Source organism: Eublepharis macularius, chromosome 15 (assembly GCF_028583425.1).
Source record: "Eublepharis macularius isolate TG4126 chromosome 15, MPM_Emac_v1.0, whole genome shotgun sequence".
Classification (NCBI taxonomy): domain Eukaryota; kingdom Metazoa; phylum Chordata; class Lepidosauria; order Squamata; family Eublepharidae; genus Eublepharis; species Eublepharis macularius.
In genome coordinates, this window is record NC_072804.1 from 3,593,936 (window position 1) to 3,738,114 (window position 144,179).

A 144,179-nucleotide genomic window follows, 5' to 3' on the forward strand; every position below is an offset into this window, starting at 1 on the left:
TACCACCAACAGGGAAAATAAAATAAACCTGAGAAAGAAAGTGCCTCAGAATAGAAATAAAAATAAGGCCCATGTCTAGGGAGAGAAGAACAAATGAATATCTTTCTCCTTTCTCCCACTCTGAGGTTTCAATTAGAATTAAACCTGTTTCTTTCTCATACTTTCCTTTGGTTTTCACTCTAGTGGTAGGCAGCCCTTGTTCTGAGTGCCAAAATAAAGGCAAAGTTTACTTGTGAAGATGTTTGTATCCTTGCAAAGAAAAGTGTGTGTGTGTGGAGGGGGGGGAGAGGACTGGCGTACTTGACCAAACACGATGAGAGTTGCAGTGATGCTTCTAGAAGCCGGGGGGGGGGGGGTGTTACTGCAAACCTGGTTGGTGAATGTGTGAGCCTAGAAGCACATCTCATGCCTGTGGCTTTGCCCCATGTTGTTAGATGCAGCAGCACCGCTGACACCTCAGGGACTTGGGCAGAGTACTAGCCCTGCATGCCAAGCAACGTTGCCTGCTGTGCTGCTGTCCAGCCACATAAGACCCAAAAGAAGAGCCCTGCTGAACTAGACCAGCCACCCATCTAGTCAAGCGTCCTGTTTTGCACAGTGAGACCAGCTGCTCTGGAGTGCCAGTGGCCAGAAGGCCCAGAAGGCATCGAGACCTTCCTCTGATACTGAGGCCCAAATCTTCCTATCACTGCTGTTCAGAAGACATTTCCTACCTGTGGACATGAAGTTTCCTTTTACTCAACTTGGCTAGTAGCCATTGATGGACCTCCACGAATCTGTCAATTCCCCTTTTAAAGCCACATCACTAGGTCCGCGTGTGGGGAATCCCACAGTTACATAAATTGTTGGTAAAGAAATATTTCCTTTTGTACATCATGACTCTACTGCCCATCAAATTCATTAGTTGCTCCCTGAGTTCTAATAATTTGGGACAGAGAAAAAAAGTTCTATCTACTTTCTCCACCTCATTCTTAATTTTATGTACCTATATAATTCTATCTTTTAATTATATAATCCTTTCTTTTCTAAAAATGGCAACGTTTCAGATTCTTTAGCCCTTACCCATAATCTTGGTTGCCCTCTTCTGAACTTCTTACAGTTCTGCAATATCCTTTTTGTGAGACGGTGAGCAGGAGCAAAGGAGGCTGCACCGTCTATCTGTGCCAGAGAGCACTACAAGACTGGCCATTTTGTTTTCAGTCCCTTCCCTGATAATCTCCAGCGTGGAGTTTGCCTTTTCACCGCAGCTGCACACTGAGTCAAGAGACTTGCTTGGGCTGTCCCCAACAACACCAAGATCTCTTTTGATCTCCATCTCAGCCAGTGCTGCAGATCCTTCAGTACGTACTTAAAAGTTAGGCTTTTCTGTTCCGGTGTGCGCCGTCTGATACACTGAACTCCACGGGCCAAGTTACGCAGCCCACTCACTGATTTAGAGACATCTTCCTGGAGCTTCACAATCTATCTTGGTTTTCACCATCCTGAATAGTTTTGTATCATCGGCAAACCTGAGCATTACCCCAATTCCAAATGATTTATGATTAGTTTATTTATTTAGAAGCACTGTGAGCTGCCTCTCCAGACCTGCTCAGGCACTGGACCCGGTACTGGTCCTTGCAGCGCCCCGCTGTTCATTTCCCTCCGTAGTGAGAAGTGTGCTTCCTGCCATTTAACCAAGTATTAATCCATTAACCTATCGTTTTATCCCATAACTGCTACGCTTATTCAGGAGAGTCTTCTGAGGTTCCTTGTAAAAGGCAAAATATCTTAGTCCGCTCAAAGAGCTCAGCTTCCCTGTGTCTGGGGTTGCCTGCCCATGTTCTAGTCTTCAGTTTCAACAACACACATTCAGGTTGCTTTATTTTGAATCTTCATTTGTTCCAGGGAATTGTATTTGCCTGATCATCAGAACCATTAAAAGTTCTGCAGTACTCAAAAGCTACTGTATTCTTCTTCTGTAAGAGGAATACAGGGGATATATAAAATAATCGAACAAAATTTATTTTTTAACTCAATGTTCTTTTACTTAATACTCAAACGTGTGTTTTTTTTTAAAAAAATGAATGGAATTCTTAATGGCTTCAATCAGAAACATCAAAAAGTATATGCTGATAAACATATTTCTTTCCTCAAGAAAATTAGCCCTTGTAGTTGATCAAGCAACAGGACACCAAATTAATTGTTTTTCATATGGGCTATTAATCATGGTGGTGACAATTTCCCAGAATGCACTGTTGCAATAATTGAATATTGCCATTCACTTTGAGCACAATTTAAGTCACTAAGCATAGTTGCTTGCTGCAGACAGAAGTGTGTGTGCCTTTTTGGAGACTATCCATAAGCTAATTGCTTAGCAGTCATGGCATTTCATTTGTTGCAGATGGCTCAACCATTAATTGTGTCTGTGGATATGATTCAGTGGAGCCTTTGTGCTTTTGTTTCTTTTTTAAGTTGCAAAGGTTAACTGGAACTGATTGGAAAAGAAAATACTTTAACTAAAACTAAAACATGAAAATGAATATAAAACCTTCTAAAGAGTGACAATCAGAGCTTCTTAAAATCCTTGGCAATCCTTACTAGACATGGGCATGAACCAAAAAAAAATTAACAAACAAGTGGATCATGGTTTGCTGCAGACGACAATTCCGAATTAGCGAACCGCAATGAACATCTCCCGTTGCCAAACTGGTTCGTGGTTGGCGGCCGAGCCTAGTGGGCATGGGGAGGCAGTGATGAGCCACCTCCCCTTTAGGGGGTGGGGGGTCTGGCCGCTCGCCAGCGGCACCCCCCTAGTGCCCACCTGCCAGGCCAAAGTGGAACGCGCTGGTATTCCTGGTGTCAGATCTGTGGCTAAATAATAGTTGTATCCAGACTACCTTCTGCAATCAGACAAGAGTCCATTGTTTTCAAAAGATTTACTGAAAAAGGCAACCATTATAGTCCACGGGCCCAGATGCAATATCTGGGCTGGTACACGTGTATTGTTACGAATGATAGGCAAAAAACAAGGTACAAAGTATCAGACCCCAGCAGGCCCAACCTCCCCCGATAGTTCTCAAAACAATTCCTTTGAAGCTGAGAAAGTGAAAGTTTCCCAAGGCTGGAGAAGTCGTAATCAAAACATTCCTCTTCTGTGAGATAGCTGCTAGGGAACATCTTGGCACCTGTGAACAAAGTAACTCAGAACACTGAAAGAATTAAAATGGAGTTTCTTTGGTTATAACATACAAGAAAGCATTCTGAACCTGACACCCGGAAGGGGGGGGAGGACGTGACATTCACACGAGGGCAGCCAACACCCACCTTGTTGCCCTCATGGAAAGGGTGGGAGAGACACACTCCCCCCTGCTCGGAGGGGACACCAGGTGCCCATGGAAAGGGGGGGGGGGTTCCGCACAGTGCCACTCTCACATCGGCAACAGTGGCCGAGCTGTTCCTCTTGGTCAGAAGCAGCATCAGCTGGCAGCACGGCACCTTCCTGCCCTTGCGGAAAGGATGGGATGGAAAGAAAGGAGAGGTTGGGAGGCATCTGAGCAGATCTGGAGAGGGAGAGGTGTGAAGAGGGAAGGGGAACTTGACAGGGAGAGGAGGGCAAAGGGTCACCATCCATGGAAGCAGCCCCGAGAACTGAGGGAGTATTGAGCCCGCTGTGGACGAGCTGGGCCGGCTACCACCCCAGGGTGGCTCAGACCCCAGGTAGGTCCAGGTCCATGGGAAGGTGCACCAGTAGGTTGAGGTTCACCTTGATGAACGTCAACATATCCACCAGGTCCAGGTGCAGACATGCGCGGCGGGAATGGAGGAGGTCTCCCAGGTGGGAGAACACCCGCTCGCTCTGCACGCTGGTGGGAGGTCAGGAAAGGATGTTGGTGGCGATGATCGACAGTTCTGGCCATTGGTCTGATTTCCTCACCCAATATTGCAACGGGTTGGCATGGGGGGGGCTTGGAGGGCTCTGAAAGGTACTCGCACACCATGCCCCCCGCCGAGTCCTCCACTGAGTGGGACACACGCGCCGTACTGCAGCCAACCACGCTGCCCACCGACGAGGCCCAGAGATCGAATGTGTCCATTGGAGTGGCTCTTCCCTGGCGTGGCTCTCTTCTCACTTCCTGCCCCTCGCCCTCACCCTCCTCCTCAACCGCCTGCCCCTTGCCGCTGCCCAGTTCCTTCTCTCCTGCCCTCTGTCTCTGGAAACAGAGCACCACTATGCGGAGCTCATTTTTCCAGTGCTGCATCTGACCCACCTGTGTGGCGATGCTGCCCTTGATGCGGGGGTCACAGAGGGAGGCAAGTTGGTAGGGCATCTCACGGTGGAGAGTATGCAGGCATTCGGCAACACAGGCCTGGATCTCCTGGACAATGTCCCAGACCCTGGGGAGCAGCTCCTGCCCTTGCTGGAGCTCCTGGGCCAGAAACTGTTCAAGGCCATGGATCAGAGGGAGGACCTGACCCAGGCTGGCCTAGTAGGAGCACAAGAGCTCAGTGGCATCCTTGAACAGTTTCAGGATCTGGGACATCTGTGCAGGGACTCTCCAGTCAATGGAGCTGAGGCTCAACTCCTCTCCCCTCCTCAGCTCATCTGAAGAGGACAGGATGTCTTGCACCACGCACTTCTGCTCAACCAGATGACATATCATGTAGGTGGAGTTGCAGCGGGTGGGCAGATCCTGGAACAGTTGGTGCTCAGGGTCTCCCTCCTCCCCCTGCCTCTGGAGCAGCTCAAGGGATGAGTTGATGCTGCGGGAGAAGTGGGAAGTGATGCGACGGCAGCTGTCAAGCAGACTGTGCGTCCGCAAGGTTCCCTCATCTCAGCTGTCCCTCGGCTTGCTCCCCAGCCCGAGCATGACCCAGATCATGAGGAGCAGCTTGTGTGCCATGCACACCAGCCCCGGGAGGGATGCCTCTTTCAGGGCTGCTAACATGTTGGCTCCCGTGTCCGTGACCATGAAGCCACGGACAAACCCTTCCACCCCAGACATCCACTCCCTCAGAGCCGCCTTGACGGTGGTGGTGATGTTCTTCCCTGTGTGGACCTCATCCATCCACCAGGCCTGAAGGAGAACCACCCTGTAGGCGGGCTCAAGCTGGGCAACTTTTTACGGCTGCCAGATCTTGGCCTGGGGAGGCAGAGATCCTCTGGTTGCCAACAGTGGGCAGTGATGGCAAGGTACCCGTGATGGCAGCTGCTCCACAGGTCGGCCGTGAAGTGGACTGTTCTGCCTTGGGCAGCCGACAGGTCTCTGCGCATCATGTCTCGCACTGCCTCGTACAGGGCGGGCACGACTTGATGCCCAACGGTGCACCATGATGGCATGGAGAACCATGGGGTGAAGTGCTGGAGCAGCAGTTGGAAGCCCACGCCCTAGCCCACCGTTCCCACAGACCTGAACAGATCAGGCACTGATTAATAATAATGTGAGCTCTCAGCCGAGGTGCCCACTGAGCTTGGCCCCAGAGCCAAGCAGCAGCCCTGTAACCAGAGGAGATAGATCCCTATCCCCCAAAGCCAAGCTCATTTGTACTCTCAGTCTCTCTCCCCAAAGGCTAGCAAGTGGCAAGCAAGAGCTCTGTCCCACTCCACTGCTCGTAGAAAGTGAAACCCAGCCTGGGAGACCACGGCTATTTATAAGCATGGGTCCCATTCAGCAACACAGGAGGTCTGTGTTTGGCCATCAGAGCTGCCTATCAGGGTTTGCAGGGATGAGATTTGAGTGCCCATGGCTACAGAACACCCCCTTCCCCCTCCTTCCACTGGGTGTCTTCTCCCAACTTGTAACTGCTTTGCAGCTCCGTGGTTGGAAGGAAGCCCTGCTGATCAAGGAAGGCTGGGCTTCCATTTGGGTTTCCAGGGTGATAGAAGGAGGGCAGACAGAGCTCAGGCATTCCCCTGGCTCCATTACCAGGGGAATAGATTGCTGGCGCCTGAGTGTCTGGCTTCCCGAACCATGCCCGAATGCAATGAACCAGGCCTCTCCCGACTGCTGGTTTGTTGGCCATGGACAATCACGAACTGCCGGGTCACGATCACGCGATCGCCATTTTCGTGGGTTTTTGAGGTTCGTAATGCGGTTCATGCCCATCTCTAATCCTTACCCTATCCCAAAGAATTACATCGTACCTTAAATTCAGCTTAGAATTCAGTGAAACAAGTGATGAAATGAGTTTCTGCCCATTTGGAAATTTGGCCGGAATTGGGGCAGAAACAGAGTGGATGCAGGGAGCACAGGACTTCTAGAATGTTCTGGCCCCCTTCCAGAAATATCACGTAGCAAGAATAGCATGATCTTAAGACATCCCAAGCCAAGTTGTTCATTTGTTTGCTTGCTTGTTTCCTTGTTTCCTTGTTCGTTTGTTCATTCGTTCGTTCGTTCCTTCCTTCCTTCTTTCCTTCCTTCTAAACATTTCTATGCCACCTTTACACCCAAATAGGATCACCAATGCACCAAACATCAAAATATTAAAATGTTGCAATATGAAAATATCAAGACATGTTATGTTTACCCTCTCCTCACATATTCAGGATCTTGTGAATCAAGCTTGGAAAATCACCAAAACATGTAAGTCAAGGCCTAGCATTCTCTGGAGATTACCTCGCCTTGTGCTTGGTCTAGATATTATTGCTAACAAGTGAGAAAAAGGGAGGCTTACCATCAAACCAAAGTTTCATCCAGTCAAGCATTTAAGCTATTCTCACTCTGAGGTGGGTGATTCCCACTGTCCAATCAAGGGGACAGGAACTAATATTCCTCTTCCTGACTGGCTTGTGGGACACCCTCTCTTTAGTTCTTTCCCTGCCTCTAGGGAGAGCAGTTCTCCATGATCAGTTTTCCACGATCTCGACAGGAAGAGGAAGAAAATTAGTTCCTGCTTCTCTGTTTGGATGGTGGGAATCACCTAAAGATGTCTTCCTTTCCTCAGAGGAGAAGGACCCTTCACAGTAAGTGTCCAAAAGTCTGTTTTGTTATACTGTTATAATAAATTAGCTGTTACACCTTTCAGAGGCAAAACAGCCTTCTGTCTATCACACTGGAAACATAAACCACAACATTGTCAAAAGAATCCTTGAGAGCTAGTTTGGTGTAGTGGTTAAGAGCGATGGGACTCTAATCTGGAGAGCTGGGTTTGACTCCCCACTCCTCCACTTGAAACCAGCTGGGTGACCTTGGGCTAGTCACAGCTCTCTCAGAGCTCTCTCAGCCCCACCCACTTCACAGGGTGTTTTGTTGTGGGAATAATAACGGCACACTTTGTAAACTGCTCTGAGTGGACATTAAGTTGTCCTGAAGGGCGGTATATAAATCGAATGTTGTTGTTGAAACAGGACACCCATAACCAAATCATTGAGCCTTTTGTGCTATTATATGTATTCCATCACATGAAATCTCCAGTTTCATGTATGTGATTTTATCTATATTTCTGCCTACCTGAATGCTGTATTGAACCAAAGAGTCAAAAAAGACTTGCCAAACATTAAAAGAAGTCTCTGTAGAGCATTGTGGGGCTAAATTGTAGACTCTGCAGGGATTGCTGTCTCACTGACTTCCCCGCACAGCTCCTCCATGTTTCTCCACTTGAACAAAAGCATCAGCTCAGCTCATTTTACTGTGAATACTAGCTTTTATAGAACAGCCACCAGCTAACCTGACGAAGTTAAGGGCTCCACGTCTTCTCCAACCTCCAACCTGCCCAAATAAAAGAATGTTTTTGTGATGTCCCCCGCCGCAATGTCCTGCAGGACCCAGACTTGCTGCTCTGTCTGTTGGTTTGTTATGTCGCGCAACAGTCAACCCTGCTGCTCTGCCATCCACTGCCCAAATTGAGCCAGGTCGAAGGCGAGTTTGGGGGTGGCCGCCCTGGGGCCCCCTCCCCCTACTTGGTCCATCTTTGCCAGGGATAGTGGCTCGGGGTGAGCTGGACCGGGGGCAGGCCCTGGAAAGGTCAGCTGGCAAAGGAAGGATTGGCTACTGGTCAACCCCGTAGGGGTGGGCAGGTGCGGGAGGAGCTTCACCAGCGGTTGAATGCCTGCATTCTCCACCACGTTGTGACGTCCCCCGCCGTCTGACTGGGCGGCGCCTGGTGGGTCCATCGCGGCTGGGCCGGCACCTCCGGTGATGCGGTGGGTCCCGGGGGGGCGGAGTCCCTCCAAGGCCGTACAGGCAGCCCACGTGCTGGCTGGAGGTCCGAGCTCCCTTGGGTTGGCCTCAGATGGCCTAAGGTTGTTGGGAAGAAACAGCAGCCCGTTACCACAGTACTTGGCCTCAGGGAGCAGCCCTTACATCAGGACCAGCCTCCCTGTTTACTCCTCTTCGGCCAGGGAGCCTGGGACACCTTTTATTCACTCCCTCTAGGGGAAGTCCCGCCCTGCTCCCCAATTGCCAGCTCCCCAGGTGAGCCCAATTACCTGGGCTAGTGCTGGCCCTATCACCTGGCCCCACCCCCACCTGGGTTGAGGCCCTCGTGCCTCCTGGCACCTGGGGGTCATCCTGTTTCCTGCCCCCCAGCACCCTATTGGGCCTGCCCCACTGGTCTGCCTGACTGACGGGCTGGCTGGCCTATCGCCGGCTGGCATCCCGGCCGGCCTCTGCCCCTCCCCCCAGGGAGGGCATGGGCCATCGCCGGGCCCTACAGGTGGCCGCGCCGTGGCCCTGTGTTGGTGCCACTGCCACGGCCGGGCTCGAGCTGCGTGGCCCGCTTGCTGCCATCCCACCAGCAGTTCGGCCTGTGGCGGCCTCTCCTCGCTGCCGCAGTGTCTGGGCCCGGGCCACGGCTCAGTGGCCTCCACTTTGGCAGCGGCGGTGGCTGGGCTCCATGGAAGTGCTGCTCAGGCCGTGCTTCCCCCGCCATCGCGGCTGCCACTCCTCCGCCCTTCTTCTGCCCCCAGGTGAGTCAGGGGGTCTTCAGGGGTGTGGGGGAGGCCGGGGACGAGGGAGAGGACATGCCCTCCCCCTTCGGCCTTTGGTTGTTGCATCATTGCTCTCGTGCATCCTGGACAGAAAGTCGTCGTTTTGGTTGAGGCGGCCCGGCCAGGGTCATGTCACAAAACTGAAAGGCAAGAGTGATAGGTACCACCTGAGTATCCGGGCGTTATGGTCTTTCATGCAAGACATCCATAGGAGCAGGGTGTGGTCTGTTACAAGGGTGAACGGGTTATTGCTCCCCTAGTGGGAATGAAGAGACAGACAACAGTGTTGGATCTAAGGGCCACTTTATTAAATTAACCTCAACATTAACTTTCAACAAACTGCGGCAAGGTTAAAGCGGTACAGGTCAAGCCACGTGGTCAATCCAAAGACCCCCGCCTTGACCTGCCTGGGCGAGCCCCGAAGCCCCGGGTGCTAACCATCCAAAAGATGACTAGGATACCCGGACAGCCTGGCAAATTGGTTCCCCCTTCCAAGCTCCCAATCCTCAGCCGTACAGCAGTGAGGCTGGACTTGCACTTGGGGTTACCTAGGCAGCCTGCCCACGCACGCTGGCAGCCGTCACAAGCAGTACCAGCCGCTCCTAGCAGACCCCTCTTCCCCACACCTAGGGAAGCGCCAAGGGTGCTCACCGGCCCGCTGACTAAAGCCCAACTCTATCCCGCCAACGCCAGGGCCAAGCCTCTGCTTAGGCCCTAGCGCCCCACTACTGGCCCAGGGCTAACCGAAGACCTTGCCGCAAGTCATTTAGGAAAATTTGGTTGCCGGCCTCAGACAGGTGAACCCCATCCTTACGATAGAGGCCGGCAACCTCGGCCCTGATCCTTGGATGGGGCAAATAAACCCCTAAACCTTCCCCGAGGGCTTTCTGAATAGCCCGATTGGCCTTCATTCTAGCCCTTTCGATAGCTCGCCGGTCCCTCGCCTCCCGCCAGACCCTGCGAGGCAACATAGCGGACCACATTATAAGGACATCGGGCCACCTCCGCAGAATCTCCTGCAAGTCCCACTTGGCCTGCAGTGACAAGGCCCTCCCATGAAGGAACCCCAAATCATTCCCCCCTAAATGAATAACCAAGATGTGCGGGACAGGCCCACTACGCCCAAACAACAGTGGCAACAAACCAGGCCAACGCAGGCCCCGCCGGCCCTGCCACTCCACTACAGCCCACTCGCTCAGGCCCAGCTGCGACCCGACAGCTGACCGCCTGGCCTGATGAGCCGCCCAAAACACCATACTGTGCCCGCAGATCAAAATTCTTCATTTCTCACGGCAGGACACAGCACCTAGGAAAACATCAATTAGTAAACTCTCACAAACTCTTAAAAGAACGAACATAGGACCGATAAGCAGATGACCTCCACCTGCCTACCCCCTGAATGGCCTGGGCCGAATACCCCATCGCTGCAGCAGTGGATGCTGCCCCAATTCTAAAAGAATGGGTTCCAAATTTCACCCCCGCTAGCCCCAATTGCACCAGCGCCCTCTCAGTCACTGCCCAAAATTGGTAACGTGTAAGAGGGGAACCATCCTCATGGCAAAATAACACCCCCGTGTCATCCCCTCTAACCCGCAGGTACCTCCGCAGGGCGCGCACTGGGCATAAGTCCCTGTCAGCACAAATACCCAAATCAACAGTCACCCCTTTCTGCCTTTGGTCAGTTTTGGATTTTCTAATCACCAGGGAAACACCCTCTCCCGGGAACTCCACATCCCCAGCCATAAGAGCCCGGCCAGACCTGTCCACCTTGGACTGGACCACCAACTCACTGACGCGCAGCGCCCCAAAAAACGCCGTGAGGGCCGCAGCATGAAATAACCTAACTTCGTACCGTGAGCTACAAATCGAAGCCCAGGTAGTAATCAATCCTTTCAAGACCATGGGTGATATAGGTTCCCTAGCATCCACCCGAGGACCCGCTTCGCGCGACCATCCCTCGAGCATCTTCCTAACTCGGAAGTCCCCCGTGGCCTCAGAGAACCCCCGAGCCTTGCTAACAAACGCCAACCCGGCGAGCTGGCCCCTGATGGATCGAACTGCCAGCCCACGCCCCTTCTGATGGACACAAAAGCGCATCAGATGCTCAGTGGGGATGGGCCAACTCTGCTGCAGACCCTCGCTAGCCCGAAATGCATCAAATTGCCCTACCGCTCGGTTGTAGTTGCGCCGCGTACTGGGAGCCAACGCCAGTCTTATGGCCCTGAAGGCTTCGGCCTCCCAAGGAGCCATAAGTCCGATGGCATCTGCGCCGGTATGAGATCCGCCTCCGGGGCAAGCTGCCAAAACCGCCCCATCTGTTGGCGAGACAAAGCGTCTGCCACACCGTTGCTAACACCAGGAACATGCTTGGCTCTAAACCAAATGTTCCTTTGCAAACACAGTAACGTAAATGCCCGGACCAACCTCATTACCCGCACAGATCTAGAGGTCAAGGAATTGACCACCTGAACCACCGCCATGTTGTCACACCAAAAATGTACGACACTGTTGGCTAACTCCGCTCCCCACAGACGCACTGCCACCAAAAGGGGGAAAAACTCCAGAAAGGTGAGGTCTTTGTCAAGACCCACATCATGCCACTCAGGGGGCCATCGCTCCGCACACCAATGTCTGCGGAAATATACCCCAAAACCCGTAGACCCAGATGCATCAGACATGACCTGAAGGTCCGCCTCCAGGAGCAAGTCCTCCCTCCAGAAAGTAACCCCATTATAGCCCTCCAGGAAGTCGGACCAAACGTCCAAATCATCCCGCATCCCCTTAGAAATCCTGATGCGATGGTGTGGGGCTCGCAGAGCCGACATGGCGTCGCAAAACCGCCGCAAAAAGGCCCGACCCGGCGCCACGGCCTTGCACGCGAAATTCAGGTGACCCACAAGCTGCTGGAGCTCCACCAGGGACACCTTACGCTGCCCCTTAAATTCCCGAAGCCTATTCTTGAGGTCTAACACCTTGTCCAGAGGAAGCCGAAAACACTGCTGCAGGGTATCTATCTCGATGCCCAAAAATGTCAAAACTGAAGAGGGACCCTCCGTTTTCTCCCCCCGCTAGTGGAACACCTAGCTCTTCCGCTAGCTTCACGAAAATGCTGAGCGACCGGGCACACTGCCCGGTCCCAGCCTCACCAGAAAACATAAAATCATCCAAATAATGACAGGAATTGTTGTTACCTGCTCGGCGCTGCAATTCCCACTCCAAAAAGGAACTAAAACATTCAAACGTCGCACATGAAATGGAACAGCCCATGGGCAGGGCACGATCCATATAATACTTTCCCTCAAAATGAAAACCCAGCAGCTCAAAATCATCGGGGTGCACTGGAAGAAGGCGAAAGGCTGACTTAATGTCGCATTTCGCTAACTCCGCCCCCAGGCCACAGCGGCGCACCACCTTAACCGCCTGATCAAAAGATGTGTAACGAACCGAGCATAACTGCTCCGGGATAGCATCGTTCACAGACTCACCCCTGGGAAAAGAGAGGTGATGAATCAGGCGGAACTCTCCTACCGCCTTTTTAGGCACCACACCTAATGGGGAAACCCTCAAATTGGGAACTGGAGGGGTGTCAAAGGGGCCCAACACTCGGCCCTCAGCGCACTCCTTCGCTATCTTATTACGAACAACATCCTCCATCCCCACAACAGAACGTAAATTTGTACACATATAAGGAGAACGCCTCCCTTTAACAGGAATCCTAAACCCAACAGAAAAACCTTGCAACAAAAAGAACGCGTCGTGCCTACGTGGGTAAGCCAGCAAAAGCTGCCTAAGGACCTTCAGCCTTATTGGGCTGGGCCCCTTTACCAGGAGCTTGCTGCCGACTGGCTCCGCCACCTCCAGGTCCCCTGCCTGCACCCCCCTGTCACGCCTTAGGGCAGGAATTGTAGGGGTGGGAACCTGCACAGGAGGGGCACTCATGCTTGAACCTGCACGGCTTTCGAGAACAGGCCCCTTTAAAGGCGAATTCCCAACATAACAGCCGGGGTTGAATCGGCTGCCCCGCTGCCAAGCGGGTATTGGATGACACCACGGATGCTGACCGCTGCACAACATGCCCACTATCCGAGCGATCCCCAACGTTGGGCTTAGATGGAGACATTACCGACAGCCACAGCTGCTGGTGGATCCTGTCCCAAGGTATGCTGGGGTTAAGGGCCGCCCTCATCCTGAACTCCTCATCGTACTGCATCCAAGCAGCACCTGAGAAGCCAGTATAACCCTTATATATTATGTCTAAGTACTGAAAAAGCGCCACCGCCCTGTGTGGCTGAGCCCTCACCAACACCCCGGCATAAATCAAGAAACCTGGGAGCCAATTATGCCAATTCCTATCAACGCGCCTCCTCTTCAGCCTCTCCTTATCCCTGTCATCCAAGTCCTCCTTGTCCTTCTTTTCCAACTCCCGGAAAAGAAGAGAAAAGACGTCAACATATTCTCCCTTAACTATCTTGTCGCGCATTGCCTGAGTTAAATGGTCACCCAGCGGCAGAGCCGCATCCCCGAAGGGAAGAGCATTAAAAGGGACATTTCCATATGCCAACGGGGCGTACGGATAAAAACCCCAAGGGGTTCCTTGAAACCCGGGCCACGCCCCGGCCTGATGCTGTCCCCCCGCAGGATCAACACCACCCCAGGCAGACTGAACAGGAATATTCTGCTGGGAACCTGCCGCTCCAAACCCTGTCCCTACCCATGGACACTGTGAACCCGCCGCCCATGCCGCCGGCCACTGTGGGTAACCTTGGGCAGCCAACCTTTGATTCCCAAAGGCATCCACCTGTCCCCAAGGCCAAGGGAAAGTGTTGTGTGGTGCAACCTGTTTGGCATTACCTTCCCCGGGCTCCACTGCCAAAGCAACCGGCGTCGGATCCACCATAGCCTCCTGCTCCAAATCAACTGTTTGCGTTGTACCAGCGTCACTCAGGCTTGCCGACCCACTGGCTCCACCGGATTCCTTGGCAGCAGTACCTGCAGAACTTTCCAATGCAGAAAGGCGTCTAAGGATCTCCTTATTAACAGCATCCCTAGCTGCCCCTCGAACTGGTCTAGATCGCTCTCCACCACCTGAAACCCCAGCAGAGGCCCCAGTACCCTTCTCTAGAGCAGCCAGCCTCCTCAGTATCTCTTGCTGGCTAACAGCCTCGGAGTCCTCATCGGAAGAAGACCCAGCAGGCACAGGCCTTTTAGCCGGGGCCTTAGCCGCAGGCTTTTTGCCCTTTGAAGGGCCACTCCCTTTCTTCGAAGGCATCCCAAGGCTACAACAGCCACCCCCCTGCACCTAAGATGGCCGCCACTAAACCTGCTAATAAACCACCAAATGGCCACTGCCTATCAGGCTAGGAAAACCAGGCCCAACGGCTCCTTCCCCCACAACTACCACCACCCGATATAGAATGGGGGGGGGTTATCAGCAATCAATATCCCCCTGGTGCACACGTAATACCGGGTCTGTGCATTAAAACCTACACCCCCACCCTCCTCAAGTAATGAGAAAGGCGCCCAATGAGCCAACCACCACCTCCCCCAGAGACACCAACAATGCCCACACCCCCCAACAGGCCTGGACTCGGTGCCCCTGAGCACCGGCCTCCAACTGCCGGTGAAAAAACGCGGCCCCGTAGCCAGCCGATGCCGGCCGCAACGCCGCCCCGCACAGGGGCGCTCTGCAGGCCGCGCCAGCCGCTCCCGAGCCGCCCGATGCGCTGCCACCACCGCCGCTGCTTCCCCGCTGCCCAGCACTAAGGCAGCAGCAGCACCCAGCCGCCTCAGGGTCCTCCAACCCTCGCTGCTACCGCCGCCGCCGCCGCCTACAGCTCGGAGGAAACACGTCTGTCTCCTCTGAGCACAAAACGCAACTGGAGGTGCGTGGGCAGAGCCGCAGCAAACGGCTCCTAGGCTCCGCCCACCGCACCGCTTACCCGGATGCCCGGGAAAGCGTCTGCTCTCCCTCCTTCCAGGAGAGCAATAAGCGACCTCCTCCTCCACAGCGAACGCTGCACGGAGGTAGGGTCGAATTGGTGAGGTAGTATTAGAGGGCCCCCACCACCCACTTGACGGCCAGGGCCTCCTTCTCCACCATGGCGTATTGCCGCTCGGCCTTCTGCAGCTTGTGGCTGAGGAAGAGGATGGGTCGCTCTACCCCATCGACCTCTTTCGAGAGCACGGACCCAAGCCCGGTGTTTGAGGTGTCCATGTGGATGATGAAGGGCCTGTCAAAGTTGGGGTTGTGCAACACTGGGGCCCCGGACAGGGTGGCGCGGAAGGTCCAGAAGCTGCTCTCCACTGCCAGGGACCAGGCGAGTTTGGAGGGCAGCCCCTTCCACAGGAGGTCCATCAAGGGGCTGGCCAGGGTGGCAAAGTTCTTGATAAATTTGCTGTAGAACCCAACCAGATCGAGGAACTGGCGTAGCTGCCTCTTGGTGTTCGGGCGGGGGCAGTCCTCCACTGTGGTGACTTTCTCTGGGACCAGGCGCAGCACCCCATGGCCTACCAGGAAGCCAAGGTACTTTACAGCCTGAAGGCCCACCTGGCTCTTCTGTGGGTTCATCCGGAGTCTGGCAGCATCTAGGGCTAGCAGGACCTGGCGGAGGTGTTGGAGGTGAGAGGGCCAGTCGGGGCTGAAGACAAGGATGTCGTGGATGTATGCGGCCATAAACCCCTGGCACTGGGCCAACGCCGTGTCGACCAGCTGCTGGAAGGTGGCGGCTGCCCTGTGTAGGCCGACGGGCATCATGTGGAACTGGAACAGTCCTCGGGGCATGGCAAAGGCTGTCTTCTCCTTGTCCCCTTCGGCCATGGGCACTTGCCAGTAGCCCTTCGTAAGGTCGAGGGCCGTCAGGTACCGGGCCGCCCCTAGCTGGTCAATGAGGGTCTCCACCCACGGCATGGGATACGCATCGAACTGCATGATGCGGTTGACCTCCCGGAAGTCAATACAGAAGCGCACCAATCCATCTGGCTTCAGGACCAGCACCACCAGGCTCCGCCAGGGGCTGTGGGAGGGCTCTATAACCCCCAGTTGGAGCATGTCAGCCACCTCTTTGGCCACTGTGTCCCACTGTTTTTGGAGTAGAGGGCACCAGGGGGTCCTCACAACCCTGCCGGCCAGGGTTGGGATAGTGTGAGCCATGGCCAACGTGCACCCCGGCACCCGGGAGAAGCTGTGGGGGAAATCACGCAGCAGCTGCCTCACTTGCTCTTGCTGGTCTGGATGTAGCACAGAGTCCAATGCCGGGGTCTCAACATCATCTCCCCAGGGGGTCCAGGGGAGGTTCCCGTCTTATGGCTCCAAGGGGTCTGTTGCTAGTTGGCAGTTCTGGGCTTTGCGTTCTCATCCCTCTTTGAGATCGTTGACATGCAGCCACTTGGTTTGCTGGAGGGTGGGCCCCCATTGGACCAGGTACGACAGGGGCCCCAGAATGCGGATGACTGGGAAGGACCCCCTCCAGGGGGCCCCCCTTGCTGTGCCCCGAACACCCAGCAGCTGACCAGGACATTATCCACTTCCTGGAAGGTATGGAGCCTCATCCCCCAGTCATAGCACTCTTTCTGGGCCTCCTGGGCCCCAGCGAGTTTCCTCTGGGCCGTTTCCTGGGCGAGCCGAAGACGGTCCCGGAGCTCCGGCACATAGTCTGGGGCGGGTACCACGGGGTCCTCTCAGGCTCGCCCACTCTCCCTCAACTACTCCAAGTATCCTGCGGGGCCGGTTGCCATACAGGAGTTCGAACGGGGCATATCCCGTGGATGCCTGGGGTGTCTCCTGGAGGGCAAAGAGGAGGGGGTTGACCAGGAGGTCCTATTGGTTAGGTTTGTCTCGGGCCAGTTTCCTCAGCATGGTCTTTATGGTTTGGTTGAGCCGCTCCACCAGGCCGTCGTTCTGAGGGTGGTAGATGGATGTGAAGACCTGCTGGATGCCCAAGGTGGTGCAGAACTAGCGGGTCAGGGTGGCCATGAAGGGCATTCCGCAGTCGATGATGATCTCCCTCGGCAACCTCACATGGGCAAAAAAGTGCAGCAGCGCCCGGGTCACACCTGCGGCCTGCATGAACCTCAGGGGTATCGCCTTGGGGTACCGGGTAGTATAGTTGACCCACACCAACAGGAAGCGACACCTCCCGGCAGGGGGGCCAGGGGGGCCCTAGGCGCCAGCCGGCTGGTGGCCCTCTGGCAAACCAGGCAAGTGCGGCAAAAGGCCTTGTCATTGGCGGCCACGGAAGGCCAGAAGAAATGCTCTAGGACCCAGGCTAACGTGTTGTTCACCCCCTGATGCCTGGCCCAGGCATGGTTGTGAGCAAACATCAGTACGCCTCCCCGCCGGCCTACCCAACTGACAGGCTGGCTTGCCTATCGCCGGCCGGCATCCCAGCCGGCCTCTGTCCCTCCCCCTGCAGCGGGCATGGGCCGTTGCTGGGCCCTGCAGGCGGCCATGCTGCGGCCCCATGTTGGTGCTGCTGCTGTGGCCAGGCTCGAGCTGTGCGGCCCGCTTGCTGCTGCCCTGCCAGTGGTTCGGCCCGCGGTGGCCTCTCCTTACCGCTGCAGCGTCTGGGCCCGGGCTGCGGCTTGGCGGCCTCCGCTTCAGCGGCGGCAGCAACGGCGACTGGGCTCCTTGGAAGCACTGCTCGGGCCATGCTTCCCCTGCCATTGTGGCGGCTGCTCCTCCGCCCTTCTTCTGCCCCCAGGTGAGTCGGGGGGTCTTTGGGTGTGTGGGGGAGGCTGGGGACGAGGGAGGGGAGGCCCATCCCTGGACAGTTTTGAATTAAAGGGCTGTCAACAACACTATCAGAAAGCAGTATGTTTTCAAAGTTAACTGTACTCAGCAACTGGCAAGGCATATTTCTCTCCTGTGCCTGTATTTATGTGGTCCCAACACTGTGGCATTAGTGACTGAGGGTCAGTGTCATGATTTTGAGGGACGTGTAACATCTCTTTATGCCTTCTCTGTTGATGAGCGGAGTGCAGAAGCAAGGCTCAGTGCTACATGAACACTCGCTTCTTCAAAGGCCAGAAAAGAGAGGATCGATCCAGAGTGGCTTCATCTTTCAAGGCACATGCTGGCTGGATCAGTGGACATTGTGCTGCCACTGGGCTATTGTAATTATGAGCCATTGTCATTTTCCAGGAATGATTGCACATTTTCAAAAGATACCATAACTTTTGGATACTTGAAATGCTGTAAATTAAGGACAATTAGATGTTCCATTTTTATTGCCAGAGTTAGATCTAAGCTATGATCGCTGAATCAATTAACTCATACAAAAGAGGTGATGTTCACAGGTCATGTAAGTTTCTGAAGACGCAAAGAGCAATCTTATAAACAGCACACTGAAATGTACCATAGCTTACATCTTAATTCTCATTTAATTAAAGCATCAACTAAGCAGTTAATGGAAGCACATGACTGGAGAATATGGTTGCCAGCCTCCAGGTGGGGCCTGGAGATCTCCTGGAATTACAATTGATATCCGGACTACAGAGATCAGTTCCCAGGTGAAAATGGCTGTGTTGGAGGGTAGACTCTATGGAACGATACCCTGTTGAGGTCCCTCCCCTCTCCAAAACAGAATGGCATTTTTGTCAGCAGAAGGAGCACAGAAAGGTAGTTTCTGTTTACTCTCTCCACATACAGACCCCCAGATTGCCCCAATACTGTTCTTGGTGTTTACTGACCCACAGAAGCACAATTTCAGGGGTCACAAGTAGGCTGAATTGGTGGAGGGGGGGCTGGGGAATTGCCTTCTTCAAGCATGACTTCACTCACACCAGTTAGGATCTAAGCCCTTATTTAGCAAATACTCAAAGCAGTGGACATTCAAACTGATGTAATTCTGGATGATCATTATTGTTTCATAACATACCTTGGAGGGTTTTGTTGTTAAATTCCTGATTATGCAGGCCTACTGATTATGGCCTACTCAAACTGTTCATTTAAGCTGTGAAGCTATTCTGAGTTGAGCTCTTTCAACCCCATGGCAGTGATGTGACTAAGACAGGGTGATAGAGGAAATCTGTCCAAGACACAACATGGACAGAGGTACAGAATTAGCATTCAAATAATGAAATATGTTAATGATTATTAAAGGACGGCTAATTGTGACATATTTTTGCTCTGAGTAGAGAAAAGGCAGGGCTTTTGTGGTGGTACTTACTGGCACTGAGTCCTGGGCCTGGCACCTTTTTGCAGAGGCAGGGCTTCTCCCAAGTCCTGAGGGAGGAATTGGTGGAAATTGGCACAACTTTGAGTTTCTTTCTTTCTTTCAAAAAAGTACTCGGCAAAGGTGCATAATTTCCAAAATGTATGCACAAAAAGCCAAATTCCAGCTGCTCATGGAAGGCAGAATGCTTTGCAGAGTGACATTGTTGCAGTTTAAAGTTGGCACCATGTCTGCCACCTTCCCAGAGATGGGTAGATTCCCCTTGGCTAAATTCAGAATGAGCTTGGTATTTATGAGCTTTTTCTGTCAAGGGCGGGGGAAAGGAGAAAGTAAAGCCATTCCATCATTCTCTGATACAGCCCATGTTGCCTGGAAAGCATGGATAGACAATCAGGAAGGAATATTAATCAAAGTCTTGTGGAGTTTCAAGGAGGATCCCAATGTTTTGCAAAGTGATAGAGAAACATCACATTATCTTCTTTGAATATAAGAGTGAAATGTATTTCCCATTTTATGCTATTTAAAAAAATCTGTTTCTCAGGTATCAAACATTTTGGAAAAACTGTTCAAAGCTGACCATCCATCAAACATATTCAGATATTAACTGACGAACAGGGCAGGTGGGTATCATAGTGGCCACAGTCCTTGGGGGTACTCTGTACCCCACATGCAGCATTTCAAAGATGTTTTAGGCTATTATGGGAAAGGAAGAATCGGCAAAAATTGCCCTCTTCGGGCCTGTGGAAATTGTTGGCATGAAGAAATCAATAGGATCATATTCTGCAGATGTAAATTTTTTTTGTCAAGGGACTCAAACTTTTCTGCCTATACTTTCCAACTGCATCTTGCCTCAGCAGAAGCACCTGGGCTGAGGCAAGAGCACATGGTGGAGAGCTGCTGCTAGAAGGTAAGGGGTTGTTGTCTTTCTGCCTTTTGCCCTTTGCCTTTCCGAGCTACTGTGTGAGAAGCTGAGGGTGAGTGGGTTCTGTGTAGCTTGCTGGAGAGTGGTTCTGGTTAAGTTCTGTGTGGGGCTGTTGGGGGCTGTGTGAATTGCTGTTGTTTGCTGCTGCTCTTGGTTACAAGCCCCACCCCCTAGTGTCCTGGGGCCCTGCTGGGCTAGGCAGGAAATGACCTTTTGAAACAAAAGGCTCCTCCTCGCCAGAGGGCGAGAGCTAAAGGGCTCTTAGCCTGTGGCTCTTAGCCTGGGGATCTGCCTGGGGGATCTGAAACTCTGCTGGTATACTGGTTCTGCTGGTACACTAGGTATATATTTAGAAGGCAGTCATGTCTACTGAAGCCCCCTTCACAGTCACCTGCATGGAGTGTGCCATGTTTGTTTTCCTCCCAGAAGAGAAGACAGAGTTCACTTGCCAGAAGTGTAAGCTGGTCAGACTTTTGGAAGAAAAAGTTCAGAGCCTGGAGGAGAGGATCACCACCCTTCAGGAGATCAAGGAGGGAGAGGGTTTTATTGACAACAGCCTGGGGGCTCTGCACAGCCAAGAAGAGGAAAGTCAAGGAGGAGAAGAAAGAGTCGATCTCCCTTCTGAGCCTCCTCTCAGATCTATGGTACAAACCCGAAGACGTCAACGAAGAAGATGCTCCGGTCCACTTGAGCTCAAGAATCGTTTTGAAGTGCTAGAGATGGTGACGGAGATGAGAGTGGAAGGAGAACTGCAAAGATCTGGAAGAGGGTGTGCAGAAGACATGGGGCCACATGGAAGTGGAAAAAAACGGAAGGTGGTAGTTGTCGGAGACTCTTTGCTCAGGGGTATGGAACGCCATGTCTCTGGGCCAGATCCCCTATTCCGAGAGATGTGTTGCTTGCCGGGGGACAGAATTCAGGATATTACCGACCGGCTGCCGAAACTCATCATGCCTGCTGATAAGTACCCGTTTGTGCTGATTCATGTGGGAACGAACAACACGTTCGAATACTGTTGCAAGAATTAAAGAGGATTACGAAGCTCTTGGAAGGCAGTTGATGACTATACAAAAACAACAAGAATTAATGGAAATTACAAATTGTGAAGTAACGCATAAAGTAAAATATTTAGGAATTGAGCTTACAGCCATGTCTCTGGGCCAGATCCCCTATTCCGAGAGATGTGTTGCTTGCCGGGGGACAGAATTCAGGATATTACCGACCGGCTGCCGAAACTCATCATGCCTGCTGATAAGTACCCGTTTGTGCTGATTCATGTGGGAACGAACAACACGTTCGAATACTGTTGCAAGAATTAAAGAGGATCACGAAGCTCTTGGAAGGCAGTTGATGACTATACAAAAACAACAAGAATTAATGGAAATTACAAATTGTGAAGTAACGCATAAAGTAAAATATTTAGGAATTGAGCTTACAGCGAAGAATTTTTTTTTAAATATCTAACATAAAAAAACTACAGAAGACTACAAAAGTATAAAGGGGAGGGGGGAAAAGGGGGAAGGGAGAACTGGGAAAAGGGAAAATCAACATACAAACAACAAACACTACACTACATGTCTTGTATTCCCTTCATACTGCAATTTTTCTTAATAGTTAACTTTCTAATATGCTATCAGATTGGTAGGTCTTATACAATACAGATTATATTCAGGATCAGGACTTCTTCCCCCCCCCCTTGCGTCTCGGTCTCAATTCTCTCTGCGCAGCTGGAGCAGCTGCGCCCGCTCTTTCCTCCCCCCCACTTTTCCCTTCAGACTTCGAACTTTCTTCCTGCTGAAAGTCCTGATGGTTGAACAAAAAGTCTGTCAGCTGCGCGTCCGATGTAATCTTGTAAGTTTGATCTTTATATCTGAACCAGACGCCTTCTGGAAACAGCCACTTATATTTTATATCACATTTCCTCAAGAAAGCCGCAAGTCCTTTATACTTAAATCTTCTTTTACGAGCCAAAAATGGAACATCCTTCAATATTTTAACCTTATTGCCCAAATAATCCAAGTCCACATTATACGAATTGTCTAAGATGATGTCCCGAGTCTTCTTAGATGAAAAGTCAATAATAATCTCGCGAGGCAGCTGCTGCTTCATTGCATACTTTGAAGATGTCCGCTGGACTTCCAAAATATCGTTTTTCATCTCTTCTTTAGTTGCCTTTGCGAATGGCGCCAAAAGTCCAGACACCAAATCTTTTAAATTTTCACTTTGCTCTTCTTCTTGCTCTTCATTTTGAAGACGCAATACCGTTTGGGCACGGTCCACTTGTAATCCTATTATTTGATTCTCCAAAAGCTTCACTACCTTACTTGTTGCTTTCATGAGTACTTTCATGAGTGTTTCTTTAATGGCTTTCACCTCGCTCTCCTCTGAATCAACCTTTTGCCCCATTTCATTCAGTTTCGCTACAAAGGGCTGCACAGCATCGAAAACTGCTCGTCTCACCAACTCTTCCAAAGTTTCCCCCTTCCCCTGTAACGTCGCCATCACCCATTTACTCATTGCTGGGCTCTGCTTTCTCATCGCCATCTTAGGGGGGGAGCACCAACTAAGTTCCAAAACTTGGTGCAGGGGAAGAAGTCTGCGCCTTTTTAGCTTCAATTCCCACCGATCCTTCGCATATGCTTAAAAATCAGAAGGGATTCGCTTACTTACAGGTCTTCACCTTAAATCTGCTTATTGTCATGTTCAGAATACTTTCAGGTATGCTAGTGCCAAAGAGACTCCATTTTAATCCTTTCAGTATTATGAGTGCTTTCTTCACAGGTGCCAGGATGTTCCCAGGCAGCTATCTCCCAGAGGAGGAATGTTTTGGCTATCACTGTTCCAGCCTCGAAGGACTTTCGCTTTCTGAGCTTCAAAGGGATTGTTTTGAGAACTATGGGGGGAGGTTGGGCCTGCTGGGATCTGTTACTTTGTGCCTTATGCTTTGCCTGTCATTGGTAACAATTCACATGTACCATCCTGAATATTGTATTCAGGCTCGTGGACTATAATGCATTCTTTCTTCAGTAAACTTTTGAAAACAACGGGCTTTTGTCTGATTGCAGAAGGTAGTCTGGAGTAAGGACATTATCTAGCCACAGTTCTGACATTTTGTTACCAATCACCTTTTCCAATGCCTAAGCTGGATCAGACGGATTCCAAAGCTGTCCCAGTCATGGACCCTTTGTTTGACCCGAATGCCTCCCCCGGCTCTCAAGGATTGGAACCTCAAGGACTCGTACCAAGAGGCAACGGCTCCTCTGTTACTACGCTCTACACCCTCGCTCCCAGCAGTGCAGATACCCGGCCCAGAGCTACAGCTGAACCACTGTTTTCCGTACCCACCCCGACGCAGTGGGGCGCGAGACCAAGGGAGACGAGGGAACGGAGGGCTAGTACGATGTTCACACAATCACAGATGGACAGACGGCAAAATTTAGAGTCAATACCCGAGCACGCCAGCAGCCAACCGTGGCTCTACTGGAACAGGACAACCAAGCAAATGGAGTGGGAGACGTCCCGCTGCGGTGTCCTAAGCTGGGATTATTCAGAAGTCACCCCGTGATCGGGGCAACCAGATGTAAGTGAGCACCATTGGATGCAACTTCAAAGCAGAACGATTGCAATTGACTCTGGGATTTCAGCAGTCACTGGTTTGGCAAAAGGGATCCTAGCTGCAAGATCCCAAGAAGAACAAGGCATGGAAGAAGCCCTGCCTTGGCAACAGACAAAAGCCACGAGACCACATGCAGAATATGTGCCAACCTCGCAGGCTACTGGGTACACGGAACAGGAGGGGGAAAACCCAGATAGAGTGCAAGTTTTGGAGACCAGACTAGCAAGCATGGAAGAAAGTTTAGCCCACGCTGTCCACCTACTATCTGTACTCGTGGTGGGGGACAGTGGACGAGAACCGCCAGCTGGTCTACCAGACATCAGTCAAAGTTTGTCTACCTTACAAAGCCTTGTGCCCCGCCCCGAGGGCCCTATCCAACCGTGGCCGCAACAGCCACCCGAAACTGGAGATTCTGAATCCGATATCGGGGAAGGACCCTGTCCAGAAGACCCGTGTCCAGAAGACCCGTGTCCAGAAGACCCCCGTCCAGAAGATCCCTGTCCCGAAAATCCGATCATACCAGATGACAACGAAACCGGCAGAGGAGGTGGGGAACCGGAACGTCCCATGAGACCCGCTTCCCCTGTAGCGCCTCCACCCACGACCCAAGAGAGTGAGCCACCAGTTTTACCGAGAGGGGGTACGCCGTGAACCATTCCGGTGACGAGCGCGATTGGTAGAGGCACCACTCCCCGGCCACACCAAATGCCGGGGCTGAGAGGGACTCTAATACCGAGTCAGCCAGTCCCTGGAGGAACTCCGGTACCTCTTCAACCTATTTCTCCTCACCCATCCCCGTTACAACCAGCACCCCAAGGACCGGTTCCCACTCCTCTGTTACCAGTGCCCAGATTGCTGGCGCCCCGTGGCACTCCGCCAGTCCAGCCAGCACCTTTCCGGCCAGCGCCGCTACAACACGTACCTAGAGGGCCTCCACAGCCGATCCCGGGGGGGCCTCCTCCAAGACAACCTCCGCCTCAGCAACCTCCGTTGCTACCCCCGCCAACACCGCGACAACCTCTGTTACAACTCGCCCCGCTCGACATTTACCCGATGCCAGCACCAGCTCCCAGACAAGAACTTCCCATGGGCTGGGTGAAGTTGGAAGCTACCTTTGATGGGGACCCATCCAAGTTGGGATTCTTTCTAGTGCAAGCGGTGCAATTCTTTAATCGATGGGGGCATCTTTTCGGAAGTGAGGCCAGCCAGATCGAACACCTTGGATCGAGACTCTAAGGCAAAGCTGCAGACTGGTATGTAGGACTTTATGATATTGGTACCCCTGAATTAAATACCCTTCAAGGGCTTGTGGATGCACTCCGAGCCCAATATGAAGACCCTCTAGAAGAAACTAGAGCCCGGACTGAATTGCAGTCTATTAGGCAAGGCAGTATGTCGGCTAGAGACTATGTTATGAAATTCCGACAACTAGCCACTAAATGCCCAAGGTGTGAAGAATCGACCAAAATAATTTTGTTCAAACAGGGCTTAAATCCCAAGCTGTTGGATAGAGCCCTTATGCAAGATAATCCTCCCACTCTACTGGGATGGATTCAATTAACCTGTGAAGCTGAAAACCGCATGCTAGAAGTCAGGTTAGTGGAACAACAGCAACACAAAGGAGCAAAAGCGCTCCTCAGTTCTTGTCAGAGGAGGCAGAGGTGCTGGATATGCTACTCGTGGAGCGAGAGATGCTAGATGGCAACAAGGGTTGTGCCTGCAGTGTGGCCAAAGTGGTCATTTTGCGGCGCAATGCCCGTACCGGCCTGTGCAAAGACCTCCGCTCCAACTAAGACGTCCAGCCCCCACAGCCTACCCGACGCCACCGCGCCCAACACCAGCTCCTCGAACAGCGAGAGGCAGAGGAGCTCCTCGGAGAAACCCTCCCAAAAGAGGGTTAGAGCTGGAAGAAGTTATGGAATATGATCCAACCGCTCTAACCGGGGAGGAGAATCCAGAGAGTCCCACCTCGGGAAACGAAATGGATCTGTCGTAAAAGGACCCAAACGGCAGATCAAACCTCAGTCAGTTCCTATTTCGAACAGACCCCAAGGGTCCATACTCTTCATACCGGTAACCTTAGTGAACCCAGACAGGAAAATGCACATCCATGTGCAAGCTCTGATAGACTCGGGCTGCTCTAGAGACATTATTGCACCAGCCCTAGTAAATGGATTAGTACTTCCTATTAAAGAATTGGAAACGCCTGTCATTTTTGAGCAAATGGATGGCACTAACATGAATCCAGTCACGACTGAAACCACTCCGGTCATAACTGGCATGGGACAACATTGGGAAGTAAGATCATTTGTTATTAGTGCCACTGCCAAATACCCCTTGATCCTGGGAAGCCGATGGTTATGCGATCACAACCCCTACATCAACTGGGCAGAGGGAAGCATCACATTCACCCACGAGGCTTGCAAAAGTCATCGTTGGAATCAAAATTGGGGTAACAATCCTACCATCACTGAGCCTGCTCTCCTCACCCAGGAAGAAATCAACCAAATACCCAAGCAATACAGAGCTTACACCCAAGCCTTCACAGAGGAAGAAGCTAATACTTTACCTCCTCATAGGAGGACGGACTGTGCCGTGGAAATTTTACCGGGCACCTCCCTGCCCAAGGGCCGCCTATATCCAATGAGCCCTAACGAAAGGGAAGAACTCCGCAAGTTCATTGACATCAATCTTCAAAGAGGATTCATTCGACCTGCTAACAGCCCGCATGCTGCGCCAGTGCTCTTCGTCAAAAAGAAGGATGGGGGCTTAAGACTGTGCACGGATTTTCGGGGACTTAACGCTGTATCTTCCAGCAACACCTATCCCATCCCGCTCATCAGAGATCTACTCAACGTCGTGGCTCAAGGTAAGATCTTTACGAAATTGGACTTGAAAGATGCTTACTTCCATGTTTGTATCAGAGCAGGGGACGAATGGAAAACCGCTTTTAACATGCCCCTCGGCCAGTATGAATATTTAGTTATGCCATTTGGCCTGGCTGGGGCCCCCTCGGTTTTCATGTCCATGATCAACGAAGTACTACATGAATTCTTGTACAAAGGTGTTGTGGTGTACCTAGATGATGTTTTAATCTATTCGGAAACCGAAGAGGAACACATAGAACTTGTAAAAAAGGTCTTGACCACTCTAATGTGTAACAAACTGCCCATCAAGCTATCTAAATGTGAGTTCCACAAAACAGAACTCACTTATTTAGGCTACTGCATTTCCAAAGATGGCTTAAAAATGGATCCGGGCAAAGTACAAGCAGTACAAAATTGGCAAACCCCCGCTACTCACAAAGAACTACAATCCTTCTTGGGCTTTGGCAACTTCTATAGAGAATTCATTGCGAACTTTGCTCAAATTACACTCCCTCTAACCGAACTGTTAAAAACCAAAGACAAGGGGGACCAAGCTAAAAAACCGAGTGCCAAATTGCCTTGGACACCAGAATGCCAAGCAGCATTCAACCACCTCAAAACACAGTTTGTTTCAGAACCCGTTCTGCAGCACCCTGATGAAAATCGCCCCTTTGTAGTGCAGGTCGACGCCAGCAACACCGCAATTGGAGGCGTATTGTTGCAACGGGGGGAGGACGGGAAGCTCAAGCCCTGTGCCTTCCTTTCCAGAAAGTTTTCTGAAGCGGAAAGGAATTGGAATGTTTGGGAAAAGGAGGCTTTTGCTGTAAAAGCAGCTCTCACTACCTGGAGACATTGGTTAGAAGGAGCCCATCATCCTTTCGAGGTTTGGACGGACCATAAGAATTTAGAGGCCCTACGCAGCCCCCGCAGGCTAAATGCCAAGCAGCTGCGGTGGGCAGAGTACTTTTCCAAATTCAATTTCACGTTAAACTTTCTACCGGGCAAAACTAACTTTCTGGCCGATGCCCTATCACGCATGCCCCAGCACAAGAGCAAAAGGGAAGAGACAGTAGACACCGTCTTTTCACCTACGCAATTAGGGGGTGTGGTAACCACACGCAGTCGCACAACCCAACCCCCTCAACCCGATCAGGGGTGGAGACAAAAACTGAAAGCTGAAGTGGAAAAGGAGGGGGGGAACGTGCCCAAAAACAAACTGCAACAATCCAAACAAGGGGAATGGCTTTGGGGAGACCGCTTCTATGTACCCAAAAGTTTAAGAAAGGAAGTTTTACAACGCTGTCACGATGCCCCTACGGCAGGACACTATGGGTACCTAAAAACGCTTCATTTAGTACAACGTCAATTTTGGTAGCCAGGCATGCGCAAAGACATTTCCCAATATGTAGCGTCCTGCCCCGTTTGCCTCAGTGCCAAATCCCGCAAAGGCAAACCACCCGGACTATTGCAGCCTTTAGAAACACCAAGCAGACTGTGGGAAGTAATATCCATGGACTTTATTACTGATTTACCCCCCTCCAAGGGGCACAACTGTATTTTAGTCGTAGTGAATTTATTCTCCAAGCAAGCTCACTTTATACCTTGCACCACTATACCTTCCGCTCGAAAACTAGCTGATATCTTTATAAAGCACATTGTATAAATACATTCTTTTCCGTCAAAGGTGATTTCGGATCGCGGCGGACAATTCGTTGCCAACTTCTGGCGGGAGCTTTTACAAATGCTGGGTATTGAACAAGGTTTAAGTTCAAGTCATCATTCTCAAACTGACGGACAATCAGAAAAAACTAATCAAATACTAGAACAATTCCTCCGCTGTTATATCAATTTCCAGCAAGACAACTGGGTCGATTTGCTCCCAATGGCAGAATTCTCCTACAATAACAGTGTGCACGCCTCCACAGGAGAGACTCCTTTCAAAGTAGTTTATGGCTTCCACTTCAAACCCTTCCCATTTGATGTGCTCCCTCCTTCAGCATCCCATGACGTCACCGAATGGTGGGGGGAAGCAGCTCAACAATGGACTCAAATTAGAAAACACCTCGACAAAGCCAAAGAGGATTACAAAAAATACGCCGACCGCCACTGTGCGGCTGATTGGGATTTACAACCCAGTGATCTTGTCTATCTTTCCACAAAAAATCTGAAAGTAACCCAAACCAGCTGCAAATTGGCTCTGAAATTTCTAGGAGCTTTTCCTGTTCGTAAAGTAATCAACAAAGTGACTTTTGCCCTAGATTTACCAAAGAATTTACGCTACGTACATGATACTTTCCATGTCAGCCTGTTGAAACGAGCTCCTCCAGCAAACCAATGGCACATCTGTGCCCCTCCTATCCCAACTCTAATTGATGATCAGACCCATTACGAAGTACAGCAAATTTTGGACTCTAAATTAAAACGAAATCAGCTCTTTTACCTCATCAGGTGGAAGGACTTTGACTCTGGGTTTGATGAGTGGGTGAACTCTGTGCATGTACATGCTCCTAGGCTAGTCAGGGCATTCCATAAGCGCTATCCCCATAAACCGGGGGGGGAGCATCTTAGAGGGGGCAGAATGTCATGTTCAGAATACTTTCAGGTATGCTAGTGCCAAAGAGACTCCATTTTAATCCTTTCAGTATTATGAGTGCTTTCTTCACAGGTGCCAGGATGTTCCCAGGCAGCTATCTCCCAGAGGAGGAATGTTTTGGCTATCGCTGTTCCAGCCTCGAAGGACTTTCGCTTTCCGAGCTTCAAAGGGATTGTTTTGAGAACTATGGGGGGAGGTTGGGCCTGCTGGGATCTGTTACTTTGTGCCTTATGCTTTGCCTGTCATTGGTAACAATTCACATGTACCATCCTGAATATTGTATTCAGGCTCGTGGACTATAATGCATTCTTTCTTCAGTAAACTTTTGAAAACAACGGGCTTTTGTCTGATTGCAGAAGGTAGTCTGGAGTAAGGACATTATCTAGCCACAGTTCTGACACTTATTGCCGTTCTCCATGGCCCGGCAGCACATGCGGTGCTGCGCAAGTCTGCCAGCCTCTGTTGGAGCAAGTGGGCAATTTACCCTCTGCATTACTTCCAGAGGGTTCTTCCCGCGGCACCCCGGACCCAGGCTCCCTCACTGGGAGTCCTGGAGGTTAACCCTCACGGGTCAATCGCCCAGTCAGGCTGCTCAGACAGTTCCCCCCGGACCTGCGGAGAGGAACGTCCGACATGGCCGGGAAAATGAAACCGAATCAGCTTACAGCGAAGAATATTGACTTGTTCAAGAATAATTATGAAAAGCTATGGCAGCAAATTGACAGAGATCTGATTAAATGGAATAAATTGAATCTGTCATGGCTGGGAAGAATAGCGGCAGTCAAGATGAATGTGTTACCACGGATTATATTTTTTTTACAAACAATTCCAATTATCAGAGACAGTAAGCAATTTGAAAAGTGGGAGAGGAAGATTTCCGATTTTGTATGGGCAGGCAAGAAAACTTGAGTAAAAATGAAAGTTCTGTGTGATGCCAAAGAGAGAGGTGGACTGCAACTGCTGAATATCAGATTATATTATGAAGCAGTTTGTTTGGTCTGGTTTAAAGATTGGATGTCATTGGAGAATTGTAAGCTACTAACTTTGGAAGGCTATAAAAAATTGTTTGGATGGCATGCCTACTTGTGGCACGATAAATTGAAAGCTGATTCTATGTTTCTGCATCATTATGTTAGAAGAAGTCTCTTCACAATCTGGAAAAAATATAAAAGCCATTTGGGTGAGGGTATCCCCTCGTGGGTGGTACCATTTGAAACTATCGACCCGAGAGTTATTTATAATAGAGATCAATATCTGTCCTATAAAAGGATTCTTATTCAGGAACAAAATATGATAAGAATTAAAACAGAAGAGGAGCTAGCTTTTTGTTATGGATGGTTTCAATATAGGCAGATTAAGGACTTATACAACTCGGATCATTCAAAAGATGGAATTAAATGGAAAGACTCAGAATTGGAAGAAGTTATACTACAAGAAAGTAGGAAGAAAATTTCAAAAATTTATAAAATTCTTTTGAAGTGGTATACAGAGGATGAAACTGTTAAAGTCCAGATGGTGAAGTGGGCTATAAATTGTCAAAGAGACATAACAATGGAGGCATGGGAGTATTTGTGGAAAAATACATTGAAGATTTCAACCTGTACCAGTATTAAGGAAAATGTTTTTAAGATGATATATAGGTGGTATTTGACGCCAAAAAAAATAGCTTATGGAAATGCTAAGATGTCTGATAAGTGTTGGAAATGTAAAAGTCATGAAGGATCATTCTATCACATGTGGTGGACTTGTGAGGTTGCTAGGCAGTACTGGGGAGATATTTTAGAAACGATAAATGAGATTTTGCAGATTTCAATAATAAAGAACCCAGAACTCCTGCTACTGAACTTAAATATGGAAGATGTTCCTATGCAACATAGAACACTGTTATTTTATATGACAACAGCGGCAAGAATACTATATGCGCAGAAATGGAAAGTGCAAGAAACACCATGTATTGGAGAGTGGATACAAAAATTGCTGTACATGGCAGAAATGGACAAATTGACAAGAAGGCTGAGAGACCAGAATTCTGAAGAATTTTTCAATGACTGGGGGAGATTGAAGGAGTATTTGGAGAAAAAGTGGGACGTGAAGGGGAAATTATGGCAATTTGAAAGTTATTAATTGGGGGAATTATTAGAGATAGGGATCTTTACCATTTAAAGTGAAGTTTTAATTATTGCCAAGTTTAAGTTTTGAATAGATTTGATTTTAATGGATATTATTTAGTTTATTAAGGAAATATGGGATAATAATATATAAAGGGAATAGGAGAAAGCCAAAAATCTTCTGCTGGAGCATCCTTGGCAACCCAATCCAACAATGCAGCTCCTTTAAATATTTAGGGGTAACCTTTAAAGAGACTCTGAATTGGAAGATACATCTTGCGTCGGTTAAATCTTTGGCATTAAGGATTGTAGGGTCAATCATACATTTCTTTTAGACAAAGGGGTGGGGGGTCGACTGATAGATCCAGCACTGAAATTATTTAAGAGCAAGGTAGTCCCTCACCTCCTATATGGAGCTGAAGTGTGGGGTTGGAAGGAAAACATTCTAACCAGTCTTCAGGTAATCCAAAACCGACTCTTGAGATGGATTTTGGCTTTACCCAAAGGCGCCCCTGCCACCCTGATGAGGGCCGAAACAGGACTCCCCTCCCTTAGGGCGTGGGTACACCTTGCAGTTTTAAAATACTGGAAAAGGATCAAATTTTCAAGTTCTGACTCCTTACGTTGCCAATCAGTAAATTACTTACTATCCAAAGACCCCACAAGGGCCGGCTTTCTATCCACCTTTTGCCAAAGGTATACCATCCCGGATGACCTGTTAGGGGTCTCAGCCAACAACCTCCCACTTAAGGAGTGGATCTACAAGTCAGATGCAGTGATGGATCGGCTATCAATATCAAATTCTAAGGCAGCTCCTTGGTATAAACTAATCAAATTTGCCCATTCAAGATCTCCCTACCTCGCCAGTATTTCTCATTATAACCTCAGAGTGTCTTTCACTGCTCTGCGCTTCCAGATGATGCACACAGCTCTTTTGGCAGGGCGTTATGCTCACACCCCTATGGAACATCACACCTGCATTTGTGGATTACCTACAGTAGAGAACCTTTCCCATTACCTACTTTATTGTCCATTTTATAGTGTACCCAGAGCTAAATTTTTGGCCAGAATCCTATCAGTGACAAACACATACTCTGAAATCGAGAAGATTGTGTTTTTGTTATCTGACACTGATAATCATGTGTCCTATAGAGTCTTTCAGTTTGCACTCACAACCAAAAAGATAAGATCTAAGGTGGTACTGAATGCAGCTGTTTTGTGACTCCTGGGATAGTTTGGCATACTGTATTGTTTTAATTAATTTTAGTAACCTAGACAAACTGTTATAATGGATTTAATTGTTTATTAGTCAATGTTTGGCGAATTGTAATGGCCTATGGCTATAGACAACAAACTCTTTGAACTTTGAATAAAAGCTCTAAGGTTAAAGCCCCCATCCAGCCAGTCAGCAGGCCACTGCTCGGCACACCAATGGCCCCAAAAATACGCACCAAAACCCAAAGACCCAGAGGCATCTGTGGTGACTTGGAGCTCGGCTTCCAAAAGCAAGTCCCCCTTCTAGAATGTCACCTCATTTAAGGAGTCAAGGAACTGCTCCGAAACTTCCTCCTATGATGGGGTAAACATAGGGTTCCCATAGCATCACATAAGTGATGTAAAAATGTTCTTCCCAGCGCCACCACTCGGCATGTGAAGTTTAAGTGGCCCACCAACTGCTGCAGCTCCAAGAGAGAAACTTTGCTCTGCCCTTTGACCGCAGACAAATGGGGCCTCAGATCCCTGAGCTTCTTTAGGGGCAAACAAGATGTCTGCTGCCCTGTATCAAGCTCTATGCCCAGAAATGTTAATATTGAGGTAGGACCCTCTGTTTTTTTCATGGGCCAAAGGGACCCCCAGGTCCCCAGTTAAGCTAATAAACCCAGCCAGGAGCCTGGCACTTTGTCCAGATCCCGCCACACCTGAAGAAAGGAAATCATTCAGGTAGTGGACAATGTCCCGACTGCACAGCCGGTGATGAATGGCCCACTCCAGGAAAGAGCTGAAGCATTCAAAGGCAGCGCACAAGATGGAACAGCCCATGGGAAGGGCCCTGTCCATGTAATACTGCCCATCAAAAGTGAACCCCAACAACTCAAAATCCTCTGGATGAACTGGAAGAAGGCGAAATGCAGACTTGATGTCACATTTAGCCATCTCTGCAGCAACCCCATATCGTCTAACCATTTTTACAGCCTGGTCGAATGAAGGGTAACGGACGGAACACAAATGCTTGGGAATGGCGTCATTCACCGAGCCACCCCGTGGGTAAGACAGATGGTGAATAATCCTAAACTCACCTGCTGTCTTTTTTTAGGGACTACGCCCAATGATGAAACGTGCAAACTTGAAACATGAGGAGAAGGGAATGGACCCAACACCCTCCCCTCAGAACACTCTTTATTAATTTTGTCCCTTCCATGCCAACCACCAATCACAAGTTGACTGCCATGAAGGGGGTCTGAGGACCCTGAAAGCAGATACAAAACCCAAATGAGAACCCGTCTAACAAATAATGAGCACCCTCCCTCCTAGGGAAGGTGGCCAGAAGATGCACTTTCAGATTTATGGGGCTGGGGTCTTTTCCAGCCAACAGCTGCTGTGCGCTGCCACCCACCCTACCTCCACGTTTACTACCCAGCTTCTGGCACTTGCAGACAGTAAAGGCACCACAGATAGGGCACTCGTGGCTGAATTTACAAAACTTCCGGCTGCACACCCACTGGGAGGTAAACTCCCAGCAGAGCAGACGGGGTTAAACCGACTGCCCCGCAGTGGTGCAGGTAGCGGTAGGGACATTTACACGGTGCACCAGGTGGCCGCTATCAGACTGGTCCCCAACATTTGGTTTGGCAGGTGACATTACCTGGAGCCATAATTGCTGATGAATCCTGTCCCATGGCATTCCAGGATTGAAGGCAGCCCGCATGCTAAACTCCGCATCATACTGGAGCCAGGTCACCCCAGAAAAATCATTATATCCCTTGTAAATTATATCCAGGTACTGCAACAAAGAAGCTGCCCTCCATGACTGGGCCATAACAATGACACCTGCAAAAATAAGGAAACCTGGGAGCAAACTGGCCCAAGTTTTGTCCACTCTGCGGCGCTTAAGCCGTTCTTTTTCCCTGTCATCCAGCTCATCTTTATCCTTCTTCTCCAGTTCCCTGAAGAGAAGGGTAAAGACTGTCTGGGGTCTGGGCCCCAGCCCCCGGAATTGCTGGGAGGGAGGCAACTGGGAGACAGCAGCCCTGCCGCCCCAGCCAGCAACCAGGGTCAGAACCCATCTACACCTGGGAAAAGGGGCAAAGGGCCAGGGCCTCAGAGGGCTAGAGGAGGCAGAGAGGCAGCAGCTAGACCCACCCTCCATGGGGGCGATAGGGGGCTCAGCAGAGCAGAGGGAGAGGGCAAAAGCAGGGGGAACAGGGAAGCAGCAGCTGCCCAAACAGCACTCTTACCTGGCAGAGAGGAGAAGCAGCTACAGCAGCTCAGGGCCACGCCCCAGCCTCCACCTCAGCCTGAAGACAGCAACCTGGCTCAGGAGATGCTCAGAACCAAGCCCCTCCAGGTGAAGTTGCTGAAGGCATTCTGTGGGAAGAGCTGGACAGCCAGCCAAGGGGCCACAGCTGGGCCTACCTTCAGTAATCAGCTCAGCCAGAGAGGCCTGGCAGCCAGCCAACATGACGCAGCTGTTGCTGATCCAGGCAGAACAGCCAGCTACCCCAACTGCAGCAGCTTGAGACAGCCCAGGCCAACGCTGGAAGGCCAGGGAGGGGTGTGGGCTGGCAGGCAGGACCTGCAAGGAGGGCGGTGCGGTGCAGTGAGAGAAGGCCCTATAAAAGCTGGCTGGGGAGAGCTCTGGGGTGGCGGGTGTGAGTAAGGAGTGATGGTGTGGAGAGGGAGCAGAGCAGTGAGAAAGTGGAGGATTGGAGGAGAGTTCTGGGAGGAGGAGATGATGGAGGACGCAGGGGGTGAGCATGCCAGGTTGAGCAGGCCAGCGAGTGGACTGAGAGGGAGCCTAGGTGATGTATACCACCCCTCCTTCCACAGAGCAGGGTCCTGAAGCATCCCTGGCACCCCTCTGATGTCAGGGCTGGCCCAGCCAGCGCCCCGCCCAGCGGCAGCAGCAACAAGCCCTGACAAAGATGTCAACATATTCACCCCTAAGGATTTTATCCCTGGTAGCCTGGGTTAGGTGATCACCCAATGGGAGTGCTACATCGCCATATGGTAAATCACTGAAGGGGACAGACCCATACAAAGCTGAACCCAAACATTGAAGGCATCCAAGGCAAACCTGGCAAGGGCTGCCATGGGAAGCAGGATGCACCTTGACTAGCCATCGCATATTGGCCTTGTGCCGCCTGCTGAGGCCACAAAAACCAAGTACCAAGCTGACCTCCACCTTGTGATGTGCTGGGCTGGCTACCAACTGAATATGGAGAGCCAACCGTTGTTAAAGTAGAAACCTGGCCCCAAGGCCCCTAAGGCCGTGGGTAACTATGTTGTGTTGTGGAGGTATTCTTACCCTCTCCCTCGATTGGGTCCCCTGCAACCGCCACTGGGCAGGCTTCTGCAGAGCCACTCAGCTCCTCCAGTCCAGCACCAACGTCTCCATTCTCAAGTACCTGCGCCACACTGCTGCTGGCAATGCTTGCGCTGGCAGAACCTTCCAGGGCAGAGAGACAGGTTAAAATTTCACGCCTAAAGGTTGCAGCCGAAGTGGCCTTAGATGCCTTTTTGCCCTACCAGCCCCATGCCTAGAAGACCCCCTGGCCTGCTCCAACACTGCAATGCGGTCTAATATCTCCTGCATACCAGCTGTGTCCTCATCATCCAAGGAAGAAGGCCCAGAGACAGCCTGTTGTTGGGCTGGCCTTTTGGCTGGCTGCTTAGCTTTGGACTTTCCACCCCCCTTTTTAGGTGGCATATTTGAACTAATCAACCACCACAGACCAGGCACAAAATGGCCAACCTTGCTAACTGAATACCACCCAAAATGGCCGCACACCAGCAAAAGGAATGGGACCCAAAATGGCCACCACCCAAAGTAAGGCAGATGACCCAAAATGGCCACCGCCCCCTGCACTGCACTCTAATCAGGACTCAATGGCAGGGGCATAAAATGGCTGGCTATTGGGCATGAGACCCTGCCATGCTTGTGCAGGGTGAAGCCTTTATGGCCAATCAAACTGCCCAGGAGGCCCAGGTACACTGCCGAAGCTTGTGTGAGGGGTCAATAAGGAGGGCCTGAAACAGCCAAGCGGGATTCTAAAGGCTGCCGACTCAGACCCCAACCCCGCCACAAGAAGCAGCCCGCTAAGGACCCAATGCTCCCTGCTTGTGGGGCCATTCAAGCTGCACCCCACAAAGGCTGCCCCAAATAACCCAGAGGAGGAGGCCCCAGAAAGGAACCACCCCATTAATAGCCTTCCTGCCTCCCTGCTGCCCCCACTCAGCAATGTGCTGCGCAGCACAACAAGCCTGCTGCAGCCAACCAGGGAGTCGGGGAAACTGCTCGTCGCACAAACCGCCTCCATGCAAGCCTCAAAAAGCAGTGCTGGCTGCCGCCCGATTCACTGCTGCAGCTTCACTCTGAGTACTGCTCCAACTCGCTGCCACTACTCCCTCTTGCTGCTCGCCTCTCACCACATGCTGCCTCTCGCCACTCACCGCTCGCAGCCTCGGAGGGAACACGAACACCTCTCTCCTGAGCAAAAAGGTGACTGCTGGCTAGAGAAAGGCAAAGCAGCCTTAAGAGGCTTTGGCTCCACCCCTCCCCACATACCCGTATGCCCAGGAAAGCCAACGTTGCTCTACCTTCTCCGAGGCGGCAAATAACAGCCCCCAACCGAAAGCAGCAAGCTGCGAGTGCCAAATATTTTGCCTTTACAACAAAGGAATAACTATCCTTTCACCCATATAAAGAATACCATCTTCACAACGTAACGAATCATTCACTGACCAGAATGGCTTTGCCTCAGGTGGAATATCTCTCAAATATTGTGGCCATCCTTGCCTTATAAGTGCTACTACCACTTGAAGTTGGCTGTCTTGTGGCCTCCTGTATAGTGGTTATTCCCTCTGAATGCACAGCCATGATACTCCCTTCGTGCACTGCTCTCTCTCCTTCTACTGATTCTTCATCGCTTACAGGAGGATCCACAGTAGCCTGATATATATATATATATATATATATATATATATATATATATATATATATATATATATATATATATATATATATATATATATATATATATATATATATACACTCTCTCTCTCTCTCTCTCTCTCTCTCTCTCTCTCTCTCTCTCTCTCTCTCTTTTCCCTGGGCTATACACAACATCAAGCTGATACCTCGGAAGCTGCAAAAGCATATATTGCAAGCGAGCAGGAATGCCACCAGTTGTTGTTGTTTTTTTAATTACTTTCAGTGGTTTATGATCAGTTTGAACTAAAACAACCTTGCCAAACACATACTGATGCAATGTTCTCATTGCATACAATACAGCCAATAATTCCTTCTCTATCTGAGCATAGATTTGTTCTGATGAAGTAAGTGACCTCAAGGTGTAAGACACAGGCTTATTATCCTGAAGGGAGCATGCGCCTAGGCCATCGTTTGGTGCATCTGCCTGCACAACTGCTGCCTTTGTCATACCAAAATATTGAAGTACAGGCGCCTGACACAACAACCGTTTAACCATTTCAAATGCCTTCTGATGTTCTGGCATCCATTGAAATAGCACAGTCTTCTTCAAAACATTTCTCAATGGTGCTGTAAATTCTGCCTCCTGTGGAATATACTTTGACAGGTATTGCACCGATCCCAATATTCTAAGAACACCTTGTCTATCCCCTGAGGAGGTGGCATTTCTCAAATATCCTTCACCTTATCCTCATCTGGATTCACACCTTGGGCACTCACTACATGTCCCATATACTTTACACAGTGGGCCTGAAATTGAATCTTTATTAAATTTGATATTCTTAGCCCTTGCTGTTTCCATAACCTGATGCAAAATCTGATCATGCTCTTCCGAAGTTTTTGCTGCTATCATATGCACTCCTTTTATGCGCCCAAAGGCTTCCTCATTTTTCTGTTGAAATACTTCACTGGAAGATTTAAGTTCAAATGGTAGCTGATGAAAACAATACCTTCCCCAAGGTGTATTAAATGTACACAAACACGATGAAGCTTCATTTAACTTCACTTGGCAATACCCATCTTTCTCAGCCACAATAGTAAAAAAAAATCATTCCAGCTAATCTACTCAACACATTATCTACTGTAGGAATGGTGTAATGCTGCCAACACACTGCTTTATTCACATCACAGGATGTGACTTCCCATTCTTTTTTTTTCTGTGATAACCAAACTGTTCACCCAATCTGTAGGCCCCACAACTTTAGATATCACTCCTGCCCTTTCCATCTGATATAAGGTCTCTTTTAATCTATCCATTACTGCAAGAGGTTCCTTCCTATAACCATGAATAAATGGGGGAACTGATGAATCAACATGTATATGATAAGAACCTTCAAATTCCCCAAGATCTTCAAAAACATCAGAGTACATTGCAAACAATTGTTCCTTTGACAACAATTCAACTGGATGTATAACATCAACCTGATGGAGCAAATCCAAGGTCTCACAGGCTACCCTACCCAGCAAAGGAAGTGTTGATATATCTGTTACAAAAAACGTAAGTCTGGATTTTCTCTTTGAAGTGCACACATCAAGGACAATAGTCCTCAAAGGCTTTATCCATGCTCTGCCATAAGCTACAAGTGTGGTATCGCTTCTAGTTACTGCTTTCTGGCCTGGCAAAGCATTAAATGTTCCAAGTGGCAAAACATTTGCTTCAGCCCCAGGATCCAGTTTGAATTCCACCGAGAGGCCTCTTAAAGTGATATCAGCAGGGCCACCCAGGGGCCTGAGTTATGGCAGAACCAGCCTCTTTGTGAGACAACACTCCTTTAAACAGACTATACAAATTTAAATCATGAACTTGATGTCATTGTTGGCTTTTGCTACAAAACTTATCAAAGTTGCCTAACACAATTTGGCATAGTGATTTTTCTTTCCACATCTATAATGATTTGTTCCAAATGCTGGACGTTTGCGGGGCTTACGTACAATACCACAGTCTTCATGTTTTAAATGGTTGTAAAATGTGCACTTAAATTTTATGGTAAATGTACTGGCTAAGTGCTGTAATAAAGAGTACTACTACTACTACAATACCACAGTGAAAACATTATCTTTAGCAAAGTCTTGTCTGCCTTCAGAATGTGACCTACCCTGTCCAAGCACCTGGACTGGAAACTCCCCACAATCCTTATCTTTCACAGGCGCTTCATACAGCTGTTTAGAAAAAGTTACCATTGTTTGCAGCTGAGTTGTTACTTCAACTAGCTGACATATCTCAGCTGCTTTCTCAAGAGTAAGGTCAGGTTCCATTAAAAGTCTTTCCTTTAACTTGTCCATTGCACTAAACACAATTTTTGTTGATATCTAAGTGTCAAAAGCCAGTGTGCAGAGGCTTTAGATCAGAACGATCAGTATGACAGGTAGACACATCAGGTGACATAGAGTCAGATGGTTAACATAAGGGTCAGGAGACCATGAAGTGAATGACTCAGCTAAACTCATGCATGTATCTGATTGGGTGTCTACATGTATATATAGCTACCATGTACAGTATGGTAGGGGCTTCTTGCTAGTCCAGGTGTAGGCGAAGCACTTTGTCTCTCTGGACTGTAAACTTGTATATATTGCTCTTTATCCACCTATAAATAAACTGTATTATACACCTTTGCTAAACTAACAAGGTGTGGACTCTTTGTGGATCCTCCTTAAGCTGGTGCAGTCACGCTGAATACACACCATCCAACAGGGTTATGGGCCCAGATAGACTGCGCCAAGGAGGCTGCTGAGGAGGCTCTACTGAAGTAGAGACGCAACAGAGTCGGTGGTGGATGTTGGCACCTGACGGCCGCGATCCCTCGGAGGAGGAATTATTGGCGGTGGAAAGTGTCAGTGACCAGGAGGAGGAGGAGGCAAATGAGCTCCCTCAGACCGGTGCAGAAGCAAGTATGGCACAGAGTACGGTCGTGTTGGTGGAGAAGCTGACCTCCGTGAACTACTCCATTTGGTCGTTGCGTATGGAGCATTTTCTAAAGAGAGAGGGGCTGTGGAAAAGTGTCAGCAACCCCCCAGCAGCCCCCAATGATGCGGAAAAGATTGCAGATGAGCGTGCTTTAGCTCATATCGTGCTGGCTGTGGGAGATGACCAATTGCTTCACATCAGGGACTCGGCTACTAGTTCAAAGGCCTGGCAAGATTTGAAGCTGATCCATGCAAGAACGTCTGCAGGGTCATTAATTATGCTGACACGTCGCCTCTACAGACTTGCTCTCAAGCCGGGGGAGAGCATGCAGAAGCATATAAACAGTTTGACGGAATGTTTCCAGCAACTGGCTGCTCGTGGAAAGCCCACGGAGGACTCTGACAAGGCATACATTCTATTATCAAGTGTGCCTGATGTATATTTTCCTCTTATTGCAAGCCTTGAGAGCCTGGAGCCAGATAAACTCACTTATTCCTATGTTACGTCTCGTCTTCTTGAGGAAGAGGCCCGTGTTTCAACATACGGAGGCTGGCATTCAAGGACGGAGCAACGAGCAGACGGAGAGGCCCATCGAGGGGTTTCAGCTACTGACGGCGGAGGAGTTGCTAACAAGCAGCGTGAGGTCACCCAGCTGTCAGCAGCAGCCGTGAGAAAATGTTACAGCTGTGGCTCCACTTCTCACCTTCGTCGGTTTTGCCCGGACAGGAGAAGAAAACAACAGGAGCAGAAGCAAGGACGTGTACAGGAGCCTCGGTTTCCAGATCATCATGCGAGGCTGGTCACTGCATCTACTGTAAATACGCATTCCCAGTGGACAGTTGACAGTGGCGCTACCGATTCCTTCTCCCGATCTGAGGAGGTGCTGTATGATTTACAACAAAGCAACCTGCAGTCCGTGTTGTTGGCAGATGGGAGAGAATCTCCAGTCAGTGCCATGGGAGCTGTACGGTTTACAGCTCTGGAGGAGGACTTTGCGCCTGTATATTGTGTTCCCTCTTTGGACCATAATCTATTATCAGTAAGTAGGTTGACCCAAAAGGGGTTTGAGGTCCGGTTTGTGGGGGACAAATGCCAAATAAGCAAAGCTGGCAAAGTTCTGGTTACTGGGGAACTGAGAAACAATGTTTATATTGTAGAGAATAGGCAGGCAAAGGCTGACACGGTTACAAACAAGTGTAGCCATGACAATTGTGTGCATTTATTGCACAGGCGTTTAGGGCACGCTAGCTTTGGGGTTATAAACAAAACTCTAACACTCCTGAAGGGAGAAAAGGTGTCAAGCTGCTCAGAGTTCCTAGACTGCACTGTTTGCAAAGCAGTCAAAACAAAGGCATTCCCTGTAGCTAAGAAAAGTGGCCGGGTGTCTACAAAGCCACTTGAATTAATTCACATGGATCTGATTGGTCCATTCCCCAAAAGCCATTCTCAAAATTGTTATGCCCTGGTCCTAACAGATGATTTTAGCCGGTACTCATGGCTGTATGTTATGAAACACAAGTCTCAAACGTTTGATTTGTTTAAGGTTTGGGCAAAAAGGGTACAAAAACAGTTGGGGCTGGACATAAAGGCCATCCAGTCTGACCAAGGGGGGGAATTCATGTCTGCACAATTCTCTCACTGGTGTGATAAATATGGTGTTTTGCACAGGGTAGCAAATACAAGTGTGCCACAAGAAAATGGTCTGGCAGAAAGGCATGGTGCCATTATACAAGAAAAAATGGCTGCTATGTTAGCTGATGCTGGTTTGCCAAAAACTTACTGGGCTGAGGCAATTATCTGTGCCTGTTATGTGGTAAATCGTCTGTGGTCCCGTGCTGTGAATGAAATACCTTTTAGGTTACTTTTCAACAGGGACCCTAACCTAAAGTTACTAAGGGTGTTTGGCATGACTTCTTGGGTGCATATCCCTTTAAAACAGCGGAGAAAAGGGGGCCCAAAAGCCTCTAAGATGATATTCATTGGATACCAGAGTGGCATGAAGGCCTACAGGTTTACAAATGAAAACAAAAAGGTATCGTACAGCAGGTCTGCTAGTATATGTGAGCATGGAAGTTGGAAAAGGCTTCACGGGTATGAGAGTGAAAGCCAGATTGTGTTGCCAGTTACCGATGAAATGCCTGAAACAAGTCCAGAGGGGGACGTGAGTGTGAAAGAGGAGATTAGTTCTCCAGCCAGGCAGGTAACACAGGACGCACAGAGGTCTAGTCCTCCTATACGTGTGTCCAGTCGTCCTAATAAAGGTGTCCCACCTCAAAGGTATGGTTTTGAAGCTGCAGCAAACTGTGTGCTGGCTAAAGAGCCAGCTAATTATTCTGAGCTTCTCACTTATGAGGGGGAAGAGAAAAAGGCTTGGCTCGAGGCCATGAAGGCCGAATATCAGTCTCTAACTGACCATGAAGTGTTCACAGTTGTACCTAAGCCAAAAGACACAAATATTATTGGTTGTAGGTGGCTGTATAAGGTGAAACGACTTCCCTCAGGTAATGTGCAGAGGAAAGCTCGCTTAGTAGCCCGTGGTTTCTCTCAGGTACAATTCCAAGACTATGACCAGGTATTTTCTCCTACTGTTAGGCCTGAAACAGTAAAATTAGCCTTATGTAAGGCAGGGGCTCAACACAAAAACATAGATCATTTTGATGTCTGTACAGCCTATCTCCATGCTCCTATACAGGAATGTTTATACATGGAGCAGATACCAGGGTATGAGGTGTCAAATAAACATATGGTGCTCAAACTAAACCGAGCCTTGTATGGGTTGCGTCAATCAGCACGAGCTTGGTTTCAATACCTGTCACAATCACTAAAAGCAGCAGGTTTTGAGCAGGGCAAAGGTGATGCCTGCATTTTTACAAAAATGGTTGGTAGGAGGTTCAGAAGTCCAACTCCTTATTTTTGTAGATGACATATTGTGTACATATGAAACAGAAGAACAATTATGTTGGTTTAAACAAATAGCTAAAGATATTTGCAAAGTGAAACATTTGGGTCCTATCTCCAATTATTTGGGAGTGCAAGTGTCCAAAACTGAGGATGGATTTTTCCAACTGAATCAGAGAGATAAAATTACAAAGTTGATCTCAGAGTATGGATTAACTGAAGCACATGGTGTGTCCACTCCTATGACTACAGGGTATATCAGGGAGCCAGATGATTTTCCCTGGGAAGATGTACAAAGATATCAGTCATTGGTGGGCAGTCTTTTGTATCTCTCATGTTGGGGCCATCCAGATATAACACAAGCAGTAAACATGCTATGCCAAAGGTGTGCTAAGCCTTTCCATAGGGATTGGATAGCAGCAATACGCGTCTTGAAATATCTTAAGGCTACTCTCAATTTCTCTTTGGTTCTAAAAGCCACTGAACCTATGCAGATCACTATGTTTTGTGATGCTAGTTGGGCAGATCGCCCTGACGGTAAATCCACTACAGGACTAGCCATATTTGTAGGAGGTGCTCTCATTGCACATAAGACATTAAAACAGTCTTTGTTAGCACATTCATCGTGTGAGGCAGAGGTCGCTGCCATGAGTCAAGGTATCTTAGAGCTGGAAGTGATACAACAGCTCATGTCTGACATGAAAATGCATTGTGCAGTACCTATTGCTGTTTATGGAGATAATACAGCAGCACAACAGTTAGCCCAAGATGGTGGAACCAAAACACGCAGTAAACACATCTTAATCCGGTATTTGAATGTAAGATGTGCTGTAGAGCAAGGATTCATAAGATTGTTTAGATGTACATCCGGTGACAATATTGCAGACATGTTTACTAAAAGTTTGTATGCTGTACCATTTGAACGATTACGTGATGCCTTAAACTGCTCTCATACTGGCTTGGAGGAGTGTTGATATCTAAGTGTCAAAAGCCAGTGTGCAGAGGCTTTAGATCAGAACGATCAGTATGACAGGTAGACACATCAGGTGACATAGAGTCAGATGGTTAACTCAAGAGTCAGGAGACCATGAAGTGAATGACTCAGCTAAACTCATGCATGTATCTGATTGGGTGTCTACATGTATATATAGCTACCATGTACAGTATGGTAGGGGCTTCTTGCTAGTCCAGGTGTAGGCGAAGCACTTTGTCTCTCTGGACTGTAAACTTGTATATATTGCTCTTTATCCACCTATAAATAAACTGTATTATACACCTTTGCTAAACTAACAAGGTGTGGACTCTTTGTGGATCCTCCTTAAGCTGGTGCAGTCACGCTGAATACACACCCTCCAACAATTTTATCTCTGACCATGTCATTAGTTATAGACCCAGATACACAGCAGTTAGCTTTGAGTTTAAGCTCAGTCACATACTGTTCAATGGTATCGCCATGTTGACATAAATGATTCCAAAAAGAGTAACGTTCAAATATCACATTCTTCCAATGAGTGCAATATTTCTTGAACTGTTCAAGAACTTCTTCAATATCTTTTGGCTCCTCATCAGGAAAAACAAATGTTTTATACACTGATAGGGCCTCTTCTCCTATGCAATTCAGCAAAATAGCTACCTGCCTCTTTTTAGAAACATTATCAACACCAGCTGCTGTAAAATACAGATGAAAAGCTTGGTCCCAATACTTCCATTTTTCAACCAGGTTACCTTACAACACAAGTGGAGGTGGAGATCAAAAAAATCCATGCCAAGAATGCCAACAACTGAGAGACAGGAAAACCCTAAAACCCTAAACACCTTTCCGCTGTGCTGGGGAACTCTTTCACTTAAAGAGACATTACAGCACAGTTAGGGCATGTGCATATCTGCATGAATACAATTTCTTTTCCAAAGGTATCCCCAACATCTCCTCCAAAAGCAAATCAGAAACAATATATGGCTGAGTATTTCTCTCTCCAGAAAAATGCAGACTCCCAGATGCAACGGGGGGATCAGTTGCAGGCCATGCGGGAGGAAGGCAGGATGCGGGGTTGCCGGCACATTAAGGGCAGCACAGGCTTTCAGCAGCCTTAATGGGGCACAGCCTGCGCAGCCCATATTCAAACCCCTGGGCCAGCCAATCTAATTGGGCTGGCCCGGGTGGCGAGGGGCGGGAAAGAGGACTAAGGGCCCAGGAGGCACACTTTCTGTGCAAGTCCGCTGCCCCTTCTTAAGAGGCGGTCAACCCCCGCCCCTCGGCTCATGACCAGCATGGTTGCTTGCCTCGTGGCCAGCATAGCTCATGGTGGCGGCAAGCAAGGAACCGTGTCTCAGTGGCAGCAGTGACTGCAAACTGGCCCTCTATCCTCCCAAATGAGCAGGCAAGCAGGTCTCCACAACGGCAAGCGAGCGGGCCTCAGACGCGGTTCAGACACAGACTGGCCCGGAGGTAAGAGCAGGGGTGGAGGCTGTGCTGAGCTACTCCAGCCTCCTTCAGGACCAAGATCCTGGGGCTGGGCTGCATGGGCCTCGGTGGCACCGAACCAGCTGCTCAGCCTGAGCACACGCCCCAGAGGTAGGAGTGGGGAGGGAGGCAGGGCTCAGCAAACGTGACTGTGCCTTCAGACTCCGAGGTCCTGATGGCTACACTGCTTTCTTGCAGGCTCCGCGGCTTGACCCAAACACTAGCCCCAGGTGTTAGAGTGGGGATGTGGGCTGGGCCGTGCAGGGGGCCTCCTGGCCTGGTGTCTTGGTGGCTGGGGGGCTTTGGCAGTGAGGCCACTAGTCACCTCATCGGGGTGGGAGGAGAGCTGGAGGTGAAAGTGAGCCAGAGGCCAGGCCATGCTGCATGGGCAGGCAGCAGCACTCTCACTCTCCTCGGAGCACAGGACCCCGGTGGCCCCAGTGCTTCATCCGCGGATCCAGCAACCTCCCTGCTTGGCCGGGACTGACAATGGCAGTGAAGGAGTGTGCAAGGGAAGTCAGAGTACTGCGTGCGGATTTTGCCTCTGCTGGGGTGAGGGAGGCAGGCGGCCCTCCGGCCACTGATACATTTATAGAAAATTAGCTCACCTCTGGCTCCTCACCCCCATGTCATCCACTCTTCATTTCTTCTGTTTGGAGTCCTCCTAGGGCAAGGAAGAGAACCTAGGCGTCCCCCCCTTCACCTTTCCGAAAGAGGTGAAAGTAATTCCCCTCGTTATGCCTTGGGTAATTTACTGGCTGTCCCCCCCCCCCCAAAGGTGATGCTTATGAAAACTATGGGGGCAAGGCTTCAGGGTGTGCAGACAAATATACCCAGCGGATCCACCCCTGCTCATTAAGGGTGCCAGCTCCAGGTTGGGCAATTCCTGGAGGTTGTGGGGATGGAGCGTGGAGTGGGTATGATTTGGGAGAAAAGCAGCCTCAGCAGGGTATTATGCCATGGGGTTCCTCTCCAAAACTTCCATTTTCTCTAGGGAAACTAATCTCTCTTGCATGGAGATCAGATGTAATGCTAGGAGATCTCCAGCCACCACCTAGAGGCTTGCGACCATACTGCTCATACAGGAATAACACGTGGCCATATTGGAATAATGTTGACATCCTTCTTTGACTGGAGCATAAAGGTCGGGGAGCTATATTCTTTCTGTGACTGAGGATGAGTCTCTGACCCTGTCTTATTTGGAATAATGGGCTCTACCTTACAGTGTTAGTGGTTGGGCTGATTGTGCGACACTGTTCTCCTTACCTTGACAAGACAGGTTGGTGATGTTTAAATGAATAGTCTGGAAGGTCAGGACCTGGAAAATCACATGGACTCCCAAATATTTTATTTATTTAGTTAGTTAGTTACTTTGAATTTCTATTTCTACCTTCCCCACAAAGGGCTCAGTATCACAGGGAACGCTAAGGGAGACAGATTCTCGTTTGTTATCACATTTGGTTCAAGCAATCTGGGTGCTACTTCCAATGAGAAGCTGTGTGTGCAGAAATAGGTCTGCCCTGTCTGGATTTCGTGCTTCCAGAGGAGCATTTGAAATAAGCAGTGATGCAGCACTGGCATCCGGGGCTTCGTTCAGCCTCCATCCACTGTTGGCCTCTGTTGGGCACATTGCCAGTGATTGTGACCCCTGGAGGATCATGCACCACTCCCCCCGAAACAACCAGTACACACTGGATTAAACTACACCTCCTCCTTTTAAAGGTTATTGGCCACATGATCCATTTTGATGAATAGGAAATTATTGTAGAATTATAATACTAAAAAATAGCCCTAATAATGTGAAGATTGTTTATGTAATTGTTTCCAGTAAAACAGAGCAGCTTTTGATAGCTCCTCCGGTCCATGCCTCTTTCCTAGGCAGCTGAGCATTTCCTCTTGCAGCAAGGGGGGTCTAGTCCTCTCTAAAGGCAGTCCCACATTATGGATGGCATCTAGGTTGTCAGTAGGTTTGGCCTATGCAGGTTCGGCAGGAGATTCCTCGTTCTCCTTTAGCAGCAGGAGGCCTGGCCCAGTCATAATTTCTTTAACCATTAGCTGGGCCTCTGAGAGTGCTGCCTGGCCATTACTTGCTGAGTGGTTTTGCCCTCGTTTACAGAAGTCAGGCTAGCTTGACTTGCAGCTTGCTTGCAGGGCCCATGTGCTTTTGCAACTATGGCAGTCCTGTGGCACGCACCCCTCTCGCACTAAATCACAGCCATTCCCAAGTTTTGGTCAGCCCAGCCTGCCTTGGTCACCTGGCTGTTATGCTTAGCATCCCATGGGGCTCCTCCTGACCTGGATAACACAGGTGAGCTGGATCTCATCTGATCTCGGAACTCAAGCAGGGTCAGCCTTGGTTAGTAATTGGATGGAAGTCCTCCAACAATGACCGGGTTGCAGAGGCAGGCAGTGACCACTTCTGTTAGTCTCTAGCCATGAAAACCAGGGGTCAACAGAAGTCAGCTATGACTTGAGGGTATTCTCCACTACCACCCCTGGGGGTCAAGTGCCCTCATGCCCTTCAGGCTAGGGGACTTGTGCGAGTCTCCCGGCCTCCACTGGTGCACCTGAGTTGTTCTGTCACCAGGATCTAGGTTTGCAGGGCCAGCAAGTGAGGGCGAGGTGAAGTTTATACAGTCATCCTTTGCCTACACAATCATAACCTTCAGCACCTCCCTAGCATGGTCTATGAGGAATGGAGGGGCTGGTAATGCATAACATGCTATTTAGGGAGCTCATTCATGGTGGCCTGGAGGACTGCACCTCCTGGCTGCTCTGCCCCCCTCCCCTTTTTCAGGCCAGGACCAGCCAGCCGGGGAGGCCCAGAGCACATGAGGCATATTTTGCTTGGAGCACATCCCGGCTTCTGGGCAGTGTTCATTTGGCTGGAGCCACCAAGGCCGTAAGGGGGGTAGGCTTTTCATAATGGCTGGGGTCATGGCTGGGGTGATTTTGGTGAGCTGTGGGAATCATGACCACACAAGCATCAAGAATGGGGGGGGGGACACACACGAGTGGAAAGACCTCTGACTACGCATGCTTTCAAAGCAGTCTTTCAGTCTCCATCCTTCATCTTGTGGGACCTCTCTGCTATAGCTCCTAATTTTAGGCTTAGTCACCCCTAGCAGAACGACATGCTGGCTGGCATCTAAAGCTACAGCTGTGCATGACCCAGCCTTTTTGGTGGAGAATGTGGCTTTCCCCCCAACATGGGTCTCTGGGTACTGGGCCCCCTCCCTTAGGGCTGATCCTCTTGGGCATGGTCCGAGGGGCATGATGAGTTGTGGATTATGATTGCATGTGGTCAACTGCAATTGGGCTGCCTTCCTTCTCCTGCTGTTTTCATTCCTGGATCTTCTCCTGCCCCATCCGACCACCCCCTTTTGCCTGCCAGCCTGGTTTGTGTCATTTCTGTTGCCAGATCAGTGGGCCGCTGCAGATTGGCAGGGGGTGAGTGTCAGGTTTCCATTACTTGGCCCCTTCACACATGCCCATGGAATGCTTTTTTTTTTTTTGAAAAAATGCTGATCACCGTTTGGGGGTCGGGAAGGTGATTATCCAGTAAGCCCTGGTTCCATCACCTGCCAGCCTTGTTTTGACTCATTTCCACTCTGATAGTCCAGCCAGCGGGGACTGTCTGCCAGCAGACCTGGGGAGGGGTGCATCTGGTCTAGGCTCATAGCCCCTTCTCATATGCCCAGGGTAACACCGATCGCCAGCTTGGGGTCAGGAAGGAATTTTCCTCCAGGCCCGATTGGCCAGGGTTCCCGGAGGTTTTTTGCCTTCCTCTGGGCATGGAGTAGGGGTCACTGGGGAGAGGGTTTTTTGCACAGGTCTGGCCCACTTCACTTGATTGGGATGCCCAACAGCAGCGGGGGTCATTTGGCCTACCCTCCCGCAACTGCAGGTTGGTTTGCATGGGTATGGACATAGAGATTGCATTTCGCTGGAGCTCAGGCTCCCCACTGATTTCTTTCTTTCTAGTTACTGCTGGACAGGGCAATTCGTTCTGGGTCACAGGATGGAGCAGCGTGTGGAGGGACCCAGGCAGTGTAACCAGGATGTCGGAAGTTCCAGTGGCAGGTCCTGGCCATCAGCTTCAAGGGGCTGGATCCAGTGGGATGCTCCAGGACTAAGGCCCCCGTTGGGCAGCTTGAGGGCATCCCTATGGTCGGCGAAGTGCAGTCTGAATCTGTGGCCACTGTTTAGCTGGATGGGTCCTGCAGCCAGGCCTGGTCAGCCCCAATGCCCGGATTTTGGCTTGGGGCCTGGGACATTCCTTCAGGGCCAGGTGGAGCTCCTCTGCCCTCTTCTGGGGGCATGCCATAGTCAAGCTTGTGATGTGGCCGCACAGAGCGGAACAATCTGTAAGACTTTAGTTGGAGGCCTCGTTTTGGCCTATTGGAGTGAGCCTATCCAGCATGGGGCTGGGCATTTGGTAGCCGGCCATTCTGTGCAGCGGTGTTGAATGCAGCTCTATGAGCGTTGGCGGGAGCAATTTTGTGGCTCTTGTGGTGGTGTGGGCATTGGGCACCAATCCAATTGGGGGAAAACAGGGCCCGTGAGCTCAGTTTCCTTATTATGGGGATCCCCTTAAAGAGTCTGGGGACTGAGGCATGGCAGATGCATGCCCAGCTCGGGGGCTGTCAGGTCCACCTCACTCCAGGTGGCAGGGGATCCATGCAGGGGTGCACACCCACGTGGTATCCCCCTAATTGTCATCCTATGGTTTCCCCCTCCCTCAGCAGGGGTCTGAGGGGCCGTGGCGGTCATCAGCTGGCAGGTGGGTCAGCCGATGTTTAGATTAGTGCCCTATGTAGCGCCAATGCTCTGCGAGCTGTAATATTAATAAAGTTGTGGCCTATTTTAACTCCATCATGGTTGTCTGGTGTATTTTGTCACCTTGCCTCCTAGCTCTCCTCCCACTCTCAGCTCTGGCTTGCAACAGAGGTGATTCCTGGTAAAGAGAAACAGTTGAAGCCTATGTCTTCACATCTCTTTCTAACTGAATTAAAAAAATAAAAATATTAAAAAGACAGATACATTTTCATGCACACATCTTTTTCATGGAAAACACTCTTTGTACTATAGCCATAATGCTGTAAAAAGGTGTACCAGAGAATCATAGGGTTGGAAGGAACCTACAGGGTCATCTAGACCAACCCCTGCACAATGCAGGAAATTCACAACTACCTCCCCTTCCCACACACATTTGCTCCATGCCCAGAAGATGCTAAAACACTATCTCTACAGTGCCAGGGCTATACGCCCTGACAAGTAATATTCTGTACTGGTTTGGCTGCACTGTTGCCCTGATCCTATCTGTATTTTAATCTCATTTTGTATGGAGTCTCTGTATTTAAAATTTTATATTTTATATATGCCAATAAAGGCTTGCTTGACTGACTATCAGGATCCCTAGCCAAACTGGCCTGGGAAAAATTGCTTCCTGACCCCAAAGTAGCAATTGGCATTACCCTGTGCGTGTAAGAAGGGGCCAGAAGAACTAAGCACTGATGTAACCCTTCCTGTCCTCCCTCTTATGATCTGCCAAGGTTCACAGAATCAGCATTGCTGACCGATGGCCATCTAGTCTCTTCTTAAAAACATCCTAATAAAGAGAGCCCATCACCTTCCGAGGAAGCCTGTTCCACTGAGGGGCCTCTCTGACTGTCAGGAAGTTCATCCTAATGTTTAGCCAAAAACTCTTTTGATTTAATTTCAAGCCATTGGTTCTGGTCTGACCTTCTGGGGCAATGGAAAACAACTTTGCTATATGACAGACGGTCAAGTACTTGAAGATGGTTATCAAATCACCTCTCAATCATATCCTCTCCTGGATAAACATACCGAGCTCCTTCAACCTTTCCTCACAGGCCTTGGTCTCCGGACCTCTCACCATCATAGTTGACCTCCTCTGGATTCGCTCCAGCTTGTCTATATTCTTTTAAAATTGTGGTGCCCCAAACTGAACACAATACTCTGGGTGAGGTCTACCTAGACCTCACAGTGATACCATCACTTCACATCATCTGGAGACTATACTTCTGTTGATACACCCTAAACTCACATTTGCCTTTCTAGCTACCACATCACACTACTGACTCATGTTTTTTTTTCAAAATTTTTTATTGGATTAGATTATAATATTATTCAAAACATACATTACCCCCTTATAGATCTTTTTCTAACACCCTCCCTTTCCTCCCCCCTTTTTGTTGACTTCCAACAGTTTTCCAACCCTAAGTCTATCTTATTATTTAATTACATAATATCTCATATATCCTATTATACACACATTTAATACTCTTTTCTCTAAGTTTATTTAATCTCTACTAAAAATACTCTATAATATAAATTTCCCTTTGGATGCCTCAATTAAACCACATATCCTACATAAAATAATACTGGCATAATAATATATATTAGCAATCAAGATATTAAAAGATAACATTGTATTCATTTTACTTTCCAATCACCTATGTTCTTTGCTTTCCACCATCATCCTAACTCTAATATTAGCTTAGACTCTAATACTCTATTACTCATCCATCCTTTACTATTTTTGTTCTAAGCTTCTTTTAAATCTATAAGGTAATTGTTATATTCAAATATCTCTTACATACACTTTACTTAAACTATATATTGTAAATAATATCTAACTATCTTAATCTTATATATCCATAGTGAAACATCCATTATTTAGTACTCTATAGTTTTTGATTTTATCATAACTCCATTAATAGCTTAGATTTTTATAATTAAATTCCCCCCTCGGTAAAGTCACTTCTGTCTTCTTCTGTTACATTTCAATAATTCTCGAACTGCCACAGTTCTCCTTTCACGTACCATTTTATTTTCTAAATATTGTTTCAATTTCTCCCAGTCTGTATTATACTGTCCTGGATCAAGATCTTTAAGTTTTCTGGTCATTTTATCCATCTCAGCCATGTACAACAATTTATACATCCAATCTTCTATAGTTGGTATTTCTTGTACTTTCCACTTCTGCGCATACAAGAGTCTCGCTGCTGTAATCATGTAAAATAACAATGTTCTATACTGTGTTGGAATACCTTCCATTCCCAAGTTCAGTAGCAACAATTCTGGGTTCTTATTTATTTGGGTTTGCAAAACCTCATTAATTACTTCAATTATATCTCCCCAGTATTGCTTCACTACCTCACAAGTCCACCACATATGATATAGTGATCCTTCATGTTTTTTACATTTCCAGCATTTATTTGACATGTTAATATTTCCTAATGCAATTTTCTTTGGTGTCAAATACCAACGATAAATCATTTTGTAGACATTCTCTTTAATACTTGTACAAGCCGTAGTCTTCAGAGTCGTTTTCCACAAATATTCCCACGCCTCCATTGTTATTTCTTTATTAAAGTTTATAGCCCACTTCACCATCTGTACTTTTACTGTCTCATCTTCTGTAAACCATTTTAAAAGTACTTTATAAATCCTTGAGATTTCCTACTGACTCATGTTGAGTGTATGGTCTACTAAGACCCCTCGATCCTTTTTGCACATACTGCTGCCAAAACAAGTCTCCCCCATCCTATATTTATGCATTTGATTTTTCCTCCCTAAATGTAGAACTTTACATTTATTTCTGTTGAAATGCATTTTATTTGTTTTAGCCCAGTTTTCCATCCTGAATTCTGACTCTGTCTTCTACTGTATTTGTTTCTCCTCCCAATTTAGTATCATCTGCAAATTTAATAAGCATTCCTTCTATTCCTTCATCCAAATAATTTATAAAAATCGTGAACAGAACAGGTCCCAGGACCGATCCCTGAGGCACTCCACTTGTCACTCTTCTCTAAGAGGACGTGGAACCATTAACAAGCACTCTTTGGGTGTGATCTGTCAACCAATTTCAGATCCACCTAACAGTAATAGAATCCAAACAACATTTAATCAACTTGTTGAGAAGGATATTACGAGGAACTTTATCAAAAGCCTTACTAAAATCGAGATAAACTATGTCTACAGCATTTCTCTGATCCAGCAAAGTAGTATCTTTCTCAAAAAAAGAGATAAGGTTAGTCTGACATGACTTGTTCTTGAGAAACCTATACTGTCTCTTAGTAATCACAGTCATCCTTTCTAAATGCTCAAGGACTGTTTGATGATTTGTTCTAAAACTTTTCCAAGTACAGATGTCAAGGTGATGTGTTGGTAGTTACTTGGATCCTCCTATTTCCCCCTTCTTTAAGATGGGGACAACATTTGCCCTCCTCTAATCTTCTGGCACCTCACCTGATCTCCAAGAATTCTCAAAAATAATGGACAGAGGCTCAGAAATTACGCCTGCGAGTTCTTTTAGTACCCTTAGATGCAATTCATCTGGCCCTGAGGACTTAGTTCCATTTAAAGCAACTAGGTGTTTACGTACTATGTCTATGCTGATCCTAGGCTGTAACTTCCTTCCCCCATCATGTGTTCTGTTATTGCCATGTTGAGTACCATTTCCTTCGCAGGAGATGACTGAAGAAAAGTAGGAATTGAGCAGCTCTGCCCTCTCTCCATTGCCTGCTAAAGTTTTAGTGTCCTGTCCCTTCAATGGGCTTACCACGTCCTCATTCTTTTTTTTTTTACTTTGGACATAAGCAAAAAAACGGTTTTTGTTGTCTTTAGCATCTCTTGCTAGCCTAAACTCATACTGAGCTTTAGCTTTTCTATCACTCTCCATACAAGCCTTGGTTATTTCTTTATATTCATCCTTGGTTAAAAGGCCTTCTTTCTATTTCCTAAATGAATCTTTTTTATTTCTCAACTCTTTAGAAAGCTGTTTATGGAGCCACCTTGGCTTCTTTAGACTCCTCCCATTTTTCCTTTTTATAAGAATCATTTGTGATTGTGCCTTTAATATTTCACCTTTAAGAAACTCCCATTTGAACTCCCTTCTCCTTAAGTAGTTCTGACCATGGAATTCTACCCAGCAAAATGTTCAGTTTCTTAAAATTTGCTTTCCTGAAGTCTAAACTATATGTCTGACTGAAGTCTTCCTTTAGAATAATAGAATCATAGGGTTGGAAGGCAATTCCAGGGCCATTTAGTCTAACTCCTTGCACAATGCAGGAAATTCACAACTACCACCCCACCACACCCCAGTGACTCCTGCTCTATGCCCAGAAGATGGCAAAACACTGTCAGGATCCCCAGCCAAACTGACCTAGAGAAAATTGCTACCTGACCCCAAGATGGCAATCAGCATTACTTTGGGCATGCAAGAGGGGTCCATGAGAACTGAGCACTGATGCAACCCTTCCTGCCCTCCCCCTCATGATCTGCCCAGGTTCACAGAATCAACATTGCTGTCTAGCCTCTGTTTAAAAACCTCCAAAGAAGGAGAGCCCACCACTTCCTGAGGAAACCTGTTCCATGGAGGGACCACTGTCAGGTTCTTCCTAATGTTTAGTCAAAAACCCTTTTTATTTTGAAATGAAATATAAGCAATCAATCCTGAAAAAGCAATCAAGTCTGAAGGTCATTTGAATGGAGGTGGGTTTGTTGGGAATAACACAACAGGGACAGATCTTTTCTGTCACATCTGGCTTCTAAAATTATTTCTCATAGAGCTCTTAAATCTACTACTTCCAATGGCCATGTGAATAAGATTCTCCATTTCATACAAAACAAGGAAATAATATTCTGGACCACACCGATTCAAATGGGGAGGGGAGGAAGTCATGTATTTCAATTTTTAAAATTCCCTCTTTGTATGCTAAACTCCTCTCCATGAGATAACAATTTATTACATGAAGGAAATTTTTCACACAGTGGAAAAGTAAGCCTATGGACATTCCTCTCTCTCACAACTACCTGGGTGATTTGGTGCAAACTAGAATTCTGAAACATGAGTAGTACAGGACTTGTGTAATAAAGGAATGTGATGAATTAAATCAATTCAGTTTGCCAAGGAAGGGCTTGGATTTGAGTTTCTCAACAAGCGGCTTTTCCTGTAGTCATAGTAACCTGGCTTCTCTCCCTCACTCCTGCTATAAGTGAGCCACAAAACATTTCCTAGAGCGCCCAGCAATGTGAACTCTGGGGGGAGGCTGGGAACGGAGGGTTTGATCTGTAACAACTTTCGTTTTGTAACTCATTCCTAACAAAGCTTGTGTTCAGCCAGGATCTCCCTGGTCCTGGAATGTGGACATCTGGGCCTGTATGCTGTCTTTCAAATAAACCTTTTGAAATCAAGAGACCTTGGCTTCTTGCAGAAGGGAGGAAGACAGACTCTGGCTAACTGGGATGCCATAGTCTGACATGTTGTGCAGTTGGTTCCCATCATAGGGAACAATGGGGCTGGCTGGCCAGCCGTCTCTGTAGGTGGTGGGGGAATTTGGGGGAGGATGTCTGTGGTTCAGGTGCTCTTTCACAGGGACAAGCTCGCACTCAGAAGTGTTCCCACCATTGTGGCACCCCTGGGCTGTGCATAATTTCCCTGGGAAAGAGAGTTTAAAAGTTCCCATCACAAGGAACAATGGGGGATGGCTGGCCAGCCTGCTCCTGGGGTAGTGGCCCATGTGGGAATGTTGGGGAGGGTGTCTTTGGGTCAGTGTGGGGCTGTGGGGGGGTGGATTTAAAAGGGGGACTGTGCCTGTGGCCATAGATGCCGCATTCCGTGGGTTCCTGCTGTGGGAGATTTTTCCCATAACAGGAATCAATAGAAAGTGGCTGGCCACAGGACAGGGGAGGTTAGGTTTTGGGGAGGGTGTGTGTGGTATTTGGCAGTTTGGGTGCAGGTGAACTGTGGCTGTGGCCATTGGCAGCCCCAATCCCATGTGTTTCTGTGGTGTGGAAGTCTTCCCCACAGTAGAAAGACAAAGTGGTGTGGCAGGAGAACCACCTTTGTGGCGGCATAAAATGCCCCCCTGCCAAAGGAGGATCTGGTTGAGCTTTGGTGGAGGGTGGGAGGACAGGTAGGAGATGGGCCCCTGAAGGTTGGGGGCATTTTGCATGCAAAATGCCACCTCTAGCCAGACAAGCCTCTCTTATTTCCACCATAGGAAATAATGGAGAAAGGGGGGGCTAAGAGCAGCATTTTTGGGAGGCCATAAAATGGGCTCCCAAAGTGGGATCAGCTTAGGCCTTGGTGGAGGGTGGGAGGACATGTGGGAGATGGGCCCCTAAAGGTTGGGGGCATTTTGCATGCAAAATGCTACCCCTAGCCACACAAGCCTCTCTTATTTCCCCCATAGGGAATAGTGGAGTGGAGGTGGATGGGGCACCTTTTTTGGGAGGCCACAAAATGGCCCCCAAAGTGGAATCTGCCTGAAACTTGGTGGAGGGTGGGAGGACAGGTGGGAGCAGGTCCCCTGAATGTTGGGTGCATTTTGCTTGCAAAATGCCACCCCAAGCCACCTAGAAAAATGACTTGTTTTTCCCCATAGAGAACCATGGAGCATGTAGGAGGATAGGGCACCTTGTTTGGGGGGGCATAACATGCCCCCCCAAAGTCCAATCTTTCTGAAACTTGGGGAGTCGTTAGAGGAGAGTTAGTAGAAGGTCTCCACCAAGTTTGGTGTGATTCAGACATAAAATGCCCCCCCCCCGAGCCTCCTGGAAAGCCGGGAGAAGGTTTTCTCATTGAAAACAATGGCCGAATCAAGCCGAAATGTGAATACTGAAATGGCTTGCTGATTCGGTATTCCCTGAATACGGAAACAGTTTCCTGATTCAGTTTAAACCAAATCAGAATTACCAAAACAGGCAGGCCTTGCACACCCCTAGTTGCTACTTTGTTTGCAGACATGGACCTTAGTATCTGAAACAAAATGGCAAATCTTATAAAGCCGCTTTTTGACCAGTTTGCAGATCTCCAAACTAAAATGAACAACATTATTCAAAAAAGCTGACTGCGCGTTAGATATCACTAGCTCTTTGCAAAACGAAATCCGCACTCTGGAAAAGGAGAAAGAAGTGATGCATGAAAGAACTGTAATTAATAATGTTCCAGTAGAATTTTAAATGTAGGGGGGTTAATGAGGAATTAACAGCCAAACAAGATTTATCTTTATTCCTAGCCAACTGGCCTGCTAGCCCTTTGCATCCAGGTTAAAACATTACTCCAGTAATTTCCAAAGCTTACCGAACTGGTCCTCTAAAAAAAAATAGGAAAACTCCAAGGGACATCATTGCTACTTTCCCAGACTGGGAAACAAGAAAAAGAATTCTGGAAATTGCTAGGAAACAAAAACCGTTCCAGTATCATCAATCCCGGATTCTAATCTTTACAGATCTACCCAAGGAAATATTAAATAGGAGAAGAGTTCTCAAACCAACTGCCAAGGCACTACGTGATGCAAAAATAGAATGTAAATGGATCAACTACTCCAAACTTTGCATCCCACTTAAGAACAAACATCTTTATGCAACACATCAAGAATCAGGACAAGCCTTACTGCAGAATCTGGACATTTCTCCTACAGATCCATTAAAATCTACACAAAAGAGAAAATTCATTCAACCACCGACTCCCCACAAAGGAAGCAAAATCCCAGTTCAAAACAACTGAATAACAATAATGGAAAACATTCCAGGAGTCAAGAAATTCTGCTTTTTTTGTCTTTACTTAGAAGTTGAATAAAGGGGGAGGGGGGAGTAAACTGAGAGCCAGCTTGGTTTAGTGGTTAAGAGCACGGGACTCTCATCTGGAGAGCCGGGTTTGATTCCCCACTCCTCCCCTTGAAGCCAGCTGGGTGACCTTGGGCTAGTCACAGCTCTGTCAGCCTCACCCACCTCATAGGGTGTTTGTTGTGGGGATAATAATAACATACTTTGTAAACCACTCTGAGTGGGCATTAAGTTGTCCAGAAGGGCGATATATAAATCAAATATTATTATTAATCAGAAATCAGAAATCATAGTTTAAAACAAAGCTGGCAATTTGTGCTGTCTTGCTGTACTGAGGTTTGGGGTGGGGGAGGAGCCAGTTTTTCTCTTTGCTCCCACTAATGACAGCACCTAAACTTTGTACATTTGTGCAAAGACCCTCGAAGACTACTCTCGACTGGGCCTATCAGGGGCTGTACAGCTATCATACTTGCATACTTAGCAATCTGTTCGTAAATCACTCATAGCTAACCTTTAATTTGAGTTTAATAGTTATTGTAAGGGGGAAAGAGGGGACGGGGGAATGTTTACAATCATATTAATACTATATAGTTTTTCTATGGGGGTAGGGGGTAATAACTTTAACTTTTTCCTTTTCCCCCTTTTTTTAGGTATATATACAAGTATAGAAACTTATTGCTGGTGTACCAATTTATAAGTGATAGTTATATTGTTCAAAAGCCTTACATAATGTTGCAGAATCTTAAATTGTATAACCTAATCTATATATTTCAGCTTTTTGTATTTATCAACTTTGAGACAGAATCTATCTACTAAACATAATAGAATATGTTGACTTTCAAAACCCCATCAAAAACGCAATGAATATTTGCTAAATATCAGATCAGAATGTTAATCACTTTTTGAAATGCTAATATAACTAATCAAGCTAGTATAATAGGAATTGATCACCAACAATGTACCATCAAAAGAATAGTAATCTGTTTTTGTTGCATTTATTGTTTTAAAAAGAGTTATGTTTGATTAAGAAAATAAAAAGTTTTTTTAAAAAGCCCCAGTGAGTGTCCATTTTCATAACCCTCACAGACTCCACTACTCTGACTGAGTGGCTTTCTACAGTTCTCTCTGTCTGATAGCAGACCCGGCATCTCTGGATCCTCCTGAGACTCACTTGTTTCCTTAGTGCTTAAGTTTGTTTTCTGCCTTTTGAACCTATTTGATCCATTCGTGTAACTTTTTGAATTAGTGGTTACCAAATGCTTCCTCTCCATGTGTGACATATAAACACTTAGGGACATTTCGCACTCTCAATTAACAGCGTATCTGTCCCTGGTTTGCATCCCATGTTTTTTGAGTTTTCACATTAGCAAGGTATTCATGGGATGCGGAACCGCTGTCAGTCCAGGTTATCCCCGATTTTTCTCCCTGGGGACATACCGCAAATTTTTCTATAATCCGCTGCCAACTCAATGCTGATCCGATAAATTCCAGTGTGAACACTTTTGTCCCCTTTTTGCTTCTCTTCCCCCCCTAATTCTTGTCATTGGAAGCTGATTGGTCTGCGTCTCAAACCACACCCACAGTCCTCGGCTCCCCGAATGCTTTGTCCGCCATTCTTTGTCCCGCCAACTAAAGACAGTAACGTTTCAGCGGTACATCTCCTTTGGTGCCATCTCTATTCTTCAACTCTCCCCCCTCTTGATTTGTGTCCTGTTTACTTCACATTGCCCGCCTCACATTTCCAACCCCCCCTATCTTTTTTAAAAAAAAGTTTGCGTAGCGATGAGCAATTGTGGTCACGACCCAAACGTTTCATTCCTCTGTGACACCCCCTCTCCACCAAAAAGTCTCTTCATTTTGACCATCCAATCAGGAACCACTACTGACATTTCCCAGTTTTGAAAAATAAAATTGACCCAAACGTTTCTGCGTTCTGTGAATGCACAGGTGCATTGAGACATTTCCACTTGTGTGACTACATATTTCTCCTGCTTTATTGGTTCATGATGGGAATGGGGTTTGGGGCAGCGGGTGGTGCCCTCAATCGAGGATCAAACTCACCCCTTCTGTGATCATGTGATTTTTGTGGACCAATGGTGTGCCATTATTTGCTGGGCAGGAAATTCAACTCCAGCGATCTCTGCCACCTCCACACACTGCTCAACGATTGCTCAAGGAAATGGCTGCACTAAAATCATCCGGCGGAAGAGGGGTCTCTTGGAGGGAGAAGGAGACATTGGACCTCATTGAATTTTGGGGCGAGGAGAAGGTGCAAGAGGCACTATTGCTCTGTCATAGGAACATTGATGTTTTCGAGCGCATCGCGGAGCAGATGGTGGAGAGAGGCCATGCAAGAACCGCACTCGAATGCCAGACAAAGACCAAAGCTTTGAGACAGGAGTACAAGAGGGTCGTAGCACACAACTGAAGATTGGGTAATGCCCCTACAACATGCCCCTTCTATGCACAGCTGGCAAGAATTTTCAGAGGAGATGCAAGCATATGGCCACAAAGGGTGGCAAGAAGTCTTAACCTGCAGTCGATGAGCACTGGCGACCCCACGGCACAAGCCCCGTCGAACCTTGGCGTTTCTGCTCCATGGGAGGGATCAGAGGAACTATTCACACATCCCATGGTCACTCTACATCTTCAGGTGGTCCCCACTTCCACTCCCAATGATTCAGGTGAGCATGCGGTGTTGACCAACACGACTGAAGGTCCTTGGGTGGGGTGGGTTTGCTATGCCCTCTACTGTGCCCACCTGGGCAGAAATTTCCCGGAGTGTCAGGGGCATATTTTCCCTTTGCTGAGGATTTCGGGCATATGTACAATGGATGGATTGTGTTTGGGTTATCACTGCAGGAGAGGGATGAGGTGCAAGTGGAGGGGGAGTACCCTGATTTAACTGTTGTCCGGGTAACACTTCCAAGGATGTGTTGTTTATTCTGCCTATGGGGATGTGTGACCAATAATGCGTAAACCTGCTTCTCAAACCAAGCTAATTGTGGGAGCGTTGTTTTTCACTGGTGCTGGCACAGGTTTCATAGGAGAAGAGGAGCTTAGTGCAAGGAAGAGCGGGCATCACCTTGATCACCAATGTGCAAGGTATCCCAAAGGTGGCTGAGTTCTCTTCCACAACGCATGACTCCAAACCTGACAATGGAGAACCATGGGAAATAAACCATTGACCAGTCTATCACTTGTTTTTGATTACTGCAGGTTCTTCCACTGAACAAGAAACATCAATCGGAGAAGCCCCCCTCACGGCCCTGCCAGATCCTGAGGAAGAAATTGCTGCAGATGGTAAGATACAGGCAGAGTGGGCTCTGCTTGTGGTCAACAATCAAGGGTGCCCTCCCATTGAGCCCTGGGATGCTCCCCTCCATGAGGAACATGGCTATAGCCTCAACATTATTATCTGTTTGTGAGGCTTGAGCTCCCGTGGCACTTATTGGTTTAAACATCATTCTGGTGATGTCGTGAAGACTTCTGTGAACATTAAAAAAAATTAATTCATTTATTTTCCACCCAAATCTTTTATTTCAAAGATCCAGATCTGACTCAGATAAAGGAGTTCCCCGAGGTGACAGGACAGGGCGCAGAGGATCTGCAAGGTAGGAAAGAGCTGAAATTGTGACTTCCACAAAGTCCTTCATAACTACTACTTGGATAACCACTGTCCTTTTCAACAGGAGATCTGGACAATCCACCAGCAGTAGAGCAACCACAGCCCCCCACGGCACAACTGTCTCCTGCTACGCGCTTAGAAAAGGTGCGGACCAGAACCAGGCGTGTCTCTGTCCTCACCAACGTTGCTGAGAAGATGCTATCTCAGGCACAGAGGGAGGAGCAGCACAACAGAAAGGAACGTAGAGAACTTCTTGAGGCAACCAGCCATTGGCGTGCAGCCATGGAATCAGAAACACGATGGCACGAGGACATCATCAGGGAGGCAAGAGAGGATCGTAGGGCTTTTATTGAGGCACAATCACAAAATATGGAGGGGCTTAATAAGGCTGTTAGTGCCCTCAGCTCCTTGACTGAACTCTTTGTCAGGGAGCAGAGAGCAGGTCCTGTTGCAGAAACTTCCCAAAATGCCACCAGCAAAACACGAGAAAACGGTCATAAAAAGGTTCCACCAAGAAAAAGGGCTCGGATCATTAAAAAGAGAGAAAGATATGATCCATCCCTCTGAGCCCCGCAAGTTTTTGATGTGTGGCGTTTTGGTTAGCGTCTGGACATCACACATATCCTTGCTTTTGAAATTATGTTTGTCACTGCTGTAATTGTGATTTTTGATGATGCTGAGGGGTTAACAATGTCCTTTAAAAAAAATTTATTATATTTGGTACCCACATCAATCCTCGGCCCCGTTTGCTACATCTGTTTATTCCCAACAGTTACTTGAAAAGTTGACCCACGGGAGAAACTTTTACAGTTTTCAATTTGTATTTTAATCTTTTCAAAACTTGAAAGTTTACATGTGAAGCATCACATAAACACTTTAATAACATGCACATTTAATAAATATTTCCTACTTCTCCTCAAGCCTTGACAGCACAGTATCAATGTCGGACCTCAATTTCTTGTTCTCCTCATTCAACCTCCTCACATTTTTGATAGCTTCTTCACCAAGGCCTTCTGTTGGTTTTCTTTGCTGTGGAAAAATAAGAAGGTGGAAGCGCAGTGCAGCTACTTCTGTGTTCCCTTTTGTTGTAAGTCATTGATGGTTACTTCATCAGGCATGTCCCCACTGCCCGATGAACAGTCTCCAGGATCACAAGGCATTGCTCCCTTGCCGAAGATGTACATCTTCAGTGTGTAGTGGACACCGCGCTTGAATACATTCATCACAAGGGTCACCTGAAAAGGGGGATGAGAGAACTTGTTTTATTGTGTTCATTATCATTACAGAGCACATGCAATTGAAATGCGGCAGAATGATGGTGTGGTTCGTGCCATTTGGGTACCTGAAAGCTCAGTCAGCTGCTCTGACGGAACCGCTGCTTGCTGAGGTGCGACTTCTTCATTCAACTCAGAGCCGTTTCCTGTTTCTTGCTCCACTTCTTCAGGGCTGGGTTGCGAGAACATTTCATCCACAGGCAAGGTTACCTCTGAGCCTGTTTCCTCCGTGGGCTCTTCCTCCCCTTCGTGCCTGTATGATGTTGCTATAGGAAAAACATGAATAGAATTACAGCATCAGTTAGAGCAGTATAGATGGAATGGTGTGAATAAGGATTTCTGATTGATCCAAACACTGTGGCAGGGGAATGTTGGAATGCTGTTCACCCTAGGCAACCGATGCAGGATCATGTGCAGGCATATTGGGAATGCTATTTCAATTAGAAGGCCGGTTTGGGATCTTGGGCAGGGAGGGAGGGGATGCAAGTACCCTTGGAGGAATGATACAGCCTAAGGTGTGAGGAATGCAGATATAACTTGCCGTCCGGTACCTAGGGCAGTTATGTTTAAGACATCCCATAAAAAATACATTATCTAAAAAAGAAAAAGTATATTATTTTAACACTATTAACCTATTTTTACTTACCAAATATTATTTCCATCAGTAAAGACAGCCTATCTCCCCCCTTAATAATTATCCAATGACCACACTTTCCCCCTTATGTCCCATTTCTTTTCCAAATATCTTTTAAATTTCCCCCAGCCAGTAACAAATTCTTCTGAGTCTTGTTCTCTTATTTTCCTTGTCAGTTTGTCCATCTGTGCCATGTACAATTTCTGTATCCAATCTTCTGTTGTCGGTATCTCTTGTATCTTCCATAATTGTGCATATAACATCCTTGCTGCGGTTATCATATAAAACATTAGCGTTCTATCTTGGGTCGCAAAATCTTCCCTGTGAGAGAGCAGTATCATTGTCCAGAGTAGGTTGCAAGTTATTAATGATGAGTTCTAGAAAACATTAGCCCTTCGGCATGAAAATACAAAGTATTAGACTGGCAAGTATATTTAGAAAGTGGGTGTGTCCAGGTAGAACTTCTGTCCCACAGGGCTCTTGATTGGCCCTGGAGATCTGATTGGCTGTGAAGTTTAAAATACAATTGTTTTGGCAGCAGCCACCACAACAGAATGGATTTAATGCCCTCTCTTACTCCTCTTCCCAGTGTATTTTTTAAATGACTAATCTTGTCCCCTATACTTATGCTTCTTCTCCGTGTGTGGTTGGCTCCACTTCTTGTGCTAGCCATTTTGAGGTTGTGCCCATCACCTGGTGTCAGAATTGCAACGGTGCACACAGGCTTAAATTGGTTGAGGAGGGACCAATGTTCTAGAATAAACCGCCACTGAAAGAGTTCTTATAAGTATGTATGTGTAATGCTTCCCCAATAACTACTACATCCCACAACCATGCATAAAATGGTGTACATTTCCATAAGAAATAAAAGTGAAGCCATAGTTTTAACTTTGTATGTGTTTGCAAAAATTAAAATCGTACATTTTCTAAAATTCAGAAAGGATGGTGCGTGTTTGGTAATTAAGTAACTAGATTGCCTGTCTGCCAAACTAAGGTAACCTCCTTAGGTCACCCATTTAGGATTATGCACCTCTGAATTTAGTGAGCTATCTCTAGGGCAGCCAGTCCCCCTCTGGAGGTGGGGGATTCCCCACTGTCAGCTGCTGCTCCCTGCTGCCACTCACCTGGCCAGCAGGGGGGGGAATGCCTGGGGAATGGGCCCGGGAGGCAAAAAAAAATCCTGGGCCAGCACTCAGTGGGCGTGTACATGCTAGGTGCCATGGCATCACTTTCAGAAGTGATGTCATCATGCCCAGGGCTGGACATGCTCCTGCACGTCACAATGGTCCAAATTGGCCCCTGTGAAGTGCAGAGGCATGCTGCTCACTGCTGGCACAATGATGTCACTTCTGGAAGTGATGCCATCATGCCTGCCAGGAGCATGTGCCTACTCAGTGCTTATGTGAGGACATCTCCCCTGCTAAGTGCCAGGTCTGCCCCTAGCTGTCTTCCAAACAAAAATGCTTAGTATTGAGTTTCAAATGTCAAATATGTTCTCAATTGCAATATTCATAGATGTGGTTTCTTGGTTTCTCTAGTCTCAGCCTCCAAAACACATTAGGAAGCAAACATTTCCTCTGTATAGTTTGAAATCAGTTAATTTGTATTCATGACCTTGGCCCCTTACTAAATCTGGAGTCCAGATTGAAATGTCATACATCCATCAAGTTTCCTAAGAAAATTGCTGATGATCTGTGAACTAAGTTGGTGCCACTATCTGGCAGTTTAATGAATGTTGCATTTCAAGCAGTAAATAGTTACGAAGATGCTACGTAATGGAGGATTTTGTGGATACTATAATCTGCAGGTCATGTATATTGAATAGCTGCTGCTAACAATGAAGAATAAATACTGATTCAACTTCATTAGTCTCTTAGAATAAAATATAATTGGTTGAATGACTCCTTAGAAAAATGCTCAGGAAAAGATGCTATAGCAAAGAGATGTGAGAGGTTGAACATCTTGGAGCTACATATTCAAGTTGTTGTCATTGGATCTATACAGCTTTTGTTGTTGTTGCTCCAGTTCCATCTGAGCCAATTTCCCTCCCTGCTACAGTCCTCACCTCACATAGCTTTGGTCCATACACTCCCCATGATCTTTAGCAGTCTATTGTGGTCAAGGCTTTCTCCTCTCTTCGCCAGATAAAAAGCAGGTGGAATGATTTTTTTTCTGGTGCATTTGTGTAGTAATTATGCTTAGAAGTGATCCACTAGTTCCCCATAAGTATTCTGTCTATATGTAAAGTTTTAGTCTCAAGTAAAATCAGATGAATTAGGCATTCTTTGTTGCTAATCTGGAGCTACTTGAGGTGAACATTATCATCATGGCCAAGCAAATTCCCATATCCGTGGGCCAAGCTACACATGACGAATGACACTTGAACGGCAAGTGTATTTCTCCCTTTTCACTTGCCCTCCACTCAATCCACTTGCCGTTCAAGTGTCATTCGTCATGTGTAGCTTGGCCCTCTGATGTACTTCTAGGCTCAGGTGAGACTCATGAACTCCCACATTCTTCTTAAAGGAAAAGGAATTCCACAGTAAGTACTTATGTAATCCAGGTTTAGTGGGTTCCATTGCATTCTCTGGTACATTTTCAAGAAGTTCAATATTAAATTAGTGCAAGCGTCTTGAAATGGAGTTGACAGAAATTACAGGAGATGAGATTGGTATTGCTTTTCTGAATTGTGCAAAGATTTCTTTTAGTGTCGCTGTCCGTAATCTCTTAAAAATTATACCAGGCTGCTTAATACACTCACAAAGAGGAAAGCACATATTTCCTTGCTGATGGATGATTTTTCTACGGAGAAGTGTACGACTGAGCAAAGATCTTGTTGACAGTAAGAACTGGCAAAGTGAAAATGATGATTCAGTTGTTTGCAGGTTAGAAGTTCCTTAAATTGTTTCAGAGATTATTCCTCCTCTACAATAATAATTTTAAAAGTTTAAATGTAGTTTAAACTGTTTTCTAAGCATTATTTTACAGGGTTTTTAAAAGTAATAATGTATTTGGGGGGCTATTCCTGCCTATAATTGTTAGTGGTCAGACTTACCCTCACAATATTAAGAAGGCTTATGCCATAAGCCCCTTCTCTGAATGTGTTTCAACCGCAAAAAACTGCCCTAGTAGGTGGAAATATGGATGCTAGATCCTGGCTGGGAGCTGGAACATTGTTAGCATGTGAGATGACAGACGAAGCCAGCCAGCTCTCAGCCTCCAAGACCTGGTTGTGCATAGAAAGCCAGTTTGGTGTAGCGTTTAAGAGTGCGGGACTCTAATCTGAAGAGCTGGGTTTGATTCCCCACTTCTCCACTTGAAGCTAGCTGGGTGACCTTGGGCTAGTCACTCATGGCTCTCTGGAGCTCTCTCAGCCCCACCCACCTCACCGGGTGTTTTGTTGTGGGGATAATAATCAAAACCAAGGAGGGGAACACCCAAGGAACCCAACAAAACACTATCAGGTGTAACTTAATTTTTATACCAATATAATTAAATTGAACTTATATAATAATCACTAAATAATCAACAATACACATAAAGTTACAACAATTCATCCATATAGTTACAAAAATTCATTTACACAGTCCCTTATATCACAATGTACAAAATATCATTTCCACATATCCTCATGTTATTAATGGAATTATTCTTTCAACGGGGTCAGTCTATAATACCCCACAGCAATGTTCAAGCCTAATGGCTATAATAACAGTCAGAAACTAATTGTTATAGTGGCACAAAGAAATGCAGCACGACTTTGCTGCCTGAAGTACTAATGACTTCCCAAACTCAATGGCTCTGGTGGCTGGAAGATTCCAGGAGGTTGGCAAGCTCAATGGCTCTGGTGGCTGGAAGATTCCAGGAGGTTGGCAACGAGTCTGCTAGCTTCTTGCTCCACTCGTTTCGTTACTTCTTCTTCATAGCCAATCTTTACTTTCAGCCCACAATAACACTGTAACAGTACAAATCACAGCCACTATCATATAGTCACAACCCACAATTATTAAGTCCAAATATACTCTTATCATACTCACAATTCACCAAGGACTGGTATGTCCTGTCACAATCAGTCAGTTTGATTCAAATGCGGGTACGCCCCTGTCTAACTGGCCCCATTAAATCCCTATTTCCTGCCGGTAGGGCACTAATCCCTGCAGGAATTATAAAAATACTGTAAAGTTAATTTCATTGTTTAACCCTTTGGGTACCAAGCTATTCATCCGATATATCCATTGGGCTTCAGTCCTCAACAAGTCATTTTTCTTGTTGGATTTTACAATCTCCAATACTGAATACTTCAATTCCCTTTCATTCCAGCCACCAGAGCCATTGAGCTTGGGAAGTCATTAGTACTTCAGGCAGCAAAGTCGTGCTGCATTTCTTCGTGCCAAGTTCAATTTAATTATATTGGTATAAAAATTAAGTTACACCTGGTAGTGTTTTGTTGGGTTCCTTGAGTGTTCCCCTCCTTAGTTTTGATTATTTAGGAACTTCCCGTGCTTTGTTGACGTTGTGGGGATAATAATGACATATGGTTGTTGTGGGTTTTCCGGGCTGTATTGCCATGGTCTTGGCATTGTAGTTCCTGACATACTTTGTAAACTGCTCTGAGTGGGCATTAAGTTGTCCTGAAAGGCGGTGAATAAATTGAATGTTATTATGTTATTATTAATAATATGTAATATGTAATATGTAATATGTAATATGTAATATGTAATATGTAATAATATGTAATAATATGTAATAATATGTAATAATATGTAATAATAATATGTAATAATAACATAATAATTAGCATTATTAACATAATAACTTGCATCTGATGAAGAGAACTGTGGTTCTCAAAAGCTTATGCTATAGTAAAGTTGGTTTGTCTTAAAGGTGCTACTGGACTCTTTTCTATTATGCTACCACAGACTAACATGGCTAACTCCTCTGGATCTATGTTATTATTATTATAGATCCTAAGACAAAAAGTCCTCCCAGAGTTCCTCAATTAGTCACCACAACACACACTACCAATCTTCCCTTATCCACTCTCCTATTCACAGGTGACTCAGGGCACTGATAGCCTCATCCATCCATACTTCATGGGTCATCAATCATCGCTGATAACTTTAGTTTGGCCCAGGCACTGTTTATCAAACCTCCCCAGTTCATTGTCTCACCCTGGAGGCAGCTTCCCAATCCTTTGTCCCACCCGCAAGAACAACCATTAAGTCACTGTTTGGGGGCAGAAGATCCAATCTTGCTGTTGGGTACATTCCACAGTATAACTGGACTACCTCTCTGCCGTAGCTGTGAACATGCTCTTGCATCCAGAATCCACCTTCAAACCTCTGTTCGAGCTCTTCCACAGTGATGCGGTAGTTACTGGATGGCAACTATCACCAAATCTTTCAAATTCTATCTAATTTTCACCACTGCTTTCTAATTAGCTCTGAGTGTATATTGTGTGTGGTTTTGTGTGCTGTTGATTTTTGTTATTTTCAATAAAAAAACCTTTTTGATTGAAACCTTTGTCTGGTCATTGAAAGTGTTCTGTAGCTGGGACAATCCTTGTATACATAGGTGGAGCTCTCTAAGTTACCCCCTCTCAGAGATCTTCTCACTGGGTAACATGATGGACCCCATACCACATATCACATACCAATTCTCTCTGAAAGAAAGAACTATTTATCTATAAGTTTATGCTATAAAGGGCTGGCTGTGGCTCTTCCAAGGAGGGAAAGGTCTTGTCATAGTGATTTATGATGACCTGGTAAATCCAGATAAAATGGCTGCAATGTACTGTATATGTGGCTGCCTTTGAGGAGTGGCTGGTAGCTACAGTTGGTACCAGAATGTTATAGCCAGTGTGTTGACTGGAGTGGATGATACAGACCAGTCTTGTTCCATCTACATTGGCTCCCAGTTTACTTCCAGGTTCAATGCAAAGTGCTGGTATTGACTTTTAAAGACTGAATAGCTTGGGGTCAGCATACCTTAAGGACCACATTCTCCCATATGAACCTACCTGTTCACTGTGGTCATCTTTGGAGGCCTTGCTTTGGCTGCCCTGAGAAGAACAACTTTTTATCATCTCCAAAGCATGGCTAAGTATAAAATATGAAATCAAGGTATCACACATTTTTATGCAAAGTAATTGTATCACATTTCTAAAAGATTCCAGTTGCCAGGCCTGCAGTGCTCAGAGAAAAGATGAATTCTTATTCCAAGAGTTAAATTTTCCTCTTAGGAGATCAAAAGAAATAAAATAAATATTGGTTTATCAATAGATGTTGTGATGACTTTACTATTGTACCCCATGTAATAGCAAATCAGTCAACTGTCTGAATAGGGATACATGATGTGCTGGATGCTCAGGGTGGGGCTCAGTAGAAGAGCATCTGCTTGGCATGATGAAGGTGCCGGGTTCAGTCCCTAACATCTCCAGGTAAAAGGGTCTAGACCATAAGTGATGTGAAAGACCTCTACTTAACACCCTGGAGATCTGCTGTTGGTAGTCTGAATAGACAGTAATGACATTGGTGTGAGCAGCTTCATGTGTTCATGCTCTGCACAAAAGCATAACAGTCTATTTCACAACACTGGAATTCAAATTTGCATGCAAAATAGTCATTCAGCTCTCATCAATGACCAATTCCACTATTCCAAATATTCAGCAACATCAAGGGGAGGGGAGGGGAGGTTAGGAAAAAATATCAGCAGGAATAACTGAGGTTGTTCCCCATATTGTATGGAATTGTCTCGGAAGTAATTTATTGAAATGAGTGTGTTTCACACACAGCCAGATTTATGCACAGGCTAAGTGAACTACAACTCAGGATTATGTAGTAAAGAGAGTGCCCTCAAGTCATAGCCCTCAAGTCATATGGTGACCCCCTAGAGGGGTTTTCATGGCAAGAGACTAACAGAAGTGGTTTGCCATTGCCTGCCTCTGCAACTCAGGACTTCATTGGAAGTCTCCCATCCAATTACTCACCAAAGCTGACCCTACTTAGCTTCTGAGATCTGGTGAGATCAGGTTCACCTGGGCCATCGTGGTCAGGGTGTCAGATTATGAACGGCCTCTAAATACAAAAAAAAAAACCCTCTAAACATTATGACATTACCATTTTTGTAATGCTGTAGGTTGCTATTTCAGGGCCCATTATCTCTCATAATATTGCAGGAGACTACAGTTGCCATGCCAACCTCCAAGTGAGGCCTAGAGATCTTCCAGAATTGCAACTAATCTCCAAATGACAAAGGACAGTTCCCCCGGAGAAAATGCCTGCTTTGGACAGTGGACTCTACAGAATCATACTCTGCCAAGGTCTGTTCCCTCCTTCAAACTCTGTTCTCCTCAGGATCCATTGGCAACCCTTGCTGTGGGACCTTTCAAACCTGACGTAGCTTTAAGCCTCAGCATGTCCTATTATAGCCCCTGGATTACACAATCCTTGAAATCCTAGTAGACACTTTATATCATGGAAGCATGTGAAAAGTTTTTGCTGCATCAATAGAAGTGATAATGCATCTCTGTGAAGATGAGAAGAAACGTGACTTGCGGCCTGTTGCTGCCTATGTTTACTTGGAGTAAGTTCCAGACTGGCTGCAGTGGCATTCATTTGCAAGTAACCAAATTACAATCCAAATTATTCAGACGGAGTCACTCTGCACAGGACTGTCTTGTGAGGGATCCAGTGGATAAAGGCACGGCCACCTGAAGCAGCCAGCAGGGCGACTTGGACCTTATTCTTGGGGTTGCTTGGTTAGAAATGTCAGTCAGTCCTGGAATGTCTTAACTAAACAGTTTGACTGCTTTTAAAATGAACATTTTAAAGGATACGTTTTTATTCATTTTAATTCTACAAGGCTTTTTATGGTTTATGCACATCTAAACATTGTATGAAAATTCATTTTATTTGCTTGAGGAAAATGCTTTCATATTTAGCATAAAAAATTACCAACTTACCTCTAGGTCTTTACAAGCAACATGATTTATACTTAAAAATTCTGGCAATACTACTGCAAGAAATCTGTCACTGTGCTGCTTTACTCTTAATGCAATTACACATTTCTATTGTTAATTAGTTCTCTAAGACAGCTCCAGTAAAAACTAAGGCACGCAGATGGTTCAGAGTTACCTTCATATATCCTCCATATATGCCATCAGGCTGAGATGAAGGAAGGGGGGCCGCTTCTGAAACATCATCCACTGGGTATTCAAGAACACGGCGGAATTTTGTAAAGACAAGATTTGACTGTGTAAGAAAATGCATGACTTGTTCAAAGTGGAGCTGAGTGGAAAATATTATGAGGTGATTGTGGACATTTTCAGTAGTGCCAAAGTGGCCTCCCAGGAAAACAGTCACCTATGGCATTGCCATCATTTGCCCTCACTGACCTCATAAGCATCACCATGCCCACGTAGAATTATATCACCTGGTTCACTGATGTTGATAATATCACCTGGTGTTCAATGATCCTGACTCAGGTGATTAATCCAGGAAGGAGGGGGTAGCCCAGGGAGAAGACAGTACTCCTGAAGCATACACAGCAAAGGGCAGCCATAACACTGGGAAACGGTGACTACCTGCACAAATTTACCACACTAAAATGTTTATGTCTATTCCAAAACTGAAATGGGAGAATATGTAATTCAAATCTAACTGAAATGAAGCAGAAGACACCCTGCACCATACTTTAAAAAATACAGATCTAATGACAAGCCAAATCAACTATTGGTCACATCCATCTTCTGAGATGTATGTGAAATGGGGGAGAGAATGAGAAGGGGTTCTGGACCAGCAATGGGTTGCTTAAGAAAAAAAAAAAAACTACATTCAGCCATATAAGGTACAATAACCCAAGTGCTTTATCTGTGGAATATCTGTGACATTCACTTTAATTCTAACTATCTAAATGCACCGGGGGGAGGGGGGAGCAAGTGAAAGAATGTCTTGTTCTTAACAGTGATTATTTTCCTGCTGATTAACTCAGCCTGAAAGATAATAGCAACATGAAATTCCCTAGAAATGGCTCAGATACCGATTCATGAAAAGCATTGGCTCAAAACAATGCCGCACTGTTCAGACAGATTCCCTCCGAAGAGCTCGATTTAACATGCTTCTTAAGGAAATCTTTGACTAAATAGGGTTAATGGTTATCAAAGGGCCTAACTCGGAGAATATGTTCCATATTGGATTGTCTGCTAAGAAACCCTGAGTGTTTATCAAAGAACCCAAGCTTGCTACAAAAGGTTCAGGGGCATGTTCAAGGTGCTAGTACAGGTGGGGTTGGGTTATGCCCACTCTGAACTGAGAGTAGAGTCCACTCCACTCGGCACCCAATCTGCCCCTGTAGGTGCACGTTATAGAAGAAGATGGACACAGTGGGCAGCCCTCTTCCAGGGAAGGCGTCATGGGGCAGCCCTAAGAGGTTCATTGTGCTGCTTTATACGCTTTTTTAAAAAACTACATACAGACTTTTACAAAGCAGTACCAAGATTTGCCTCTCCAAGGAAGACACACAAAATAGTCCAAGGCCTCACATAGTACTTCTCTACTCCAATCTAACTGCTCATTTTTCTTTGTAGACCAAGCATTAGGGAATGTCTTTTTCTGGTTTATTGTCGAAGGCTTTCACGGCCGGAGAACGATGGTTGTTGTGGGTTTTCTGGGCTGTATTGCTGTGGTCTTGGCGTTGTAGTTCCTGATGTTTCGCCAGCAGCTGTGGCTGGCATCTTCAGAGGTGTAGCACCAAAAGACAGAGATCTCTCAGTGTCACAGTGTGGAAAAGATGTTGGCAGGTCATTTATATCTACTCAGGAGGGGTGGGGTTGAGCTGAGTCATCCTGTAAGAGTTTCCCAGGGTGTGGAATGCTAATGGAGGGAGGCTTCACTGTATCCTGAGGAGGTTCTTTTGCATATGGATTGGTGCTTGATGTGCTAATCTTCTCTACAGGGCTATTGTCAGGTATAGAGTGTTTTGTTAGCCTGGTGTTTTTCAGAACTGGAAACCATGCTCTATTCATTCTTAAAGTATCTTCTTTCCTGTTGAAGTTTTGCTTATGCTTGTGAATTTCAATGGCTTCCCTGTGCAGCCTGACAAAGTAGTTGGAAGTGTTGTCCAGTATTTTGGTGTCCTGGAAGGTGAAGGTGTCCTCACTGTGACACTGAGAGATCGCTGTCTTTTTTTTTTTTAATTACTAACATCAAAAACTACAAAAGGGAAAAAGGGAACAGGGGAAAAGGAAAGAAACAACATATGAAAAACACACACTACATCTACAAGTATTGCATTCCCTTCATAATGCAATTATTTAAAGTTAAACTTTCTAATATGCTATTAGATTGGTAGATCTTATAAAATATGAACTACAGTCAGGATCAGGTCTTCTCCCCCCCCGGGTCTCAGTCGCAGCTCTCTCTGAACAGCTGTCTTTTGGTGCTACACTTCTGAAGATGCCAGCCCCAGCTGCTGGCGAAATGTCAGGAACTACAATGACAAGACCACAGCAGTACAGCCTGGAAAACCCATAACAACCATCGTTCTCTGGCTGTGAAAGCCTTCGACAATATATCGAACACCTCTACGGGGAGGAAACATTCCAACAGACCCGGAGATTGGAAACACTTTGGAACAAGAAACCACATCTACTCTGTTCTTTAACCTTTCTCCTATGCTGCAGGGACACGAGAACCATTCCATCTTTTCTCACAACAAAAAGAATCTTCAAAACCACACAGGCTAACTGCATTTATGACCGTCTAGAACAGGCCCTCTTACGTGAGAGAATCCACACTACCCGCAGAGAACTTGCTGCCACAGACAAGGAGCTATTTTGCTTGCATATCAACACCAGCCATAAAATGAGAAGTCAGGATTGGGACAAGGTCAATCATCTCACCTACAGAAAGATGGAACAAGTTTTTACCAACCACACATCCAGACAGAAGCAGGAGTTTAACAAATTACAGGGGAAAAGACAGACAAGCCCAATGCTCGACAATGTCATCAATCTGACAGACCATCAACTCTCACCAGAAGAAACCTCCATCTTGCCAAAAAACACAAATGAGCACTGATGCAGTGAACTAAATTCTTCACACAATGTTCACAAAAATAATTTAGTGAATTTGAAAGTAATATACAAGAGTGAATACAACATGTGAAATTCTAAAACATCATAATCACTATAATATCATCACAATCAATCACACACAGCAAGGTGTTACAACACCGAGTAGCATGTGTATCCTCAGAAAAGGGAAGAATCCCAAGAGTTCTCTTATGAGCTGTCTTCAGTCAGTACACTGAGGATTCCCGCTGAAACTGCGGGGGCAGATGAAAAGTCCCTCCGGACAAAGTGGAAAGGAGCTGGAAGACTGGGAGGAGAATGGAATGTGCAGGTGGAGAACAGCAACCGGGAGCCCCCGAGGGGGACCTCCCCGCCCGACAAGCCTCCGGGTATCTCAAGCTTGTTTCATGAGCACGGGGCGTGGTTTCTCCTACCACGATGGTATTTCTCCGACTCTCCCACAAACTCTTTCACGTGCTGAAACTCTGCGCACTTCCAGGGACCGCCTCAATCTCGCTACACCAACCCTAATTATATTCTGAAAAAAATATAAAGCGGCTTTAGAAGATACAGCCGCCCTGCTAAAAGAAGATACAGCTGCTCAGGTCCGGGAGTGAATAATTGTTACAGTGTTTAAGGGTCTACCACACAGTGTTTGGCCACGCCCCTGAGGAAGATTCTATACGAAATCTGAGCTTTTCAGCCAGCCCCAGATTGGGTGTGCAGCCGTGGATTCCCTTACCATGTGTGGACATAGCTGTGCATGAATGCTACTTTATTTAAAGAAGATACAGGACACATTTTGTTTGGACCTTTGTATTTTTCAAGTTTAAGGAAGAATCATTGTATAAATTGTATTTGGTCATCCCACTGATTGATTTATATAAGAAATACATATGGCCCTTTGGGCACTTATAATAGAGTTGTTTATTAATTTGTAATTGCTGTTCCTTCCCGTGAGGGTTCTCTTTAGTTTTACTGTTACAGTACGGGAAGTGCCATTGTTTTGTTGTTCTCTAGTTATTATGGCATCTTTTAAAAATGTGTTAGCCTTTTCGGCAGAAGAACAGGACCAAATTCTTTCAGGAATGACCTCTATAATGACAGGAACTAAGGCTGCCCCTAAGGATGAGTGAGATATGCTCAAATTCTTGAAGTCTAAAATGACTAAGTTTGATTTGCATGCTGCTACTCTTTATGATTACTATACTGCCCAACGCATTCCGCGAGGGCTCCGTATACAGAAACCCCCAGGTATGTTTGGGGAGGATGATTCTTTTAAGTCTGACTGGGCTTCAATTCTGAACAAATGCAGCTTTGACCTTATGCTGCTGGTAATTAGGAGATGCAAAAAGGAAAGTGCCACCCTTTTGGAGGAGATTCAGACGTTAACTGAGTCCCTAAAGACTCCTCTCCCTTCAGTGGAATATGAGAGTCGGATTAATGAGATAGAAAAACAAGTTAAACAATTTGAAGTGAGGATAAAGGAGGTTAAGATCCAGAAATTCAAAAGGGACACATTAGATTATGCCAATAATCGTGTTTATTTTTGGTGGGACCAGTCTAAGGGTAGTAGAGGCACCCAGAGGAAAATTACTTGGGCTGACCCAGTGAGCTCCTTTTCTGATTTAGAAACTTCGGCAGCCTCTGACAGCTCTGGGGACGAGGGCCCCAGTAGTAGGAATTTACGTAGCAGAACTATTTTTTCTAACAAGAGAGGGTCGTCCCGTTTAGAGAGAGGCAATAAAAGAACCTTTAAGAGGGGCCGAATGAATCCTTGATATTTAATTTACTTTCCTGCCCCCTCAGCCCTGTAGAGGGCTCAGTTCTCAATCAAGGACTGGGCTTTATCCCAAGGACATGATATAGATCTTTAGATTAAACTGTGTGCGTTTTTTAAGGATAGACCTACAGAGGCTTTTGGTTCAGTTTAAACATTATCCAAATGATTAAAGGGATGCTCACAATTTTATCCACCTATCAATGACCATTGGATTGACACTTATGAGTATATCATACTAAAAAAACTGCAGACTTGGAAAGAGAACCAATTTGTGTGTGGCATAACTTCTCCTGCCCGGAGCACACAGCTTTGCATACTTTATAAAATGACGGGCATGGCAGTCTTAGAGGTTCCTCTTATCCAGCATTTCAGAGTTAGCAGCACTTGGAGACTGACTCTCGTGTAGTAGTTCTTTGTGTTACACAGGGCAATAAACAGAGTAATTTACTGCAGAAGGAAGCCTGTTGAGAACTTTATAACCATTAGGGCTAAATACTGATTACTTTGAGTTGTTTCCTTTGATGTGTAGTTTGAGTGTCCCTTTAAGACAAAGTCAAGCCATTGGGGGTAGCTCAATATAAACGTTCCTTACTTATTGCAATGGCGTGCTTTAGAAGACACAGCCGCCCTGCTAAAAGAAGATACAGCTGCTCAGGTCCGGGAGTGAATAATTGTTACAGTGTTTAAGGGTCTACCACACAGGTTTGTTGTTGATATCTGCTGACAATTGTATATTATGATGAATTTGTATAAATTGGATGTCATGTAAAATTGCTTATGGTATAGTATGTAAGATGTTTGTTTTGCAGTGTTTGGCCACGCCCCTGAGGAAGATTCTATACGAAATCTGAGCTTTTCAGCCGGCCCCAGATTGGGTGTGCAGCCGTGGATTCCCTTACCATGTGTGGACATAGCTGTGCATGAATGCTACTTTATTTAAAGAAGATACAGGACACATTTTGTTTGGACCTTTGTATTTTTCAAGTTTAAGGAAGAATCATTGTATAAATTGTATTTGGTCATCCCACTGATTGATTTATATAAGAAATACATATGGCCCTTTGGGCACTTATAATAGAGTTGTTTATTAATTTGTAATTGTTGTTCCTTCCCGTGAGGGTTCTCTTTAGTTTTACTGTTACAGTACGGGAAGTGCCATTGTTTTGTTTTTGCTCCTGATTCTGGCAGGTTGAAGGGGGGCAGGCATTGCTGCATGCTTGGCACCTGATTCCAGCAGGGTGAAGACAGGGTGGGCATTGCCACCTGCTCAGTGGCTTATTACAGTAGGTTGAAGAGGACAGGCATTGCCACCTGCTCTGTTCCTTATCCCGGCTGGGTGAAGGGAAGAAGGGCATTGCCTTCTGCTCTGTGCCTGATCCCAGCCAGGAGAAGGAGTGAGGTGGGCATTGCCACCCGCTCCACTCCTAATATCAGCTGGGTTAAGGTGGAGGATGACCATTGCCACCTGCTCTGCTTCTAATATCAGCTTGGTTAAGATGAGGGTGGGCATTGCCATTTGCTCCGCTCCTAATACTGACTGAGTTAAGGTGAGGGTGGGCATTGCCATCTGCTCCACTCCTAATACCAGCTGGGAAAAATCAGGGGGTGGGCATTGCCACTTGCACCACTCCCAATATCAGATGGGTTAAGTTGGGTGATGAGCATTGCCTTTTGCCTCACTCCTAATACCAACTGGGTGAAGGCAGGAGATCAGCATTGCTACCTGCTCCCATCCTGCTCCCATCCTGGGCTTCCCACCATGGCATGTTTTCTGGAGGGACATGGTGCCTTGCCTAGGCTTCCCTCCATGGCACGGCCCTCTGCTGGTGCACCAGGGTATAAAGTGAGTTGTCTGAAATACGCTTACTCAATTATATAGTAAGATGTGCTGCAGCCAGCCACTGATAGGTGGACCCCATCACCTCTAGAGGTTGGCGAATTCAGCCTGTAAGCTTGGGTGCAGCAAATAATGCTCCAGCCCTCCCCAAAAGGTTATTACCATCCAAGCGAACGTGGTGGAGGACTGCATCTCTCCTCAAGCCACCAGTCCACTACTTGCCTAGGAACTGCAAGTTTGTGTAAGCCTGTAAGGAAAGGGCTCTGCCCTGGGAACCAAGGCCAATACCACCCAAGTGAATGACCAGGACCCCTCCTCCCCATAAGCCATCAGATCACTCCTTGCATGGGCGCTGCATGTAGTGGCTGACTCCAAGGCCCCCACAGCCAGGCATATGCCCACTGTGATTTAGTTTGCTTACCATCTCTGTCACCCAGACCCACAGCCACTGCTATAGGACAGGCCCCTGCAGGCCAGCATGGTTCATGAAGCTAAAGGCACGAGGGGGGGTGCATTAAGTCTCAACCAGCCGCTGCCACACAGAATGCACTTCAAGCGCTGGCTGGCCAATCAGGGCAAGCAGAAGGGGGACATGGAATTGTCAACCGCCTCTGCTCACCAACGCGCAGCTTCTCCTGCCATCGTCCTTCTGCCATCCCCACCACCTGGCCTCCACATGCTTCAGAAGACACTCAAGAGGGAGACTTTCCTCTCACGCGTCTCCTGAGCAACAACAACAACAACAACAACCGCGTGTTGGGGAAGGGTGGAGCAGGTTTATATGCCTTTGGCTCCACCTACCCAGAAACATCTCCAGATGCCTGGAAAAAGCCCAACTGCCTTTTCTTCTTCTGGGGCTGCCAATGCAGCCCCTGTCCAAGCTGTGGTGCTGCTGTCTGGGAGGGCCAAATTATCCCTGCCGACTGATTTTACCCTTGTAACAACTCTTTAAAGTGGGTTCGGCTGACTGATGTGAGGTTCCCCAGCAAACTTGCATGGCACAGTGGGGATTCTAAGCCTGGCGCTCCAGATTCTAGTTCAGCATTCTAATTGTTATACCACATACCGACCTAATCAGGAAAAAAAAAGGTGCCCAATAATAATTCCCTAACCCTGCTCGAAAAGTGTGAAGCAGGAAGCAAAAACATTGCTGCTTGACCTAATTAGTGAATCTCATATCTTTAATAAGGGAGCAGAAGGGAGTTCTGGGTCAACAGTGAATGCCTGCTTTATAAAGTTTCCACAAGCCATAAACAACTCCAGCCCTGAGCCAATGGGATCTTTACTCTCTATCTGAAAATAGGGCAAGCCGAATGGCATCTGCCTGCTAGAAAGCAGGAGACAAACTTATGCATAACTGATGTAAAAAACAGGCACCAGTTTTATTGGTAACAAGTCTGCCCCCCCCCCTTTTTTCATTTTAGTATAGTCAGGAAAAAGATGACTACAGTTTTGTCCTGTGCTGGACTAACCCAGGTCAGAAACTGGGGTTGTGTTGATAAAATATAGTAAAATCTCTATAACAGGCAGGTACTATATCGCCGCTCTTAGATTCTATACTTTACATTATAAAGGAAACAGGGGAAAAAAGGTTTTTTGCACACTGCATTATCTACAGTGCCTACAAAGTACATGATTCCCACAAGCTTTTACAGTTCAACTGACATGAACCCCCTCTCTCAAAAAAGAAGCTAATCCACCTTAACTGGTTACCAATTCATTCATGAACCTTTGGTAAACTTCTGAAGACAGTACAGTTTTCCAGGAGCCACTCTCAGAAGCCACTATATTACAGTACATTTTATCATAATTTCGTCATGCTTAAATAATGTATAGGTTTATTACATCCTTACAAATCTGTCTCAAAATCAAGAATACATACAGAGAGATTTCATTGTTGAAAGGTCTACTTTTTTCCACAGGTGAAGCATACCAAAAGCAAAATACTGCATTTTAAACTAGAAGTCAAAGTTCAGACCTGATAGATGTTGACATGTTTTCAATTAAAAGGGGAACTGTAAATTATATTTCTCAATCAACAGCCGTAACTCAGATTGAGATAATCCGTTTTGAGAGTCATACTGTTTTTTACAAGCTTGAAAATGTCACAATGACATCCAGAAAGACTTTCCATAAACCCATAGTTCAGTCAGAAATAGAAAAGTAACACAAATGTACAATATAAAGAATAGTTGGCAGCATCTTCCCTAAGGGAATTCTCAATACAAACTTGATGTGACGAAGAAGCAGTAAATCATAAAAACCAGCTCTCCACAAACAATAAAATGCCATGTTTGAAACACATGGGACTGGGGGAGGGGGGGAACACTTCTGAGTAGGAAGAAATTTATTGGTGTTTTTTATTCTGCACTCAACAGAGTTCCATCTATCCTTGAGCACACACAGTTTGAAAGGGATGATTCAAACATGTACAAAAAGCACATGTACTACTTTGGACTTCTTGTTGCTGGTGGAAACATGGGGTTGAATCCATCCAGCTTTTTTGTTCAGTCCATGCCCCCATTACACTCCTGTCCAGGGGGAGAAGTCCAAGATGACAACTGCTGCAGATGCCTTGTAACTTTGCTCCTTTTGTTTTAATTTGTTCCTTTTTTTAAATTTCCTTCCTGAACAAGTAAGAGACTGTGTTTGGAATCATAGAACCAGAGAATCAGAGGGTTGGGAGGGACCTCCAGGGTTATCTAACCCTGCACAATGCAGGAAATTCACAAGTACCCCTCCATCCCCGACTGCCCCAGTGACCCCCCCCCCCTGCGCCATGCCCAGAAGATGGCAAAACACCTCCAGGATCCCCAGCCAAACTGGCCGTGGGAAATTGCTGCCTGACCCCAAGGTGGTGATCGGCATTGCCCTGGGCATGTAAGAAGGGCCATGAGAACTAAGCACAGATGTGACCCCTTCCTGCCCTTCCCCTCATGATCTGCCTGGGTTCACAGAATCAGCACTGCTGTCAGATGGCCATCTAGCCTCTGCTTAAAAACCTCCAAAGAAGGAGAGCCCACCACCTCCTGAGGAGGCCTGCTCCACTGAGGGAAGTTAGGAGGGGTTTTATGCTCTGTTTTTAACTTTTCTTTTGTTTTTAACTTGTTATCTCCAAAGCTTCTGTGGAAATGTAATTGAACTGAGTGTTACAAAGGCTTGGATATCTCTGGTTCTGTGTAAAGATACTTGCTTAAACTTTACCTGCCTGCTTTTTGTAAGGAAGCCTTAATTGAATTTAGCAAAATAAATTGAAGAACTGAAGAGCTTTATTGCTGCCATTGCTGGGACTATCTTGAAGATGGGACTATTTTAAAGAAAGAGGTGTGTATTTGCTTAAGAATTTCCTAACATTATCAGTATTCACATTGTCTAGTGGTTACACCCCTAGCTGGAAAACAAATTTTCAAATTAGAATTAACTTGGAACACTTGACCAATCAGACTTCCCTGCTCTCTGTATTAGTAATTATCACCTCACAAACCCTCAAATCTATTCCACTGTGACCACTGCTTTTCCTAGGCCTCTTGTGTGCTTGTACACAATCCTGTGTGTATATGTATGAATTTTGCCCTTGAAGAAAAATACCCTTTAATTAAGAACACTGACTTCGTGTGTATCCTTGGGAAAGGACTCTGTAAATTACTGGAGGAGATCCTGTTGTTACCGCCTCTCGTATTGCCATCTTCTTTGCCATTAACCTCCCCCCCCACTTACTCACAAGGAGACCCATTCCCGGTAACAATGAGTGGGATGAAGGTACTATCAAAATCTCCCCCTTCCCCAGTCAGCTCCCAGTGAATCCTCTGCTGAAGAATTTAAGGTGTATATCCTGTTACTCCCCACTGAGAACCAACAGCAGCTCATCACACCATTCTCCCCTATCCTCACAACAATAACCCTGTGAGGTTGGTTAGGCTGAGCAAGAGAGTGACTAGCCCATGATCCTCCCATTAGCTCTGTGGCAGAGGGGGATTCAAACCTGGGTATCCCAGCTCTTAACTAGGCACTAGTGACTACTTCATGCGAGCTCTCAAGCAACAGTTTTGAGCTAATTCTTCCCCAAAGGGGTGGAAAGTTAAGCAGCCATTGTACTAGCAACATTTTGCCCTTCTTTTCAACCTTCCAGACTGCAGCACCACTGCTTCAAAATTCAAGATTCAAACCAGAACGCACAGTCCCCATTTGTGCACTTTCATTGTCTATTTTAAGCCACTGCTAGTGGTGCTGTGATGAGGATAAATTGATCTGTGAAAAACTACTCCAGCAAGCTCTAGATGGAAGAATGTAAGCAAAACTAATGTCAGATATCTGTCAGATACCAGAAGTGAGAAGCCACATCTTTTAGGGTTGTGCATCAGCAGATTCTGGGGACGGAGTCAGTCTTTTATTGCTTAAGAATTGAATTTTGCCTATCAAAAAACTGTTCCTCTTCAGCTAGAAGTCACAGCTGAGTTCCCAGTGGCATGGCTTCACTGATATCATGATTCATCCCTGCACCTCATGATTTTCTCTGCACAAACTACCAAAAAAGTGGGTTTAGAAACCAGGCACAAAGCTGAAAGATATAGATCATAGTATCTCCAGTGGGTGAAGTGTAGAGTGGTGGAGCGGACTTTAATGATACTTTTTTGGACTGAGGAATAACACATTCAATCTCAGACAATTAAATATAAGAGCCCCTGACTGATCACACAGAAGTGGAGAGGCAGGTTGCCTATGTATGTATTCACTCCTCTGTTGGCAACAGGAAAGATTTCTTCCTTAAAAATAAAGATGTGACTGTTCCAACTATCATTACAGCTGCAACCCTGTTGTAAGCAGTCAGCCCAGCCTCCACCATTTTAATAAGCAGTTCTGGATATGGCTGCTGGTGATATTAAAGATGTTCAGACCTCTGGAGTTAAAATGGCTGCTGTATTGCCACTAGAGAGCCCCTAACAGTTGCTGAGTCCCGCCTGGGAGAACACGGCATGCATGGAATGCTGCACAGGAATGCGGAGTGATTAAGAGGTGATTGGATTTACTATCCTTCCAGCCCCAAAGGTGCCCAGTGCAACAAAGGTCTCGCAGAGTCATCCCCACTTAACACATTCCTTTCCCTTCTTCCGTGATGAGATCTCCTGGCCTTGATTGAGGAGCTAATCAAATGACATTCATAAGTATATACATTTCTTCCTGGTAAAGTACAGTTCCCACCTAAAAACCATCAAATTAGCTTCAGTGGGATTCACTAACAAACTATCTCTTTTGTGCAGCGCTAGAACACGTTTTGCATTTGCTTTCACACATCCCAGCAGCTACCCATCAAGGTACTCAAACCTTTTGTCAAAACCAGGAACTGATTATTGGAGTCTTTGTTCTAATGGCTAGGTGGACTCTTCCACCTCAGGACACATTTTACCTATAAAGGTAGAGCCCTGGCCTCATTCAAATTGTGCATGAGACTCCAAAAAACAGAAGTGCTAGCACAAGAGGAAGCACACTGTGCCACACAGGCTGCCTAGTGCCCACAGAACTCATTTATAAGATCCAAGTCAATGTTTTTGTTCTGCATATACTCTAAATTTGTTAGAAGAACATTGGGCATGATGCATGTGAAATTAAGCACTTCTAAATTCAATTAATTTAAATATGAAGAAGCTCAGCACATGTTTAACTATTTAAAGTCAAAGGGACTTGAATTGCAATCAGAACCTAGGCTGTTTTACTTGGAGGAAAGCCCCCTTGAGTTCAATTAGTCTTTCTCCAAAGGAACACGGAATACAGATTGGGAGGAGCACTGCACCCAGCTACAACTTGTTCTTTTGCTCTTCCTGTCTTGGATACATATTTTGGACATGGCTAACAGGCATGAACTCTTGGGCACAAGTTGAAGGGTCAGTGGGAGAATCACTTTGCCCTGAGGGTGATGCTGGTGAGAGCAGAGCACTCCGGCAGGCCGCACTGGTGGTGGTTGTCCCCTCGGGGTCTGGGACAGCGCCACTTGCAACCTTGAGGCTGATGGCTCAGGAGGCGGCTGCCGCCACACTGTTCCTCAGTGGTACCCTCTGGTGTGGACACGTGGTGCCTGGGGGATCAGGCCCCCGGTCTGAATAACACATCCTCTCCCGCCCACACCAGGAATACCAGCGCGCACCTCTTTGGCCTGGTGGTTGCGGGGGGATCTTCCCACTTAGCCCCCTCATGACAGGTCCTCTCCCTCTTGTCCTTTCCGGCAAGGCAGGAAGGTGTGTACTGTTGGCTGCCGCTGCCTCACTGTTCCTCAGTGGGACCCTCGGGTGAGGCCCCACGGATGCTGGGGGATCTTCCCCCACCCCTCCTCATGATGACAGGTCCTCTCCCACCCACTCCGGGAATACCAGCGTGCTCTTCTTTGGCCTGGAGGTTGGGGGTGGGATCTTCCCACTTACCCCCCACATGACAGGTCCTTCCTCTCCCTCCCATCTTTTCTGGGAAGGCAGGAAGGTTTGTACTGTTGGCTGCCTCCACCACAGTGTTCCTCGGTGGGAACCTCGGGTGAGGACACACCCCTACTAATGATGACAGGTCCTCTCCCATCCACTCCGGGAATACCAGTGCGCTCCAGTTTGGCCTGGCAGGTGGGCACATGGGGGATGCCGCTGGCGAGCAGCCAGACTCCCCTGCCCCCGAGGGGAGGCAGCTTGTTGCCACCTCCCCATGCCTGCCTCGCCCAGCAGCCACCCCCAGTACACACCTTTCCTTTTTCACCTGGAATACCAACACACTCCTTTTTGCCCTGGAGGGCAGGCACATGGGGGGTGCTGCCGGCGAGCGGCCAGAACCCCTGCCACCTGAGGGGAAGCAGGTCCCGGCGGCCACTGTCCTCATCCATCTTTCTGGCATCGCAGGGAATACCAGCATGCTCCTTTTTGGTGTGGCGGGTGGGCAAATGAGGGATGCAGCCGGTGAGCAGCTAGACCTCGTGCCCCCGAGGGGAGGCGGCTCATCACCACCTCCACGTGCCCGCCAGGCCTGGCGGCTGCCCCCAATCCACACCTTTCCTTTCTCGCAAGGAATACCAGCATGCTCCTTTTTGGCCTGGCGGGCCGGCACATGGGGGGTGCCGCTGGTGAGCGGCCAGACCCCCCGCCCCCTGAGGGGAGGTGGCTCATTGCTGCCTCCCCTTGCCCACCAGGCCCAGCGGCCGCCCCCAGTACACACCTTTCCTTTCTCGCCTGGAATACCAGCGTGCTCCTTTTCGGCCTGGCGGGCGGGCACATGGGGGTGCCACCAGCGAGCAGCCAGACCGCCCACCCCGTGAGGGGAGGTGGCTCATCGCCATCTCTCTGTGCCCGCCAGGCCTGGCAGCCACCGCCAACACCCACCATTCCTTTATTGCTGGGAACACTGGGGCACCCCGCTTTGGCCTCTATGAACCATGAACCACGAACCACGAGCCGGTCAGCAATGGGAGATGTTCATTGTGGTTCGCTAATTCAGGATCATGGTTGGCACTGAACCACGATCCTCTTGTTCGTTAATTTTTTTTGGTTCATGCCCATGTCTACTAACCAACTTTGATGAAGAGAACTGTGGTTCTCGAAAGCTTATGCTACAGTACCATTGGTTAGTCTTAAAGATGCTGCTGGACTCTACTAAATTGCAAGAGCTGTAGTTATAAAAGGCTGAGTTGATTTTTCTTCAAAGGTAAATAAAAGAGAAAAGACTCTTCTAAAAGAGAAAAAAGAGAATAAGAGTAATCAATGGTTATAGCTAAATGAATGGATGTTGGAGAAATAAATTCCCTTCCTCATATTAATGCTATTCACAAGTTCTACCTTTCCACTTTAAAAAACTAACACTGGAAAAAGACTCTCCACACGTGTGCTCGACAGGATACAGCGTGAACTTGTAAACAGGATGCCATGCATATAGGTCTTGAAGGTACAAACTTAATTGAAAAGGTTTGTTCTGAGCTCCCCTTCACTGGCAGTTTTCAAGAAGAGGCTGGATGAATATTTGTCAGAGATGCTTTAGGCTGATCCTGCCTTGGGCAGGGGGTTGGACTAGGTCTGTATGGCCGCTTCCAACTCTGTGATTCTGTGAAGTACACTATAGTGATTGGGAAAGTGCTGGAACAAAAGTCTCTCAACACAAAGATTTAAGTAACCGTGAAGAGCTTAAGAAACTCTCATTAGTCTGAAACCTAACAACTAAAGTCTGAGCATATATTGATTTTACCTCAGAGTTATCCATATTGAGTTACCACAGAAATTTGCAACCCTTGATTTCACCTGACCTTTCCCCTTTAAGTATTTTGTTATTTTTGAATTAAGAAACACTTCTAGTGCCATTTATGTTGTTTAAGTCAAAAGTGGGGGGGGGGCATCAGAGCAAGATTACCAATCCTAGGGATAATTAGGGACAAATGTTTCCTATTTAATTTCTTTATAATATCCATTTATATTTTTGCCAATAGATTTTATTCTTCACTTTATTCTTTTGGATTTGTAGATTGATTTCTATTTTATAAACATGTGATACAGGTTTTTTTTTTAAAATGATCCTGTTATGCAGCATTTATATATACAAAATGTGCCATTTATAATGCAAAATGCTGATTAATGATGCACAAGTTATACTGAAAAATGCATAGTTTACAGGAAAAATTTACAGTGCAATTGTGAGTGAGGGGGTGAAAAGTGCTCAGGGAGCAGACTAAGGGTTACACGGTTGTAACTCAGACTTATGTGGGCATAAGCCCCCACCGCCAGCGGCTGGGCAACACACACCACCACCAGCAGCCGGGATCAGTGGCCAGACAGAAGCATAAGTATGGCACAAGTTCCTGTGCTGGTGCCAGAGCGGGTGGGCTGTGGGTCAGGCCATGAGTTAATCGACTCCCAAAGCTGCTCCGGACCCAGGCACGCCCCTGCAGCTGTGGAAAGTTACACCATGAAAAAGACAGCATAGCCCATAGGCGACCATTGAACAGGAACACTCAGTTCCACCTCCATGCCCAGCCAGGCCCACGCGGCCCAGGGTAGCATAGGATGATGATGACTACCTTAGGAGCCAATCCGCGTGTGTCCTTGTGATGGTTGAGCCCCCCTATGCACACCCAATTAGCTCACCAGGAACCCTCTATAACTTCTATATAACCCTATATTCATGAATCCAGATAAATGGTGAGGCTCTGCCTGGTAGCTTCCTGCCATGGTGACTTAGAGCTGAGGGGACTTAGATCATGAGACAGGAGATGGTGCTCATGGTGGCAGGACATGAGTGCACTAGGGGGACTTTGAGGAATCAGGGAGTACTCAATCAGGGAGTACTCAAGGGAAGAAGAGCTAAGTCCATAATGTCTGAGTAACAACTACCGCCCAAGTTTCCTTGCAGGTTATCTGACACCTGAGTTCTGGTTCAGGAAGGGGCAAGGGAGCACTGACAGGTAAAAAGAAGCTGGGGAAGTGGTGCCCTGGCTCACTCATTTGCACCAGCTGCCCCTCTCCCCTCAGCTGCACCCTCCCAAACTCCTCTGCAAGTGAGGCTTGCTGCTGGGGGGGGCGGCAGCAGCCCCTTTTTGGTCATGAAGGCAGTTGTCCAGGGAACCGCCCTTGACACAACCATTCGGGAGGAGCTGCAGCTTCCCATCTGGGGGCTCTGTTCAGACCCCCTCAGCTGGATACCCCATGGCAGAGGAGGAAGTGTGGCTGCAAGTTAGGTTGACTGGGTTTTGCTAACTCTCTGTTGGTGGTGACTGGGTGCACAGCCTCTTGACTGTCGCCCTCACAGGATCAGACCATCCTGATGCAGATGAGGAGTAATTTCTCACTGGAGGGGCATGTATCATCTGCCTGTGAGCTCTACCTGTGACTATGGAGCTGCCATCGCCACTCCCACTCATGGACACCCTCCCAGAATGTGGCAGACTGGGCTGGGGCTGGCACAGGGCCGGGTCCCTTGCCACACATGTGTCTTTTTCCCATTCAGGCAGGTCACCGCCCATCAGAGAGACAGAGGAGCATGGCTGTTCCAGCCCCCCAGGATCCTCCTTGATTGCCATTCAAGTCCAGCCCAGGGAATGATTCTTCAGGCAGCCCACATCTCAACCTCACTCCTGTAAGGGCAGCACAAGAAATGGTGTTCAAAACAAATTTTATTGAACTGTGAAAATGGTGTCTGGACACACATCTTCCCAAAGTCGACTGGCCAGCCTATGCAACTGTCAAAGCTGCAGGATCCATTCCTTGTGCTCTCCTGGCATCTAATAAGCCAGGCAGAGGACCTCTACTTGTGGCGAGTGTGGTTGTGGGGCCCCCAGAGCAGGTTCTCTGATCCTGCAGGCCATCATGTCATTCTGGGGGCATCATCCTGGGACTGGAGCATGGCTCGCAAGGTCCACCCCACGTTCTCCTTACACCTTTTTGATGTGGGGATGTGTAATGGAGCTGCTGCAAGTCGAGGGACATTGATTGCTCCCATCACATCCAGTGGCCTTTCCAATCTCCCCAATGGCCTCCAATGGGTAGCACTATCAGTTGTTGAGGCATCCACCCCTGCTCGTCTCCACATAGCTGCCTCTCCTTGACCTTGCGGGGGGGGGGGCAGATCCAGGGTGTTGGGTCCCCCTTCTCTCTTTGCAGCCCTTCTGGACCCACTTTTCAGGGAGGGGAACCTGTTTCTTGTGGGGGTTTGCAAGCAAGCAGAGCTGCAGCCACCAGCCTGGCCCTCATTGGAAATGGAGGTTGGATGGGCAAGAGAGCGGGTGCCCTCTCTGCACCTTAAGAGTTACCTCTGCTCCCCCACAGCAGGGACGCTGTGTCAGGATCTGTCATATTCAGTGTTCTTCACCTGACCAATGTGGTGTCATTCTTACACAGTGACTGAATCATGCCTAGAGTTTGCTATGTTAAACGGTATAGCTGTCTGGTCTATTTCCTTCCCAATGTCTAGATATGCTGTGCAGGATCTACCATGTTTTGAGTACTGAACAATAGTTATGCCATGTTAATTTGTTAGTTGTTAGCCTTTCCTTCCCTCCAGGTTGAAGCCATAGCCGGACGGCTCCTTCCGTAGGAGAGAACGCACATCTTATCTTCTGTCTGCAGCTCCGGCCTTGAGACGCCCGCTTTCTCACAGATGAACACTCAGCACTGGGAACTCTGGGGGGGGGGGGGAGGATGGGAACCAAGGGGTTGAAGTGTAACTGCTTTCATCAGGTACCACATTCCTAGCAAAGCCTGTGTTCAGCTAGGACTATCTAAGTTCTGGATTATGGACCCAGGGCCTGTATGCTGTCCTTCTAATAAACCTTTTGAAATCAAGAGACTTGGTCATCTTGCAGAAGGGAAGAGGGCAGACGCTAGCCAACTGGAATGCCATAGCCTGACATGCTGCTCCTTGACAAGGGGGTGTTGTTGGGCAGTGGAGCTTGCAGCCTGCCCATTGGCAATGGAGAAGCAAAATCCAAATGGAAAGTTTTGGAATTCAAGTTTCACTGGAGAGAGATTCAAAATCATCCCTAAATGCAAAATCATCATGGTTTTCCCAAGGGTACTCTTGCAGTTTCTCTTATGTAATACCCAGGGCTCCTTTCGAGGTGGAACGCACCGGAACACCGTTCTGGTAGCTCCGAAAAGAAATCACATGGGTGGTGGCCACCAGATGGGTGGTGGCCCCGCCCACATGATTCCTTTTCCTCACTGCAGCAGCAGCAATAGTGCCACAGCAGGAGCAGCAGCAGGAGCAGGAGCAGGAGCAGAGAGATCACCCACCTGGTGAGTACTTAGGAAGTGGCGAGGGGGCGAGGGGAAGTGGTGCCCTCTGAAGCTGGCCCCGTGGCCAGCCAGGGTGCTCAGGCCTGCACTGGCCAGCCTCCCAGCTTGCAAGCCAGTCAAGGCAGCTAGGGGTGCCCTCCAAAGCCAGTTGTGCGGCCAGCTGGGACGCTCAGGCCTGCACTGGCTGGCCTCCCAGATTGCAAGCCAGTCGAGACGGCCTATGGTGCCCTACGAACCTATGACCATCCTTCAACAAACTGCAAGTGGTAAGTATCTCTGGGGGGAGGGGGTATTCTGCTTGCTTTACTGTATGTTCGCCTCCCTCCATGTGGACTGGTATTTTTTAAAAAAAAATTAAAAACTTCTGTTTCAGTGGCTTTCTGATGAGATGCTCTAATCTGGCTGGAAAAGCACTTTACTGTGTTTTGTTCTTGACTGTTACTGTATGCCCCCCCCAATGTGGACTGGAATTGTTCATTTAAAATGTTTAAAACCTCTGTTTCACTGGCTTTCTGATGACATGCTCTAATCTGGCTAGAAAAGCGTCTGACTGTTTTCTTGACTGTTACTGTATGCCCCCTGTGACCAACTCAGCTTCAGATGCTGAGATTTCCAGTCAGTGAGCTATGATTGACATTTATTTATTTATTTATTTATTTATATTTCAATTTATATACCACCCATCCTCAAGGGCTCTGGGAGATGAACAGTTTAAAATCTATAAAAACAAGAAAACAACAATACTAAAATCAATATACAAAATGATAATGAAATAAATTAACCAAGTGCAATGGTATGGAGAACCCCCACCCCCACACCAAAGGTGGGAGGCTGACATGGTGCCGCCCCCTTCAACCACCAAACGCCTCACGGAACAGCTCTGCCTTACAGGCCTAGCGGAACAATATGTCTCGCTGGGCCTGGGTCTCCATTGACAGAGCGTTCCACCAGGCTGGGGACAGGACTGAAAAGGCCCTGGCCCTGGTTGAAGTGAGGTGGGCTTCCTTAGGGCCAGGGACCACCAGTAAACATTTATCCGCTGATCGAAGCAGTCTCCGGGGAACATACAGGGAGAGGCGGTCCCGAAGATATGCCGGTCCCGACCTGCTCAGGGCTTTAAAGGTAAGAACCAATACCTTGAACCTGATTTGGAATTCAACCGGAAGCCAGTGCAGCTGGCGCAGGACAGGTGTGATATGTGACTGGTAGGATATACCAGTCAGGACCCGCGCCGTCGCATTCTGGACCAGTTGTAGGCCATCATCACACGGCCATAAATTTAGCGCCAAACTTGCGCCATCTCCCACTGAATTCTCACCTTATTCCGGCTCTCTTGCGATTTCGCCATTCTCCCCAATTCATGCTTTGTGACTCTTTATGTCGTCTTTATCCACTTCCATGTGAATGTCCTGGATCGACTATGAATGCTTTGCAACACCAAAACGCTCACTCTCCCTGATCATCTGTCTCACCTAACACTGATTCTCCTGCCCTACGCTCCCACAAGCCCCAGTGCGACCCGCAATTAAGCCTCAAAGTAATTTTTTTTAAAAATGTCAGCCTTATAGTGCTATAATGCTATAGCGCTATTCTGCCATGGGTGGGAAACCTCTGCTACCTATCACGGTTGGCTTTTGGGTTGGCCCAGCACAACATTATAATAGAAGAGTGATATAACACAAATATGTGGAAAAAATTTTTTTAAAGGGGGCGGGATTTTTAGGGCCCCATTTTCAGAGGCACTTTGACTGACCGTCGAATTGCACTTTTCCCTTTTAATGTGACTGACTGGAAGCGCAAGCAGTCATCAAAAGATGGGAGAATCTGTTCTAATAATGATAACAGAAGAAACAATCTCTAGTGCAAAACTGACGAAATAAAGGCCCGTGTGATGATGGCCGTAGTTTCCAGACATGTTTCCTCCCCCCCCCCCCCATGTGGCTAGCCTGAAATGGCGGTTGGAGATGGAATGTTGGGGAAGCTGTCAGTTGGAGTGGGAGAGAAAACAAGAGAGTGAAAGGGAGTTGGAGCCTGGCTTTTGACCAAAAAGGGTCAGCCAGAGAATCCTCTATCAGAGGAAATAATGTTTGTGAAGCACTGTTAGTGCTCAGACTAAAGTGGAAAAACCAGCACTAACTCCTGCTTAGACTTGAGAGATCTGGAAATTATAGTGGGCCAAGAAAATGGGTAGAAAGGAGTCTCCCCTTCAGTGCCAGGAACAGGGTTATAGCTCATAACTATAATACCTGCCCAGTATCTAGTAAGGGTTTGTCTCAGTGGAGCACCCTTAAGGTCTGGAGAGGAGAGAAAGTCGTGCTGTGGCTGTGCTTTGAAAGTAGAGCATTTGCTAAGCAATGTCAACCTCTGAAAAAAGCCAGAAACTTAAGAGTTATACCCAGTGTTTAGTGCTCACACCAGTGAAGTTTCTGTACAAAAACCTTTCTGTTACTTCAGTTCAAACATCTGCCTACCTGCTCTCTGACTTTACCTACTGTAAATAAACCTTCGGTTACATTTTGAGCCTCCCCAAGCCTTGTGTGCCAGTTTCTGCTAAAGGGAAGTGCAAACCCCTGATCTGTCCCCTACTGAGACTTGGCTGGGTAACAATGTTTAATATTTCCTAAGGGTGGGACAAGATGTAAAGTTGAAGCTTAATATCAACCACGCTACCAGAGACTTCCCAGCCCAGTATTCAGCTTCACAGGCTTAAAGAGGAGAAGTTTTACCTCAAGGTAGCGGAAGGTCAGCCTAAGTCTGAGTGGCACGTGGGTTTGTGGCACCCACCCCCCACCATGCGTCATGCTAATGAGTTATGCTAATGAGTTAATCTAATGAGTTCCTGCAGCTCTTTTTCTATGAAATGATCCCCGGAAGAAATAAAACTATTGAATACTGTATCAGACTATTGGCCTATCAAAGTCAGATAGTGCTAGTCCACTGTGACTGGCAGGGGCTCTCCAGAAAAGCAGGGAGACGTTTTTAACATCCCTTACTAATGCATCCCTTCAACTGAAAACACTGCAGGTTGAATGTGGGACCTTCTGTATGCAAAATCTGTACTCTACCACTGATCTTCCCTCAAGCTATCAAGGGACTGTCCAGTCTGACTAGCAGCAGCTGTTTGGAATCTCAGCAGAGGTCTTTACCATCACCTACTACCCCAAACTTTTAACTGGAGATGCTGGGGATTGAATCTTAGACCTTCTGCATGGATAGCTCTTCCACTGGGCCGTGGTCCCTCCCTCAGGAATGGAGGAAGTGGAAATGGCATGTTGTCTTTGAAAGTAAATTAGTGGTGGCAAACCTGCCTCTGCTCAATAGGGACTAAGTATTATAATGTATCTTTGCATGCACAGGCAAGCAATGCATCCCTGGGAATCCCTACAATGTACAGACACTTCCTCTACACACTATTCTACTCATTGAGACAATGGCTATTGTGTTAGATGAACAAGGAGCTTGTTGGTTTTCTGAATATCTAGAACTGAAAGACCCCAGGCTTCTGGCTCTGAGGTGTCTGTTCGTGCCCTCATGCCACAGCAACTGTGATGCAGTTTGTCAGAAATCGCATTCTAGCTGTAGCAATGGATCAGGACGGAGTGACTTTTAATTAGTGGATCCAATGTGATTCTCAGCAGCTTTCTGAACACTTGAGAGATGAATCCTGAATAGCTGAAAGCTTAAACTAAATCCACACAATGCCATTCGAGCTGCAAAATCCCATTTAGGTTCTGAATACCTCTGAATACTCCTCAAGGTTTTCTCATACAGCCTAAGTATATAATTGGAACCTCTCAATGAAATCGTGGTATTAAGTAACAGTGTAGGGTGTATTTTTTCCTCTCCACTTCTATGATTATTCTTCAAGTATTTTTCATTCACTAGTGCTGAAGAATGAAAGAGAGGCCACAAAAGGTGCCCCCAGAAAAGGAGACACAACTAACGAGGATGGCTACTCAGCCCTGGAGGCAAATCACTCCCGCGTAATCTACAAAGGGATTACATGATTGCCACTTGTTAATCAATAGCAGGGAAGAGGAAGGCGGAAGGCAGGGACATTATGAAAAGCCAAAAGTACCCTCAAGGACATGATGCAATGCTTTGAAGGGTGACTTATGGGGCAACAATATACCTCAGTTTATTTGAGAAGCAGGGCTGACAGGAAGCAAAGTGAGAGAAGACATTAAAACGTTCATAAAGAAGAACAATCCTCATGTCTGTGGCATCTTGTGAACAAAGAAAGGGCCCCATCTCTCTCAGAGAGGGCAACTCATTTATTACACTGAAGAAAAAAGCAGGTTAGCTTTGGTTTTTTTAGGCGATTTGATTTAACTTGATGTAGCCTGAGAAGGCGGTTTGTACAGAGGCATGATGGCTGGTTGATGAACTGGGGCCCTGCTTCAGATCTTTTCTCTCTCTCTTTTTTTAAATTATTTTTTTTATTATTTTTCATGAATATGTAAAACAAACATGAGGCAGCTATCATTATGCTTGCCTATATCCATTATCTAGTTCTTCACCTCCTGTACTTCGTCCTACTACATCTTTAACTGTGAGTTCCACTGTATCATATACTATTGCCCTTAATTATTACATTACGTTTAGTCCTTGTATTTATTTGCTCTCCATTTGTAGAAGGGATCCCATGGTGCGGAAAAGTCTTCTTCATTAGTGAAGTTAATTTGTCCATTTCCGCAGTTTCCATTACTTTCGCTATTAGCTCTTCTTGCTGTGGAATTCTTTGTTGTTTCCAGTAAGACGCTAGTAAAATTCTAGCTGCTGTTAGTATATGAATTATCAGATGTTTTTGCTCCTTGCTCATATCCGGCATACAGTTTAATAAAAAAAAATCTAGTTTGAGAGGAATTGATATCTGCAAAATTGTTTGTATTAGTTTGTGTACCATTGTCCAGTATCTATGCACCTCTTTACAGGACCACCACATATGAAAGAACATCCCTGTACATTTTTTACATTTCCAACACTTGTTTGACACATTTTTAAACATTTTAGCCAATCTATCTAGTGTTAGATGCCACCTATGAAAACATCTTATATAAGTTCTCTTTAAAAGTAGCAGATATAGTTATTTTAATATTTACTTTCCATATTTCATTCCACTGTGCCAGGTCAATATTATCACCTAAATTCCGTACCCATAAAGTATTACATTTTTCCACCCCTTCATTTTCTTTCATTTGCATTAGGAAGATATACATTTTCTTAATCAAGTCAAGTTAGCCTTTATTGGCATATAATTTTCTCAATCAACTTTTCCTCAGAATCACATAGCAATTTTTCAAATTCTTTTTGTTCTAAATAGAACACACACACCCATTTTTTATCTTTATTATATCTAGATTCAGTCTGTACTCTTGACCACCAGTCCAAATTAATATCTTGGTTTTGCAATTCTTCTTTCATTTTTAATGTTCCTTTATCATCTAACAATTCTTTATATCTGAATTAGAGTGGGAACTGAAAAAATTGAATCAAAAGTCATTTGAAGGTTCGAATAAACCTGGGAAATATTTAGCGTGGCAGCTGAAAAAGAAAAGGGAGAAAAAAGTAATAACCAAGATCCAAGAAGATGGCAAGATGTTAACAGATCAATTGGCTATTAGCAGAGCCTTCTTTAAGTATTATGCAAAACTGTATCAAAGAAAGGAAGTGAATTTGGGCACTATTGATCAATATTTGAACAAGATTAATTTACCAATTTACCAATATTATCAGAAAAATGGAAGGGAAAAGTTGAATGCAGAAATAATGGAGATGGAAATAAAAGAGGCTATTCGGACGACTAAATTAGGGAAGGCACCAGGTCCAGATGGAATTACGGCTAGGTTCTATAAACTATTGGAAAATGAACTGCCCCCTTTTTTGAAAGTGGTAATGAATGAAATTTTAAAAGGACAAAAGATACCAGAGTCTTGGAATGAGGCCAACATATCATTGATACCAAAAGAAAATCAAGATTTAAGTAATGTCAAGAAGTATCGTCCTATTTCATTGTTAAATAATGATTACAAAATTTTTGCAAAAATTTTGGCGGAGAGATTAAAGGACTGGTTAGTCGAGTTCATTGCAGAAGAGCAGGCAAAGTTCCTTCCAAACAGGCAAATTAGAGACAATTTGAGAACTGTAGTAAATGCTATAGAATACTACGATAAACATTGTGAAAAAGAAGTTGGTTTCTTCTTTGTGGATGCAGAAAAAGCTTTTGATAATTTGAACTGGAATTTTATGTTTGCTACAATGGAAAGGCTACAAATGGGAAAAGATTTTATTCAAGCAGTAAAAGCAATATACAGAGACCAATGTGCGGCAATTGTAGTAAATGACAATTTAACAAAAAAAATTGGAAATAAGAAAGGGTACAAGACAGGGTTGCCCATTATCTCCATTGTTGTTCATTTTGATTTTGGAACTTTATGGCCCAAGCCATAAAGGCCAAACTAAAGCATATGCTAGCAGATTGCCACAGCAGCAGCAATAAATTCAAAAAACAAATTAAAAAAAACCCTACCAGTCCTCCTCTCCAGATGTCCAGCAGCAAAGTTGTTCCTCCACACGCAGAGGTCTCCAGGCCAATGTCCTCCAAGTGCAGTCCAGTCCAGAAGAGGTCCACAAACAGTCAGCAACCTGTTTGTGAAGCATGCTTGTGAGTGCCAGGCCAGCCAGCAAACAGGCACCAAAGCCACCCAGCAGAGCAGCAGACCTGTGTGTAGGCCAGAGGCTGGCACACTTGTTTAAGAGCCTGGTGGGAAGCATTGGATGAAGGGGACCAGAAACAGCAAAGCAAGCCACACCAATCCAGTTTGTGAAGCATAATTGTGAGAGCCAGCCAGAAGAAAGGCACCAAAGCCACCCAGCAGAGCTTCTGGCCTGTATAGGCCCAAAGCTGGCACACTCATTTTTTAGGCCTGGGAAACAGTAGATCAAGCCCACCCCACACTCAAGCATAACAAAGGAAACAATAAAGAAAGCAAGCACAACAACCAATGCTGAAACCCCCCCCCCACCCCCAAACATTGTCCTCTTGCCCAACCTGAAAATGTCCCCCCAGGCCATGCCAAGACAGACTGAACTGAAGCATATTTTTGCAGAGGCAGGCCACAGCAGCACATTGCCCAGCATCAATAAATTTACAAAAATTAAAAAAGGCCTACCAGGTCTCCTCTCAGGATGTCCAGCACAGTTGATCCTCCAGGCAGATGTCTCTCTCCTCTCTCGGTCAGCAGCAGCAACAGAACTGTCCCAGACCAGTCTTCCCCCAAATTTAATCCCCTGCTGCATCCTCAGCCAAAGATTTGAATCTATTGGCTGGCAGAAGGATGCAGCAGTGGGATTGGTGACTCCTAAAGTCCCCCCTCCCTTGCCTTACCCCCCCACACTCCAACAGTCACCCTCCTCCTGCTCACCCTCCCCTATCTGTTAATTTTGGCGGGAATCTCAGATTGCTGGCATTGCTTTGCAAATGCAAAGTGCAATGCTAGCCATTAGCAAAGCAATGCACCTTGCATTTGCAAGGCAAAGCAAAGGATTCCCTTCCCTCCTTTGCAAGAGAGGTGGGGGGTGACAGAAGGAGTGAGTGACTCACTCCTTTCCCCCCTCCCCTCTTCTAAGAGCCTGCAGGAAGCTAAGCTTCCTGCAGGCTTTTGCTAGATGCTTGCAAAAGCAAGCACCTAGCAAAATGCTGCCCCGAATTGCCCCGAATCGATTTGGGGCATACCAGTTCGGGTTTCCTGAATCAATTCGGGTTTCCCCGAATCAGTGTGATTTGGGGGTTTTTCGGGTTTAATTAACCCGAACTGCATACCCCTAGATCTATCCTTTCAGTGTGCTGCATAGTGGACAATAGAAGTTCTAGTACAGTTTTTTGGAAGGCCAATGCCAAATTACTTTCAATTCTCCCTTATGATTTGAGGGACAGCCCACCCTCCAGTGTGTCTGCACTGTAGAGTACAGTACAGGGACAGCACCCTACAGAGACAACACCCTACAGTGCTTGTCACAGAATCACAGAGTTGGAAGGGACCATACAGACCTTCTAGTCCAAACCCCTGCCCAATGCAGGATGAGCCTAAAGCATCTCTGACAAATATTCATCCAGCCTCTTCTCGAAAACTGCCAGCAAAGGAGAGCTCACCACCTCCCTAGGCAGCTGATTCCACCTTTGAACTACTCTGACCGTGAAATTTTTTTTCCTAATATCCATCCGGTACCTTTCTGCATGTAATTTAAGCCCATTGCTTTGGGTCCTATCCTCTGCTTTCGAATATTTAAAGAGAGTAATCATGTCCCCCCTCAATCTCCTCTTCTCCAAACTAAACATTCCCAAGGCCCTCAGTCGTTCCTCGTAGGGCTCAGTCTCCAAACCCCTGATCATTCTTGTCGCTCTCCTCTGCACCCTCTTGATTTTGTCCACATCCTTTTTGAAGTGAGGCTTCCAGAACTGCACACAATACTCCAGGTGCGGCCTTACTGAGGCAGTATAAAGAGGGACTATGACTTCTTGTGATTTCGATGTAATAGCCCTTTTGATACAACCCAAGACTGAGTTTGCCTTTTTTGCCACTGTTGCAAAAATGGGGGGATGAACCCTCCTTCTCTCTCTCCTGCTGGGTCTCCCGCCCCCCCGGCAGTGCCTTGGTCTGTTTGTTCTGGAGAGCCACTTACCAAGGCTTGTGAGGTGTTAATGGAGTAAGCCTTAGTCTAGCCCCGCTTTCCCTCTTGCTGGTCTGTCCTATTTACTTGAATAATCACCTCTGTATAGAGAAAATCTTAACTAGTCTCAAGGTTTATTTTGACTAAGAAAATATTACATTGGAATGTTACACTTAATGTTAAGATCAAATGCCACCAGGTCAGTCTGCCTTTAGATGTTACAAATGCATGACTTCCGGTTCAGGATCCATGGAGGTCTAAAGCAGCTCTAAGAGCTGACCTGTCCGTGCCGCTGTTTGTGGAGGCTGGAGGGGCACAGATTGCCCGCAGACCCCTGTTCTCAGGCAGAGAACAGGCAAGTATGCACTGTACCTGAGGGCGCGTTTGATCTCGGGTGGTGGGGGGCTCTAAGCAACGAGCTCTCTCCCGCCCTTGAGGTCCCACCTGAAGACAGGTTTGCTAAGATCTCTGCAGCGGCTCAGGAGTCAACTGTCTTGGCATAAGACCTGCATGCCCGAGCTTCGATAAGCAGTAAGGGAAACGGATTCGTCTGATTAAAAGAAGCAGCGATTACAACCCAAGAAAAGACATTTAAGAAGGTAAAGATTGCTCTCTCTCAAACCGGGACAGATTTAAGCTAGCAATAAAGTTTAAAACTGGATTTAAAAACTGCGACAGACTGATTAAGTGAAGGGGAAGATTCCGGCAAGGAAAAATTTTAAAAGTGACATTTTAAACTGTAGTTAAGGCGGAAAATTGGATATTGTTTACATACCTGCGGTGGGAAGAGATACTGGACTGTGAGAAAGCTTGAATATCGTGAGAACTGCTGCAAACAGTAAAGTAACAGGAAGTATGTCAGGACCATAAAGACACTGGCAAGAGGCGCTCTGTGTTAATACAGGAAGTGGAAGTTCGCCATTTCGGAGAAGGGGAAAGTTTTGGCTTCAAGGAAACAGGAAGTAGGACATCTTGGAAGAAGGTAAGGGCGTTTGCTTCAAGTTAGAACCATAGAGAAGAAATGCCCGACATTTTGGACTGAGCAAAACAACTTTTAACAAAAACTGAGTAAATTGGGACTTTTTAAAGCAACTGGAAGCAATAAATCAGCGCCACGGATTTAAGGAAAAGGGCAGACTCGTGGGAGCATGGTAAATCTAGCCCCACGATGTCGAAGAAGGAGTGGCAAGCTGCGATGGAGAATCTGGATAAAAAAGTTTCTGAAGTTACAGAAGGCAATAAAGAGCTCAAAGGTATGATACAGGAGATGGCAAAAGACTTTAGAGACTTTAAAGAGACACTTAAATTGGAAATGGCAGAACTGGTAAAAGACGTATCAGATATGCAGCAGAGAGTTAAAGTAGTAGAAAACACGATGGATCTGCAGAAGACAGAGATGAGAGGATTGAAAGCGAGAGTGACCATCGCGGAAAGTAAACAAATTGAAAAACAACTCAGATTTCGTTCGATCCCGGAAACAGAGGAAAAGACCGCCCGAGAGCAGATTACAGAAATCTTGGCAGAGTACCTGGGGAAGGAGGAAGAGGAAATTGCAGCTCTCCTAGATGTGGTGTACAGAATTAACTCAAAATTTGCGTCTCAGAGGAAGTTACCAAGGGATATGATTGTGCAATTTACGACAAGAAATACAAGAGAACTAATTGTGACCAAACAGTTTCAGGATCCACTAGAAGTTGATGGAAAGGCAGTAAGAATCATGAAGGAACTGCCCAGATCGGTGTTGTTGGAAAGAAAGAAATACAGAGAGCTAGTCCAGATGTTAAAAGAAATGAAAGTAAAATATCGATGGGAAATACCAGAAGGACTGACATTTGAGTTTGGTGGAGCAAGAAAGAGCATCAGATCTGGCCAGGAAATGGAGGATTTTATTAGTAAAAATGAAAAGGACTTACCAAAACCCACAAAAGCTTGATCATGGAGTGTAAAATCATATCTTGGAATGTAAATGGACTAAACTCACCTTGTAAATGTAAGGTTATTTTCCACTGGCTTGTAAAACAGAAATGTAAAATTGTATGCCTACAAGAGACACATATTAGAAAGCAAGATGTAAAATATTTGAAAATGGCAAAACTTGGAAAAGAATTTGTAGCTGCCTCCAAACAGAAAAAGAGGGGTGTTGTGCTGTATATAAAGGAGGAACTACAGCCTAAAGTGGTGTTAAGTGATGTTGAAGCTCGATATTTGGCAGTGGAAATAATTTGGAATTCAAAAAAGACATTGGTGATTGGAATTTATGCGCCTAATGGTGCAAAAGAAATTTTTTTTACGGACTTACAAAAACAGTTAGATGAACTGTCTTATTGATATGATCTGGGCCTCCAAAGAACTGTTGCTCTGGACTAAAGAGGTGGAAATAAAAATTTCAAATTTTGTGTGGGCAGGCAAGAAACCACGTGTTAAAATGAAAGTGTTACATGATGCGAAAGAAAGAGGTGGCTTGCAACTGCCCAACTTAAGACTGTATTATGAAGCAATTTGTTTGACATGGATAAAGGATTGGATAACGTTGAAAAATCTCAAACTTCTGGCATTGGAAGGTTATAAGAAAATATTCGGATGGTATGCATACCTATGGTATGATAAAATAAAAGCGGACTCTCTGTTTCTGCATCATTATATTAGAAGAAGCCTCTTCACAATTTGGAAGAAATATAAGATGTACCTGGAAGATCAAATCCCTTCTTGGGTGGTCCCATATGAAGTAATAGACCCGAGAACTGTCGATAACGAACAGCAATGCTTAACCTACAAGGAGATAATACAAATACAACATTTAATGCCAAAAATAAAATCGGAAGAAGAATTGTCTCCTTGTTATAACTGGTTTCAATACAGACAGATTAGAGATCTTTACAAATTGGACTGTTCAAGAGGAGGAATAAGAATGGAAAACTCAGAATTGGAAGAAGTAATGCTACAAGAAGATAAGAAACAAATTTCAAAGATCTACAAGATACTTCTAAAATGGTATACTGAAGATGAAGTAGTGAAAGTACAGATGGTGAAGTGGGCAATAAATTTTCATAAAGAAATAGCAATGAAGGCATGGGAGCACTTGTGGAAGAATACAATTAAGATTACAATGTGTACGAATATTAGAGAAAATGTATACAAGATGATATACAGATGGTACCTAACACCGAAGAAAATTGCGCTGGGGAACGCTAATATGTCAGATAAGTGCTGGAAATGTAAAAAGCACGAAGGATCATTATATCACATGTGGTGGACTTGTGAAGTAGCGAAGCAGTACTGGGGAGATATAATAGAAGTAATTAATGAGGTGTTACAAGCCCAAATAAATAAGAACCCAGAACTGCTGCTACTAAACTTGGGAATGGAGAATGTTCCAGTGCAAAATAGAACATTGTTATTTTATATGACAGCTGCAGCAAGATTACTGTATGCGCAGAAATGGAAAATGCAAGAAGTACCTACTGTAGAGGACTGGATTTACAAATTGCTGTACATGGCAGAGATGGATAAAATGACAAGAAAACTCAAAGAACTGGATCCGAGACAGTATTTGGCGGACTGGGCGAAATTGAAACAATTTTTGGAAAAAAAATGGGATGTGAAAGGAGAACTGTGGCAGTTTGAGAATTTTTAAAATAAGACATTTTAAACAGAAGAGAGAAGTGACTTTACCATTAAGAATTTATATCTATTTTAATCTAAACTTAGATTATAATATAGTAGAAAAGGGGTGAAATTTAGAACTGATTTTGTAAAGAATAAGATAGGGAGGTTAGGATAAGTAATACCTTTTTTAGAGTATATGAATAAGGGAATAGTTAAATAAATATACTGATGGGGCATATTATATATACTATAATGTTAGTGGATCAGATTGTATATTATATAATGAATGTGTAGTATGGTGTTGTATGCTGTGCCACATTGGTGGCAGGGCACACAGTAGGGGTTTTAATACATATTATAATGACAATAGTAGATTTGATAGAATATATGTTTAAAAGACATAGAATATGTTTAAATTAAGACTTCTGTTATATATTATACTATATTATACTGGTCTGCTATATTGAGGGGTATAAGATCTATACTATATTGATAGTATAACTGATAGATGTATATTATACTGACAGAATATTTGATAGCATAATTGATAGAAGTATACTATATTGATAGGATATTTGATATGTATGATAGAATACCTGGAAAAAAATTAGAATGTGCTTAGAGTAAGGGATTTATTAAGTAATAAGAGGGGTTAAGGGTTGGAAAGCTGTTGGAAGTCGATAGAGAGGGGGGAGGAAAAGGTGGGGGATAGGGTTAATTAGATATTGAGGGAATGTATGTATTGGATTTGAAAAGTATACTCACCAATAAAAAATTTAAAAAAAAAAGATGTTACAAATGCAGAGCAAGACCGGTAATGGTTTCAGAAATACAAGCATGCAGTTTACAATGTTATAACTTATAGACCTTATTTTAGAAAGAGAGACCCAAAAGAATACTTATCTTTAATAATATAAAAACCCTAAGCAATCCTTACTGTAATGCTATGACAAAATCCTTATACAATCCTAAATTAATTAATCCTTAACCTATACTTATATTAATCCTTAACTTATCAGCAAATAGCACATTAAAGCCTTATAACAAAGTTACTAATCCCACAGAAGTCTTCTGCCTTACCTCCTGGAAAACCCCTGGACCAACTTGGGTCTCTTGTGGGTTCTAAAGAGGAAGCTTAATGGCCACCAGTTGGCAGACACAAAACCCTTGTGTCTTCCCAAGGAGTGGCGAGGACTAGCTCCTTGGTCACTCTTTTTATAGAGTAGTCCTCAGCTTTCTGATTGGTCAGTGGCCCTGTGACAGCTGATTGGTCAGTGGCACCCTGACATGGGTGGTTCCATGACCCTGCTGACATTTGTGGTCACATGGACCTGTTGGCCTATGGAGTTGAACCAGTTCTGTGGCTGTTCAGGTGTTCCTTGTCCTTGTGCCTAAAATAGCCTTTGTCTTGAGCCAGTCTCTGACCACTTGACTTTCACTGTATGGATGCTCTTTTTGAAGAGTCAGCATGATTCAGCATAACTCATGAAGCCTAAAAAAACTGTCCTGCTCTGATTGGCTAAAGAGGTCGGAGGGAACTTTAACCCTTATATCATGGCTTGGGCCTCTTTCTGTCTGTCTTATATGTCAAAGCTGAACACCTTTCCCCAATTTAATGCTATTTTATGGCCCATGCCTGGTTTATGTCAAAGGGGGGGGGCTGCTGCAAACTTCTGCCAGCTCCCACATAACACAAGTGTACATGAACCGAAGTGAGAGCTTTTGGAAGTTGCATTTTAGGCAAGAGCTGGTTCTCTGTTATGGGTTTGGGTTCAGATCAATCCAAACTCTAAAATTCTGACCACAGCCACCACATCACACTGACTGCTCATATTTAGTTTACAGTCCACTCTTACCCCAAGATCTCTTTTACATACACTACTACCCAGAAGTGTATTCCCCATCCTGTATTTGTGCTTCACATTTTTGTGGCCCAGATGTAATACTCTGCACTTATCTATGTTGAATTGCATCTTTTTCACAACTGCCCACTTCTCCAGAGTATTCAGATCTTGTTGAATTTTAACTCTATCTTCCTGGGTGTTTGACCCTCCTCCCAATTTGGTATCATCAGCAAATTTAATGAGTAGCCCATTTACCCCTTCATCCAGATCATTGAGGAAAATATTGAAAGGTACCAGGCCCAAAACTGAGCCCTGTGGCACCCCACTGGACACCTCCCTCCAATCAGATGAAACACCATTGACCACCACTCTTCGGGATGTGGTCCTCTAACCAGTTCCCTATCTACTGAACTGTCCTGTAGTCCTGTCCGTAGTCTTCCAGTTTACCCATTAGAATGTCATGGGGAACCTTATCAAAAGCTTTACAGAAATCTAGGTAAATCATGTTGACAGAGTTCCTACAATCCATGAAGCTTGTCACTCGATCAAAGAAGGAAACCAGGTTGGTCTGACAAGATCTGTTGGGAACAAAACCATGTTGACTTCCCCAAATCACTAAGCGGTCCTTCAGATGCTTACAGATTGATCCCTTTAAAATCTGCTCTAATATCTTCCCAGCAACAGAAGTCAGACTGACCGGCCTGTAGTTTCCCAAGTCATCCTTCTTCCCTTTCTTAAAGATTGGGATAACATTCGCTCTTCTCCAGTCTTGTGGCACGTCCCCAGTCCTCCAGGAGGCCTTGAAGATGATGGACAGAGGCTCTGTCCAATTGCAGTCCAATTGCTGTCCCATGGCATTGCAATTGGACAAGCAATTCATCAGCAGTGAGCCTTACTTCTGTTCCTCCCCCTGAAGGTCATTGATTCTGTTACTGCCGTCAGGTTGAACACGTGAGTGAGTATCCTTATTCTGTCTTCTATCATATTTGCTACCCCTCCTAATTTAGTATCTTCTGCAGATTTAATAAGATCCCCTCTACTCCTTCATCCAATTCATTTATGAAAATCTTGAACAGAACAGATCCCAGGACCAGCCCCTTAGGCATTCCACTTGTTACTCTTCTCCAAGAGGATGAGGAACCATTAACGTGTACTCTCTGGGTACAATCTGTCAACCAGTTACAGATCCACCTAACAATAATAGGATCCAAACCACATTTTTCCAACTTGTCACACACACACACACACACACGCAAACACACACACACACATGCATGTGCGCACACATATATATGTCCTAACCTGGCTAGCCCAGGTGAGCCTGATCTTGTCAGATCTCAGAAGCTAAGCAGGGTCTGCGTGAGTCTGCATATAACACAGTTAAACACACACTATATAAACATTTCTCTACCTTAAATTTCTACCTACAATTATTACTATTTCTATAAAATAATCACATTAATACATTAATCATTATGATGTATTTACAACATTTTCATATTTATGAGACTTGTCCCTTTTTGTCCCTTGGTCAAGGTCTCTGCAACTGTTATTTCCTGGTCACAGTTAAGACCCAGAGCCCAAGATTGTAATAGAGTACCATGTTGTTTAATTCTCACAACTCTATCTGCAGGTGAGCTTGTTATGTCCCACATGAGGATTACCTGATCTTCCTCCTCCTTTTCTACACATGCATAGCAGAACTGCTTTCTGTTATAATACGGCTTTAATATATTTGCATATGTTACTCTGGATCTGTCTCATTGCTCATTGGTGTAGATTAAATAGTTCACATATTTAGTCTTTTCTTGATCTTAGTTGGTCCTTCCCAAAGAAATTGGAGCTTTTCCCCTCTCACAGGGAATAATCCTAAAATGGTCTTCACAGAAGTAAGCCCAATTTGGGCTTACTCCCAGGAATGTGTTCTTAGGATTACAGCCATATTATATATTGGCAAAAATATAGAATATTAAAAGCAAAGCACAATGTAAAATATTATTTTGCACATAACATTCAGCTCGCTACCAACTGTTCTAGCAGAGGCAACAAAAAGTAATCCTGCAGGCCTTTTGGCAAAGATACAATTAGACAAAACTTCATTATTTCTCAACATGCTGGTTTCCCATTAGGCTGTGATCAAAGAGAAAATACCAAAGGATATCAGTAGGAAGTAAGATTGATTACAGACTGATTCAGCAGTTCAATCAGCACAGTTTCAGCATAGATGGAATTCCCAGAGAGCTAGATTTGTATCTGATAAGATCGCACTGAAGGTGGAAGGGGGGGGGTCAAACTGCTTTAGAAATGTAGATAGGCTCAGTTTCATTAAACAGGAAAAGATTGTATAGCAGAGGGCTATTTATCCTGCCATTTAAAGTTCCGGTTCTCCAAAACATGCCAGATTCCATTTCAAGAGTACCAAAAATCCAAAGCAAGAATCTCTGCTGCTTAGGAGAAGTGAGCATTTGGCCACACTCTTCCAAGCAGAATATAAAAACGATCACTTGTGTTTGAGCACCTTATTCTGGGATACATGCCATATGTATGGCCTTCCAAAACCAAAATTCTCCATACTGGGAACTCAAAGAGGCTTTCAAAATGAAGTAACATAACAATATAATCTACAATCTACAAATAAAAGATTATACATCAACAGGTCTTCAGTTCAAACATCATGCAGGCAATAATCCACAAAGACATTGCAAGCTGGTGGTAGTTCTGTTGGCCCAGCAAACTGAGAACTGGAATCTCTGACCATGTCCAAGCATTAAAAGACCTGCAGAAATGGCAAATGGAAACTTGCAGCACATTTCTGAGGATCAGCACCCAGCCAGGACCCATCTAGACAGGGCATGAGGAAGACATGTGCAGCTAGATCCTTACACCCTTGTTCCTTGAAACCTCCCAGCAAAATGGCAGAAGAGACCTTCAGGGTTTCTCCAGCCAGCCCTCTGATCAGAAACTGGCTGTTGTGAAGAGCACAGCTGGAAAAGTTTGGTATGTTCAGCAATGATATTTTGAAGAGGGGGACAATTTTCTAATAAGTGTTTGTCCCAGATTATTGCACCTTACATGCCTTTGTTTGAAGAAATTTCTGAGATAGTTCCTCTGTTTCCGACCTCATTAGTATTCTCAATTACTTCTGAGTTAATACCATCTATGATTTTCATGTACTGTGCTGTTTATTTCCATTTTTAGATACCTGAAGAAGGTATTCAATAAAGCTGGATTTTAGCTTATATTCCTTTGACACACATCTACACAGCTTCGGTTCTTTCCCTTTCCATTTGCAGCTTAATTAGCTTCCTCCAGATTAAATCTGAAGGCTCTCCTTAACCTGATGGAACACAGAGAGGTGAGAGCAATTAAACAGAGAAAGGAGATGCCATGCACAAAAAGCAAGACCTTCTTGCATGGTTTACTTGCAGGCTACACTTGAAGGTTACAAGAGGCAGGGGATTCACTACAGTTATGATTTATCATTTTTAGAATTTGTTAAAGAAAGGTCACAGATGATGTGGACTGTTCCTTCTTTTCTGCAATTGCTGTTAATCCTGGATGAAAATCTTGAGGTTTACACTTCCACAAAAATCCAAAATTTTGCTTGGGCAGACCGCTTCAAATTTGCTTCCAACTTCCTTTTCAGCAACGCTTGATCACTACTTAACAAGGGTGTGCAACTCCACTTGAGACAGTGAGTAATCTTTTTGAAAGCACTCAACATAGTTATTTCAAGGTTGCTTCCCGAGCAGTTAAAATCTCAGCTGTATTTTTGCCTCCATCCTGTTTGCAGCAGGCGGTTAGCAGCATGAGCCTCTTTGTGAGAGCTGAAGGACGGGAGCTAAATGAATCTTTGGCCTTATCCCATGAATCACAGCCTGTGGCCACTGAGTAAGCCAACCACGGGATTTAGAACTTGCCCAGGATGTGGTTTTGCATGGTTTGGTTTGGCTTGGTTTACTTGTGTCTTGTTTGGCTGCTATTTATTTAAAGTAGCATTTTAAATTAGCATCAGGGTAATAAGTTACTTGGATGAGTGGGTGGATGGATGAATGGAAGGATGGTCAAGAGATTAATGCACCTATGAGCTAGAGTAAATCAGTAATTAGATTTTTAAAAAAGCATCTGCGATTGCAGCATAAAAGCCACTTGGAAAGTAAGGCGGGGGGGGGGGGAATCACAGAGCACAAATCAAATTAAATTAAAAGACAAGGTAAATAAGAATGATTTCACCAGGCATCTAAAATCAAAGTATGGGTAACTGCTCTGCGAGGAGGAAATCACACCACAGAAAGCCTGCCACAGAGAAAGCCTGGTTTCTGGTTCTGACCCATGTTTCTCTAAAGGTTAGGGCACACAGAATTGGGCTTCTGAAGTAGATTCTTGTTGACACAGAGGTTTGAGTGGTTCATCATTCAAGGCCTCTTCAGAAGTACTGTGTCCTCGTCTGAGCACCACACTTTAAGAAACATGGAGATGAATGGGAATGGGTACAGCGGAGAGCATCAAAATGATTTGGGTTCTGGTAAACAAGTACTGTGAGGAAAGGTTGAAGAAACTGGATATGTTTAGCCTGGAGATAATACTTGAGAGGAGAAATGATCACCCTTTTATAAGACGTGAAGCGGTGTCTCATGTAAACACCACTTGACACTGGTGAGGTCGTAAATAGACATGGGCACAATCCAAAAAATAATCCCGATTTAGCTGATCGTGATTCCGCGGCGGCGAGAGGCTTGAATGCCCATTGGAAATAATGAGAACCTGGAATGCCCATAGACTTGCATGGGCTCCATTGAAAAACATTAGAGCAAAAAAAAAGTGCAAAGAAAATGTGGAATGGATTTTGAAGGAAACTCTCTGGGCCCAGATAGACTGTTCTGGGACTGCATTGACAGGCCCCTGAGTGCAATGATGGCCCCTGGGTGTCTCAGAAGCGCTCTGGGACTGGAATGACAGGCCCCTACCTGGAATGAGGGCCCTTGGGTGTCTCAGATGGGCTCTTGGACTGGAATGACAGGCCCCTGACTGGAATGACGACCCCTAAGTGTGACAGAAAGGGTCTGGGACTGGAATAGGCCCCTGACAGGAATGACAACACCTAAGTGTGACAGAAGGGGTCTGGGACTGGAATGACAGGCCCCTACCTGGAATGACGGCCCCTGGGTCTGCCAGAAGGGCTCTGGGACTGGAATGACAGGCCCCTGACAGGAATGACAACCCCTAAGTGTGACAGAAGGGGTCTGGGACTGGAATGACAGGCCCCTGACAGGAATGACGACCCCTAAGTGTGACAGAAGGGGTCTGGGACTGGAATGACAGGCCCCTGACAGTCACCCAGGGACCATCATTCCAGTCTCAGAGCCCTTCTGACAGACCCAGGGGCTGTCATTCCATCTTGGGGCCTGTCATTCCAATCCCAGAGCCCTTCTGGCACACCCAGGGGCCATCATTGCACTCAGGGGCCTGTCAATCCAGTCCCAGAACAGTCTATCTGGGCCCAGAGAGTTTCCTTCAAAATCCATTCCATGTTTTCTTTGCACCTTTTTTTTTGCTCTAAAGTGTTTCAATGGAGCCCATGCAAGTCAATGGGCATTCCAGGTTCCCATTATTTCCAACAGGCATTCAAGCCTCTCCCATTATTTTCAATGGGCAATCCTGTCATTCGTTTTAGTACATCCCCCCCCCCATGTCCTCGGGAAAGACGAATGGTGAGAGTGGCCTCCCACGCTGCCTTTTGCCTTTCCCCCGGACAAGGGGTAGCTGGCTTGCCCACACGCCCCTTGTCCTGGGGAAAGGCGAATGGTGCAGGCGGCCTCCCAGCCTCCCGCGCTGCCTTTTGCCTTTCTTTTGTGCCCACCCCCTTCCCCCTCCCTCCCCTGGGTTGCTGCTCCGTGGTTGGAAGGAAGCCTGCTAATCAAGGAAAGCTGGGCTTCCATTCGGGTTTCGAGGGCAACAGAAGGAGGGCAAAGACAGCTCATTCCCCCCTGACTCTGTTGCCTCAGGAATTAATTACTGGTGCCTGCATGTCTGCAATTCCGAACAGAAACCGATATATCCGATCAAGTCCCGAACAAGCAAACTCCCAACTGCTGGATCGGTTGCCGTGGACAGAACCGATTAGCTGAGTCACGATGGAGTGAATGCCAAAATCGGGGACTTTTTGAAATCGTAATTCAGATCGTGCCCATGTCTAGTCGTAAATTCTGATTCCCCTTCTTCCTATAAAGTGACTTGGTGTCTGATGGCTTCCCTTCACATACTTGCAGTTCACAAGGTCCAATGCTCATCAGGTCCCAGGTATAGAAAGGTTGAAGGCCACTTGATTAGATGGTTTACAAGGTCCTTTCCAACTCTAGGACCCTCAAAATATCTTCAGATCTGCCCTACAAATCACCTAATCCATCAATTTTTCCCCGCAGTAGATAAAAGTGATAAATAAATAAACGCAATTATTGTTTCTTCTTGTAATTTAGATGCTTAATGAAATTCCAATGAGATAACTAAAAGAAAATGGTTGCTTGTCTGCTTCATTGAGCAGAAGTGTTCAAAAATTTTCAGATGAAAAAAAAAGGAAGGTAGAATCATGAAACCACCACATGTTCCTTGACACATCATTAAAGGCACCATACTGGACTTTCCTTGTAGAATTAGAATGCACAGCCAGGTAGAGATTTACAGCCAAGTTGCTGTTCTCCCTAGCTTGCCCAACTGCTGATCCCATAGATGGAGCAGCACATGTCTGTGGCATTGATTTGAGCTCATGGTTTTTAAAACAGTAAACCACCAAAACCTGAGTGGAGGCACATCGTCAAAATCTGATTTTTTTAAAATAAGAGAAGGAAGGGGGACTGGCAAGATAAATGAAAAATTGGCTGTTTCAAAATCACTAAGAAAATCTAGGCACTCGTTCAAACTGAAATTAGAATGTGAGCCTCGTTGAAAATGCAGGATTTAGATACATTCATGGCATCCAAAATAACCTTGGAATGTTCCAGCACAGTGGAGAACTCTGCTGTGGCTCAAGAGCTGGATGCTTAGCACCTGCTGCTCTATAAACCTGAAATTGCACCTGTAAATATCTAGAAGCGGAAGTGGGATTTTACCTTGAGTTGAATCACTACTTATGCCATGAAACTAATATATATTATGATGACCATGATTGATTGATATTTTGACTTTTCCCCTCTATTAATAATCATACATTCAAAATTATTTCTTTATTTGTGATGTGAGTTAAGAAGGAAGTTTTGATAAAAGTGGATTGATTTCGATTTGATTAGGAGAACCGATGAAGAAAAAGATTGTGTGAAAATTACTCAAGAGTATGCACAAAAACAGGCCAAGTGTCAGGTCATGTGGCACCTGCTTTTTTATTCCCTCTGAGGTTTCTACCATCTTATAGTATATTTTATTTATTTATTTATTTCAAATTTCTATTCCGCCCTCCCCGTGAGCAGGCTCAGGGTGGATAACAACATATTAAAATACAAAATACAATAAAAACAACATATTAAAATACAATAAAAATCCATACACATTTAAAACAGGATGGTGGACAGTCTTCACAGGGAGGGTTAAGAATTTATACACCCCTTTTTTTCAGGCCGGCGGAGGCCCAGCCTCAGCCATATGCCTGGCGGAACAACTCTGCCTTGCAGGCCCAGCGGAAGGATAGTAGGTCCTGCTGGGCCCTGGTTTCAGCAGACAGAGCATTCCACCAGATGTGAGCCAGGACCAAAAAGGCCCTGGCTCTAGTCGAGGCTAGGCGGGCCTCCTTGGGGCCAGGGACCACCAACAGCTGTTTGTCCCCTGATTGGAGTGTCCTCCAGGGAATAAATGGGGAGAGACGGCCCCGTAGATACGCTGGTCCCAGTCTGCATAGGGCTTTATAGGTCAATACCAGAACCTTGAATCAAATATGGTACTCCACTGGCAACCAATGCAGCTTGCGTAAGAACGGTGTTGAATGTGCCTTATTTGGCACTCTTGTAATAACATGCGCCGCTGCATTTTGTACCCGCTGTAATCTCCGGGTCAGGCTCAAGGGCAGCCATGTGTAGAGCAAGTTACAGTAATCTAGCCTAGAGATGACTGTTGCTTGGATCACTGTAGTTAAGTCATGGGTTGACAGGTAAGGGATAAGTTGCCTGGTCTGCCGCAGATGGAAAAAAGAGGACCTGACAACCACTGTGACCTGTGCCTCCATTTTCAGGGAGGCATCCAAGATCACCCCCAAGCTCTTAACCCTTGGAACTGGCACTAACGGTACCCCATCAAGGGCCGGGAGCCGGAGTCCTGAACCTAATCCCCCGTGGCTCAAGTACAGGACCTCCATCTTCATCGGGTTCAGTTGCTTTTTATATATATAAAATTTTTATTTTTAAAATAGAAAATAGGGAATAGAAAGTAAAAGGAGGGGGGATAGAAGGAGAAGAAAGAACAAAAAAAGAAATTGCATATCTATTACATTGCACCATTCACTCTAATACATGTCTTAGTATTCTGCTAATCAGCTCTCTATTTGCAAATTTTTCCATTTATCTTCTATAATGTCCATAAAGGACCACATCTTAGTTGAAAATTAAATTTCTCCAAACTTATCTTGTATCCATTTGTAAAAAGGCTCCCAAATATCATTATAGGTTGTAATGTCCAATTTTTTCAATAGACTCGACAATTTGTTCATTTCAGCCATCTCAAGTATTTTTTCGACCAGGTTTTCTTGTGTTGGGATAGTGGTCATTTTCCAAAGTCTCACATATGCAGTCCTAGCTGTTGTAATTAATATTCAACTTCAAATGCTTTTGCTCTTTATTGACCGGGAGCGATATGTGGTTTAATAAAAAAAGTTCTGGTTTCAAAGGTAGTGGAGTCATGAGTATCTGTTGTAACATGGTATGTACCATCTTCCAGAACTCCACTGCTTTTTTGCATGTCCACCACATATGGTAATAAGATCCCGGTATCTTCACACACTTCCAGCAATTATTTGACATATTTAGGCGAGATTTAGCTAGCCTAACTGGGGTTAGGTGCCACCTATAAAACATTTTATATACATTTTCCTTCAATGAGGCCGATTTTGTCATCTTTAAATTACTTTTCCACATTTGTGACCATTGCTCTAAGTCTATTGCATGTCCCACATTCTCGGCCCATTTTATCATAGTATCTTTGACCTCCTCCCCCTGTAATTTTGCCTCTATAAGTATAGCATATATTTTCTTTATCATTTTAACATTGGTACCACATAGTATCACATCAATATTTTCATCCTTTTCATAAAAACCCACAGTTTTGTCTTTTTTATATTTAGATTCCAGTTGTGCCTGGCCCCACCATCCCAGCTCAATGTCTAACTCTGCCATTTCTTTTGGATTTTTTAATAGCTCAGCTGGTTTCAGTAAGATCTTATAGGTAGGAGTTTTTCCCTCTTTTTTCAACGAAGGATGTGTAAAAGCTTCAATTGGGGAAACCCGCAAAGGAATTTTCTCATAAAAATTAGATCTTATTCTTTCCCAGACCAGTACTAGTGCTTTCCTTATCCAGTGATTTTTAAAATATTTATGATTTTCCCATTTTTTATACCAGAGAAACATGTGCCAGCCCATCAATAGGTCATGTCCTTCCAAGTTTAAAAGTCTTTCATTTTCCAAGGTAACCCACTTTCTCAGCCAGGTCAGCACACAAGACTTATAATATAATATAATAATATAATAATATAGGAGCCAATCTGGTAGGGCAAAGCCTGCTTTTTCCTTAGTATCTTGTAGGGCTTTCAGCTTAATTTGTGGTTTTTTGTTCTGCCAGATAAAAGATTGTACAGCCCGGTTAAGGTCTTTAAAGAATACTTGGGGTATTCCTAATGGAATATTTTGAAACAGAAATAGAACTCTTGGAAGAACATTCATTTTTATCGCTGCTATTCTTCCCGTCAATGATAGCTGAAGATCTTTCCATCTTTCCAGGTCTTTTTTGATTGTTTTTATCAGTATCCCATAATTATCTTCATATAAGGAGCTACACCTGTTAGTCATCCAAATTCCTAAATATTTTATCTTCTTTTCAATTACTAGTTGCGATTTTTGAGTTAATTCTTCCATCTGTCGTTTTTGGATATTTTTAGTAATCAACTTTGGCTTTTGAATATTTATTTTTAATCCTGCCAAAGCTCCATATTCTTTGATTTCCTGCAAGAGCTTCTGTATTGACGTTAAAGGGTCTTCTAAAATAAAGACTAAGTCATCTGCGAATGCTTGTACTTTGTATTCTTGCTTCTTAATTTTGGCTCCTCTGATCTCATCTGAGTTTCAGATCTGTCTATAAGTGGTTCCAGTGTCAGTGTAAACAAGAGAGGAGATAATGGACAACCTTGTCTTGTTCCTTTTTCAATTTCTATTGGTTCTGTTAGTTGGCCATTAATTGAGATTCTAGTCCTTTGTTTATCATAAGTTCCTCGTATTATTCTAAGAAAGTTTTCTCCACACTGCATCTCATCTAGTTGTTTAAACAAAAATTGCCAATTGAGATTGTCAAATGCCTTCTCTGCATCAAGGGACATCAGAGCCATTTGTTTTTCTGGATGGGCTTTGTAATACTCCAAAATATTTAATATTTTTCTTATATTATGGCTAGTCTGTCATCCCCTTAAAAAGCTGGCCTGATCTTGGTGGATCATCTGGTCCATTAGTTTCCTCATTCTCCTTGATAATATAGTTGCAAAGATTTTATCATCTACATTCAGCAGGGAGATTGGTCTATAGTTTTTTTATTTCCTTCAAATTTGTTCCATCCTTTGGTATTAAGGATATAGTAGCTTCTTTCCATGTTTCTGGTATGGATTCTGTAACCCATATTTCTTCCATCAGCTTCTTAAAGGGAGGAATTAAGGTTTCTTCAAAGCATTGATAATATTCAGCTGGTATGCCATCTGGGCCTGGAGATTTCCCCTTGTTTTGCTTTTTAAAGGCCTGTATTATTTCATTCATCATGATTGGGTCATTTAGAATTTTCCTCGGTTCCTCACTGAATTTCTTTAATCTCACTTTTTTCAAATAGATGTCTTGTTGTTCTGGTTGGGCAGTCATTTTCCCATAGAGCTTCTTATAGTAGGATTCAACCACCTTCTTTATTTCTTCCTGAAGAACTTTCTCCTCTCCTTTTTCATCATTCAGTGACATTATTTGTCTTTTGGTATTTTCTTTCCTTAGCTTGTAAGCTAACCATCTTGTAGGCTTGTTTGCATTTTCAAAGTAATTTAGTTTGTCATATTTAATTTTCTTTTCCATCTCCTCCGTTAACATCAAATTAAGTTTATGTTGAAGTATCTTTATCTTCATTTTTGATGTACTGTTTTCAGGAGCATTTTTTAAGTTATATTCCTCTTTTTTTTAGGTTTGTTTCCAGATTTTGATATTCTTTGTTTCTCCCTTTCTTTTTACTTGCCGCCTATCTAATTGCTAGTCCTCTAAAGAAAGCCTTACTTGCATCCCATACTTTATCTATGGTAGTTCCATCATTTAAGTTTTGTTTGAAATACGGTTCCATTTCTTTGGAAATTGTTTCTTTAAATTTTTTGTCTTTTAATAAACTTGTATTTAGTCTCCACCTAAATTGTCTATTTTCCTCTTTTATCTTTATTAACAGAGAGTTGTCTCCACTCAATTATTTTTTACTATCTATCCTCAGCTCAGTAACTTAAAAGTAGTCAGGTCTCATTTACCCCACTCCCTCCTTCTAGCTGCTTAAGATAGAAAAAAAAATGTTTTGTTTCATAAACCACAATGTTCCAAACAATTCCCTTCCCAGCCAGACAATATTTAAATATCTTTCTAGGAGAAAAAACACAACATTCTCTCTTGCTGAACCAATTTATGCCCCAGAAGTTACAGTCTTGGGAGATCTTCTTTTTGAAGCTACAAGAAATGGGAGAGGCACTGAGCAGATTCAATTCCTTTGTACTCCATTTTGGGAGCCCCCCCAAAAGAAACAAAAAATAAAAAATAAAGAATGAAGATTCAACCAAGTAGAGGTCCAGCCAAACTTCAGCAATAAAAAATAATCCACCATTAAGAAAAGGGAAGGATGAAAAGGAACAAAAAACACAAAAACATATGTTTATATCCTGGAATGGGAGAAAGAAAAAATACAGGGACCAAAATCACAGAAGGCAAAAGGGAAACAAACAAACAAATAAACAAACACACACACAGGCAAAAATCACACTGTAATCCAGAGAGTCTTGATCAGTGGCTCAGAGGTCTTTCTCTTTTTCTGTCAATTCCAAAACTTTTCTGAAAATTGGCAACGTAGATCATATGTTGATGTTACTAAATATCAATTGGTGACCATATAGAAGTCTATTGAGCCTCTTCTCTTATTTTAAGGATAGTCTTAATTTGTCACTTAGTATAGAATAAGAAAAAGTCTGTCCTTATGGTACCTTAGATCTTAAGCAATTAGTTTCTTCTCCCCATCCCCCATGATTCAAACAAGGTAAAAAGAGAAGCACAAAAAGAGAAGGGGGGGATACTTGAAACTTCTCTAGGTTGGTAGCCACTTCAGTTAGGTTGAAAAGAAAAAAGATTAGATCTCACCCATACGTTCAGAACATATTAAAATGTTTGCTGTTGCAGATTCATGGTGTTTGTCATTTTCAGTCATGCTAAGTTATGCAGAGTTCGTGATTCCCAGCTCGCGGGCCACAAGGCTTCCTCTTCACCCTCCGCCAAATGAGCAAACTGGGGGTCACAAGCCAAGCTGCCACTCTACCTGATGCCCCCTGCCACACTCCAGCTTAGCCCCCCTCTCCGGGGGGGTCTTTTGAAGCTCAAGAGCTGAGCTTCAAAGAGGATGCGAGGATCGGGTTTCTGAGCTGAAGCTCAGCAAGCCCGACAGTGCTGCACCATTTCCCAGACCCATCGGGTTCAGTTTCAGCCGACTCTGCTTCAACCAACCAGTCATGGCTACAAAAGCATTTTCCAAGACATCTGGGGCAGAGCCGGGCCATCCATCCATCATCAGATACAACTGGGTGTCATCTGCATATTGATGACACCCAAGTCCGAAACTTTGGACCAACTGGGCAAGGGGGCGCATATAGGTGTTAAACAATAATGGGGAGAATATTGCTCCCTGTGGAACCCCACACACCAAAGGGTGGCGGGATGACAATTTCTCCCCAAGTGCCACCATCTGTCCCCGACCGTGGAGAAAAGAGACAAACCACTGCAAGGCAGTCCCTCGCATCCCCACAATGGTGAGGCGGTGTGTTAGCTCAGGAGTGTTAGCTCTATTGGGAGTGTTAGCTCTAAAAGTAGATAAGTGGTTGTACAATGCAGGAAGTGGTGAATGATTCTCAGGCAAAGTATAATCCGGTTCTTCCCTACTTGCCTTCTGGAACATTAGCAATCTGTAATCCTGAAATAAGATGCCGATAAAAATCTTCCCTGGCAGAAAGAAGTTCTACTCAACTGCTAGTTGTCTAATACATAGAAGCAGTGAGTGGCAGAACTGGGGGTTGCTGGAAGGCCCCACCATCTCCAGGTGAAACAGTGCCCTGGGCATAGGCACTGACTTGAAAAGGAGCAGCCATGAGGAAGTTGCTTTCCTCCTCCCTACCAGGAAGAAGTCTCTGCTCAAGCAAAAGTTGTCTTGGGACAGCAAACATAAGAGGAGGACATCATGAGCTCCTTTTATCCAAAGGTAAGATATTTTTAACAGTTTAGCATAAATGCATAGGTAAATTAAGTGATGATCAGTGTCACTGTTGAGTTTTGACTACATATTAGCCTCTGCTTTCAGCTTAATGAATAATAGCCTGTGATATTCCCTACACAAAAGCACAAATACCTCTCTGAGCAGACTTAAATTGCACATTGGCTTGCTTGTCAATGGAGGAACTGTAATATTGCTGCCTGTATTCTGCCTAGGATAGGCATGCATCAAAGAGTGCTGATTTTTCTGCCCTTGAAAGCATGGGTGAAAACAGATCTGTGAACAGGGTGTGTGTGTGTGTGTGTGTGTGTGTGTGTGTGTGTGTGTGTGTGTGTGTGTGTGTGTGTGTGTGTTTGAGAGAGAGAGAGAGAGAGAGAGAGAGATGTCCAGAGCCGGCACTGCCAGCCCCAGACTGGGCCGAGGAGCCCCCCAGACCCGCAAGGGGGTGAGCAGCAGGCCCCGCCTCACTCACCTGCGAGCTGGGAGGGCTGTGGGAGGAAAGGCCACCCTGAGAAGGAGAACTGCCCTGAGCAGCGCCACCGCCACCGTGGCAAGAGGCCCGCCAGCCAGCTGGGCGGTATGGGGATGCTGCAGCAAGGAGCGCACCCTGGGAAGAGGCAGAGGAGCAACCCCACCGCATAGCCACCAGGCCAGTCCCGCCAGGGTGCACCACTGCCACAGACAAGACCTGCTGACCCGGAACCAAGCAGCCGGAAGGGCTGGGAAGCAGTGCGGCTGATGCCGAGCAAGGGGAGGGCCAGGAAGCTTGGCTGGAGGGAAGGCCCGGCAGTGCTCCTGAGTGGCCCAGAGCGGCTGGGGAGGGAACCCCAGTGTGAGAGACTGACGCAGAGCCAATGGCTGCGGAGGACCTCCGGGGGGAGGGCCAGGGTGGGCAAAGGAGGGGTAGAGGGGAGGAGGACTGGCATGAGAGACGGGGGCAGAGCCAACTGCCAAGGGACTCTGCAGGTGGGAGTGGGGGAGGGGATAGGCAGGTAATGAGAGGGGAGAGCCGATTGGATGACCCTCGAAGGGAGGAGTGGATGGGTGCTATAAAGGGCAGGGTTCCCTATGAGGCTGAGGAGGAGAAGTTGGGCATGAGCTGGATAGAGAGAGTGCGCAGATACACAACCCTGTGGACGGGCAGAGGGGCTCGGTGAAGTAACCACCACCCCTCGGCCAGGTCTGAGGCAGAGGAAACCCTCCTGCCGGAGCACCCGGGAGGATGGTGGAGGGCGGAGAACACATGACGGGCATGACGGGCATGACTCACAAACTGGTGGAGAATGCAGGCACTGGCAGCCTAGTGAAGTGTCTGCTCCCGCACCTACCCACCCCAGCTGGCTGGAGCAGCAGCTGGGCTTTGCTGCAACCACAGTCCACGATGGACTTCACCCAGTTTGGCCAGTGGCTGACCGAACACCCAGGACAAATTCTAAGAGAAGTGACCCAGCAACAGTTGGATGCACGGGCTGTACTCGCCCAACAACAGCATGATGCCCAAGCAACACTGATTCAGGACTAGTGGCATGCCTTGGAAAGGGCAGGGGGCGGTGTCCCCGGAATGGGCACGCAGCCCTCTGGGCCCCGAGCCCCTCCCTTCCATCTGTCCAAGCTGGGGCCCGAGGACGATGGTGACACCTTCCTTGATACCTTTGAGCACACGGTGGAGGCAGCCCAATGGCCGCCGGGCCAGTGGGCCTTCATTATTGGACCCTATTTGATGGGGGAAGCGCAAGTGGCACTGAAGGCCTTGCCCAAGGAGGAAAGCGCAGACTACCCCAAGCTGAAGGAGGCCATCTTGGACCGGTACGAGGTCACCCCAGACACGTACCGGCAGAAGTTCCGGGCCATGGCGTTCCAGAAGACAGACAGACCTCGGCCCCTCATGGCTGCACTGAAGGATGCGGTGTATAGGTGGCTGAAGCCCGCATCCAACGAGGGCTGCCAGATCGCTGACCAGGTGATACTGGAACAGTTGCTGCAGATCATCCCACCCCGAGCGTGGAACTGGGTGGCATACAGCAAGCCCACCACTCTCAAGGACACCATGACACTGTGGGAGAACGTTATAGCCGTGGAACCCAAGAAGGGGCAATGAACTGAGGGGCGAGTTCCCGAGGGGAGCAGGGCCTGGACCCCCAAAGGGGGCAACCCCAGCAGCAGCTAATGGGGGCGGCAGGCATGCCCCTGACCCTGGCCCTTCAAGACCCCATCAGGGACTCGAGACCAGGGCTCAAGCATGCTCCCCATGGGGCCTTGGTGGCCGCCTCCTGCTGCTCCAGGGGGCCCCGCCGGGAAGCCGCCCAACCTGCTAAGGGAGGCAGGGGACAAGGGGGCCTGCTTCACCTGTGGCAAGTGGGGGCACTAGAAAAAGGAGTGCCCCCTCATGGAGTGCGATCTAGGCTGGGATACTGTCAGGATTGTTGCCCACTGTCCAGGGAGGGAACTCTGTTGTGAGAGACTGACGCAGGGCCAATGGCTGTGGAGGACCTCCGGGGGGAGGGCCAGGGGTGGGCAAAGGAGGGGTCGAGGGGAAGAGGGCTGGCATGAGAGACGGGGGCAGAGCCAACTGCCAAGGGACTCTGCAGGTTGGAGTGGGGAAGGGGTTAGGCAGGTAATGGGAGGGGAGAACCGATTGGATGACCCTCGAAGGGAGGAGTGGATGGGTGCTATAAAGGGCAGGGTTCCCAATGAGGCTGAGGAGGAGAAGTTGGGCATGAGCTGGATAGAGAGAGTGTGCAGATACACAACCCTGTGGACGGGCGGAGGGGCTCGGTGAAGTAACGCCCCCCCCCCAGGCCAGGTCTGAGGCCGAGGGAACCCTCCTGCTGGAGCACCTGGGAGGACAGAGGAGGGTGGAGAGCATGTGATGGGAGCGGCGGCTCACAAGAGTTAAAGTTAGTTCAAACCCCCAATTGCCATGAAGCTCTTTGGGTTACTTTTGACCAGTCACTCTCTCTCCACCTGTGAAGATAAAATGGGGAAGGAGAACCATCTACACTAATGTAAGCCCCTTGGAGGAAGGACAGAATAAAACCCAACTGATCAACTGGTATAACACTGTGCAGCTCCACTGCAACTGCAGCATTCTGCACCAGAAGCATTCTGTGTTTTTAGATGGGAAGTGCAAATAAGCCAATTAAACGCAATAGTGAGCCACAATGAGAGTGCCAGGGGTTACAATTATTTCAGAATCAGTTGTTTGAGTTCAATGACCCAAATATGAAATGCTAGAATGATGGAGATAGCTGTTGAAAAGATATTGGAGGGTTTCATTACATCTCTAGCCAGGAGCAGAACTGACCTTTTCCCATTCAGGTCTTTCTCATGCTTGTGTCTGTCTATTGCTGCAGCTAGTGCAGCATTTATATTCTCTTCAGCAAAACAAATACTTGGCTTCTGTTGGCTCTTTCGTAATCAATAAAGAACAGCAAAACCCTGAAAGGTTGCAGAAACATATTTAAAACAAAACAAAACAAAAATCACATTTTCCTCCTTTTGGCTCCACATCAAATGTGCTGAGTGGCTTGCAGCTTCTGCACATTCCCACCAGGGATTCTTCTTTTGCTCCATTGCTGCATGCACCAATCAGAATCTGTCAGCCTTAAAATGATATTTTATTTAAATCACTTTTTGTAGTACCAGTATTTTAAAAAGGCTGCAAATTAGTCCCCCAAAATTGTTGACCAATTAGCCAGCTGGAAATAGCCTCCAAGTTGTACCACAAATTTTTGTTGCACAAACTGGAAAACTAGGAGATCTCCATTAACATAATCAGCCTTGGTAAATCCAGGTTCAGGAAAGTGGAAGGCACTCTCAATCGCTGCCTGATTCTTTACCAGCTGGCTTGATGTAGTATTAAGGGTCCCACCAAGGCCACATTCACAGCTTGTATGGATCTAGCTGCTGCCTTTGACTCAGTAGATCAGAACCAACTGTGGGCAAAACTAGCAGGCACTAATATTGATAACGCCGATTGTTCCTGATTCAGGAATTTCATTCCAATATGTCTGCTAGAGTTAAGGTTGGCCCCACAGACTCTTTAACAGACAAGATCCCAATTACTTGGCGGGTCAAACAGGGATGCTTTGGCCCCCTTTGCTTTTTAATCGGTGTCTAAATGATATAGTTCCAAGTTTGCCTGGCCATGAGTTCATTCCACCATCCTTGTGGCATGGAAAGTATCGACCCTTTTATAGGCAGATGTCATGGTATTGGCGTCCTTAACCTGAATCACTTTAAGGAGGATGCTGAATGAATTGGTGTCAGACAGGCTAGCAAGCCAGCCTGCCTGACGTAAATGGAGGTGTCTAACTATTGGGGGGGGGAGTAGACTAGCTGCTTCACTGCTTCCTTCACTGGGCTTCTGATGCTGTTTTTGCAGAGCTGCGTTATCAGTGCAGGTGGGAGTGAGCATCTGGGAACCAACTGGCCTTGAGGACTCAGCTCTGCATCTCTTAGCAACTACACACTGACTTCAAATTACTGTCTTTCAACTTAGGGAGGAGGAGGAGACTGGGGGTATAATGCTTCTGAAAGAGTTTGACTTTGGCATTAGAGGCAATTGCTCTGTACAGTGTTCTACTAGGGGAAATCCTATAATAAAGACCTTTAATTCATACAGCTGTGCCTGATGAAGAGGAGAGTCCGAGTGAGTCCTCTAGCCAGGCCTGACATTTTCCCTAGAATCCTTTTCATTTCCTTGGAACCAGGGGAAACTGGTGAGATCCCCCTACTTGCAGCATGGAAGAAGGAGGGGACATCAGAACTCCTGCAAAACCCAAGAGCCTACCTAAAGACCTCACGGGAACACCAAAGCCTGGCACAGGCGAGGCGCATGGGGCTGGGGCAATTCCCAAGTCAGAAGCCAGTTTCCTACACTGTCTGGGTACAACGCCTGGAGGGTAGATACCACATCCATTGTATGGATAGATGAAGGACCAGAAAGAGTGGTGCAAGGTGCAACTGTTCCAGTCAAGCTTGGGAGGAAGAACAAGAGCTCCAGGGAATCCAGGCGGGGACATTGAGGATGAGATACAGCTGTTCGGATTGGGGGCTCTTCTGAAGAACCCAACCAAGGACACCAAAGAGGGAGACTCTGCCATAGCTGAGGTCCAGTGTGAGAGCGATGAAGAAGAGGACAAGGAGCCCAGAGACCTGAGTGGCACCTCTGACCTGCAGTAGTTGCACCAAGAGGTGGAGGAGGTCAGGCAGACAATGCTAGAGAATATGGATGGACTGCAAGAACTGTACCTAGCTTTGCAGCCCGAAGGAGGTGGAGGGAGGCACCAGCGGATCCTCCAAAGTGGGGGGCCCAGGTGAGATACCACAAGGGGCCCCTGGCTCAGAAGTATTTGTCCTCCCAGCAGGCCCAGCAGCACCTGCTCTCCCAGCAGCCCCAAGGGGGCCCCCAAGGCCATGCACTAGAGGAACAAGGGTTCCAAGGGTCTTGAACCTACCACCTCTGGCTTGGCATAAACTGGAAGCCTGTTTTGACGGAGACCCCGAGGAATTGGGCTACTTCCTGGTGCAAGAAGGGGAGTTTCTAAGAGAATGGGTCTATAGTTTCCCAGACAAACTTGGCCAAGTAAGCTACATAAGATCTCAGCTGGGAGGCCCGACAGCTAAGTGGTATGTGACTCTGTACACAACGCAAGCCCCAGAACGGAGGAGTGTGGAAGCATTCATCCAGGCTCTAAAGGAGCAGTACGAGGACCCTCTCAAGGAGGAGTGGGCGAGAACTCACCTGAGGTGGATAAGGCAGGGCAACCGTCAGATCCGAGAATATGTTGCTGAGTTCTGGGAGTATGCAGCTAAACTGAGGGACTGGATGGAAGGGATGAAAATAGGGTTTTTCAGAGCCTTCCTGAAGCCTGACCTGGTGGCTAAAGCACTGGCTCTGAATTATCCCCAAACCCTCCTGGGCTGAATTCAACTGACTTCTGAAAAGGAAAATTGGGAGCAAATAGTGAAGTTGCTGAAGTTACAGCATCAAGCTGGCCAGCAGAAAGATTTTACAGATGCCCAACACTGGGAGTGAGGGAGGTTGCAAGCCAGTGTTTCCTTGAACGAGAAAGACCGGATGATAAGACAGGGGCTGTGCTTGAGACGTGGAGGAGCAGGCCACTTTGCTGCGGAATGTCCAGATGAGGAAAAGACTCAGCCAGGGAAAGAGCCGAAGCTGAGGAGGCTGCCAGAGGGGCGCTCGAAGGGGAAGCCCCGATCTACATCCAGGAAGGAAGCAGCCGTGGCGGCCACTGCACCAAAGGAGGAGAGAGACACCGTGAGTGAAGAACCCTCGTCGGGCAGTGAAGCAGAGCCAGGATCACTGACAGGAAACGGCAGAGAACTGCTGTGAAGGGCACCAGCTGGCAGGTTGCGTAAGTTCCAGTACCGGAGAAGGTGAGACCAAAAGGAGCATTGTTTTTCTTAGTGGTCACCTTGTTAAACCCCCAGAGAGGGACACGTATTGGAGTAAGGGCCCTGATTGAATTGTGGTGCAGCAGAAACTTGATTAGCTCCTCAGTCATGGACAGGAGATCTCCTCATGGAAGGAAGGAAAGGAATGTGCTAATTGGGGGTGACTCTGTGAGTCCTTTATTGCTCTGGGCACTGGTGGGCCTGGCGAGATAGTAGATCCAATCAAGCCGCGGTCACTCCACATTCCAGGGCAGCATTCCTTGCATACCTGGTCCTACTGGGCAGGATGTAGCAATGCTCAGAGGGGAAACAAAAAGGAAGCGTGCCACACAAGGGGAATAATTGAATTCGTAAAGGCAACTACATAAATTTAATAAATAAACAAGTGAGTTATTCCCTATATGAAAATTATTCACTGAAAGTGCAAAATCCAAGTAAAGTGAGAGAGTATAGTCCCAGAAAATATATAATTTAAAGTTCAGACAGCTGTATATTTGACCACGACGTCACGTAGTCATGAAGGGAAGCACCCATAGCAGCGGCAACGAGCAGCACCGGTCCAATCCCAATTGGCTCATTTCAGAGGTACTCTTTTGTCAGGCCCACATTCTACAGGTACAATATCAATTTTTGTAAGCACATACATGTCATACAATTCATAAACAATTACAAATGTGTTAAAAGACAACTATTTACAATTACACTTCCAACATCTGATACAAAATACAACACTGTCGGGGTAGCTATTCACAAACCGCAAAGTCATCCAGCATCAGGGTGAGGGTGGGGCCCATTAGAGTTATTTTTAACAGCACCGAAGGCGGTTCCTAATTGGCAAATCTTAAAGTGGCCATGCACCAATAAAATCAAAAGCAGAGCCCTTGGAGGTAACTCAAGACAGCAGTGTTTCCCTCCTACTAGTTTCCTTCTTGACCTCCTGGATCTGATCATGGAGAAAAATTACTTCAGATTTGAGAGCCAATTTTTCTTTCAAGTTAAGGGGGTCGTGATGGGGTGCCCAGCAGCCCAGGTACATTGACGACATTTTTTGTATACTTCACAGTTCCGAGATAGCACATGAATTTGTAAACTGGCTTAATAGCATTGATCACAATATACAGTTTACATTTAAGGGCAGCTTGTCCAGTATTGATTTTCTCGATGTGGTTGTCTTTAAATGCTCCCCAACCTCCCTCGGCGTGAGACCTTTTTGAAAACCTACCGATAGGGCGGCTTATTTACAATATACATCTCATCACCGCCCTACTCTTAAAAAGAACATCCCGGTAGGTCAGTTTCTCCTCATAAGGAGGAATGCATCCCTTGGGTATGAGTATTATAAGGAGGCAGACAGAATGACTAGGGCCTTTAAAGCACGTGGTTACCCAGAGTGGACCCTTTCACGTGCACGGAAACAAGCAGAGACTTCTCCCCGCTCCAAATTATTAAACTATAGGCAACGCGATGCAGTTTTTAGGGGAATCGCGTGGGCGATAGATTTCTCCCCTCTGTCTGGGCAAATTGTGAGCGTCATTAGAAAGTACTGGCACATCCTCTTAGATATATCTGGGTGCGAAACCCCATTGAGGGTTGGTTATCGTCGCACAAAAAATCTTAAAGATCTACTAGTTCACTCTGATTTTAAATCGACTGAAAAGAGATCGAATCTGCCACAGGGGCATTTCCCATGCGGGCACTGTAGTGTGTGTGGGCTTTGTGTAGATCTGAGTGCCGTTAAATTCCCCCCCTCAAATCGAATGCTAGTCTCACAATCTTTCTCTACCTGTAGCAGTAACAATGTGGTGTACCTTCTCCAATGTGATTGCCCTTTAATATACATTGGTTGTACCACCCTCCCTGTTCGCCTGAGAATACAGGAACATATGTCTCGAGTTAGAACTCATAACGAGGACATGTACCTCTACCAACATCTTTGGGGGTACATGACGATAATAGGACTTTTAAATATTCAGTTTTGGAGGTGGTAAACAACCCGGGCTATAACAACCGCTTTTTGCTACAAGCGGAAATACGCTGGATATTCAGACTAAAAACTATTGTTCCACAGGGGTTTAAATAATGATGTGGATCTTTCAGCTTTCCTCTGAGCATACATAGATTTCTCAGATGTATAGCCAACCCCCTTTCCTTCTGTTAGAGTCCATTATCTTCCTTAGTATGATCCTAAATAGAGGTGTATTGGTTTTAAGTGAATAGAGGTACATATATATTTTCTACAGATATATTTTCTCAGATATGAAATTTTCTAATGTTGTATTTTCTCAGAGTTGTATTTTTTAATGTTGTATTTTCCTAATGATGTATTTTTATCTATTTATTGAATGGGATAAGTGCAATAAAATTATGTGTTAAAATACACCTCTATCAATTATAGGTAGGTCTACCTCCAAGGGCTCTGCTTTTGATTTTATTGGTGCATGGCCACTTTAAGATTTGCCAATTAGGAACCGCCTTCGGTGCTGTTAAAAATAACTCTAATGGGCCCCACCCTCACCCTGATGCTGGATGACTTTGTGGTTTGTGAATAGCTACCCCGACAGTGTTGTATTTTTGTATCAGATGTTGGAAGTGTAATTGTAAGTAGTTGTCTTTTAACACATTTGTAATTGTTTATGAATTGTATGACATGTATGTGCTTACAAAAATTGATATTGTACCTGTAGAATGTGGGCCTGACGAAAGAGAACCTCTGAAACGAGCCAATTGGGATTGGACCGGTACTGCTCATTGCCGCTGCTACAGGTGCTTCCCTTCATGACTACGTGACACCGTGGTCAAATATACAGCCGTCTGAACTTTAAATTATATATTTTCTGGGACTATACTCTCTCACTTTACTTGGATTTTGCGCTTTCAGTGAATAATTTTCATATAGGGAATAACTCACTTGTTTATTTATTAAATTTATGTAGTTGCCTTTATGAATTCAATTATTCCCCTTGTGTGGCATGCTTCCTTTTTGTTTCCCCTCTGAGCAGTTCTGTGAAGGAAGTTTTTCCTCCCCCCCCCTCTTTTCAGGATGTAGTAATGGCAGGGGCTCTCTGGTGGGTATACAACAGCCATTTTAAACTCCAGAGGTTTGTACACTTTTAATATCACATGCAGCTATATGAAAACTGCTGTACAACTGGTGAAGGCCCGGCTGTCTGCTTACAATTGGGCAAAAGGATGACTTTAGCCTGTAGTAAAAAGGGAATAAGCAAAGGGTAGAGAACCACAGAAGTGGGTGGCCCACAATTGTTTCCTAATATAGCCAAACACAACAAAGGATATAGGTGTTTTTTCTGACACTCAAGTCTAATATTATATTGCAGCAGTGCAAAAATTTCAAGAATGGATACATAAATGGACTTATGGCTTGGGACCATGGTGGTCTGAAGTGATTCAGGGAGCTGGATCATCCAGGTTGCTGTTTTTGGGCTAGTGGGTGCTTAGATCACCCACAGCCCCCCGATTTCAGGTAGAAGTCAGGCAAGGATGCTCGTTGGCCCTAAGAGGGTGTGATCTCAGCAGATGGGGGGTTCTGAATTAAGGATTCTCCGTCTGCCTTGAGATCCCCTCTCAGAGGGGTGGCTAACATCTCTGCAGCAGCCTTTTGGAGTCATTAAATTGGCATAGGATCGCCGTACCCAAGCTTCAGAAATGAATTTTAACCAGGATTGAACAAAAGTGACAGTGAGTACAACCCAAGAAGAATGAGAGAAGTAAAGACTTCCGGTTTGGGATTCATGGAGGTCTGAAGCAGCTCCATTTGCGGAGCTGACCGGACTGCCGTTTTAAGCGGCCGGCAGGGGAAATCTAGCCCGCGGCCGACTGCTCTCAGGCGGAGAGCAGGCAATGAACGCTCAAGACCCTAGGGTGTGCTAGATCTCGGACGAGGGGGGGCTCTGCGCAATGGGTCCCCTCCCGATCCTTGAGGTCCCACCCTGTGACAGGTCGGCTACGATCTCTGCGGCAGTTCTGGGGCCAATTCGGCTGGCATAAGACCTACATACCCAAGCTTCGATTGGGGAAAGAAGTGGAGAGGAGAAGTTATAATCGAAACAGCGATTACAGCCCGAGAAAAGTGAAGGAGAAGGTAAAGATCACTATCTTCTGATACAGGACAGATTGATAAAAGCAGAGAGGAAGAAAAGTAGATTTTCAAACTGCAGCAGGCTAATAATAAGGAGGGGAAGACTCGGCAAGAGTTGTATTTGAAAAGAGACTAAGTTTAAAGAAGTTATTAAAGGAATTAGACTATTGTTTTGAATACTTGCGGTTATGGAGCTGTGAGAAAAAGATACCATCGCGAGACCTACTGTGGGAAGTTGGGAGACAGAAAGTGCGTAATAACAATAGAGTTGCTGGAGAGAAGCGGCCCTTGCTGGAGGGCAGGAAAAAGGGAATCGCCATCTTTGAAAGGGGAAGGGTTGCAGCCTCAGCGGAAAAGGAAGTAGGCCATCTTGGATTACAAAATCATAGAGAAACCATAGAGAAAAGACGCCCGACATTTTGGACTCTTTAAAATTTAATTTTTGCAAGAAGACAGGGACATTTGAAATAAAAAGACATTAAATCTTACGCCACGGAGTTAAGGAAGAGAGCGGACTCGTGGGAGCGAGCCAAAGCAAGCCCCACGATGTCAAAAAAAGAGTGGCAATCGGCAATAGAAAACCTGGACAAAAAACTTTTAGATGTGATTAAAGAACTTAAGGACACGAAATTGGAGCTGATTAAAGAGGTTAAAGAGGTCAAACAGACAGTAAAATCGGAGCTGTCAGAAGTGAAAAAAGGTATGGAAACAATACAAAGTGAACTACAAGGAACGCAGCAGAGAGTTAAAACAGTAGAAGACGCGATGGAGAACTTAGCAGACACGCAACAAACAGAGATGAGACTGATGAGGGGAAGAATGTCGGTTGCAGAAACTAAACACATGGAGAAGCAGCTATGCTTTCGTGGGTTGCCAGAAGTGGAAGGAAAGTCAGCGCAAGAACAGATGACTGAGGTGTTAGCTGAATACCTGGGGAAGGAGGAGGAGGAAGTTGTGGCTATCCTAGACGTGGCATATCGTGTAAATTCGAGAATTGCAACCCAGAGGAAATTACCAAGAGACGTGATTGTGCAGTTCACGACACGAAATATGAAAGAGAAGATTGTGACAAAACAGTTTCAAGATCCATTGGAGATTGATGGCAAGACGATTATCATAATGAAGGAATTACCCAGGTCAGTGTTATTAGATCGGAAAAAATATAAAGTGCTAATTCAGATCTTGAAGGACATGAAAATCAGGTACAGATGGGAGTTACCAGAAGGTGTGTCCTTTGAGTTTGGAGGGGCCAAAAAGCGTATCAGATCTGAGCGAGAGATGGAGCGATTTATAAGGGACAATGAAAAGGACTTACCAACAAGACCATGAGTATGGAGTGTAAAGTTTTATCTTGGAATGTAAATGGACTAAACTCACCAAACAAGAGAAAAGGTATTCTCCACTGGCTATTAAAACAAAAATGCGATATTGTTTGCTTGCAAGAGACCCATATTCGAAAGCAGGATGTAAAATATTTAAAAATAGGGAAACTGGGCAATGAATTTGTAGCGGCCTCTAATAAGAAAAAAAGAGGAGTGGTGTTGTATATAAAAGAGGAGCTACAGCCAAAATTTGTAATAAAAGACGTGGAAGCCAGATTTATAGCAGTGGAATGTACATGGAACTTAAAAAAAGTATTGGTAGTCGGAATTTATGCACCTAACGGTGCAAAAGAGAGCTTCTTTGAGGATTTGAGGAAGCAATTAGAGGATCTTTCATATGACCAGATAATTCTTGCTGGAGACTTCAATGGAGTGACGAACTTGGAACTAGATAAAAAGACAACAACTGTACAAAAGAAAAGAGGATTGTTACCAAAGCTTTTTTTTGAGCTGATACAACAGGAGACTTTAGAAGATATATGGAGAAGAGAAAATCCTAAAAGTAGACAATTTACTTTTTACTCTTCAAGACACTGCAATTTATCGAGAATTGATATGATCTGGGCCTCAAAAGACTTAGCGTTATGGACTAAGGAGGTAGAAATAATGCCGATGGTAGGCTCAGATCATAATCCAATCATGTGGAAATTAGGGAGGAGGAGAAAAAGGAAAGCATGGAGAATAAATGGGGACTTGTTACAGGAAGGAGAGAACGTGGAGATGTTGAGAAGAGAGACAAAGTTCTTCATACAATATAATGTGAATAAAGAAATACCAACTGACAAAGTTTGGGATGCTTACAAGGCGGTGATAAGGGGCATACTAATGGACTTAAATGGCAGAGTGAGAAAAAAGAAAGAGGAGAAGAGACAAGAGATTGAAGAGAAAATAAAAGCCAAAGAAATACAGTTAAAAAAGAGACCAGGGAAAAAGAAATTATACCAGGAAATTAAAATACTTCAAGAACAGCTGACAGCAATGAATAATAAAGAATTGGAGTGGAACCTTAAAAGACTGAATCAGAAAGTGTTTGAAGGAGCAAATAAACCTGGAAAGTATTTGGCATGGCAACTAAAAAAGAGAAGGGAAAAGAAAATAATAAACAAAATATGTGAGGACAATAAAACGTATCTGGAACAGACTACCATTAGTAGAGCCTTTTACAAATTTTACGCTAAGTTATACAATAAGAAAGAGGTGAATAAAGAATCAATAGCGACATATTTGGAGAAAATGAAACTCCCAGTAATTTCGGAAGCTTGGAGAAATAGACTGAATAATGAAGTAACGGATGAGGAAATAAGTAAGGCAATACAATCTGTAAATTTGGGAAAGGCGCCAGGGCCAGATGGACTTACGGCTAAATTTTATAAGACAATGGCCAATGAACTGGCACCATTCCTAAAAGAGGTGATCAACGGAGTTTTAAAGGATCAACGGATTCCAGGTACCTGGAATGAAGCGAATATATCACTGATCCCTAAAGAAGGCCAAGACTTGACAAATGTGAAAAATTATAGACCTATATCGCTACTTAATAATGACTATAAAATCTTTGCGAAGATACTGGCGGAGAGACTGAAGGGGTGGCTTTCGGAAGTTATTGAGGAGGAACAAGCAGGCTTTTTGCCAGACAGACAAATCAGAGACAACTTGAGGACAGTGATAAATGCTATTGAATACTATGATAAGCGTTGTGATAAGAAGGTTGGTTTCTTCTTTGTTGATGCTGAAAAGGCGTTTGATAATTTAAACTGGGACTTTATGTTTGCCACTATGGAAAAGCTACAAATGGGAGAAAGATTCATTAGAGCAATTAAGGAAATTTACAGAGACCAGAATGCAGCAATTGTGGTGAATGATGAAGTGACTAAGAAATTAGCTATAAGTAAAGGAACAAGACAAGGTTGCCCGCTGTCTCCGCTGTTGTTCATTTTGGTATTGGAGATTCTGATGATACAAATACGACAAGATGAAGAAATCTGTGGAATAAAAATAAAGGATTATTCTTATAAGGTTAGAGCATTTGCGGATGACATAATGCTAATTGTAGAAGACCCAATGGAGAACATGCCAAAAGTGATAGAGAAGATCAAGGAGTTTGGGGATTTGGCAGGTTTTTATATCAATAAAAAGAAATCAAAAGTATTATGCAAAAACATGACTAAGCAAAAACAACAATTGCTAATGGAAATAACGGAATGTGAAGTAACAAATAAGGTGAAATATTTGGGAATTGAACTGACTGCAAAGAACATAGACTTATTTAAAAACAACTATGAAAAACTATGGACTCAGATAGAGAGAGATCTGATCAAGTGGAACAGACTGAATTTGTCATGGTTGGGAAGGATTGCAGCAGTGAAGATGAATGTGTTACCAAGAGTAATGTTTTTGCTACAGACAATACCAATCATCAGAGACTCTAAGCAATTTGAAAAATGGCAGAGGAAAATATCAGACTTTGTATGGGCAGGCAAGAAGCCTCGAGTGAAAATGAAAGTTTTACAAGATGCAAAAGAAAGAGGCGGAATGCAACTGCCCAATCTAAGACTTTACCATGATGCAATTTGCCTAGTGTGGTTGAAAGAGTGGATGACGTTAAAGAATAAGAAATTACTAGCTCTAGAGGGATATAAAAAAACATTTGGATGGCACGCATACCTATGGCATGATAAAGTAAAGGCGAACTCGAGGTTCCTGCATCATTATATACGGAGAAGTTTATATATAATCTGGAAGAAGTACAGAATTTATTTACAGGAAGGAACCCCTTTGTGGGTAGTTCCATATGAGGTGATAGACCCGAGAGCTGTTGATAATGAGCAACAATGTTTAACTTACAAAGAAATAACTAGAATTGAAGCATCTAAACTCAGAATAAAGACTCAGGAGGAACTATCACCTTATTACGATTGGTTCCAGTACAGACAGATTAGAGATTTATATAATTCGGACTCTGTAAAGGGAGGTATACAAACAGAGAATTCGGAACTAGAGCAGACCCTTTTTAAAGAGGACAAGAAAAGAATATCCAAGGTATACCAAGTACTGTTGAAATGGTATACTGAGGATGAAATAGTTAAAGTACAAATGGTGAAATGGGCCATAAACTTCAACAAAGAAATAACAATGGAGGCATGGGAATACTTGTGGAAGACTACAATGAAGATAACGACATGCACCAGCATTAAAGAGAACATCTATAAAATGATTTATCGTTGGTACATGACACCAAAGAAGATTGCGCTAGGGAATTTGAATACTTCTAATAAATGCTGGAAATACAGGAAGCATGAGGGCTCCCTCTATCATATGTGGTGGACGTGTGAGGTAGCTAGGCAGTACTGGGGGGAAATAATAAGAGAAATGAATGAGATTTTACAATTTCAAGTAAATAAGAACCCAGAACTCCTGCTACTAAACCTGGGAATGGAGGGAATTCCAGCCCATCATAGGACGTTGATATTTTACATGACGGCTGCAGCTAGACTTTTGTACGCGCAAAAATGGAAAGTACAAGAAGTGCCAACTATTGAAGATTGGATTTACAAATTGCTGTATATGGCAGAAATGGATAAAATGACAAGAAAACTGAGAAATCTGGACCCAGGACAGTTTAACACAGATTGGGAGAAGCTGAAACAATATTTGGAGAAGAAATGGGAGGTGGGAGGAGAACTGTGGCAGTTTGAGAACTATTGAAGTATAATAAAATGCAGAGGGGGGTGACTTTACCGGGGGGGAGAAGAGGTAAAAATGAACTTCTAAGCAGCTATGTTATTAGATTGATATATACAGAATAATAAATAGAATATTGATAGAATATAACTAATCATAAGGGTTAACTATAAGGAATGACTAACTAATAATATTTTCTTTCTGATTTTGTACAATGTACCAAACTGAATATGTTTATATGAAGGTATATATGAGTCAAATTGATTGATATCATATATAGATCTATGATTGAAGGGAATAGAAATATCAATGTAAACAAATATAACCAAAACAGAAAGAAGAAGATAGAATGAATAATATATAGAGTATAAGTTAAGTTGGTTGATTTATATGATTGTATGGCTTATATAGTTTACATAGTTTACGTTATACAGAAATATTTGAAAACGGAATTATGGGATAAATTGTTTATCCATTATGGGTACAGAGCATTAAAAAAGGTTAAAGAAGTATTGCTTAGAATAAAAGGAGAATATACATTTGATTAGATAGAGGAATATATAAAGAGTAAGGGAAAAGGGACAAAGGGTTGGAAAACTGTTGGAAGTCAACAAAAAAGGGGGGGAAAGGGAGGGGGTTAGAAATTGGGAAATGGGAAAATTGACTGTGATGTGTAAATATATGATCCTAACCCAATAAAAATTTTTCAAAAAAAAAAAAGAGAATTAGAGAAGTAAAGATCACTATCTCCCCTAACGGGCTTGATTTTTGCTCAAAGACTGAAACGTTTTAAAGTAAAGAGACAAATCCCCAAAGCAAAGGACATTAAAAGTGGTGGGGAGTGGAGAACTGTGAATGTAATGATTTAAAGAGCTTAAAAAGAGCAAAAGGAACTTTTTGTTTTGCATATTTGCGGTTTGGGAGATAACGATGTGAGGGGAAGAGCGTGGGAAGCAGCTGAAATATCGTGAGAAGTGGATTGCCTGTAATATAAATGAGTGGTGGCTAGAAGGGCAGGAAGTTGGTGAGAGCAGAGGAAGAGAAACAACGAGGGACAGAAGACCCGACGTGGAAGAGGAAGCTAGCCATTTTGAGTGTGGGAAGGGCAGATGACTTCATGTGAACTGTGTAACTGTGTAACAGAGAAAAGCGTCCGACATTGAAAAAATGAAGCGGAATATGCCATTTTGGACAGGGGAAAAGAGGAAGGCAACCATAGAAAGCACCATTGAGAAAAAATGCCTGACATTTTGACTACTGGAAAAAGTTAAAGTTTTCCCTTCACTTTTTTTTAATATTATTGGACAAGACTGATTTAATTAAAGTAAGAAATATAAAAAAGGAAAGGCAGAGTTGAGGAAGAGAGCTGGTTCGTGGGGTCCTAAGGCAAGTCCAATGGCGGGGAAAAAAGATAAAGAATGACAGGCAGTGATTGAAAATTTGGATAAAAAAATAACAGAAGGTAATAAGGAAATAAGTGAAACCGTACAAAAGATGCAGGAAATGGTTCAAGACTTGCAAAAGCAAGTGAAGGACGGTCAGTTGAGTTTAGTGAAAGAAATTAAAGAGGCAATAAAATCAGAGGTTGCAGAATTGGCAAAAAGTATTGATGAAATAAGAATGGAATTCCAAGCTACACAGCAGAAGGCACAAGAGGTGGATGTGAAAACGGAAGGTTTAAGAGCAGAGGCAGCTGGAGTCAGTGATAGGGTTGTGGTAATGGAATGCAAAGCTATGGAAAAACGACTTCGTTTTAGAGGCATTCCAGAAGTAATGGCTGGAACAACTTTGAAACAACTTACTGAAATAATTGCAGAATTTCTAAATAAAGAGCAGGAAGAAGTGGCAGCCAATTTAGATATTGCATATAGAATTAATTCTAAGTATGCAGAGCAAAAAAATTTGCCAAGGGATGTTATTGTCCAGTTAATTACCAAAAGAATGAAAGAGGAAATTCTCAGAAAGCATTTTGAATCCCCATTGGTACTTGAAGGGAAGTGTGTTCAAATCATGAAGGAGCTACTGAGATCAGTACTGCAAGATCGGAAAAAAATATAGGGACCTGACTCAAAAGTTGAAAACCATGAATATAAGATATAGATGGGAAATACCGGAAGGGTTGAGTTTTGAGTTCCAATCTGTGAGGCAAGTTATCAAATCAAGACATGCAATGGAAGTGTTTCTGCTAGAGTATGAAAAGGACTTACCAAAACCAACCCGATTGTAATTATGGAATACAAGTTAATATCATGGAATGTAAATGGACTTAATTCACCCTCAAAGAGAAAAGCATTATTTCATTGGCTGGCTAAACAGAGATGTAATGTGATTTGTCTACAAGAAACCCATATACGAGAACAAGATGTAAAATATTTACAAAATAAAAAATCAGGGAAACAATTTGTTGCAACAACTAAGCAAAAGAAGAGAGGGATTGTACTCTATATTAAAGAAGAATTGCAACCGAAATTGATTTTTAAAGACAAAGATGGAAGATATGTGGCAGTGGAATTTGATTGTAATGCTAAAAAAGCCCTGATTGTGGGAGTATATGCACCAAATGGTGCGAAAGAGCAATTTTTCAATGAAATTAAAGACAGACTTGGACAGATGACATATGATCAAGTGATTGTGACAGGGGATTTCAATGGGGTAGTAGATGTACAATTAGATAAAAAAATGATTTGATAAAAAATAAAGGAGGGAAACTGCCAAAGTCTTTTTTTGAACTTCAAGGGCAAGAGGGTTTGGAAGATATATGGAGGAAATATAATCCGAATGCCAAACAATATACCTTTTTTTCAGCAAGACATCAATCTTTCTCAAGAATTGATATGATTTGGGTATCTAAAGAGCTTGTTGTGTGTACAAAAGAAATGGACATTTTGCCAAGAGTTAGTTCAGACCACAATCCTGTGTTTTGGAGATTTGGAATGAAAGGTAAAAAAAGGAGATGGAGAATAAATGAGGACCTTTTGAGCAGTCATGTTAATGTGGAGGTTCTTAAGAAAGGGACTAAAAGCTTTATACAATATAATGTGGATCAAGGAGTGGCAATTCATAAAGTATGGGATGCATATAAAGCGGTGATTCGAGGAGTGCTTATGGATTTAAATGCCAGAGATAAGAAAAATAAAGAGTTGAAGTTGAAAGAAATTCAAGAAAAAATTAAGCTAAAAGAAAAGCAGTTAAAGAAAAGACCGGGCAAAAAGAAGTTAAAACAAGAAATTAAAATATTGCAGGAACAAATAAGAGCAATGGAGAATAAAGAAGTGGAATGGGAGTTAAAAAGGATGAAACTTAAAGCATTTGAAGGAGCCAACAAACCAGGGAAATATTTGGCTTGGCAATTGATGAAGAAAAGGGAGAAGCAAACAATCAGTAAGATTGTGGAAGATGGGAAGGAGCTGTTTAATCAAAATTCAATTGAGAGGGCATTTTTTAAATATTATGCAAAGCTATATCAGAAGAAATCAATTGATAAAAGGTAAATAGAAGAGTATTTTCAAAAGATGAGAGCCAAGCTACAAGTGACAAATTACACTTGAACGGCAAGTGTATTTCTCCCTGTTCACTTGCCCTCCACTCAATCCACTTGCCGTTCAAGTGTCATTTGTCACTTGTAGCTTGGCCCTGAGTTTACCAATGGTGCCCAAGAAACTGAGAGAGAAATTAAATGCTGAAATAACAACATTGGAAATTTTGGAAGCCATACAAGATACAAAAGTGGGAAAGGCGCCAGGACCGGATGGACTTACAGCTAAGTTTTATAAAGTAATGGCAGAGGACTTGAAGCAGCTGATGCAGAAAGTGATGAATGCGATTTTGGAAGGTCATGACTTGACGGAGAATGGAATGAAGCTAATATTACACTAATACCAAAGGAAGCACAAGATTTGACTAATGTGAAAAATTATAGACCGATATCCTTAACAAATAACTATTATAAGATTTTTGCAAAAATATTGGCTGAGAGGTTGAAGATTTGGCTGGTAGAGTTTGTAGGGGAGGAGCAGGCAGGTTTTCTACCAGATAGACAAATAAAAGACAATTTGAGGACGGTATTGAATGCGAAAGAATATTATGATAAAAACCCAGGAAAACAAGTCGGTTTTTTTCTTTGTGGATGCTGAAAAAGTGTTTGACAATTTAAATTGGGATTTTATGTTTGCAATGATGGAAAAAGTGCAGATGGGCAAGATGTTCATTCAAGCAGTAAAGATGATATATAAAAACCAATCTGCAGCTATAGTTGTTAACTGGGATATAACGAAAAAAATGGAGATAAGAAAGGGAACAAGACAAGGATGCCCACTCTCTCCATTGTTATTTGTAATGGTATTGGAAATTTTACTTAGACAAATATGTGAAGATGATGAAATTAAAGTTATGAAGATTAAAGGGTATGCATATAAGGTGAGGGCCTTTGCAGATGATGTGATGGTGATAGTGGAAGATCCACTCCAAAATATGCCAAGACTGTTGGAGAAGATAAAAGAATTTGGAGAGTTGGCAGGATTCTATATAAATAGAAAAATCTAAACTGCTTTGTAAGAATATGTCTAAACAACAACAGCAAGAGTTAATGAAGATAACAGATTGTGAAGTGGTTCATAAAACAAGGTATCTAGGTATTGAGTTGACTAAAAAAATATTGATTTATTCAAGAATAATTATGAAAAGTTATGGCAGCAAATAGATAAGGACATGATGTTTTGGAATAGGTTAAATCTGTCATGGTTGGGTCGCATTGCTGCAATTAAGATGAATGTCCTACCAAGGATAATGTTTTTAATGCAGACAATTCCAATAGTGAAAGACAATAAGCAATTTGAAAAATGGCAAAGGAAAATGTTAACATTTGTGTGGGCAGGGAAAAAGCCTAGACTCAAGCTGAAGGTATTATATGATGCAAAGGAGAGAGGTGGACTACAGCTACCAAATCTGAAATTATACTATGAAGCCATATGTTTGGTTTGGGTGAGGGATTGGATGCTGTTGGAAAACCATAAACTATTGACATTGGAAGGGTACAATAAAACCTTTGGATGGCATGCATATCTATGGTATGAAAAGACTAAGGCTGATATGATGTTTTTGCATCATTTTGTGAGGCGAAGTCTATTTGCTGTATGGGCTAAATATAAGAGATATTTGAATGAAAAAACACCAATGTGAATTGTACCAGCGGAGGTTGTCAATCCGAGGACTGAATACGAAGGAGAGGAGTGGACGACATATCAGAATATTCTTAGAGTGGACCAGAATTTATATAGTATTAAAAATAATGAAGAATTGCCATTTCGATATGGTTGGTTTCAATACATGCAGATAAAAGATCTGTATGATTCTGATCGGAGAAAAGCAGGTTTTAGGGCAGAAAATTCAGAGCTGGAACAGTGTTTACTTCAAGGGGGGAAAATTGATATCTAAAGTGTATAAAATTTTGTTGAAATGGTTTACAGAAGAAGAGATAGTAAAGGTTCAAATGGTAAAATGGGCAATAAACTGCAATAAGGATATATTGATGGAAGCTTGGGAGAAATTGTGGAAGAATACTATAAAGATATCAACATGTACCACGATAAGAGAAAATGTTTATAAAATGATTTATAGATGGTATCTTACGCCAAAAAAGTTAGCCAAGGGAAATAGTCAGATGTCAGATAAATGTTGGAAATGTGGGAAACATGAAGGTTCTTTTTACCACATGTGGTGGACGTGTGAAAAAGCTAAACAGTTCTGGGGGGAAATAGTAGGCGTTATGTCAGATATATTGCAGAAAAATGTTGTTAAAAACCTTGAATTGTTATTGTTATGTATGAACCTTGAAGAATTTGATAAAATGGACAGGATAATGGTGTTTTATATGACTACGGCGGCTAGGATATTATATGCACAGTTGTGGAAGACAAAGGAGATACCATCGGTGGAAGATTGGATCTTGAAGACATTGAACCTGGCGGAAATTGACAAATTTACGAGGAAACTACGAGAAGGAGTTGCAGAAGAATATATAATAAATTGGGAGAAATTTAAGAACTACATGGAAAAAATGGGACATTAAAGGGAAGGTGTGGTCTTTGGATACTTTTTAAGGGGAGGACAGTGCTCTTTTACTTTAACTGAATATAGAGATAGAAATTTTAATATTATGTAGGAAAAGAATAATATAGTTTGTGATAATATACCATGTTATAGTGATGTATTTTGTTATAATAGGTTATAATGGAAGATAGGATCTATAGGGTAAGGATTATATGATACACCAGATTATGGTAGATTGTAGGACATTATAATAAATGTCTAATTTAAGTTGTAAGAGGAAAAAATGAGACAATATATCTTAAAGTAATATTGAAAATAACAATAATTTTGAATGTTATAGACATGGTATAGTAGATATATATTATTTTGGATATGGAATATTATAGATTATACTATTATAGATTATGTTATTATAGAGAGTGTATATGTTGGGTAATAGAATACATGATTTATTACTAGAATATATTAGATATTATATAGTATTAAATATATGGTACATATTGCTAGAATATATTATATGTTATTAGATAATTATGTTATATAATTAAGGATTATATACTAAGAGGTAGTAATGTAAATTAGATGAAGGGAATGGAAAACTGTCGGAAGTCAATGGAAAAGGGTGGGGAAAGGGTGGGGGATATTATTATATGGGGGAGATAAAATAATGTGTTGTATGTGTGAATTGATATAACAACCCATCCAATAAAAAAATTAAATTAAAAAAAAAGAATGGATACATAAATGAAAACATATACATTGTAAATAATCAAGGGAAAAACAGTCCCTGGATAACAGTCATATAGACAAGAAAGTCAGGTATCCAGTCCCTCTTTCTTTCAAGAATAATGGGAAAGTGTCCTCTCTGGGAGAGCTCCAAGGCGGTGACGCTCTGCTGTAACGCCCAATGCGCAGCACCGGTATGAACCGCCGTTTCGTCTGAGACCTCTTCAGGAGCATGTAAGTCACGTCTGCAAATTGCAAATCATAAGCAACCACACCATACACCCGTTGTAATAGTAAAATAAAATGAAAGCATTACACTTACCCAGTACAGAGTTATGCACAATAATTAAACAATCACATTCACAGCCCAAGGGCTAGTCAAAGGAATCAAGTTGGCTTGTTTCAGCAGCGTTTCTACAAAGAGGAGTGGTTTAAATATCAACCTCCCCTTCTCCTCTTAAAGTGACAGAGTCAAAGGCAACTTATAGGTATCTACACAAGCAGTAAAGTCATAGGAAGCAAGACAGATCTAGGTCGTTATTTAACCCCTTTGGTTTCAGGGTGTCTGGCTTAAATATCCAGTGTGCTTCCTTTCAAAGAAGAATATTTTTTGCAGAATGCTGTGGAACATTATTCAGCTTCTACAGGACCATGAATTGAAAATCATCAGGCTTATGACCCTTTTCCAAAAAATGTTCTACCAGGGGGGCCTCCAAGATTTTATTATGTATACGGGACATATGTTCTAAAAGTCTAGTCTTTAAGGGTCGTGTAGTATTACCCACGTAAAGTTTAGAACATTTGCATCTGATCAGATATACAACCCCTGATGTTTGGCAAGTGGTAAACTGTCTTAAGTAAACCATCTGTCCATCTGGTGGGACCTTAATCTCTCTACCCGTCCAGGAAAGTGGACATAAGCAGCAATGCCCGCATTTAAAGTGTCCCTGAGGGGAAGTATTTACCTGAGATCGGCGGCAAAAATCTGAGTGGGTAATTAGATCTTTAATGTTGCGTGTGCGCCAAAAGGCTATTCTAGGAGGCTCAGAACACCCAGGGATATCCCTAAGGAGAGGCCAGTACTGAAAGACTAGTTGTCGAATCTGATATGAGTTATTGGTGAAGTCCAGAGACCGATGAATCTGCTGGCTCGCTACTCTCCTCTGAACGGGACGAAGAAGTCTGTCCCTAGGAACACTATCAGACCTCTGCCTTGCCTTGCTCAAAACTTCTCTCGGGTACCCTCTTCTCTGAAAGGATTTAATTAAGTCCTGTGAGGTGTTCAGAAAATCTATGGCATCCAATGAGAAGCTGGCCAAACGGGATATTCTGTTGACGAGTGGGTCCTCTGTTTTTTGCTGTTTGTAGTAAAAAGGGATGCATGGTGAGAATCATGACCAGTAAGGAATGGTTCACTGATGAACCCCACACATTTCCCAAACAAATTATTAATTTTATGACTCAGTTAAGAGCCTAGGGGTTATACTAGACCCAACACTGCTGCTAGAGAAGCAATTAATGCAGCTAAAAAAAAGGCCTTCTCAGAACTAAGACTAGCCAAGAAGATGACCCCCTACAATGATACATCCAGCCTAGTCACCTGAATTCATGGCACAGTGACATCAAGACTAGGCTACTGTAATGCACTCTACATAGATCTCCCCTCAAAGTCAACTAACAGATTTCAGTTGGTGTAGAATGCCACAACTCGTTTACTCTAAGAATCTAGATGGAGTATGCATAATTCTGCAGTCACTCTATTGGCTTCCCATCAGTTACTGGGCTCAATTCAAGGTCATGGCTATCACAGTCAAAGCCCTTCATTACCTTGGCCCCTCATACATCTTCAAATGCCTTTCCCCCTATGTTCCACCACAGCAGGTTTGCTCACCTGGTCAAGGCCTGTGGGTGGGCAAAACCAACAGCTGCCAACACACATGCTTTCTCTGTTGTTGCCCCCATCTTATAGAATACCCTGCCTGAGGTGGTCAAGAAAGCCCCCACTCTCTTGGGTTTCCACAAACTATGCAAAACTCAAAAGCCTTTCTGGGTTCTCTTGGTTCTCCTCAACCCAATATCTTAGGAAGACTTCTTTAATCAAAATGGTGGCACCTAAGTGAAGGACAGCAGCACTGCAGCAGAAGGCCATTGAATTGGGAAATTATTCTCTCATGCCTGGGTCCTCCTCAGTGTGGTTCTCCTTTAACAATTCTTTATTGTATCCGATTGCCACCCTAATCTGCTAATGTGAGCCTCTGCAGCAGCACGGGACTTGAGATGGCCCTTTCTCCTCAAATCACTATGAAGCCGCAGGCACATGCCCAGGCACTGCCTGTGGAACTGATGTCACCTGTTTCTGATTTCCACTTGGATTGAGAGGAGAGAAGTGAATTGTGGTTTCGTATGTTAGCTCTCTGTTGATGCTCTTGATAAAGACCCGAAACAGGAGTTAAGCTGCCCTGTCGAGCATCGGGTGGCGACTTCTCATGGCAAGTCCACTAGCTTTGCTATGTTCTCCCATCAGTGAAGGGGTCTCCAGTACTTCGGACGGAGACTGTACCGGGAGTAGCAAGAAGAAATAATTACTTATACTTCAGTCTTTCTTGTCTGCTGGATGTCCGCCTTGTTTGGATTGATTATATTCTTGAGCACTTGGCACTTTAATATACTATAAACCTGTATAAATTGTTAAAACTGTTGGTGCTGAGTGGTACGTTTGTAATATTGTTGGTCCTTAGACCGATCCGCTATAGGTTTACTACTGATATTCTGTTACTACGTGGGGCACCCTTCTTTGTTTTGGCAGGTGGCGTAGCAGCAGGAGCAGCAACCTCAGTTGAGCCAGGTACAGGCTTCTCCACGGCTGGCTTCTACACAGGTGTGTGTGTGTGTGTGGGGGGGGGGAACCCTCTGAACTGTGAGCTAAGCCATCCTCCTTCAGGCAAGTATGCAAGTATTAAATTTCCCCCATGCACGCTCTGCCCCAAAAGTTCTACTAAGCCTCCAAGTTCAAAAGTTTAGCTGCTGGAAGTGAAGGATGGCCTAGGCTTAACAACAACAACAACAACATTTGATTTACATATTGCCCTTCAGGATGAGAACATGCATTCAGAGCGGTTTACAAAGTATGTCATTATTATCCCCACAACAATGAACACCCTGTGAGGTGGGTGGGGCTGAGAGAGCTCCTAGAAGCTGTGACTAGCCCAAAGTCACCCAGCTGGCTTCAAGTGGAGCAGTGGGGAATCAATCCCGGCTCTCCAGATTAGAGTTCTGCATTCTTAACCACTACTGCATACTGGCTCTATGCTGCCATTATCCCCTTACATGGTAGTGCGGTATCTGATTTCTCCCACTCCTCAGAATATAAGAGGGCTGTGAGAACAGGACAGACACTCCTCAGCATTGGTGTGCCATGACTCCATCCGCTTGATCATTCAGGAGAGTTGGGCTCTGGCTCCCCAGGGAACCAGTGCCCTATGCAGCAGAGAGTAGTGTGCCTAGCTGGTCCTCTTGCCTCCTGCCTGTTCCATTTGGATCATGTTTTATAGAGTCATAGGGCTGGAAGGGGCCATACAGACCATCTAGTCCAACCCCCTGCCCAGTGCAGGATCAGACTAAAGCATCTCTGACAAATATTTATCCAGCCTCTTTTTGAAAACTGCCAGTGAGGGGGAGCTCACCACCTACCTAGACAGCTGATTCCACTTCTGAACTACTCTGACTGTGAAAAAGTTTTTCCTAATGTCCAGCCGGTACCT